This window comes from Pygocentrus nattereri, chromosome 3 (assembly GCF_015220715.1).
Source record: "Pygocentrus nattereri isolate fPygNat1 chromosome 3, fPygNat1.pri, whole genome shotgun sequence".
Classification (NCBI taxonomy): domain Eukaryota; kingdom Metazoa; phylum Chordata; class Actinopteri; order Characiformes; family Serrasalmidae; genus Pygocentrus; species Pygocentrus nattereri.
In genome coordinates, this window is record NC_051213.1 from 31,247,272 (window position 1) to 31,369,167 (window position 121,896).

Here is a 121,896-nt window from a genome sequence, read left to right on the forward strand (position 1 = left end):
ATGGATATTACCACATGGGCTCAGGAACACTTCAGAAAACCACTGTCAGTGAACACAGTTCGTCGCTCCATCTACAAGTGCAAGTTAAAACTCTGCTATGCAAAGTGAAAGCCATATATCAACAACACCCAGAAACGCCGCCGGCTTCTCTGGGCCCAAGCTCATCTGAGATGGACTGACGCAAAGTGGAAAAGTGTCCTGTGGTCTGACGAGACCACACTTCAAATTGTTTTTGGAAATCATGGACGTCGTGTCCTCTGGGCCAAAGAGGAAAAGGACTGTCCGGATTGTTATCAGCTCAAAGTTCAAAAGCCAGCATCTCTGATGGTGTGGGAGTGTGTTAGTGCCCATGGCATGGGTAACTTGCACATCTGTGAAGGCACCATTAATGCTGAAAGGTACATACAGGTTTTGGAGCAACATATGCTGCCATCCAAGCAACGTCTTTTTCAGGGACGTTCCTGCTTGTTTCAGCAAGACGATGCCAAGCCACATTCTGCACGTGTTACAACAGCGTGGCTTCGTAGTAAAAGAGTGCAGGTACTAGACTTGCCTGCCTGCAGTCCAGACCTCTCACATTGAAAATGTGTGGCGCATTATGAAGCGCAAAAGTCGACAACGGAGACCCCGGACTGTTGAGCAACTGAAGTTGTACATCAAGCAAGAATGGGAAAGAATTCCACCTACAAAGCTTCAACAATTAGTGTCCTCAGTTCCCAAACGCTTATTGAGTGTTGTTAAAAGGAAAGGTGATGTAACACAGTGGTAAACATGCCCGTCTCCCAACTTCTGTGGAACGTGTTGCAGGCATCAAATTCAAAATAAGTGAATATTTGCAAAAAACAAAGTTTATCCATTTGAACATTAAATATCTTTGTAGTGTATTCAATTGAATATAAGTTGAAAAAGATTTTCAAATCATCGTATTCTGATTTTATTTATGTTTTACACAATGTTCCAACTTCATTGGAATTGGGGTTGTATATAAAGGAGAAGGCAAAAAAACAATTTAAGTCAATGAAAACAGATTTTGTTCCAAGTGATTTTAAAGCATTTATATTTGTGAAGGACACTGTAATGGACAGCTGAAAATATGGAACAAAAAAAATGGAGATACATGGTTTCCATTGGACAGTGATGATATATGATCATATCAAAGCATATTAATACTTTATATCATGCATGTAAATTTATGAACAGGTGGTTTTAATAATGGCTCTAATTTATTTCCAATTGTTATTTCAGTTCAGTAACGTAATACTATAGAAATGCCCTGACTCAGTCATGAGTCAATGTTGTTTTAGAAACAGGAATGATTTAGGACCTGACTTAAAACCCAGAAGCTCACCAAAACTGCTCAGCTCTGTCACTGCTTTAGATGTGTGTAGTATCTATAAATCTATTTTACCAAGTCAGAATTGTTCACAGTGGTGGTGATGAGAACCAGACAACTGAAGAGTTGAAAAGCTGAAAAGCTACACCCCATTTGTTATTCAGAGTGGTTTGGTGTGAAATGTTCTGTTGTAGAGAAACTTCGGAATTGTTCACAGGGATGTTGAAAGGAATAACAGGTGTTCTCAGGGAAAAGAGTCCCTAAAGACAAGTTATGATTTTTGCAGTTTAACTATACTTTACCATTATCAACATTACATATAGAAACTCAGAAGACATAGGTTCACGGGTCATTTTGGATGGTAAATAAAATGGCTATGTTTGCATTGTAGACATCTCAAGCCCTGGTTCCTTTTACCACTAGTGTACAGAAATCTGGAGTTGATAAACTTCTCTAGAACTGAGCATCTCACATCAAACCACTGTGAAAGATTTTCACATCCCCCCAAAAAATAATTACACAGAAATGTTGAAAAATAGGTGGAATTCACCCTTAAATGTAAACCTTCCTGTGAGCACAGCCAGTTAGACTTTTAGCCTGCTTTTCTAAGCTTTCCTCTTTTGTCAATTCAAATGAGATCCACCAAAACTGCTCAGATAAGCTGTTAATCTGAAGGGGGTTACTAAATAACAAACACTACATACTATAGGTGTTTAGTACTATTAAAGTAAATAAAATGTCAACAGTAGTATTGTAGATACCGTGACACCTGGTTCCTATCACCACCACTCTAAAAAAGCCAGAGTCAGTACATTTAATGACTTAATTTATCTCAGTGTCTCATCTCAAATCAGTGATTCTAATACAGAGTGAATGTGATGCATCATATGGTGCACCATGATACACAGAACTGACATCCAGTAAGAGTTAAGACAGAAAGGTGTCAGAGTGAAGAGTGAACAGTGTCAGAGAGTGAAGAGAGCATGGTGTCAAAACCAGAAATTCAGCATGAACTGGTCTACCTTAATAGCCTAGCTGCTCAGGAACAGCTAAGCCGTTTGGCGATTTAGGCTGTGTGGACTCAGTGAGCTGCAGAGTGATTCTGCCCTTCCTCAGAGAAACGTAATGAGATACAAGCAGCTGATGGACCACATGAACTCTGCACCTGATATCATTTGATAGAGGAAACAGAATGGAGAAGCTGCTGCTATTTTTAGAGCTGTTGACTGATGTGAAAAGAAATTTAAGGCCTGTCAAACAGATAAATGCAAATAGACATTTCTTGACTTTGATGATTTTGAACACCAAATTACTGAAATATTTTAGGGACACCACAAAGAGAAAAAACACAGTCATAAAAATATGTATTAGTTTATTCTTATATGGAGACAGCAAGAAAAAGACAATATACCTTGTATTGTTTGGCCTCTACTGACAGGGGGCACTATAGTTTTGCTATTCAGATGCTGTCAGATACACACACAACCCAACTCCCTTAAAAGTACAGAATTTGAGTACATAGAACTACACTCACATGCAAAACTTTGAGCACCTCTGGTCAAACGACATGCTTTGTTGATTTTCTAAGTGAAAATAAGTTACACATCCTCTACAGAGGACACATGTCTGCACATTTCAATGCACAGTTGCTGCTTATAGAATCTTAAGCCACGTTTTATATTTTATATTTGATGTTTTTTTTTGTTTCCAATGTGTTAGCAAATAAATAGAAATTGTACACCAAAATTAGCAGAACAAAATGCCACATTTAAGTGTATTCTCTCATGAGGACGTCACTTAGGTAATCAACAAAGTGTGTCATCACCAGGGGTGTTCAAACTTTTGCATATAACTGTACATACAAGTTATAGGTTCAAATATCATGAAGTCAATACATGTGAAATTACTCATAAAAAGGTAAATATGTTGAGCTGAATCTTAATTTGATTGCACACATCAGCACTATACGTTCTTTGTTGACAGTGCTAAGTTGATTATTTGTTGAAATACAAAAGGTTTGCATTTTGGCATTAAAATGATCTAATAGCTCCAAATTATCCAAAAGCTCAGAAATGTAACTACACATAGACTGAATGCAACACTGTAGCTTGGACACATTGTTACAGTAATACAACAAGATGTATCCAATTACCTGATCCAAATTCTTTAATGATGTTCAGTGGAGTTATTCATTGGTTTAATTATTTATTAGCAAAGTATTATGTTTAACAGTTAAGACTGAATGAATCATTACATCTATTCTCTGAACATGCTTTCTATGGATACTGTAACACGTGACATCATAGAGGACAAGTACATTTTAGAAAACATCACTTTCCTGTTCAAAAGATTGGAATCTGCGAATCCCTGTTGGTGACATCCCTTCTAAACTAAGAACAGTGGCCGCAATTTATAACGGTGTGGGAACAGGATCCTATTGTGTGGTCATGACTTACTAAGGAGTAGGAAACTGCTGTGTGGCCATGACTGTGTGAGGCATTGGAGCAATATAATTAAGTCATATCCACAAAAAACAGATAATTAAGTCAGGGTTATGACTTAGTAAGGGGTTGCAATAAGATAATTAAGTCATAGTCAAGACTTTGTAAGGTGGAAGAACAAGAGGATTAAGTCACAGCTTTATAATTTATAGTTATAAAAGCAAAACAACATTTTAAAATACCTTCTAGCATCTAGATTTCTGTATTTCAGTCCACACCAAGTTATTGCTGAATAATTAACAGCGATTATTAATGTGATGTGATTCCAAACTTTTGAACCCAAGTGTATGAATATACAATATATTTCTTCTATAGATTTTGTGGTTCTATCAAAAAAATACACTCAGATTGTGAACAGCATGTGACAAAGCTATAAAATCTCTTAAGCTTGCTTGTTTCTTTCTCCTTCTGAAATCATACATTGTGTAATATTGGGCAAAATAAGTCTGCTGCCCTTTAACTAAGAGTTCCTGTACTTTTCAATGGAATGCACCACTGACCTTTCCTTCAAGGTAATGGAAATGTCTCTACTTTGCTCTTCAAGACACGTTCGGCGCTTGAGAAAATGGTGCAGGGAGTTATAATTGCATCTCTTCTTCTCCTGAGGCTTTCCAAAGACATCGCGGAAAACAAGGGTCAACGTGACTGAGTCAGCAAGTTCACAGACAGTTCCAAATGAACTCTGAACCAAACAAAAGGAGAAGAAATCCAATGCTTGTTTAGCACGACCGCACAAGCCGGCGCCCTTTGTTTAACATGCTCCTGGGAGCCATAAATGTGCCCTCAAGTCCCGGTGCTGCTGGCGCAGAATGAGAAGATACCAATATCAGCAACCTTTGTGTACTCACAGGGATCTTTTTACAGTTTAATAACCGAGTCAACAAATTCTTACACGTTGGTCTCCCTATGCTGGGCTTTAAAACCCTTGTTTGCTATGGAGTTCAAGTCTTTGGTTTAAACTCTTTCTAATATCAGTCCCTACAGCATTTGGATAATTGAAGAGCTGCCCTTGCTTTAAGCTCTTAGCACTCTTAGCATTACTGAAAGTCTCTGAATTGATGTCGTGCCGATAAAGATGTTATTCTTAAAATACAGTTGTTGACATAATTGCTTTCTACTGATCTTAAAAAAGCAGTGCAACACTATTAGCTCTCATAACATGACCTTTCAGCAGCTTCTCATATAGCAGTAAGGGGTGCCATCACAAAAGTAGTTCAACAAGCTACTTTGAAGCCATGCCCTGCTCATGGCACAGTATTTCAAATGGCCTTGAGATAGTTATAAAAAGCTTGGAGACCTCCATCCAGCACCTCTTTAATGGGCTTGAGCAGAGGGTTATGCACGATATGAAGTCCTTTGTCCAGTGGGTGGCAGGCTAGCTTCTCCAGCCTGCTAAGTTGGTGCATTTCAGCTGGAACGTTCTGGATGTCATTGTAGTCCACGTTAAGGAGTTCAAGCTTGGTCAGACAGCAGAGCATCTTAGGCAGAGAGTGAATGCAGTTCCCTTCTACTATGAGGATCTTCAGGTCAGCCAGAGTCTGGATCTGCTCTGCAATGTTCTCAAGCCTGTTGCATGCCACATGCAGGAAGATCAGGCTTTTCATTGCATAGACGCATGTTGGGATATGGACAATATTATTGTGGCTCAGATTGAGCTTGAGCAGGCCCGTGAGTGTGGACAAGCTGTTTGGGAGGCTTGTGAGTTGGTTGTTTGCCAAGCTCAAGACTTCTAGTTTGGTGCAGCAGCTCAGCTCCTCAGGAACTTCAATGAGATGATTGCGGTAAGCAAAGAGAACTTTCAGGTTCGTGAGCAGCCCAATCTCAGGAGGCAGACTGCTCAGCTGGTTGCCCCACAAGTTGAGCACCACCAGGTTTTGAAGGAGGCCCACTGAGGAAGACAAGCACTTCATGCAGTTCAGAGACAGGTTGAGCTTCTGCAGTTCTGTAAGTTCCCACAATTCTTCTGGAGCGTCTACCATGCCACGGCGGGCCAAGCTCAACATGCTGTAACCAAAATGTGTGACTACGTATTTGCGGATCTTCTCAGATGACGTTTCCTCAAAGACTGCGCTCCTTCTTCCTTGCTGTTTGATTTCCTCACCTGCCAGTTTCTTTGAATGCTTTGCCCCCATCCCCAGGCACAATTCTGAAGATTTCACTTACAGCATCACCAATAATAACTAAACAGTAGAAAACATCGTCCTCACTTGCAATCTCTTCAGAATAGAAGGTTCACTTGCTTCAAGCAGTGCCTGGGAGGTCCAGAGAAGCTGAAAGCACATTCTTGGATCAGAAATGCCTCGGATATCCAGCTGGAAGTGTCTGCCCGGCTGAGCCATAAACAAACGTGTGTGTGTGCATGACTGGGAAGACGTGTATGTTTGTCCATAGCATGTTGGAGGAGTAATGCTACAGCCAGGGGAGGGATACAGGATCTGAAGCATATCCTAGTGTCAGACACCACTGGCGGAACAACTCTTACCGTATTTGACTGCTAGCCTCTTCAGCTGCCCCTGTCACTTTAATGGACCCGCTCAGTGATAACTAACCTTGATTTTGGTGAGGGCATGGGACAACCATTTCTGGAGAAGAAATATGATGACCATGCCTCACCACTGCACGCTCTTTACCGCCATCTCCACTTGTCCCAACACTATATACCTTTTCTTTCCATATTGAACAGCCTATCTAAGCTGATAAGTTTGCAAAACAGTTTATAAATAGCACTATTGCAGCAACTCAAGCTATTTGTTTCCATACATAGCTGTCTGCAGGATGGTATATAGGTCATAAGCATGCACACAGTTTGTGCAAGAGGTAAGATGCCCTAAATTTGATACATATTGACACATTATTGTTAACGAAGATGTATGAAATGTTATGCTTCCGGATCCTCACATGGACCTTTCATCACACCGTGTGTTATTTTCATTACATGACAATGTATCATACTGTTCCAAGAAGTGGATTAAAGAGATGTGAAGGCTGGTAATAAATGGATCCACAGTATTCCAAGGACATTTTTGACGTGTGCTCAGTGATACTGCCTGGTTGGGTATTCCCAGGTATATGAATATGTGCTCTTTTTAAATAATAAGCATCTACAAGGCACCTAATTAAGGAAATGTTGCATAAGACAATTTTGTTGATGTATTTTGTAGATGGTTGCCATCAAACATGAAAGAATAGAACATCTAGAAGCCTGAGAAATGTTAGTAAGGAGTTGATTCAGGCTGAGCTAGTGTAATGGTATTGATGTTCCTCAGGCAGGAGAACTATGTCGGTCAGATCCGCTGAGGATATATTTTTTAAATAGTGTGACTTCTTATATATAGACCCTCTGACAGGTTTTATGAACTCATGACATCGACGGGCCACATGTTTTTACATGTTTAATTTGTTTTTAGCTACTCTTAGCAACTCTGGGTTAGTTGTTGTAATGGAAAAACAATAAGTACAGTAGGCCTAATTAATTTTAGTAATTAACTTAAATATCTTGTTAAATGAATTCAATTAATATCTCCTTAATGACCTTGCAGATAGTTGCAATAGCATGTCAGATGATATGTAGTAATAAAAACTGGTAAAATTATGTGTTTTGTTGATTTTCTGGGTAGAAATGAATTATTTATCCTGTACAGAGAGTAGACTTCTTGCTGTGTATTTCGTAAACTTAACAAAAAAATAAACATAAAACATGGCCTATGTAAAAGTGGTGATATTTTTTGTTTTTGGGTTTTTCCCCCCAATATGTTAAACTCAGTTTATTACAGCAAATAGATAGATACTACGCACTAAAAGTTGGGCAGGAATAGTTAAGTTTATCCTCTGCTGAGAATGTGTTAACCTATGAAGTTCTGCTGAGGTAGTATGTGGTTGTATCATGTTTTGAGGTAATATACCTCGGATCCTTATCCTTCTCCATATTTCTTTCTCCATTACTCTGGTCTGGGCTAATCTGCATGACATTTGTCCATAAGAAAACACTTTTTTTTTGTACAGTTTTGCAGTATTTTTTGAACAAATTATCATCTGGCCTTTCTGTGAATGAGGGTTACCAGTGGTATTAACATGTCGCTGCTTTTGGAACGAAACCTCATATTGCCATTTTTCAATTTTTGACATAATTTGAAAATTCCTTTTGCATTTTACATTGTGTGTAAATTTCATTATAAACAGACCAACAGAAATGACCCAACATTACATGAAAAAAGTCTGGTTCCACTGACTTACATTAAAAAGTAGTTTTTTCTTCTCCTATAAAAGTTACCATTTCAGAGATATTAGGTTTTGTTTCAGCAGCCAGGTGGTTGTTTGTTATTGCTAACCGCAAATTTATTATGTTATGAAACTTAATGCTACGCTGTGTAAGATTTGCATATTTGGAGGATTCTATCTGGTGGAAATGTGTAATTACATGTGTTTAAATTAAAGCTGATATTCTGCACTGTTTTGTTTCTTTTTCAGAAACACAATACACAAAGCACAGATACACAAAGTGTACATATGTGGCAGCATGTGTAGACATCATGCCTAAATGTAGGGACAGATTTTGCAAGTGCAAAGAGTTTCCATCAAAAATCAGCTAAATGAACTGAATAAGATAAAACAAATAATTGTCTAAAAACTTTACTGAATCAGGCACAGACTGGGTCAACTTGTGGTAGCGGGCAAATCAGTAAAACAATGTCACCCCCTTGCAAGAAGGACGGTTAGACAGATGGGAGTGCACATTAAGGTCCAGTGGAATTTTAAAACTCACTTCGGTATCCACATTCATCACGGGCTGCTCATGGAAACCTCAGCCATGTGACCTTTAAACTCTGAACTGTGACAGGATGTTCAGTGTGCAAAATGTTGATGGAACCTATAACTGCAACAAGTTTTCATTCATTACAACATCTATGTTTCTCATCACACATTACTGCATATTATACACAGTGTTGTGTGAAAGTCAGAGACCACCCTTGATTTGTCATTTCTAGTCAAATTGGCCATTTAGTACAAGTTATTCATTTTTCAGAAGTATCTCTGAGGGCTTTAGATAGACAATACACCTGCATGAAGAAGGGGAAATGGGACTCCCAACAACCATGCAAGACCCGGTAGACCACCAACATTAGCCACATTTACATGCAGCCTAATAATCCATTAATAATCCGATAAATAGATCAGTTGGAATAGAATCATCCATGTATACACCTCAATCGGCCATTTGGAAGTCTCTGATTAAATGAGGTGGGTAATCCTGTAAATAATCCATTAAATAGAAGAATAATGTAAACGCCTGGATCTGATAACATTCCCATTCAAAAAAATTGAAGTACGTTCTGAGCATGTGCATTGCGTCATAGCAAAAGTTTATAACATTCAACATGGCGGGAGCAGAAACTGGTCTGCAGAGGACAAAGTTTACACCTTGAACTTGAAAAAATGGCGGCGAGACAGGCGTCCATCTTATGTGTCTCAGAACACGACGTCTTCCTCTCTGCCTTCTTTAATAAGTACATGTGAGGTACATTTTCCTGAGTCTGCCATCATTTTAAACGAATTAAAAACACAAGCACTGCTCACTGCTGCTCATCTCAGTCTGACTGGACTCACGTGATGCTTGTTATGGTAACACCAAGTGGTAAATTTTGAGGCTGGTTACTTGTAGTGAGCATGTAAACAGACATTTTCCTTCAGATTCCTGAGTTGAGTAAGCATATAAACAATCTTAATATATAATCTAGGGCTGTGAAGTTAACGTGATAACTCATTAACGCGATCAAAAAAAAAAGTGCGCTAACGCAAATTCTATTTGGCCCTGCGAGTCATCCGTAGTTCATGCGCGGCGTCTCCTTTAGAGTAGAGGAGTGAGTGTCTGTTTACATGCAAAGATTTTTGCCAATCCAATTGAATTCAATATTTAATCCGATTGTTTTCAATCGGATTACCGACTCAGACTGAGGGGTTTATCTGCTCACTACTCAGTCTGACGGAAATCTTCGTTTACCTGCTCGCTACAAGTGATCCGATGCAAAATGACGCGCATGCGTGGAGCAGCGCTGAGAGTAAACGTTACCATGACAGCGAACATCACGTGAGGTCCAGTCGGCGTGAGGGGAGTTTCCAGTCGGCGCGCTTGTGTTTTAATGGCTTTAAACTGATGTCAGGCTCAGAAAAACGGCCTTCACATGCACTTAAAGCAAGACGCCGTGCTCAGACACAGAAGCTGGACGTCCGTCCCGCCGCCGTCTTTTAAAGCTCAGAGTATGAACCTCGTCTCCTCTGCTGACCAGTTTCAGCTCCGCCATGTTGAACGTATAAGCCTTTCGCTATGACGCGCCGCGCATGCGCAGAACGTTCTTCCCCCTTCCGATTGGAGTGTAATCGGATTCAGGCGTTCACACGAAAAGGAAAAACCAACTTATAAGACTGAACTTTGGTGGTCTAGAAACGTATGGCTGCACTGTGATAAAGCATGGCCACAATTACCCTAAAAGAATAAAAATCGTACACCTTATGGGTAGCAGATAGACGCAGGAAAACAAAAGACGGTGTATTTACAAGCGCACTTTTAAAACAAAAAGAAAAACACAAACACGACCTCAACCAACAGAGATAATTAGACTGTGACTGCAAGTGTAACTACAAAAAAGTGTACACAGGTAGCTCCTCCCCCAAGCTATTCCATTCCCCCTACAGGTAGGAAAATAAACCATACATTTCCTATTTACATGTTGAAATGAATATGGCACAATATTACACGTGGCCGTCAAAATACAAGGCCATAGAAACAGTAATCAATCACTGTTATTTACAATGTTCACACAATTCACATTTCTTTGTATTTACCGGTTCTCATTCCCCTCCTCTACTACAGAAGGTGGACTCGCCCAGGTAAGTAAAAGCCAGGGAGTCACAAGCAGTACTCTTTTAAGACCTGAAGGTGAGTATGAGCAGTGCATGTTAACAGGCAAGTATGCATACAGTCCTTTATAGTGGTAATGTGCTAAGGGGTACCTTGCATCATTACATGCACATTTCTTTAAAAAATTAAGAGCAAGTCCTGAAAAGATGAACTGTAATGTAAGAACAAACTGTAAATGTTATGTAACATGCAATAAATATTAATCATTATAACTACTGACCATTCTACATTTTTTTTCTACCTATACTCATATTTGTATATCTCCTTGAGATTCTACGCACGTCCTACCTCCTCCCCACTCACCCCCAACAACCCAGAAGGGTAAGCGCCTTCTGCCTCTATTTACTTGTTGCGTCTGCGCTGTAAAAGGACCCTGCACATGGCCATTGGTGAGATGGTGCCGGTAATGCGAATCACTTGACCGTTTGACCTGTGGCACCACAACCTCCATTCAGCCTTAAACATGAACCCTCCTCTCAGAGGCAGGCTGGGGTAAAAATAAACACAGAATATTTGACTTGCTAATTCCCCTACCTTGCACATGAGCAAGGTTGGCCTCTGCTAGGGCATTAATGCACATTGAGCAACTCAGGCTGTTGACCTGCAGCAACCCAACCAGGTTTATTTGGCTGTGAATGTGTGGGCTATTGCTGGCTGTGCACATTATCTCTAATATGCACGCTGTAACTTAGAATTATAAAGATCTTCTGTGGCATAGTTAATGGATATAAAGAGTATATGATATAGGAAAAGGCTGTGACATGTCAGTGCTTCTCTTGGAGTTTAATGCAAAGGTTGTACTACATTTTAACCCTGACCCTCTTTATTCGTTACTACATAACTCATTTTCTCTGGGCCTTTATGTAAACAAGGTACAGATTTACTTATCTAGTGTCACACATACGTGAGACTCCATTGGTAGAGTTTCCAATGATATGACAAATTTGTTTTTGCTTTTTGACAGAAAATCATGAAGGAATATTTAGGGCAACATAGAAAGATACACATATAAAACATGCTGTGTATGACATGCATACATTCAAACATGCGTTGGACAAAGGCCAAGTTGCTAGACAGACGTTTTTTCCTCCAAACAGGGAAATTACACCTGTGCAGAAGTGAAGTACAGCAATTATATCAAATAATGTGAGGGAACTGTCTGCTGCACCCATTGTGCCATGGTATTTAACAGTGACACAGAAGAGCACTAATGTAGTGAGTGAATTCAGATATAGAGTAAAGGCTGTAGCAGTGGGTCACTGAAAATACAACAATTGTGCAATTTTTCCAGCTGCTGTATAACCACTGTGACAAAAACTGACTCCAGAGCCTAGCCTAAGGGTAATGAAAGGGTAGTGACTCATACTCGAACAGTAAAAGTAGCAACATGTAATTGAAAAAAAGCATTTTAACAGGTGTAGCAGGCTCTTCAGCTTAGAAGGCAGCAAAATAAAGTGGAATCAGAAATAAGACTTAAGGCCATTCATTTAAAGGTTTGCCTTAGAGAAGCAACTGTGGAGGTGGAGCGCTATGTGGGCAAAGCAGGCCTTGTACTGTGATGCCCATGATGGCATATTGGTTAAAAGCTGATTGTCAGGAAAGGTTGGCCTTCTCCTTTTTCTGGCTAGACCTTGATGGAGGTGATGCAGTAACCTTCTCTGCAGAGTAAACAATACTCTACAACTACAAATCCTTGAAGACCAAGACGATGCTCTGTTAACTGCTGTGTAATAAACCTTTGTTTGAATCTCATTTCTTTAATAATAATTTTTTTTTACTATTCTTCTGCTGGTGCTGAGGATGTTTTTCTTTTGAGGGTTGGTTCAGCAAACTCCTGGCTTGATCAGAGTTTGCACCCTTTTAAGCTTTCTGTAACGTGGCTTTTACAGAAAAAAAGGCCCTTTATGTTTATTTTAACTGAAATAAATTTAATTGCTGAACTGAACTGATTTGAATTTAATTATATGGAACTGAACTAAATTAACTGAAGTGAACTAAATTCAAATTGCAGAGAGCCCAGCTGAGAATTTCAGAATGTTGCAGATGGTAGTTACCAGGAACCTGAATGACTCACCCACATTGACTGACAAGCAGAGTTTGTCAGTCCACCATTATTTCCACTGTGTCGAGCGTTTTGAGCTGTAGACTGTTGTGTGCAAGCAATGAGACAAGATGAGACGCCTCTCTTCTGTAGAAGGATTCATCACTACTGGAGACAAGGCTCAGCAGGCTGTGCTATCTGTAAACATTTGTAACAGGGAGCGAGGAGGCGGACGCATATGCGGAGATAAGCGAGATGTACTAAGGGCAAATCCAGGGTCATAGTCCAAACAGTCCAGTGTCAGAGGCAACACGGATTGATCGTGTGGCAGACATGACAGACACCAGAATCCAACAGAACATCCAACACAAAGACCAACAAACACAAGGGGCAAACACAGGGCTAAAATACAGCAGGGCTGAAGAGGGACAGGTGGAAACAATCAGGGGTGGAGTCATGAAACAAGGGGGCTGGACCAAAACAAAAAGCACATGGAGTGGGAGGAGCCAATTGTGACAACATTTAACTGCTTGACCAATTGAGAAAAAGAGTGGTAAAGCATACAGTGTTGAGGGATGCTGGTGGCGTGGGGTGGCGTGGCGTGGGGTGGGGTGGGGTGGGGGCCCATATGGGAACATTCTCAACTGATTTGCCAGTAAGCAAATTGTAAAGAAGGGGATTTGTGATTGACTTGACATAGGCCTGTACTGCAAGTTCAAAGGTTTCTGTAACTACTATTAAAGTTACTGTCCAGAGTCATCTCCAATTGCAACATATTGTTTACTTGTAATGGAGCCACACATTTAGCAGACAGCAAATCACCAAAGATGGACCCATTTAGTAAACTGCTAGTTTTTCTTTCCACAACATATAGTACATCTCTAAAATTCATCCAGTGCTATGTGATACTCCAGCCAGCACTTTTATATATTAAGTTCAGCAAATGACCCCCTGATACTAGGCCTTTATTTATTTAAAGGATGCCAATACTGTCCATCACAAATGATGGCACACATAAACCCTGAATTTGATGTGAAGTAAAAGCTTAGAGACAATTCAAAAGGAACTATAAGCATTTGATTACGGGAAAACCTTTATCTTCACCAGTTGCCCTGGAATGTAGAAAAAAAAGCTACATTTTGACTTCACTTAGTTTAATTTACTTGAAAACTCTGATAGGCCTTTCGTGTACTGCATCTGTGCTCCACAGAGACAATTTAATATCTGGACTGTAATTTCTTCATTGGGCTCTCTCTACAACAGGAGGAAAATGGAATGCTTGGAGTAAACAGAAAAATAATCTGGAGATGAAGTAGAGCAGGATGATAAATAGATGGGAAGATATCAGTACACAGACTATTACACAGGATAAAGATGCTATTTGTAATGTCTCCTGAATAGGAGAGAGAGCGGAGAAATTGCCATGGCGGACGGCTAATGCAGTTACAGAGTACCCAAATCAAGTTTGGGCTGCTGAAACAGCAGCTGGGAATAAAAAGCAATCAGGCTTCTGACAAGAGCACCGGCGTGTGATGAAGCACTGCTGCACAGCCTAACAAGATCGCACCTGAAAGAAAGCCAAATAACACACACGCAGGCCGGAAAGAGCCATTACACAGTCAGTGTGTTGCAACATTAGTGCAGCTACATGTGGACGAGTGTCAGCTGGTCACTGTATGCCTGTATGTGTCTGCCTGCTGTGCCTCCTTACCTCGGAAGCATGACAAGAATCTCTAAGAATTTCACCACCAAAAAGTGGAAGGAAACAGGTCACAATCCCTAGTTTAGTGGGAAGTAAGTGGACATAATCCCTAGTTTAATTTTGTAGCATTTGTGTTTTTTGGGGTATAGTTTATATGACTTTTCTTGTACTTGAACGCAGCCGGAATGAAGTGTTACTTTTCTCAGTCTGCTTCCATTTGCAGCCACAGTTAATTGGGTTCCCACAATGCATTAGGGCAATCCTGCAACAAAGCTACTCACCACACTTTACCTCACAGCCAACCACACTTTACATATAGACCACCTCATAATTTCAGCTTCCAAATCAGTGTTCTCTCAGTAATTGGTCAGAAAACAGGTTCCCAGTAACTGTGCAAAGATAACTGTGAATAAACCAACAGCAGACAAAACTGTGACTAGTTCAGACAGTATGAAAGCAGTTTCAGATGCATAAAAACTGAACTATTCTATAACTCCTTAAACTCTGAGGCCTCGTATTTGGGCTCTATTTTAATTTCTTTTCTCTCAAAACTACATAACCTACATATTACTCAGTAATTACTGAATAATTCACAGTTATTACTGAATGACAGGCCTTGAGATTAATAATTGAATAATAAGCTTAGAGTTCAAAGGGTTAACTTGATGTATCAATGCATTATTTAGCGTTTTCCCTCTCTAACAGACCTGATTCAGAACCGTCTGAAACTGTAACATATAGATGGAGTTACTAAGGTCTATTTTTTTTTAATTAAATGAGAAAATGATCTTCTATCTACATGTCTGTGTATTATCTGTTCCGTCCATTAATCCATTCATCCATCCCCCATCTATCACACATACAGTGTTCTCTAACAATCTTTTCTGGCTGCTTCCCCAGATTATTCCCCAATTATGTGTCACCTGCAGCTTCTCATCACTTTCATGGTTTTTCTCGTCTCCTGTGCCTGGCTTTGATTGACTGTTCTCCGTCATTCATTGGCTCCTGATGCATTCCACAGCCATGCTCACGCCTGGCACTGTTAGACGTGGAGGAGCAGCTGGAGACTGGGCCCATTACTGCCCCGAACATCCAAATGGCCAGGGTGCTCTGCCAGGTGGGCCTGGATCCTCCTAGAGGAGGGAGAACACTGCCAGCCTTGAGCATCTGTAAATGGGCTTCAGCTGCTTCTGCTGCTAATAGAGACTCTGTGTTCGATTTCATCTCCTCCATTAGAGCTCTGAGGTTTGAAGCACAGTTTCACGTAGAAGGAAATATGGATGCTTCGATTTCATGTCCAAGATGAAAAGATGGATGTTTCCACAGTGGAGTATGAGAGCTGGCTTAGCGAGCTATTATTAGGCCTGTTTATACAAGCCCTTCAACCAGCGCAAAGGCTCTTCCCTCAAATGCTACTGCATCAGGGAGACTACTCGTCTGTTGCTTAACAAAAAAATGACCAAATATATCACAAGTTTGAAATGGTTGGATAGTTCTGTGCAGAGGTAATTCACTATTAACCCTTAATACCAGTGGAAAAATGTCTTTATTTCTCCTTTTCTGCTCTTTTGCTTTAATTGTATGGTTTTATATTGTTTCCATCACATTTATTTTAATATATGAAGAATATGCACCAACAAAGCTAAACATATATAGATATGTGTTAATAGATTTAACACTGTTCTGAGCAAGCAAACATCTGGTGGCAGATGTTAACTACAACTACACAACTAGCAGTTGAAGAGCACTTATAATCAAGAGTACAGTATAATCTCTTCTTTTTATTTGGGTTTCCTCTCTTATCACAGCATTAAAGGAGTAGTGGTGCATTTGCAGGTTGTCTAAACCTAGGTCACCCTTTATTGCCATCATTTGTAATCCAACTGCCCGCTAGAAGACATTTCTGAGGTGATTAGATAAAAGATAGTGGACGTCCATAAAGTGAGTCAAAGGAAAATAAACTTTCCTTAACAGGAGTAAAAAAATGAAACCCTGGAGGATGTAGGCCAAAGGAGTATAGAGGAGGTGGTGTCTGAGGGCACAGATCTTTTATTCTTTCTCTCAAAATTAACAGAAACAAAAGAACGCTAGGCTGTGAGCTGATCACTCCTGACCACTGCAGGCTTCAGAGTTGTTCCTTTCTCTGGAGCTTCAAACTCTGCTTGTCTCTGCCCGAGTCGTCTCTCTCTCTCTCTCTCTCTCTCTCTCTCTCTCTCTCTCTCTCTCGCTCTCTCTCTCGCTCTATAATAGGGGAAAGAAGCTCATTTTACTAGGGAGAGAGACGTTTACCCACGGGTATAAGCATTTGCCACTTAGTCCGCATCCTCACTCTGGCCAAGCCTGTCTCCCACAAACAACACTTACCATGCCTCCACTGCCACAAAGATGTACAGACAATGCCACTCATAACAACTGTGCAAGATCTGGTAGACCACCAACCCTGTCACCATCAGATAAACAGTAGCTAAAGCTTTCGTCTTTGAGAGAAAGGGGAAAATCAAGCTCCACTCTTGCTTCAGATCTGAAGAACCCACAGGTGTTTCTGTTCATCCTTCCACTATGAGAACTCTATGGTGTTGAAAAACTCAACACCATGAATCTGAAAGGATGTGTAGCTGTCAAGAAGCCCGTACTGAGAAAACGAAATAGAAAAAAGACAAAAGCGTTGGAACCCTAAATACTGAAAAAGTTGATATTACATTTAATTGGCGAATCCGTACTTAATGGCTGTTTGGATGGGAAATTAAATAAGTGAAAGGGTCATTCCTGACTTTTGAGGTGCTGAATAGTCTTACCATACTATCAAGATACTAGAGTTGTCTGTAGGACTTTACGAGTATTTACAGGTAATCAGAAGATTAAGTTTATTTGCGCAGCCTCTTTTTGAGATGATTAGAGATAGCTTTGGGTGTCGTGGGATGGTTGTTAGAAATAGTACATATCTGAGTTGTAAAACAGATGTCAGAAATCAATTCATATATAGCTCTCAAATTTTAAAACCCTAATTGAACCCAAAATAGATTGTTTTTATAGTTAGTTGTAGTTACGCTTGCAGCCAGTAACGATAGTGATAGTCTGTGATCATTTGTTGGCTTGTGCCATAACAGTAATTAAAAGTCCTGCCTTTTCATTATAATTCTTGTCATTATTTTTTTAGCCACATGCAGATCAGACTGAGAATTTTTGTGACACAATGGAAAGAAAAAAAAATATTGAAATAGACAGCAAAAGTCTCTGTACAGAATGCGTGTGGTGTTCATATTTCTGTTTATATTATTATTTGTTTTTGTGTTTTGATATTGAATATAAAGCATTAGATGCCCCCCTTAGATCAAATTTGTATCCATGAATGAAAATAAAAAAAGTCTTTTGGAAGTCAGAAATGTGATGTGTGCAAAAGCAGCCTTTGTAAACTGCTTAAAGGTAGTAACAATTCAACCTTTTTCAGTCCTATCAGGTGTATCTTTCCAGGGAGATAAGTATCTTCAGCGTTGTTTACTCTGGAGCCACAAGAGGGCCTTAGTGCATGAAACAGTGATGATTTTCTGTTGCTAACGTTCCAAAAAAAGACTCACATCACCTTAGTGAGGACAAGCAGTTAGTTTCTGGATGACAGAATACACTATCAGTCATCTTACAGTTTTAAATGAGCGGAGCTCAGAGCCAGTCAGCTCAGCCACATTTCATCAGATCCAAATGTGTCTGGCAGAACTTGTGACAGCTGAAATCAAATCATGACATGAGAGCATCATGACTGTAGTCTAGAGACGCATGCCTGCCCCCTGTTGGTGTCTGTGTGCTGTAACTTCTGAAACTTTGGCAGATTGTTCACCTGCAATGTCTAGCTTTCCAGTAAAAGTCGACACTTGAGATTATTATTAACAATGAATTGCTTAAACTATGAATTGCAAAAACATAAATAAAAGAATATTACAACTCAATGATGTTAAGATTAATATAAACTCTTGGCCTAAAAATAAAAGATAACTTCTCACAAAACTTTCAAAGAAATGATCTGTGTACTTTGAGTTATCTATGTTCTATCCATATTCTCTTTGTGCCTCAGACTAATACAAACTTTGAGCTGAGAATGTTTTCTTATAAAATGTCTTATGAATGATTTATCTAAGAAATCAAAGAATCACAGGAAAATGACAAAATGAAAAATGAGGAGCTGCTCACTTGACCAGGTCTATCACTTGTCCACTAGGTGGAGGCAGAGTCGAAGACCCAAAAATGGCTTTGATGAACATCAAGAAAAGACAAACATAGAAAAAACATCCTGCAAGCTAACACACTAATCAGTAAAGACAACATACACTCCCACAAATGTCTTTCAGTGTTCACTGGAAAAACACATTGATTTGCTCATTTACATGCATTTGCTGCTTATCGCTGTTGTTGGAACAAAACCTTGTATCTCCAAATTGGTAAATTTACAGGAGAAGGAAAAAACATGCTTTACTTTTAATGGAAGTCAGTGGAACCAGATTTTTTTCCCCAAGGAATTCTGGGTCAATTCTTTTGGTCCATTCCTCATGAAATTTACACACAAAGTAAAGGACAACAGACATTTTCAAATTATGTTAAAAGCTGAAAAATGACAAAAATGGAGATACAAGGTTTCGTTCTGACAGCAGTGATATGTATTCTTAACAATTCTAAAATTCTAAAAAAATGTTGTTCTTGAGAAATGCTCTAAGAAAAACTACATCAGAGTCATGGCACATTCTTAAACCACTGAATTATTACACCTTTGTGCTCTTGAGTGTGCGTAGATTACATTCTCACGTAAGAACAAATAAGAAAACATTGGTGAATGTTAGAATCTTCATAAAAACCGCGTAAGTGGGTTTCTAAGAAGAAATTTCTTCTCCGAATGAGGCTCAGTGACTACATTTAAGAACCAAAAGAGGATAGGCTGGCCTCTTGGATCTGGTCTTGCAACAAATTGCAATACCACTAGTGCTATATCATGTTTAGTCTACGATTAGGCTTAAGTCTGGGGAACTGGCCCTACAGCCAGCAAACATGTCGTAAATCCTTAAGAGTACTAGCCCTAAAGTAGAAAATGAAAAGAAGAGAAGAAATAAATGAATAAACAGGAAAGTTTTTTTTAATTTAGTAAAAACATTTTTAAACAGACATGATTTCACATCACTGGTTGGACATGATTTGTGAACGTATTTTACAGACTGTGAACAGGTTGCAGATTTTTTCAGTCTGAGAGATTTTGTGTGGTGCTTCTCTTCCAGATCTGCAGGCAGTGGATGAGCACGATGCACTTTAGAGCATTGCTTCAGTTCAGTGGGGGCTGTGAATGTGTAACATGTTTTAAAGCTCTGAGGCTCTCTGTGCCCCCCTCAGCACACACTCCCACAAAACACATACAGCCCATAGACTGGAATCATGCTAGACCGAGTTTAATAGTACAAACGAAGTGATTCCTTCATCTTTTCACCACATGGTTTGAATAACGTGTTTTGTGCCCAGGTGAGCTCAGGGAACGCGTGATCAAAGGCAACTGAAAGGATCACGCGTGGACATTAATGGGTTAACGTGATCACTCTAGTCTACGTCAATGAAGAGCCGCTTTAGCAGAGGATTAGTCCACTTGCGGGATGGGGGTGGGCGCTGCATCCCCTCGGATCTCTCGCAGATTGGTACAGGCCAGCCGGGCACTCTGTAGCGGGACAGAATGAAAAGTTGAGACAAAAGTTGGAGCTGAATGAGAGAGAGAGAGAGAGAGAGAGAGAGAGAGAGAGAGAGAGAACGCAGGGGACGTGCTGATTGCGTGCCATGGGAAAAGAGACTGTGTTAATTCATTTGAGAGAAACTTCTGAATTCTGCTGAAGTGTTATAGTTTAAGCAGTTTCCCACAGTTAAAGTTCCCCACAGTTTCCAGGGCTCCCCCGTCGCAGCTGTGGGAGACATGAGGCTCGTCCTGGCCGCGCTGCTCCTGTGGGCATCCTCCGCCGAGTGCCAGCAAAGAGGTGAGCTGGAAATAATTCTTCCACTTTTGACTCTGCAGTTTCTCTCAGTGTCCTCACAGCAGCAGCAAACGGGGCGAAACATTTCTGAATAGAGGCCATTTTTTCAGTATGTGACTAAAACGTGAGACACACATATAAAGGGTGGTCCTTTATATATAGAACTGGTTCTTCAGATTGATGGAGCATATGTTGTATATGGTTCTGTGTAGAACCTTTTATAAACCTTGATGTAACAACAGCACAGCCCTTTTTGATGCTATCTAGAACCATTTTAAAAGGGCTCTATCTAGAACCATAAACAACACATTTTCCATCAATCTGAAGAATTGCAATGAATGGGCCAAAAACCCCTGATGTCTATGAGACTTTACATCTTTTGTGAACCCTTTGGTTTTCCATAATTATAATCAGTTGCTTCTCCAAACTTAGGAAAACTCCTTAACATGTATGCATGAGCCTCTTTCAAGCTACTAAAGCTGGCGGAATTCAATGAGAGAAATTCCTGAACACTTGAATTGGGGGGGGGGTCGTTATGGCTGACGCCTCTCAGTGCTTAAGAACAGCAGTGGCAACGTGCAGAGGTGTCCTCATCTCAAAGACACAAGGCCACATTGTCATGTGGCCATTCAAGCACTTTTTGTTGTGCTGATTTCATGGAATGAATAAATGCAGTGTAAAAGAAACTTTATTCAAAAACATTCACACAAAAAGAAGTGCACCACTAACCAGCTGGTCGTTGCACTTTTTAGTGTCCGTTTTGCTGTTTATTCACCTCAGCAGTGTAATTACCATTAAGGTCTGGCATGCATTCCAATTACCTCTGGACCATATAAACTGTGGAGCCTGCTTTGCTGTCTCCTAACAAAGAACTCAACCCCCTGAGACCCAGCATCAAATTAGTGGAGGTTAACATGCCCGGCCTGTGTCCATCAGCATTGTCACATTAACGTGATTTCTCAGCAGCTAATGTAGTTATGATGTATGGACTAGCACTGGGGTCAACAGTACTAATAGGATTGTAACTATGGTATGTTTGCGATCTTACCCTGTGTGTGTGTGTGTGTGTGTGAGAGAGAGAGTCCCAATTGAATACCAGCTATCAGATCTGATCAGTGAGAGTGCCTGGTAACTGTTGAGTGCTTTGAAGTGAATACTGTTATCATAGACGCCACTTTCATCTAGAGCTACTCAAAGCCCTCCTATTCCCAGCGGCTTATTGAGTATATATTCCGTATTTGATCCCGAAGCCACCAAAGGCAATGTGACTACTCTGCCTTGTCTGCTGTAGGATAATCCATCTTTTTTCTCATGACTTCAGATTAGTGCTCAGTCAGTATACATGTTCTTTAGATGGTGTGGATTAGTGAAAAACCCTGAATGCTCAATTTCTGTTTTTTTTTTGTTTTTTTTGCGACTCGCTTGTGGCAGTAGCTTTTGCTCACTGTAATGGAAAGAAAGTTCATTAAGGGATGATTGATGATTGAGGTCTAATTTAAATGGACCAGTGTGTGATGGTGTGATGGCCTTATCTAGATTATGCTTCATCTCTAGTGATATGTTTAACACCAGCTTGCACTGATTAAATCACATTCTCCAGCACTGGTGCCTCATTATAACTGATTACATCTAGACTTGGTTTGATTCAATTTAAAGGGTCCATATTCCCCAGTCCCTGTAATCCATCTACCAAGAATAAGCAGCAATCCAGCCTAATCTGAATTTTTTGTGACATCGCAAATACAAATGCCACCTTTTCACACTGAAGTTATAAAGAATGTTTCAGTTTGACTGTTTTTGAGTACTGAGTACAGTACTGAGCAGCCTATATATATAGTAGCATAACCTGCCTGTTTAATTCAGAGGAATATAGCAAGGTTGAAAATGGCCACATAAAAATGTGTTTCGTATGTAAAACTTCAAGAAACTTTTCAATAAACTTTAGGTAAAAATTCAACAAAGAAAAACAGGAACATGGGCCCTTTAATACACTGAGACAGAGTGCTACATTATCTACAAGACACATGAATAATAAAATTAGAGGAGAAATATTAGATTTGTTTAAAAAAGAAAGGTTAAATAAAGGATGTATGATTCACGAAAAAAGTATTTAAAAAATTATTCTTTAAAGAGTCAAATAAAAGGTTTTAAAGGACCAAAGTGGTTCTTTTATGGACTTGTATTGGCAGCTTTATTTTTAATAGTGTACATCAGTGTATACATATAGAAAAGCTGATTTTAAAAAGTCATTAGGTGAGACCTTTGCTGTTGTAATCTATTCTGTGTTGCCTTTGTGTCTCTGGCTTTTCACTAATTTTCTTAGTTTGCAGTTTTACGTGACCATTAGAGATCTTATCAGGTATTGAGCTGCTGAAAAGCACTTTCATGCTCGCAGACAAGTGACATTCCAAAGATGACTGAAAGCTCAACAGAATTAGCTGCTGTAATCCTAGGCCACTGTGATGAGTTAACCTTTGGGAGCCGCTTCGGTCCAGAGCAGTCAATCATGGAGATGCTGTTGTCCAAACATTGCTGCACACTGAAGCCTGACCCCCGTTTTCTCACAGAAGAATGCTTGCCTCTATAGGCTGTGGAGTGGGGGTGAGGGGACAGGGGGCTCTGACTTTAGGTCAGCTTTTCATAAGTTTTTCTTTATTGGTTGTGGACATCCTCATAAGCGAGCAGTGATAATCTACTCTCTTGTAGTATCTCTTATGAAAAGGATCTCGCTTAGCTTGAGCTTAACACAAGGGTAATGTGGTGGTATAATGGGGATGTGGAACCCATCCTGACCGTATAGAGGAATGTGATATAAATTAAACTATAGGTCAGCTGAAGCAACATGTTAAGGACTGGGGACTGTTTAAATTTACTGAGTTGAACTAATGTCCCAAACAAAGCCTCTGGGAAGGACAGTAAATTAGGATCTGTGGGAACTGTTTAAAATGGTCAAGGAAAGAGCGCTAATTAGGAAGAGGTGGGTATGGTAATAAATACAGTTTGGAATATTTAATTGATCTCTTTTATTTTAGTAACTGAAACCTCAATGTATGTATGCACAGTCACACAAGCGTCACTGACTAACAAATAAAAAATTCTGTTTGAAATAGGTGTGAGCTAACTTAATAAGCTTTCTAAGGTTATTAAGCTGAGGTTAATAGCATTTATATTGTTACAGATCTACACACTTCAGTAAGTGCTGATTTACATACTTGTGCAAACCTAACATAATGTGTTAGGTCTAATATGCAGTAGTGATTTGTAGAAAAGCTTACCGGCTCTGATTTCTTTACAGTGTTGTTGGGAAATGCAGTGTCCACAACACAAATAGCCATTTAATTTCTATCCCAACTAATGAGTTAACCTGCATATGTCGTCTGGGTTGTAATATGCAGAGTTGATGATGATTAAATAGTGATAAATCTTAAAAAAGGTGCAGGGGGGCTTTTATGCCTTAAACTGCTGTGTCGTAAATTAATTTTAAAAATACATGTAAGCCAAAATCTTATCTCAAGCTTAAAAAGGAAAGCAAGTTTACAGGTTTCAGGCATTGTATTCAAGATCAGTTCATGTGAAGTAGATTTTAAAACTATTAAACTTCTGGCTCCTATCACCACCACTGTGAACAATCCTGACTCTAGAATGCAGCGTTTCACATCAAACCACTCTGAATGACTTTGTTCACATCTTAACCATTAATTATGCAGGTATTTGGAGAAATCGCTGAAATTCCCTTCAAAAAGCATTTGATAGCTACATTTTCACCTAGATAAATGGATATTTTCAGGAAAAGAAAAGCCACTGGTCAGCCTCCAAATTGTCTGCCTATGACATGCAAATTAGAGCAGCCCCGTTGTGCTCTTGCATATAGGGCAGTCCCTCTTTTTCTGTGGGCTTTTGATGTCTGCTCCACTCTACAGCTGTGCTTTCAGAGTCTAGTTATGTTGCTGACTAAGCTCTTTGGTGTCTGAGATAGAAAATAGAGCTCTGTAGCTCTCTGTCCAAAGTTCAGTGCGAGTGATGGATCCTTCTTTGTGTGTTTAGTTCAAACTAAGGTGAACGTCTGAGCCTTTGTCTTTGCTTTAAGCGTGTAGCTGGTGGTCTGCCCATGTGCCAACTGCTTCAGAGGATGGAGTTAAAAGTTGCCACTGAGTTATAGCAGTTCACCACTTCCTTAAGCTCAGTGGTCTTAGCTTCCCTTATGTTGTTTTGAACAATGTGGCCAGCGTGTGCTAAAATCCCGCTTTAAATGCACTCGTGGGACGGAAACAGTGCTAGTGTGTGAGTCCCCTCTTATTTAAGCCTGTGTTCTTTGCTTGTAGTAATGAGTGGTCAGGACTAGAAAGGGATGGGGGTTATCTCCAGACACCAAAAGGCTCGCTCACATGAATAGATGGCTGCCATTGTTAATTGCCCAAGACGTAGTCATTTGGGCCATCAATGGCTGTGTGCAAGCGCGTGGGTGGATGCTGAGGGTCACTCTTCAAAGACAGACCCTGTGGAGAGAGGGAGGAGGGGAGAAAATTGGAAAGTAGAGGATGTGTGCTGACTGGTGCTGAGAGACGCCTGTTTTCAATTAGAACTGCTGAATTACTGGATTTCACAGTAATGCATTGTAAAAGTTTAAAGATTTGTTTATGATGCTCTGGTTCTTTTTTCCTATAGACATTGTTCATTGTCTTAATTTGTCGGTGGGAGGGAAGCATGGTGAACAAGACTGTAGGTGTCAAAGGGAATGTTTAGTTAAATAGTAGGGGTGGTTGATAGGACAGTATTTATGGTTATCATGATAGTGTCACATTACAGTTAAACATTTTGGATACTGTCAGTAAACTGGCCAACTGACCAGTTTAGTGACCATTATGCAGTGCAGTGTATGAAACAGTGAATAAAGTGACTGTGTTCTTAGTTTTTAATAGTCTTTTTAAATGTCACTGCTGGTTCTTCTTTGTTCCTCTGTTCCAACTTATCAGTCCTGAGATTGATTATTATTATTATTATTATATATTCCTAATATTGTGATGTATATTGTCCATTGTGAAAACGTCTTGACGTACTGTGACGTTATATTTTTCCACATAAAAAAAAAAACAGTTCAAGTGTAAGTTAACAGTACTTTGTCTTCTCTTCTAATTCTCTAGGTCTTTTTCCTGCAATTCTGAACTTGGCCAGCAATGCTGAAATCACAACCAACGCCACATGTGGAGACCCTCTTCCTGAGATGTACTGCAAGCTAGTGGAGCATGTTCCTGGAAGACGTATTCGTAACCCTCAGTGCCGGTCGTGTGATGCTAACAGTGCTAACCCCAAAGGTGCAGCCTCCTAGATTGTCTCTGATCTGAGGCATTTAGTCTCCCGACATTACCAGACATGTGATTTATGTCTTCCTGACAGGGCCTCTGAATCACAGTCCTGAGCCACGATCTCTTCAGAGCCTAATTCATTACTCGATTTATTGCGTGTCAAGATCATTCCACTTATACAGTAGAACATTTCTGACACAAGTTATTTTTTATGGACTGATGGATTGTGCTATTTCAAACGCATTTATTACTGAATTTTCAAGATATAACTGGTCCTGTCAAGGATGCTGTTTATTGTGTTTTTTGTTACAGTAAAGCATGTTTGTGTTTGAACAGAGAGACATCCCATCACCAATGCTATTGATGGTACCAATCAATGGTGGCAGAGTCCGAGCATCAAGAACGGCCGTCAGTTCCACTGGGTCACCATCACACTGGATCTACGACAGGTAGAGCCACAACCACCTACACATACTATAGGGTTATCCACAAGTATGTAGGATGCATGAAATAAAATACGTGACTTGGCAAGCTCGACAACAGCGCTTGAACTCATCTGAAGATATAGATTTAACATATGCATGGCTGACATTCCATCTGGTCTCCTTCAGTCATTGTTCCTGTGGAAGTGATTATTCCATTCATTGTGGTGAAAGGCTAAGATCAGGCTCCGCTCTTGCGCTTGGCCTGGACATAAAATAAGCTGTACATCCCACAAGACTGCTACGATCAGCCTGATCCCCACAGCATGCAGTGTCGTCTTCACCAGCACTGCCGTATCAACCTCTAAACATGCTGTCAGCAGCTACGGTCCTAGAAGGGCTCTGCTGAAATCAGACCCCGGGGCAGGAAATACACTGCAGTCTGTTTCCTCCTCCTCATCATAAACGGCTGACTTTCAGCAGCTGCACTAGACCCGTTAGCTTACCTTACGGCCATGAGCACACCTGCTGCTGCAGCCCTGTAGATTTACAGCCACTCACCAGATCCATTACCTTACTTCATAATGCTGTCTGCTCATGTGAGGCTCAGGGCGTTATTTTAAATCTTCTCTCAGTCGGCCCAGTGGGCTGCTGTGTGGCAGGGTTTGAGTAGAGCTAGAGGCCATAGATGTTTAGGCTAAAAACCAAGCTAGACACCACGAGGTGAATCACATCTTTTGATATTTCAGTATTTTATCTGATACAGTATTCAAAGCCTGTGTGTTGGTCCAAGGCCAGGAGGTTCTAAGCTTGCCAAAGCCAATATCATTTTAGAATGTGCTGCTAAGTGCCCTCAGCCACTGGGCAGCACTGTCAAAATGAGTCAAAAGTTTATCACTCTTATATTACTTACTGTAATAACAGAAAGCCTGTTCATGCAGCTAAGGCATAGTGTTGTGTTCTTGAAAGAATGGATAATTGCAATAATTTGACACATTATTTGTTTGCTACTACTAATTGAGAGAGATTATACTTTTAAGTGAGCAGTAACATCTCTTTATGTTGATGTGTTGGAAAAGGAGGCCTGCACAGGCATGAAATTAAAGCCCAAATGCAACCTGTGCCTGACCTGTTTTAGAGACCCAGTAGGCAGAGGAACAGTGGGAATATACTTCTCTGGCAAGCTACATGTAAGCACATTGCCCAGAAAAGAGGAAGAAACATCTTTAGAAGAAGGCGCGTCTCCAGTGTCATCAGTACATCAGTGTCCAGTGTTGTGGCGGTTAGCTCTAGTGTTAGCTCATGAGCTCATCTGGGTCTCCATTATGTTACTCACTAGGCACAAAAAATAGACATTCCTACACCAAAAACGTTATCGAATGTATTTCCCTGTGTGATGCTAATTTTTTGTGCAACACCTATGCTGTCACCTCAAAGGTAAGCCATCGCTCTATTTTAGCTGAAATCCCTTTTCTCATTCTTTGTTTTGATTTTTCCTTTTTTTGTTGTTTTCATGAACTCTCACCGACACATGAGTATCAAAATTATTTGGAACGGACATCCCTACCGATCAGTCCCGATTGGTAGTGATAGATTTGAAACCCCAAACCAGTCCTGAACTCACTCGCATGCTCTGACAGAGAAGGATTCTTGCAGACATAGTTTCATAGAGCTTCACTTTGTTGCTAAAAACTTGAGTTGATCGATAGAAAATTATCTAAAGCACTCTGCATGCTTATCTGAAAGCTCTTGCTGTATCAAGGGCTGGTGTAACTGGTGCAAAGATGCTGACATTTATTTCTGACTAATAGCTGCTGTGGAACGGCTACACCCACGGTAAAAAGTTCTACACAGTGCACAATCGGTGTGCTTTTGTTCTCATTTATGGAATTTATGTGGGCATTTTCTTTAAAACATAATTAAATGTACTACATAAAAACGACTCATTAGAAAACAGACCTGAGCCTGGTGTTATAGGTGAAAAGTTGGCCCGATCCTGGCCCGAAACCTGATATTTTCTTAGGCCTATCAAGATTAATGCCATTTACACTGCAGAATTAAGGAGAGCCATACACAGATATAATATATGCTTTGGATTATTTGATTCACTAGAGGAAAATGTTTGATTTATATTGTGAACGTGTTCTCTTTCCACAAATGTTGATTTATTTTATAGACATGGGTCTTTGGGCCAGTTTCTCCAAGCAATATTGCTGCCTGTGAACTGATCCTTAGGTGAGCAACTGATGGGCAATGGAACTCCAGTCAGAGCACATCACTCTGAGCGTAGCTCTCACGAGTTTGATACTAGCAAGCCCATGTATGCTTGAGCAAGGTACTTCTCCTCATGCTACTTTGGGTGAAAGTATTAGCTAAATGACATCATTAGTGGAACTTGTTCATAAGTGGAAACTGTTCATTAGTGGAACTTGTTTGTTGTGCTCACAGCTCATGTGGTGAGCTTTTCTGCTGTTTTTTAGAGTGGCTGTTTGCTGATAAGGTCTATTTAGATCCAGAAAGGCCTGATTTTAAAATGACAGGCATAGATTGCATTAATCGCATCGTTTCTGAGGTTGTTCATTATGGGGGACACAATTTTGGTAAACATTAGTATGTGATTACTGTCTAGGCTGCTGCTTTATTGGCTCTTCTGCATAAAAGGAGTGAGGAGCAGAAGTGAGAGTGATCACAGTTTGCTTAGATTTGTGAAATGCTGTTGTTTAATCTCTCCATATCAGGTTTCTGCTCCAACAGCATATATAGCAATGTTCCTGCATGCATCAGTGACCCCAGAGAGCCAGAGACTAGAGTCATGGCTAATGCATTACTGTAAGTCATCAGTAGAAAGAACTAAGAATTGCAGAGTTACAGTTATACAGTCCAAATGCACTTCATTGCTTTTACCGTTTAAAGGGGAATACTACAAAAATGTTCAAAATATATGAATAATTCCGTGCTTGTGATGTAAACAGAGTCGTCAGAGTGGTTTGATGTGATTCATTGTAGAGACACATGGTGGTGATAGTAACCAGAAGTTGCGATGTCCACAACACAGACATTTTATTTACTATCCAAAACCACCAGTGAGCTTACGCCTGTCTTCAGAGTTTTTATATGTAATGTTAATGATGGAAAAATAGTCATAAATCTGAACAAATAAGTTTTCTTTAGGGACTATTTTGCCTTACAATGGTCTGCGTGTTCCCCTCCACCATGAATGGATTAAAATGAATGGATTAAAATACACTTTAAGGCAAAAGCTTAGCACAAAACTATAAGAAAACAATGTGTCAGGCACCAGAGAGCAAATATCTTAACCATTTCATGTAACAACTTTCTGTGATGGAGCTTTCAGAGATTTCAATAAACTCTTCAGACGTCTGGTACCTTTAACCACCATTGTGAAAAATTCTGACTTGGCAAGTTTCTCTAGAACAGAGCATTTCATAACCACTCTGAATGACTTAGGAATGTAATTATGTAAATGTTTTTAAAAATCAGTGGAGTTCCCATTTAATACTATGCAATTGGGCTGTAATAAATAATGTGAATTTACATCGCAACTAGTTATACTTTATGTGCATATTATTTTACAGGTAATGGATTGCCTGCGAGACCACAGGACATTTTTAATTATATATGATACTAATCTCATTATGGCAAAATGCATTCCGACCAGTGCTAGGTACAACAGCCTATGTAAAGCCATGCTTTATGTGCTAAGCCGCTCACTGATTCCAGTGGACTTTGATGTGAGAAATGATCTGTTATGGTATGTGTGCATGTGGGAACATACATTTGTACACTTTGTAGCCTATAAATTGAACTCTTAATCTTAACTCAGAGCTAATATGGATGCCATACTATGCAAAAAGCAGTGATAAGAATAAGTAGCTTGGGGTAAAGTAAAAAGAAAAGGCATGTACTGATGATGGCAGGACAAACAGTGAGTCAGTGAGCAGATTGTCATGTCTTCCCTCACATGCAATGACCCTTTTCACTTCTGTGCTACCTCGTCTATAGCTAGGTTCAACATTACAGCGAAGAAACTGCAAACTTAGTTTTGGAATCACAATTCTAGAGCTGGAATTCAAGGCTCGGTCCAGCCACATAAAAAGATGCGTTTAGCCACAGGCATTTTGCTAATCTGGGGTAAAGATGAGTCAGGCTTTTGTCTGAGTTGAGGAGAGCGGGGGAAGGGTGTTCAGAGGGGGGATGGACACAATACAGGCCAGGACAAAGCAGGCTAGCGTCACAGAGGCCAGACCAAGACCGGGGGCCTGGGGGGCATGCATAGAGAACTAACCGAAGCTACACGAGAAACCAAATGTAGTAGCACCTGGAGCAAGTGAATGGTTAATTATTCAGTTCAGAAAAATGCTGTTTGGTAACTCGATGCTTGTGTAATTGTAAACACTTTGGCTTGATAAGCTACTGATAAATGAGTCTCTAATGAGGTGAAAAGCGGATTTGCTTTCCATAACATGATCTTTCACTTCCTTGGGCTTTTTTCAAGCTAAGCCACATCTTATGGTAGTTTTTGCACCGTGTCTTTCACAATTCTTCTTTAGAAGGGGTTCAAGGTGTCTTAGCATTTAATACCTCAGAGTGACTTGCCATACTAATAATGTTGGTGGTTTTATATTCAGTAAGAAATGATACAGTATACATACCAATTTTACATGCTCTTGGCGAAAGCTATGTAAAAAAATATTTTATTCAGTGTTTTCAAAGAACTGTGAAGTTATTTAAGTTATTAAATGATATATAATACACTACAGTAATCTACATGTATAACTTTTTGTTATCAAGTTATGTGCTGTGTGATTTGATCTCCACTTGTAAAATGTGTTGAGTTGTCAATATTAATTTTATTGTCTTTTATTAAACTTCATTTTGAAACGTGTTCAGCTTTCTATGGCATTCTAGACTTCTGTATGGCTTGGTTCATCCTTCTGGATGCTTCTAATATTTCTACATTTTATTTACACCTTCCTAGCAATTATTGAAACCTGTTCATTTGCACAGGATGAACATATTAGAATAATTTTATACAGTTATCTGCAACCAAGTTGGGTTTAACTGTTAAAAACATTTGCATATATCCCTCACATGATGAGACTCAGGCTAGAAGCCTAGCTGACAGTGTTATTGTTAAGTAGTCACCTGGGGCTTCATGTTAATGTGCTGTGTTTACAGCTCTGACGAGAACAGCCTCATTTTGGAGAGTGTTGGGAACAGGTTGTTAGTATGTGTCTGCGAGGGCCAACACAGCTGGCCTGATCTTTCTGTAGGTGTTTGGACAGCAGAGAATGTGTGTTTACAGTGGACTGTTACATGGGGGGCCTAACAGGATGAAAGACCCCCAAATGGCGTCCTCTTCTGTTTGTTTGGCCCGGTGCTGTTAATTGGATCAAGTACTTGGCTCCATGGTTAAGGGATTGTATGGCCAGTGTCACCAAATGAGTTAGCTAATTTGTCACACCTTTCCGTGATAAAGGACTGTTTGCTTTGGGCTTCTCTGGGTCTGCGAATACAGCAGTGTTGATTCCTTTTGGTTTGCATGTTTTATCCATTTAGCTTGGATGAGTGCAAAGTGCCCTTGAATGTATCTTGTTGTTGTAGCCAAAATGTTTTATTGCTCAAGGTGAAGTTGCTCTTTATCAGAGGAAGTGGTCCGTGATGCCACTGTGAAATACACCATCAGAGAAATAACAGCAGAGACGGCCTTTATCTTCTGAATATAGCTTGCTTGAACATATTTTTGCAGTTTTTTTTTTCACAGAGCTTTTTTAGATTAAGCTCAGTTTTTTTTCCATATCCAGTGTCTGGATGGTTTAACCATCAGGGTTTGTAAACAGTAATTAGTAACATGTATCTGCAGCTCTATATTAGATCAATCTAATTGTTCAGTGGAACTAAACCAGCGTGGATTCCATATATAGGATCAGTAATGGTCCAACCTGACTTTGACCTCAAAGAATCTTTCTCATCAGTTCATTTGTTTTAAATGTATACACACTATACTCCACACCATACTTAAGACATAAAATGGGCAGGCTTACACCTTATTGTACTGTTTGCAACACATTTCTGCATATGTTTTGTGATTGCAGTGAGACTAACAAGTTCTGAGAGTAAACATTGTCCACATTGTCTGACGTGCCTGAAATTCCTTTTAAATCCTTTTAAAAGACCCTTTAGGACCCTGTCCTTTCATTGGCTCTAAATTTGATCATCCTTTTTTATATGTGTCATGCTATCTGGTAAAAATAAAAATCACAAGAACAATGATGCTAAGCTTTAAACTTAGTAAAAACCTCTATCTAACTTAATTATTTTACCATTTCACATTTTAACTGTTCAATTTCTCATTCCAGTAGCTGGTACCTTTGTCCTCATCTATGTTACTTGCCATAGCAACCACATTCTGATATGTCAGTAAAGCCAACATATGATTACCATATGCATATAAAAGTCATTATACAAGTCAGAGATTGTTGGTTTAGGAACTGAGCTCGCAAAGCACCCTCTAATAGAAAGTTACCCTCTCCTTTGATTTCTACTTTGTGAGAGTCTTCAGACATCTTGTCACGACAGGGGCCTGGAAACCTTGTGGCTTCAGATCAAATGTGAAGATAAGTGTGTATTTAACATGCCTACTTTCTTACACATTTATCTCACGGAAGTCCCTTAAAGTGCTCTTTTCCATCCCCACTCTGCCCTGAGAGACAGGAAAACAGTATTGACTTGGCTGAGGGTGTTACTGTGTTTGTTTGTCTCATCACCTTGACATTGCTAAGTTGCCAGCAAACATGGGGCTCCAAGACCACCAGGGTATCAAAGCAAAGGGCAAATGGAGGTGAGGATGAAACATAGTCCTGATGCAGAGCGGGTGTTGAAAGCCCGCTGTGACCTTTGAAGCCTGTGTTTTCATCCTAAAACAATCAGTCCAAAGTATCTGGCTAGCACAGCTCGAGCCCCTGTTGGTGCATTCCTGAGGTCAGCATAGGGGCTTGGACACTCCCAGACTTTGGGGAGGGGAAACCCCCATGCCAATTAAACTGTGTAATCCCTGCTGGATGTCTGGAGGGCTTGTTAGTGGGTTGTGGCTTTTTAACTCTTATAACTCACATATATAAAGTTCATTGATGACAAAAGCATGTTCAAAAAGTATTTCTCACTTGTAGCTCAATAAAACAAAAGATAAGTATTCAGTCCAGATATGTATATTTAATCAATAACACCGCTATGTTCATAATTAGAAGAAGAGAATATTTTATTATACTATGTAAATAATGAAAAGTTGGTGTTGTGTATAGTCTTGGTTTACAAAAAGAGTGAAAAGGTTTGGAATCTTTTTAATATTAATAGCTTCATCACCATCATCATCATTATTGTTAACCGCTTAATCCAGATAGGGTCGCAGTAGCAGTTGGTAGAGCAGAGAATCCCAGATGACCCTGTCCCCCACAAGTTCCTCCAGCTCATTCCCAGGGTCCCCAAGCTGCTCCCAGGCCAACTTGGAGATATGATCCCTCCAGTGGGTCCTAGGACGAAACTGGTCTTATCCCGGTAGGCCATGCCTGGTACACCCCCACCGGGAGGCGTCCAGGGGGCATCCGAATCAGATGCCCGAACCACCTCAGCTGGCTCCTCTCAATGCAGAGGACTAACGGCTCTACTCCCGGATGACCGAGCTCCTCAACCTATCAAATAGAGTGTAGCTCACCACCCTACGAAGAAAGCTCATTTCCACTGCTTGTATTCGTGATCTCATTCTTTCGGTCATTACCCACAGCTCATGACCATAGGTGAGGGTTGGGATGTAGACCGACTGGTAAACTCTTCATGACTACAGTCTGGTACAGTGACCGCAACCCTGCCGTAGCCCAACACTAATACTGAAAGAGTCTAACAATGCTGAGTGTAAGAACACAGCTCTCACCTCCCACAAGACAACTCGGGGAACACAGCCGTAAGCCTTCTCCAAATCCACAAAACACATGTAGACTGGGTTGACAAACTCCCATGCCCCTCAACAATCCGCGAGAGGTTGAAAAGCTGGTCCGTTGTTCCACGGCCGGGACAGAATCTGCATTGTTCCTCCTCAATCTGAGGTTCAACTATCGGTCGAAATCTCCTTTCCAGCACCTTGGTATAGACTTTCCCAGGGAGTCTGAGCAGTGTGATACCCCAATAGTTGGCAACACCCTCCGGTGTTTATTAATACCCTGTGTAATTTAATACCCAAAAACACTTTATACTACATCAACTTAAATATATCAAGCTATTTGCCATACATTGTTCTACTCAGTGTTTCAAGAATTCTGTGAATAAGAAATGAATACATTTAAATATAAAATATATTTTGGATTTATCTAATTCTATCCATTTTTTGATGTTAATTTCCTTAATCTCCACACGTGTCTCGATGTCCACATTTGAAATCTGATAAATTCTGGAAATTAATGTTATTATAGCTTAATTCCAATAGTATGCTTTATTTTTAGTCACTGTAGAATATTATATGGCTCTGTTCATTATGCTGGGCATATCTACAGTTTCTTTACCTTTATTTACAGCTTCCAACTGATTATGTGAAAGCTGTGAAGTTGCACTGGATATTAGAATCCATTTACATGCTTGTCTTATCTACACTTGATTTTAAACATTGTTTTCAAGCGTTTGAACAGCGATTACAGACTTTTGAATGTTACTGAACAGTTTGACGTTGAAACAAATGAAAAAAGTGCAATCTCACTTCTGTCAATACAGAATGTAAATCAAATGTAAATGTAATTAATTGTACAACTTACTTATTATTTAAAAAATCAGAGTAACAGCTCTTGACTTGTAAGGGTTAAGGAAGCCAGTGTGAAAAGTGAGTGTTCACATCTGAAGTAGGTTTTGAAGACCCTGAGGAGAAATGAGAAGCAGGTTAGGGACTAGGCCTGGATTTCCCGTCAGGGGTTTTGGGGAAGGGGGTGTCATGAAAGAGGGGTTTTGTTCAGAGAGCCTGTCAGAACCTGTTCTGTGTAAGGAGCTGGAGAGACTTGGAGTGAAAAGGAGAGAGACAGATGGGAGAGGAAGACAGGGATGATCTGCCTTTGCAAGATTGGCAGAATGAACAAAAGACGCAGAGGTGCAAGTTAGTGGAGACATACAAGCCAGAAAAAGACAGATAGACAGAAAGAGAGCCATGCTCAGAAAGCAACTTTCACAGAGACTCTGCATCCCACTAGCAACTCAGTGAAGTGTCGTACTGTCAGCTCACACAGTCACAAAAGGAAGACAGCAAACACTGTGAGAAAAGAGGTGACAAAATTATGATTAACTACACATACGTCTTAAAGGGGAATTTCTGCATAACTCAGTGTTTAAAATTTTAGGTCATTCAAAGTGCTTTTTTAAGTGTTGTAGAGAAACTGATTTCTTTACAGTGGTGTGACATAAATATCCATTATACTTACTATCAGAACCACTCTTAAACCTTCACATGTCTTCTGAGCTTTGTGTGATGTTGATCTGAAAAATTCAGCTTTCCTTAGTTTCTGTTTTGTCTTACAACCTGCTGCATGTTCCTCTCTGCCATGAATACATTTTAAATAATAAGGTTTGAGACCAAAACCTTAAAACTACTGTAAAAAATGTATAAGGCATCAGGCAATGTATTCATCACCCTTTCACATGGCTTGTGAGGTAGCTTTTCGGAGGCATAAAACTCTTTAGATCTCTGGTTACTGTTACTACCTGTGTGAACCACTCTGAATGACTTTGATTACAACAATTATTTAATTATGTAGAGGAATCGGAGGAATTCCTGTTTAGTATACACAATATTCTACATATCTACATAGTCTTATATCTTCAAAGCTAACAATACTGAAACAACTGGTCTAGAAATGGTCAAGTTCTGAAGGCTTGTGCCTGAAGTGTGCCTTTTGCTCTTTTATTACAGGTTTTCCAGGTCGCTTATGTCATCATTAAGGCAGCAAACTCTCCGCGACCAGGAAACTGGATTTTGGAACGTTCTCTAGATGGCATCAATTTTCATCCCTGGCAGTACTATGCCATCAGTGACACGGAGTGCCTGACCCGCTACAACATCACCCCCCGCATTGGACCTCCCACCTATAAGAGAGACGAAGAGGTCATCTGCACATCCTACTACTCCCGCTTGGTGCCTCTGGAACATGGAGAGGTGAGCAGCTCACAAAATGTTTTTTTTTCTTTATATAAACTGAAGACTTCTGCTCATATTGCTGTAGCAGTGACTATGGCAGGACACTCAGCTCCAGCTAAGGAGAGATTTAGTCCAGCAGTTTGGTATTTGCTAAACCTGGTAAATAACTGAGGAGCTGAGTCAGGTTTTTTAAGAAGGGAAATCATCAAACTGTGCTGGACTTTGACTTTCTAGAACCAAAGCAATGTTGTGAAATTGTAGCTGTAGGTCTGTTGAATGTGTTGCTGTTCTGCTTTTAAGACCTCTTTTCTGATGGTTTGAAAACCCAGTCAGCTCAGATGGTTCTGTTTATGGGGAATGTGATTTTGCGAACGGGAAAGTGCTGCGGGGGGGCAATCTGGGGCAATCCATACAGTGAGTGCTAGTCTGGCAGTAGTCCAGTCTAGAGGATCTGAGTCAGCTATGGAACAATAAACAATGCTTTCTCAGTGTGCCTGGTCCAGTTCTAAACCCATTGAGACACTGAAACAAGCACTGCTCTACTGACTCAATATCAGCCTTTACATGTCAGAATATAAATCCACTAGTGTTTGGATATTTAAATCCGGTAGTGCCCAGTTTAGTGGCATATACTGTCATTAAAAAAAAAGAATGACTTGTCATGTTAATAATTGCTGTTATTTTGTTGAATGTGCCAGTGACTTGTGGTGTGCCCCAAGGCTTGATACTTGATACTAGATTTAATTGGACTCTCAAAATCAAACTGCTTCAGTTAATTCAAAATGCAGCTGTCAGAGCTCTCAGAAGGAGTGAAAGAAGATAATATATCACATTTTTAACTGTTACACTGGCTACCAGTGTAAAGACCACCACTTATCAAATATAACACATTCCATATGTAGTTTTATAAGTTCAATCTCAGTGTTTTACAGCTTCCTCTGTAATTATGAAATCATCTTCAACTCTGTTCATTAATTTGGACACATCTAACATTTCTTCCCTTTTCACAGCTTCCTACACAACAGCTTGTTGAAATGTATCTGCAACAAATTTATTTTATTGAAAAATCTGATTCTAACTATTCCTAACTAATTCTAGCTATTGCTAACTTTTTAATGGTAGACTAGGGTCTATTCCATACAAGGTTATCAGCATCATCATCACATCATCAAATCTAATCTATCAACTAAAACATTTGTTTAAAGTTTTCACCTCGCTGTCAAAAACTACTGAAATATTTATACATTTTTTTAAAGCAGTGTGAAATATTTAATCTTTATATATAAATATTTGTCTTAGTTCAGTCTGGTTTAGTTATTACATGTGAATTATGAGAAAATACATGGTGAGTATTCCAAATACAGAAATGGTTCGCTAGAACTTTTAGGCCCACACAGGCCTGATCTCAGTAGCAGAAGGTGCGCTGGCTTCCTACAGCTCTATTTCTTCTTCTGCTCAGATTCACACGTCTCTGATAAATGGCCGGCCAGGTGCTGATGACCTGACCCCTGAGCTGCTGGAGTTCACATCCGCCCGCTTCATCCGCCTGCGCCTGCAACGCATACGCACACTAAATGCTGACCTCATGACCCTCAGCTACCGCGACCCCAAAGACGTGGACCCTATTGTCACACGCCGGGTATACTAAACTTTCACTTTCAGTAGTAGTGATGACTTCATTCAGATCTTTAATTAACTTTATTAATAATATGGTGAATTTCACATTAATATGCAAGCTTACTGTTTATTTGCTTTCTACTTTTGATTGTGTAGTGAATATATAATGATTATGTACTGATTTCTTGATGGCTGCTAGCTAAGCTTTATTTTGCAACATAATCTGTTTTTCGGAAAACAGGTGTAGTAATCTGGATGGACTCAAATTTTAAAGCTTTACGTTACACTCTGTGAATCAACCAAGCAGGGTCAAGCGTTTTCTTTTGTAACGTTGGTCTCTCTTGCATATTCTCTTCTGTCTTTAGTATTACTATTCACTCAAGGACATCTCAGTGGGCGGGATGTGCATCTGCTATGGCCACGCTCAGAGCTGCCCCTTGGACCCTGTTACCAAGGTAACGGAACACATTCTTCAGTTCCCAGCCAAGAGATTTGAACACAGCCTGTCAGTCAAATGAGATTAGGTTTTGAGTGTGAAATTCCACCACTGTCAAGCTAATTGTTGGCACCCGTGGCAGACATATTGCTTTTAATCACATTTTTAAAAATGTTGTTCAATGGTGCTCGTTAATGTTCTTCTCTGGATTTTATTCAGCTCAGTATCGAAACATGAAAGAATGTTGTGGTAAATGGCCCAGGATCGGTGCTGCGCTGTGTGTGTTTTTTCATTTGTAATCTCTTTAGTGAAGATCGTATAGTCCTCTGACATTTGAGTAAGAGTTTTCAGAACAACAGGTTCTTTCAGTAAAACAGTTGGACCCCTGTGGTTTGGAGGAAATGATCCAATCCAGACAATGTTAATCAAACGTCGTTACCGCCTCTTTGTACCTAATTAACAGTTAAAATCATGTTAACAAGACGGTGAGAAAGCGAGCAGTAAACCTTGGCCTTCTCGGCTAGAATCTTAACAAACACATACACACAGTGTTAATTGGGTGTTGGTTGAATTTCAGTCTGAGAATGTAATGTGTGTGTGTGTGTGTGTGTGTGTGTGTGGGCTGGGGGGGGGGTCTACTGTGGTCCACTGATTGACAGAGTGTAAATAGAGAGTATTTCCTCTTGGCATTTGTTTTCTCCACCCCTCCTTTTGTGGCATCAGGGTCTTGAATGTGTGTGGGAGAGAGAGAGAGAGAGAAAGAGATTAAGGAGAGGGGAAGAGGCAGGGACAGAGAAAACCTCTCATTTATAAAACATTCCTAAGCAAAGATTGCAAATTGATCATATATGGAAAAATTACATTTACAATATGAACTAAGTAGTACTTTTAGAAAATGAATTCCGCTTGTAAATGTGTGTGGGTAAACACAAGTTTCTGATGTCAGAAACATTCAGAATGTCAGGCATTAGGGTATACTGAAAAGAAATATTGCTATAAATTTCATTATAAGTTCCACAGAAATTACATCAATGAAATTACTTTCATGCATTTTACTTATGTTTGGCAAGAATTGCGATGTTGTAATGCATTTCATTCATGGACCTAACACACATTTGAGTCAAGTAAATTCAAAGGAACACTTTTTTCAGGGCTTGGAAAATGGATGGATGGATGGACTTTTTTTCAGTGATGTGTAATTCGTGAACATTGCATGTCAACTGTATGCAAATGCTGAGAACAATGTGATTTCAGTATGTTTCACAAATGAAGCCCTTAGTTCTTCTGACATTGCATTTTTACTTGTCACTGCTCTTCTTGCTTAGAAACTGCAGTGTGTGTCCGTCAGTGTGTCTAACTGCCTCTGTCTTCTCCAGAAACTGCAGTGTGTGTGTGAACACAATACATGTGGAGAGAGCTGTAATGAGTGTTGCCCCGGCTACCACCAAGAACTGTGGCAACCTGGGACCATCTCCGATGGCAACACATGCGAGAGTAAGGCAGATACACACTCACAGCCTACTTCAAAATAATGAGAAATTGACCAGCTTTTAAAGGGCACATCTTTTCTTTTGTCAATTCTAGTTTTCCCCTGACAATTATGGGGTTTTAAATATAAATAAAATAAAATATAATAAAACAGTTATTATTCTTGATTTTTTTTTTTTTTTTTTGGGGGGGGGGTGCTAACAGATCATCATGACAGTGTGAATGGACATAGTGAACAGAATGGAAATTCTATTAATTATGACATTACAAGCAACTGCATTGTTTGAGCACCAAAATTCAGAAACAGCCAGCAGCAGTCAGGAATGTTCATTAGTAAGCTGATCAACAGCGTTGATACAGTCACTTAAGTTTTCTTCAACTGTCATGAAAAAAAAGTATCAAGAATTGAATCAAATCATGGTCATACACCCCTACTATTTTACCAGCTGTGTTTATCTCTTAGGATTAAACAGCATGTTTTTGTTACTGCGCCTTTAAGACATATGTGTAAATGACTTCAGTTTTGATCGGCTGCCCTGTACTGTACTTTGATCAAGAAGCAATTCAGCTGAAACACTCCTTATAACTTCCTAGTCAATGGGCGGAGCTAATCGGCTATAGGCTAAATAGTTGGCATGTGTAAACGTGTTGATTTTTCAGAATAGGCTGATTATGCAGTTTATTTCCCATGCATAGACTGTATAGACTGTGGAGTGAATGGTAAAATTGTATGGTAAAAAATGGTGAAACAATGCTTACATACTACATCAAACTTGCATTTCAATGGAAAATTCAGTTTTCCATCAATTTTAACTTGAGGGATTAGTGTACAAATGTAGGTGCATTGCAATTTAGCTTACAGCTTGTTTGTTAGTTTTTGGCATAATTTGAAAATGCCTGTTACTTTTTACATTGTGTGTAAATTTCATGAAGAATGGACCAAAAGAAACGGCCCAAAATGACTTGGAAAAAAGTCTCGTTCCAATGACTTACAGTAAAAGTAAAGTAAGTTTTTTCCTGTTCCTGGAAAGTTACCATTTTGAAGATACAAAGTTTTCTTCTGACAACAGCGATATATACAGTATAAAATGAATCATTAATCTCTTTTGTGATAAATTGTGGTTTGTTGCTCTTTTTACTGCTTCCTCAGCTGCTTAATTTACCACGTTCCCTTTCCCTCCTTCTGTTCTTTTCCATTCATCAGAATGCAACTGTCACAACAAGGCAGAGGACTGTTATTACAACCAGACCGTGGCTGATCTGAAGATGAGCATGAACACACACGGCCAGTTTGTGGGAGGTGGAGTGTGTATCAATTGCACGCAGAACACTGCGGGGGTTAACTGCGAGACTTGTGCTGATGGGTACTATAGACCACACAAGGTACAGAGCTCCTCGAGTGTGTGTGTGTGTATGCATGTATGTGTGTGGCCCAATAAGCCCCCTGTCTGCCATGTAACACCAGTTTTATTACACCTGAATTGCATCGGAATGGCCATTTGTGTGGTCATGATTGCTGGTACTAAAGAAAGTACAATAACAGTTTAAGAAAAGGATCATAGTATGAGCTCAGCAGCAGGAATACAGAGTTTATGGTATCAGCGTCCTTTATGGCTTGTTTATGGTAGCAGTGTTCTTTAGCTTTGTGATAAAGCTGATCTGTGTGAGTAAAGGCTTGATGCAGCAGAGCTGTAGACGTACTGCCTTGTCTGAATGATTTATACACGCTACACTCAAGAGTTATAGTAGATTCTACTACTAGCAGGGATTCTGTATAATAAAAAAAACAGGAAATACAGTAATACTAATAATGTATACACATGGCAAAGTGAACACACTTATTTTACATACACATTCTTATAAACAAATTCTGCATCTATTCCATGTTCTGTTTAAAGACTTACTCTGTGCCTTTGTGTTATACCACTGGTGCCAATCAAAAAAAGACACAATGCAAAACACAGATGTTGCAGAAACATCTCATACACTGAAGGAATACACTCACTGGCCACTTTAGGTACAGTTAGGTTGTTAGTGAAAGGTTGGACCCCCTTTTGCCTTCAGAACTGCCTTAATTCTTCATGGCATACTTACAGCAAGGTGTTGGAAACGTTCCTCAGAGATTTTGGTTGGTTATTTGAGTTCCTGTTGCCTTTCTATCATCTCAAACCAGTCTGCCCATTCTCCTCTGACCTCTCACATCAACAAGGCATTTTCGTCCACACAACTGCCGCTCACTGGATATTTTCTCTTTTTCGGACCGTTCTCTGTGAACCCTAGAGATGGTTGTGAGTGAAAATCCCAGTAGATCAGCAGTTTCTGAAATACTCAGACCAGCCTGTCTGGCACCAACAAGCATGCCACGTTCAAAGTCACTTAAATCACCTTTCTTCTCCATTCTGATGCTCGGTCTGCACTTCAGCAAGTTGTCTTGACCACCTCTACATGCCTAAATGCATTGAGTTGTGGCCATGTGATTGGCTGATTAGCTATTTGTGTTAACAAGCAATTGAACGTAATAAAGTGGCCAGTGAGTGTGCAGTGTTTAAAATCTGTTATTTTAGATTTACACCATCACATCATTCTACCATCTTGAAAAAATCTCAGATGTTTTGCTTATTTTACGTTACGTTCTTTTCAGTGGTCGTAATTTTAACGCTATAAAGTTTGGTCAGTACCTCAAACTTCCTGCTGAAACAACTGCATGAATTAGGACGTGCTTTATGCTTTGTGCTTTATGCGCTTGATTTTACGCATTAATGCTAATTCATCGTTTGCGCTGAAATCTCCTTTTTCCACATCTGCAAGTTTCATTAATCAAACACAGAGCAGCTCTTATGTGACTGAAGATGGTTAAATCTGCTCTCTTTTTACACAACTTTGATGAATAAGGGCCAGTGTGTCTGCTTGTAATAGTTATTGAATGTTTGCTTTTGTTGTTCTCAGGTGTCCCCATATGCAAATGAGCCCTGTTTGGAGTGTAATTGTGATATAAGAGGCTCTGTCAGTCACATCTGTGTTAGAGACGACAACCATGCTAACCCTGGCAAAGGTGACAAACACACACACACACACACAAAACAGCTGTGAATGAAACTTGTTCTCTTCATTTTAAAGTCTCATAAGCATGACAAATATAGCATACATTATATAACATAGCTTACATTTATTATTAGACATAATGTGTAACAACGTGTAACAATACTCAACATTTAAAATTTGAATGGATATGATAGTGATGTCTCGATATGATACACTTTTCCATGGAGCAAAAATAAGGAGTGTCTTGTGTTTTTACATAATTTTATATGTTAAAATTTTTCAAAGTTTATCCTACAGAGCTCTGATTATTTCATACACAGAATTGTTTGGCTCAGATAAATAAAAGGATTTTTTTTTTCAGTGTTTTCCATGTTCCCTAAAATTCATAACCCCTTTAATCTTAGCTAGTCAGAGAAAACACCCACTCCTTTGAGTGCTTGTGTGATAAAGTGCACTCAGATGCCTGGATTTAATCATTGACCTGTTGACCTATGTGATGTATAGGGTACTCTCTTTTTTTTCCCAATAATTTTGTAGGTAGTTTGACCAGAGGATGATAGGTCCCTTGGTTCCTCCCAAGGTTTCTTCCTCAGCTCTGAGGGAGTTTCTCCTTGCCACTGTCACCCCTGGCTTGCTCACCTGGGGTTTTTACATTCAAGTTAAAATTTTGTCTTTTCTGGAATTCTGTGAAGCTGCTTTGTGACAACATCAGTTGTAAAAAAGCGCCACAAATAAATTGGATTTGATTTGATTTGATTTGATTTTGCGTTCACGAAAGATGATAAATGAAAGATCCTCAGAAGAAACTGAGCTTCATACTGACATGCAGTCTATATTTCAGTACACAATTTAAAAATGAATTTTTCGATATATATTGAAATCCTTAAGTGATCACTCTCTCCACATGCCGCTAATAGCATTGTGAAAATGACACCCTGACTAATTTGATGCCTGCTAGCTTACATTCATTATTACACGTTTGCTTATGTGACAAACTGCCCCTTTTGTAAGACTTTGTGTTTTGTTTTTGTGCAGGTCTCCTTCCAGGTCAGTGTTTGTGTAAGGAGGGTTTTGCAGGGGAGAGGTGTGATCGCTGTGCCTTTGGCTACAGGGATTTCCCCTTGTGCACACACTGTGAGTGCAGTCTCGAAGGTAGCCATAACATTGACCCCTGTACAGAGTGCATCTGCAAGGTAATACACACACACACACACACACACACATACAGGCATAACTAAAGTAATATGAATTGTTTTCCAGATCTTTAAATCATATCTCCTGACTGGTGTGATCAACTATGTTGTGTCTTTGTTTCTACAGGCCAATGTGATGGGTGCAAACTGTGACCTGTGTAAGCAGGGCTTCTACAACCTGCAGGCCAGTAACCCGGAGGGCTGCACAGAGTGCTTCTGCTTCGGTGTCTCTGACGTGTGTGAGAGCTCTACCTGGAATACTTCTTTGGTACGGTATCACACACATACACATCCAGAATCTAGTAGTGTATGTTCTGTAATTTGCAGTGCGATGTGCTGCTATGCATTATGATTGATTTATAATTCAGTGAGGTATCTTCTGCTCATATGCTGTGTGAGACAGGGCTGCACAACATGTAATTTGTTCATCATTGTTATGATGACCAGTGACCATACACGGTTTGTTTCTGAAGGCTGTTTATGCAAACCACCAAATGTAATTATTTTGTTCAAAAATAATGCAGGCCAATGTTTTCAATGCTTTCAGGTTCAAGCAGAGTGCACATTGTAATTAAACCATTAAAACCTTACTAGGATAGTGTGCAATAAAAAGTGCAGTACTAAAAGTGGAGGTACTGAACCTAAAAATGAAATAAAAACATGTACACATTATACATTCAACCTGGGACATTTTTGGACAAAACATCAATTTTGTTTAATCACAATCATATCTTATTTGCTATTTGACCACCTTTCTTAGAATTTAGTATATTGCGATCTCAACATGTATTATTGTTTTGTTCCATGGAATAAATTCCTCTATTATTATTCTCATTTCATTGTTATCCTTTTTTTTTTTTTTTTGCTACAAGGCACACGTTTAACAGATATTTTCAGTTTGTACTTTTTAGTTCTTGTAGGATGAACCAAGAATATAAAATATGACATCTCTGCACCGTTTAACCTCCAACTTCATCAGCAGTCCCTACCACTTCTTTCCCAAAATCAGTCAACTTAGCTCACTTCCCAAAGATATGCGTGTGATTAATTATTTTTGCCACAATTTTCCAATTACACTCTTGAAAATGAAAGTTTTGTGAGTTCCAGTAAAGACATTCTCTCAAATGTCTTGACCAATTCATTCATTAAGCTTATCCTTCCATCTAAGCCTCATATATACAGTGATATCACGTACAGTATTAGATAGAGCCGTGTAAATGCTGGGCACTGCTTTCCTTATTTTCTGGTTTAGTTGGTCTTTTGTAAAGTATTATTCTATATGTACCTTGTATATTCTTTAGGAACGTGGGCGTTACACTTGTATATTTTAATATACAATAAGATGTTTAGCAATCTCAGTACAGAGCAGTGTATTCGCATTACTGAGATTTGGTCTGTATCTTGTAGCCCCAGTGCCAATTGTCTTATAGTGTCTGAAGTAATGCATGCATTCATTCTGTCGTTATGCAGATTGTGCACAGAGATGGCTGGCTCCGCCCCTCCATCCACAGCACCTCAGTCCACGCCGTCTCTATGATTGAAGACAACCTCATCATCGCTAGCAATGCTACGGCAACCACAGGCCACCTCTCTGTGTTTTCCTGGACCGCTCCAGAGCTTTTCCTCGGCAATCAGGTTTGTCTATCTCTCATCTCTCTTCCTCTTTCTCTCACTTTCTTGCTCACCCTACTTTCCTTCCAGCCCTTCATCATGTTCATGTTAATAGCTGCTGCCCTCTAATTACACCTGATCAGTAACGGACTCATTATTACATTATTACATTTAGAAATAATTAGCTTACACATGACCAGGGTGACTCTTAATATTTGTCGCCACTGATCCCCTGGGTGATTAATGAAATTGAAATAAGTAATTATCCCTCACACTAATACTGGTTCTAAGTGAAGGAGATGGCAATTATCATTAGAAATGGCTCTCATTTAGGGGTCTTGCTCCCATGTTAATACAGAAATTAAATGTCCAACAGGTGTCCAGCTGTTGCCTGCGGCTGTAAATTCATGTTTCCTCAGATCATTATTGCAAGAGGCTAATCAAAAACATTAATAACCAGCCTTCAGCATGAAGCACACTAGATGATGTATAACACAGTTTTAGTAAAAGAGGACTGACCGCATAGGTAATCACGCTGATACTAGAAGAAACAATAAAAATAAAACATTCAAAAATTCAAATGTCAAATATTGATAAATATGTTTTTAGGAAAGGCAAGAACTAACATGTTCTTTCTCACCATAGCTGACTGCTTATGGAAGCTTTCTAAACTACAGTGTGGCGTATGATGTGTCGGTTGACAGTAATGTGGACAAAGCGCTCCCATCTCATTTTGACGTGGTTGTACAGGTAATCTACATCCATGCATTTTATTGCTGAAGTACAGTGAAAAGCATATTTGACTGTTGTTTGTTTGGGAATGGCAGCAGACAAAAGACATCACCAAAACTCTGTCAATAATGTCCCTCCCCTGCCTCTTAAATCACTGGTACTCCTAGGGGAATGGGAGGACCATGAGGCAGCAGCAGTCTAGGAGTGTGCTCCTGAACCCTCACAGGGAGCAGCAGGTGGTGCTGGAGATCCTGCCGCGCTTGTTTGTGGACGTGCACACAGAGCGGAGGGTTCAGAGAGACGAGCTGATGAGTGTCCTGGCTGATGTGGCCAGCCTCAGGATCAGAGCTCACCTGAACAGCAGCGTGGATGGAGTCCTCCGGTGAGACGCTGTTTTGTGGCCCTTTTTGCGTAGTCCAGTATAAAATAGACAGCACTGTGCAAATGTCCAGGCAAATTGTTTAACCCCATTCATCTGAGCAGGAAGTTTATTTTCATTTGTGAAAACACTATATTACCTTAGAATAAGTACAAATAAAGATGAATACAGATAGCAAGAAGTAGCAATAAATATAAAAAGCTGTGAGCTGTTTAGAAGAAAACCAGTTTGGTTCCTGGTTGCCACAAGATGGAAATCGTTAAGAAAACACATTAACATGCATAAAATCACTATAGGTTGAGCTCAGTGTCTTTGGCTGTGGCTGACCCCACCTCCAGAAGCTCTACTCCAGCTCCAGATGTGGAGCAGTGTGAGTGCCCATGGGGATATTCAGGGACTTCCTGTGAGGTAGGACTGCAGTTGGTCTTTGGTGTCCCCATTTAAGGTAGTCTTTCCTGAGACTTTGGTTTGCTCTCACTGACACTCTCTTTCCTTTCTTTCTCTGTAGTACTGTATTTCAGGGTTTTATCGAGTTGGAGGCATCCTCTTTGGAGGAAACTGTCTTCAGTGTGAGTGTAATGAACATGCCACTGAATGTGACATCGATGGAGTGTGTCTGGTGAGTTTTCAGTTGTATGTGGGTTAGAGGTCTGCAGGGGCATAAAGTTGAAGCCCAAATCTGACTCATACCTGAGGTTTTGAGACCAAACCCGACCAGGTCTGATTAGTACTGCTAAATTTAAAGCCCAAGTCCACTTGTGCACACTAACAGTGATGGCTTATCACAGACACGGTTTTACTCTGCTTAGCTTAGTTACAAGTGCAAGTTGATCAACAGTAAATGCCACGCTAGAATAAAGTGGTATTTTACACATCTGCAATATATTAACAGTCTGTATTATCAGCATTATGTGGAATTGCTGGCAGACCTGGCAGAGAACAGTATCCTGTCCCCTGTGATGAACTGTTTAAGCCGTTGTTCTAAGTTTGTCTTGCTACTGCTGCTAGTGTAAAAATGCTTACCGACTTTGGATGAGCTTAACTAGTAAGAGAAAGCATCTTTCCACAAAGCCAACACATCCCTTTCATCATTAATGCTGTGATTGAGACGGGTGTACTATTGAACTTTATCTTTGGTTTCATTCAGGTACGTTCCTCCCAAACGTCCCACTCCTCAAACCCCAGAGCTTATCCGAATGCAGCTATAGACTATAACGATATGCTGACACAATCTATCAAATTAAGGCAAATCTACTATATAAAAAATCACTTATTAGAAAAGTCTGTTCTGAGCCCAAAGCTGTATGTGGAAAATCAACATGATCCTGGCCAAAAACCTGATGTTTTGATTGGCCCATGTGGGCTCAGGTCAGGAAGCAGATGTCTAATGTGGATGATATGCCAGTTGAACTTGAGTCATTACTCATGATAGAAAACTCACAAAGATGGACATCATCATTTGATAAAGAACGAAAATATTTGTTATTATGCCATTCTTTTCTATGTTTCTTCATTTCATTTCTTAGAATGCTGTATAATTTTATCCAGAATATTAATGCTGTGTGTGCTAATTTACAGTACATAACATTTAGGTTGCTATGGTGTGTTGCCTGTCACATGTGACTGTATGTTTGTGTGAATGTGATTGAAATACTGAAGCCCTGTTTCTTCCCCAGAGCTGCTCTCACAACACTACAGGACCCCACTGTGACCAGTGCCTGCCAGGTTACTATGGCGACCCCACGGAGGGCACAGCAGAAGACTGCCAGCGATGCGCCTGCCCGCTGACACTGGCGTCTAACAAGTGAGTTAGTACGTGTGTGTGTGTGTGTGTGTGTGTGTGTGTGTGTGTGTGTATGCGTGACTGCATTCAGCCCTCAGTTCTGTGGGCTTGAAATTTGCCAGGAAATGTACTGAATGACACAGAGCTGCTTTGAGAATATTCAAACAGCAGATCTGTAAGAGCAAAATGGTGCAGAAGGATTCATTGTTTATGATTTTTCTTTTTTGTTTCCAGCTTCAGTCCTACCTGTTCTCTACAAGGTCCTGGAGAGGTCATGTGTGACCAGTGTGAGCAGGGTTACACAGGGGCCAAATGTGAGAGGTACAGTCAGCACCTACATGCAAAAAGAACAAATAAATATATTAAAAAAGAGATAATAATCAGAATATATAAAGCTGCATTTAGTTTAAAACTAACAAGAAACCTAAAACACTACAAGGACATGGGACACTGGAAAATGGTCCTAAGGGATGTTTAACTGCAACATTTAAAAATAAATAAACATATTAATCTGAGTATATAAAAGGCCAGTACGCACTGATGTATATTTGTATTTAATATTTTATCATTTCTTTTTTAGAACCAGCAGTTGTCAGGGGTTGTTTTTAAGTTAATGCTAAATTTCTTTTCTGATCTTGCACTTACCAGAAGCTTTGGGGCCTTTAACTTAAACACAAGTGATTTTAAAGTCCAAATTGGAAGTGTAAGCAGAGTTGCATGCTTGTTCTGAGCCCCAAATCAGCCTAATGTTTTGTAAACTCAAAAAAATCAACCCATGCCATATTGTCCAATAGCCAGTGTGTGTTTAGGTATTGAATTTTCAGCATGTACAGAAGATGCCGGTGGGCCTGACAAAGTCAGCTACCTCATAACATATCAACAAATTGACTGGTCACTGTTTAGCTCATTTGCATAAAACAAGAGCAGAGTGAGAAGGATGTGCATCAGCAGTTGAACGTGTGTGAATATTGTCATCACATTATGGCATATTTTTACATTTTATTTGAAGTAAGTTGTCCAAAAAATACATATATGCTATTTATACTGCTATGTATGTCACATGCTCCTTAAAATTTCAGCGCTTCCAACACAAAACGCTCAGTGCAAATACACCTCATCTTTTCCTGAATGTAAGTCAGTTCATAAGTGTTTTCTCCGCTGTGCCTCATTCTTCTCAGGTGTGCTAATGGATATTATGGGAACCCCACTGTCCCAGGTCAGAAGTGCTCAGTGTGTGAGTGTAATGGTAACGTGGACACGTCTGAGCCGGGCCACTGCGACAGTGTAACAGGCGAGTGTCTGAAGTGCGTGCAACACACATCAGGCCGACACTGCGAGCGCTGTGAAGATGGTTACTATGGTGACGCCGTGACAGCAAAGAACTGCCAAGGTAGGAGCATCAACGAGTTTGTTTTCCATTATCAGTTTCTATTGTCAGTTTCTATTCAGCTGAAATCACTTTTCACACGGACAGTGTTCTGTGTGTGTTGTATGTATTTGCATATTGTGTTTTCAGTCCTTCACTAAAGGCCACTAAAAATAAATAGTGCATAAATCTTGAAAATATGGATATAGGGCCATCTAGAGGAAAGGAATTGTATTGCACATCTTTGCTCCTCTCCATTTTTACAATTATTTATTTACGTTTTTTTTTTCAGACTGTGGCTGCCATTCTAACGGCTCAGTGTCCAGTGTGTGTAACATCATAACTGGGCAGTGTGAGTGTAAGGCCAGTGTGGTGGGAGACAAGTGTGAACACTGCCAGGTAAGTTGAAGCTCTTCCAAGAGACTTTTTTTACTTTTCTTCATTACTTGTACTGTTAAATATTACTGTCATCCAGCATTCATTAAGGTATATATTTCATCAGTGGCATAACAGAACATAGTAACTCAGAATGTTAACTGTATAGGAAAAGGAAAAAACATTCATAAATATTCATGTGTGTTTACAGCAAGCTTTTATTCTAAATAACTGGGAAATAATTTGCCATAAAATGTTCACAATATGTGAAGGAAAGCTTCTTATTGTGAAAAAAATAAAATAAAATAATGATGGTTTTGATACAGCATTCATGATTTCATTCCTTGTACTATATAACTGCTTTCCCTCGTCAAATCACTCTGCAGTTCTTAACCATGAATTGTAATTTATTTACAAACTGTTACATTGTTGCCAGTAGCTGTCTTAAATCCCATCGATCTTCCTCTGTGGTGACTGTCCTGAGCACAGTGATCTGAGTGAAGGACTCTTCATCCTTTTACTTGTGGTCCACCATGGTTGCCTTGTGGTGCTGGTCAAATGGGTTTTTAATATGCATCAGTGTGGTTTAATGTTCTTTCGCACTCTTCCGGATGGATGGTGGGGGACTGGTGGAGAGAGGGTCAGGACCTTGGCTGGAGTTGGGGTGTTTAATGAAGCAGCTGTTCCTCAAGCCTACAATCAGAGGCTTGGTCTGGAGTAAAGGGTGATAGGCGAGCCTCTGACAGCCAGGAGCTCCAGCAGGGTCTTCTTGGATGTGAAAGACTTCACATTTGGCACAGTGTCCTAATCGAGATGACACAGCTCACATTCAGTGTTCAGACAATAATTGGTCACAGTTTTTAATGGCAAGCTGGTCTGTTGTTGCAGTTGTAAGCATCTGCCCCAGCACTGTTTATTTGTCTGTTTATAGCTCAGATAAGAAAGACTAAGCATTTTATTTTCCCATAACACTATAAAACATGTATTTGTAGATGGAATGCAAAATGCAGATATTTTAGCACATTAGCCCAGCATCACCTAAACATTCTGTTCATGCCGAGAACAGTCAGCATAGCGTCACGTGTTGCTTTTTTAAGTGCACAGTCCAGCATTTTCTGCAGTTATTAGCCCAGTACAGATACTGGGCATTGAGTTAGTGCAGGCTCTAGTAGTGATAAGCTTTTACAATGTAATTACCTACTTTTCTTTTTTATGTAAATAAATAGGTGGCTAATATATGTTTTGTTCACCAGGTTGGTTTCCATGGCATTAACAGTGGTGATGGCTGCAGGTCATGTGAATGCAACCAGTCAGGATCAGTCTCTGAGGCATGTGCTGAAGATGGCCAGTGCCAGTGTATCGTTGGTGTATCCGGTGACAAGTGTGACCGCTGCCAGCACGGCTACTACAATTTTACAAACAACGGCTGCACACGTAAGCTGTGCACACGTTTTCTACAGTTTAACACAATGTCAGGTTGATTTTGGTCATGAACCAGAATGTATAAACGTTTCACTTAAAAAGTCGAGAATCACAATAAACACTGAACCAAAAGCCTAATAGGTAGGAACTAGAAGCTGTCTTCACTCAGCTAATCTTCTGTTGTATAGCTTGTGACTGCGCTCATACACACGGAAACTGCAACGCGGAGACAGGAGAGTGTATCTGTCCACCACACACCAGAGGAGAAAAATGTGAAATGTGTGAGGATGACCACTGGGGTCATGATGGAGTGACTGGATGCAAGGTAACGTAGATTAGTCCTGTGTCTTCTAAACATACAAAAACACACATAGTCAATTGACTGAGCCTCTGTCTGTGTGTCTCTCAGCCATGTAATTGCAGTGCAGCTGGATCCAACTCATCACAGTGTGATCTGCTGAGTGGTCAGTGTGCATGCAGGCTACAATTCACCGGTCAGAAATGCGACCGCTGCGCTTTAGGTTTCAGGAATTTCCCAGAGTGCACTGCATGCAACTGCAACACTAACGGCACTCGTGAAGACTTCTGCAATGATGGGCTGGGAGTGTGTGGATGTGAGGATCACGGAGTGTGTGTGTGCAAGGTACTGTCACAGCTCTGGGCTGTTTTTATTAAGAAATGTGGAATATAGTCAGAGGATTCTAACACCTTTGTTTTTGTGTTTATGATGATTACATAATGATAATCTGCTGCTGCAAAATACTATAACAGACATTCACAATAAAACATTATTCACAAACTTCATGCATTGGGTGACATCAATCACTGGCCTTTCTTTCCTTGAATATGAAGGACATGGGATCTGTATTTTTTAAAGATTCGTGGTGTATTATATACTGTATTCATTTATTGGAGGACATAGTCTTGAGTAGAGTACACTGTGTATAAATCTACTGTGTGTGGAAATGTAGTAAGGAAGTAAGAATAATGTTAACAATAATGTGTATAAAAGTGATTATTGTTAATTAATAACCATACTAATAATAAGTCATATTATTAATGCTACTGCAACATCTACTACTACTACTACTTCTACTACTGCTATCAATACTACTACTAATAATAACAATAATAACAAAGGAAAGTAAGGATAAATACGATTTTAAAACATATTTATTTCACTGAAACATTCATAGAACATACATAAAATGTCTCTTTACTTTTCTCTCTCAGGATAATGTTGGTGGTGGTGGTTGTGATGAGTGTAAGAGTGGTACGTTTGGTCTGTGGGGACAGAATCCGGCTGGCTGCAGTCCCTGTTTCTGTTTTGGAGTCTCTTCTGTCTGTGAGGAGCTTGGTGGTCTGGTCAGAGTGCCTGTGAGTATGCCTTTTTTTGTTTTTTTCTTTTTCATATTCTGCCATTATTTAATTCAAAATAATTTCACCATGATGTTACTAGGCATGGTGTGACATGCTATGTAAAATAATGGTGTAAATCTTCAACCTCAATGACCTGATTTGATTGCAGTTCTTTTACAAAATTATGTGCATGATAAAATCTCAAATTTAGATTTAAAAGGGCCAAGGGCTGAACTGGAGACTGTGGAGCACCTGCAGGCTTCTCTTTTGGCTGGAGTACAGTCACAGGCCCATCTGTACTTCCAGCACTCAAATGAGTCAAATGAGGAAAGACTGTGAGAAGCACAATAATGTAGAAGTAATTAGTGGAAACTGGATGCAGTATGGAGATGAGCAGAATGACGGACCCATCTGTAATGGTCCTGGATATAAGGAGCACATTTGTGCCTATCTGAAGGATATGACCTTATAGTGTTTTTATCTTTTGCTGGTGCTTATAAGACATGTAGCCAAAGCAATAATGAAGAAACGGATAAAAGCTGTTTAGCTGTTGGTTTGGAGTTAACATATAATCTGTATCAGTGGATGATTGAGTGGTCTCTTTTATGGGCTAAAAGATGACAAAGCCTGTGTGAAATTACAGAGGGAATCTGGGGAGATTTATAAGAAAAGAGCGCAAAAAGTGCCACAATACAATAAGAGTAGCGACCTGATCTACCCAACATGGCTAAATTGAATTCAGCTACCTTAAGTTGCACCCATTTCTGACACAGGTGTTCAAATGTCTACATGCAGCTTGTATAATGCCCATAGTAAAGCATTGCCAATAGAATGGGATGCACTGGAGCATTTCCATATGAGCCTATGTCCACCATGCCCAGTTCCAGGCATCTGCTTGAGCTGCTGATGTAAAGCCCCAAGCACTGTAGTGGAACCGAGTTCATGGAGTAATGGAGCACTAATGAGCACCTTTGGGAAAAGTTAGAGTGACATTTGTAATCCAGAACTGATCATCCAGCATCAGTACCTGGCCTTGCTGATGTCCTTGTTGCTGAATGCAATCAGATCATCACAGAAATGTTCCAACATCTATTGTAAAGCCTTTACTGAAGAGTTTACTGAAGAGTTCACTAGCAGCAAATGGGCAGCAAATTCACTATTGATACCCTTTTTGCAGAAGAAACGTTGGATGAGCAGATGCGCAAACGTGTGCGTGCAAAGGGCATCCTAGCTAGCAAGTAGATCAGTAATTGTTTAAACTTTCTGTAAATGAATTTGCATCACCATAAATGCACATACATAGATACACTTCATTTTAATTAATAGTTCATAGATCAGGTGAGTCAGAGGTGAGTCTTTGTACCACTAGGTAAGGACTTTGGAGAGCCATCAGTTTGGACATGAGAGGGAATGTTGTTCCAATATTTAGGGGAAAGGATATTAAAGCAGTGAGAGCCTTGTGAGCATTCTGTTAAAGATGTTAAGGAAGGACATGTCAGGTAGCCTGAAGTCATCCTGTGCTGCAGTGCCAGGTTGGAGTTCTGAGTTATGATTTGGCAGTAGTGTGGGCCTCAGCCCTTCAAGGCTTGGAAAGCAAACACAGGTTAGTACTTAATCATAGCTACTAGAAGGAACCAGTGGAATGTACTCTGTAGGAGAGTCACATGAGAGAACTTTTGGAGACTAAAGACCGGGTGAGCAGGTGAGGTTTTTTGGCATGGTAAGCCTTTCCAGCCGGATCAAAAGAAAGATGAGCCTTCAGCAATAGTTGCAGTCACTGTATAGTCAGAAATATATACATTCACAGATCAAAATTAGCACCATTGGCTACTTTTTTACTCTTTACTTTCTAAAAGGGTGAGACAGAGCGAGTGACAGAACATATTGAAACAGGCAGCTAGAACAGTTTATTAACAGTTCTGCTGCTTTTGTTGTTTTGCAACTGTGAGATTTGCAGCCAGAAGCATTAATAAAAAATGCAGCGTGAACCCTTTAGAGCTCTAGATGCTTTGTAGAGGAGCAATAGTGTATGAAGTGGATGTTATGCACACCAGAAAGGTTCTTAGCAGTATGTGAGGAGTTTTGGGAATGTTTGAACCATGTTCGTTCCATCTTGTGAGGATGAAAACAAGCCATTTGTTATATGATTAGTTATGCATTCATATTGGAATTATTCAGATTTAATGGCATTGAGTTTATTGGACCTCTGCATTTGAAATTGCAATGTCTAATTGTATTTCTTCATTTGTTAGATCACTGTGGGTCGTGAAGCTGAGCATCTGCATGTAGTGAGTCAGAGTGACCTGCAGGGGACACTGGAGGGTGTTTACAACACAGATGGGGAAGTGCTACTGGATGTGGCTCAGCTCCAAAGTGCCTCCACTCTTGCTGGGCCTTACTATTGGAGACTGCCTCAGCGCTTCCAGGGCAGCAAGGTAACGTTGCAGAGTGTTGATCATGCAGGACGGTGTATTTTGATATTTTGTTTTAGCTTAGCTTAACAGTGTACAATGAAATTGAGCAGCAATCCAACGGCCCTTCCTACATACAAAACAATTTAAACATAAGGCTAAAATATCTAAACATAAGGCTAAAATATGCAAAGTGCGGTATTTAAGGGAAAAAAAGTATTATATATACTTCCTTTTATGATAGATCTAATTTGGCAAGTAAATATAAAATGTAAAATGTCATTTCTTTTATTCAGTTAGAGAGAAAATTCCATTAGAATATGTGTAACGTGGTTGACCCAAAGTCTCATCTGTCACTGTAGCTGTTGTCTTATGGAGGTGAGCTCTCATATTCTGTGGTCTTTGCTGCTCTGGATGGGTCGGGTCTGTCCAACTACGAGCCTCAAATACTGATGAGAGGAGGTCACCTGAGGAAGCTGGTGATCTACACAGATATGCCTGCTCCAGAGCATGGCATCCGCACCACACAGCGTGTCTCTCTTGCTGAGGTAAGCACTAACCACACACTCCACAGTCTGAAGTGTGTGGTAAATGTACAGAGAAGATGAAGCAGGCTTGCACATCATCACTCTAAAAAAAAGCTTTAAGACATAACCAGGGTGGTTGTTTTATAGGAGAAGGATAAAATGTTTTTAAATTGAATGTAAATTACTAAAACAAGATTTTCTTACGTGTAATTTTGGATCATTTCCAGTAGTCCATTCATCATGGACTATTCACATAAAATAAAAGGCAAAAATACATACATTAAGGGTGATTAAGGGGATGTTTACTTCAAATTTGCACTCATAACTAATTCCTTATTGTAGCAGTGTTTTCTACTGAATTGAAAGTTATACTAAACCTTTTCACCAGAAACTGCTGTATTTCTTGGGAACATAAGTAGGCTGATATATTTACTCAGCACCCTGCATAAAACATCTGAGTGTACAGTACTAAAGCCTGTGGAAGTATAGTGGATTGTGGCTGATTTAGCTTTAAGTGGGTCTTTTCTGAGGAACTATTCAAGGCTGGTTGAGTGAAGTGCTGATCTTTTTTTGACGAAACAGCACAAGTGGAAGTACTTCAACGCGGTGTCTGAGAAAGCTGTGAGCCATGCAGATTTCATGTCCGTCCTGAGCAATGTGGAATACATCATCATCAAGGCTTCATACGGCACTGGCCTCCAGCAGAGCAGGTCAGCACTCTGCCTTATTTAATACTCTCACCTGCTTGAGTACTGAATCTATAGCAGTGGTTCTCAAGCTGGTCCTCAGCGGCACCCAAATTTTTACTCATAACAAGAATGTTGACCGTCGAGGGGTCCGTGAAGACCAACTGGGGAACCATTGATATGCTGTAGACCAACAATAAAAATAATAGTAATATATTGGTTATTATATACACTCTAGATAGTGTAACTAAGATAATAATAATAACTACAATTTGCATGCTACTTATTAAAGGGCACATATCATGGAAAAAAGTACTATGTAAACATTGTGAATGTACCATTCACTATCCCACCCATATATAAAAAACAGCCCATATTGAGTCTCACTGATTTACGTATATTCACCTATTCAGCCTACCGCAGCTTAGCCCAGCCACTTTATACCTAAGTTATAAGGAGTTTTTCAGCTCTGAGGGCAACCAATCAGAACAGAGCTCATTTATATCAGTCTTAATTGCACAGTAACAAAAACAGCTTATTTAATCTTAAGGGATAAAGAGAGATTGGACAATGGTCATGTAAAAATGAATCTTGTCCATTATTGGAACAACACACACACTCACACACACACACACATTTTCTAAGCTGCTTCTCCCTCAGGATCGCAAGGTAGAACAACAAATCCACACAAATGTTACAATTGGACCTCAAGGGAAAAATAACATGCAAGAAAAACATGATGTTGGCCCTACATTTCTATAGTATTTTATAGATTTCATTTTATAGAGTTTTGTATTTGAAGATATCTCTGAGCTCACATGATGTTCGGGAGTCGCTCTCTGTGTTTTGCAGATTCATTGCTGCTTCTTGTGTTTGTAAATAATTTTTTGTCTCTATCCAGAATCTCAAATATCTCCATGGAGACGGCAGTGGAGGCAGATGAGGCTCCTGAGGGCACACAGGTGGCCAGGCTTGTGGAGGCATGTGAATGCCCTCCTGGTTACGCAGGCCTGTCCTGCCAGGTAACACCAGCACTCCTACTCTCATCGCTGCACACTGCAGTCGACATAAGTTATGACACTGCAGTCAACATAAGTTATGATCATTTTTAAAGACATTGTGAATAACTGAGCTCAATTCTCTGACAATAGGAGTTGTCAGTGCTGGAGGAGTGTTATCTGTATTTTTTAACCATCCCTATGTTTGTGTGTGTTGTAGGAGTGCGCTCCCGGTTACTACCGACAGTCTGTATCTGAGCTGAATATGAAAGGTAGGAACAGGCCTTTGATTCAGCCCTGTGTGCCCTGCCAGTGCAACAACCACAGCCTGGCCTGTGACCTGGACACGGGCAAGTGTCTGGTGAGACAAATTTCCTCACATCATATCCTGCTGCATTTTACAGCGTTAAAGCCAGAGCATACTGAAGCTTGAAGACTTAAGACTTGGATTTTGTAATGACTGGTTTGTTGATTTATGTTAAGAACATAGGACAGAGATTCTAAACTCAACTGCAGTGCACAGTCTCACAGTCTTCCAGCCTGAACAAAGTTGATTCAAAGCTTGATGAGTGAGATCAGTTACGCCAGTTGTCACAAAATGCAGGATTAAATCTAGCACTGTGACTGCATTACGCTGTTTTAGTCTCTGTTTTAGAATCACTTGATTAAATCAGTCTAATGTATCTAATTCTTAGTATTTTCTGCTGCGTTATATTGAGAGTGGCTAATTTTTCCCATTGTAAACAGGGCTGTCAGCACAACACAGCAGGGGAGCACTGTAATGTGTGTGCTCCAGGTTATTATGGCCGGGTGAAGGGATCCATCAGTGACTGCTCAATTTGTGCCTGTCCACTGCAAAGCAACAGGTAACAGCTGCCAGTACAACTCTAGTTCCTATACTTGGCCTTTATAGATACACAAACACAACACAAAGCCACCTTTTGGAGTTAGCTTCATGACGCATTGCAAAGGCACAGTAGATAAAAGCCCTAGGAGTTTACAGTTATAGGTGTTTTGCTATACATTCATAAGCATTCATATGCAGTTACATATTATATAGTGAACTAATTTGATTTACATTCTCTACCGACATGCTCAAATCTGTTTACTTCAACAGATTTTTTTTCTCTTTTGTGTGGGCGAAGTGAAAAATAATTAACATAGACCACAAAGCACCAAAGCTCATTTCCAAAAAGTTTGGAACAGTATATGAAATGCAAATTAAACACAGAAATCACTTTCATCTTCATTGTTTCTTTGTAAATATACATACATTTTGAAGTTGATACCTGCAGCATATTCAAAGAAAGTTGGGACAGGGACAGTTTAAGACTAGGAATGTTAGAAATGTTCAAAAAATATTTGGAACATGTACTGCCTACTAGATCTCTTTTAGAGATGTTGATGCCTATTTCGACATGACAACGCCAAGCCACATTCTGTTACAACAGCGTGACTGTGTAATCAAAGACTAGGCGTGCTGGAGGGGCTTGCCTGTTTCCCATTGAATTGCATCATGTGTGCAAACTTGTGTTTTTGTACTGTTTTAAATACAGTTTTATGCAGGTCAAATTTGCAAATCTCTACTTTCTGCTTTTATTAGCATTTTACATGCTGTTCCAACTTTGAGTTTTGCAAAAATAGGGTTTCATGATATATGTATACTCCATGTGGGACTGAGGAGGGTTTCATACTAATTGGATGTGCAGTACTTGAAGGGTGTTAAACTTTTTGGGATAAGATTGCTGATTGATTGTTGCTGGTGTATGTATGCAGTTTCAGCCCTACCTGTGTGCTGGAGGGTGTTGGAGATTTCCACTGTAATGCCTGTAAACCAGGCTACGAGGGGCGATACTGTGAGAGGTAAGCTTGCACAGATGCACTATATTTTAGTGTAATTGTGATGTATGAGGGTAAGATGTAGTAAGCGTCCATCTCTGCTGCCTCCACAGGTGTGCATTGGGTTACTATGGCAACCCTTCGGAGCCAGGCGGGAAGTGTGAGGTGTGCCAGTGCAGTGAAACTGGCTCCCTTCACAGCATATGTGATGCACAAACAGGAAAGTGTATGTGCAAGGCTGGGGTCAGAGGGCACTTGTGTGACCAGTGCGACAACAGATACGTCCTGTCTGATGACCAGTGTGTGTGTGAGTATCCTAGATTCCAAGTGTTCACGCACACTCATAATGTGCCCATCTTTCCACAATAATGACTCTGTGATGGTGGGCGGCGATGTTTAAACACATTTTGTAGTTCATTGTTATTCTTAATTGACTTTTTTCACAAAATTATACTTTCATGTTGTAGTCATCTAAAGCCAAAGCTTTAACAATTATGTTCAATTATATGCTTGGCTGATCGAATAGCTTGTCATTAAGTTGTTATGAAAACATAAGCAGCTCTATAAAAGTCCTTTCATCTTCCCTTTATGATGGATGATATAGTAAGTGCTTAATTCTAGCTCACAATTTCTTTCTCTAGCATGCGACGATGAATGCACTGGGGTGCTGCTGGATGATGTGGATGCTATAGAAGCTTTGTTCCAGTCTCTGAACCTCAGTGGTGTTATCCTGGCGCCCTACAGCCTGCTGATCAGCCTAGAGAATCAGACTCAAGAGCTCCAGGTATGTGCATGCTCAGACTCATCACTTAGTTGAGTAATAACTCAAAATACCATTTTATCTCATTGTTATTAGATTCATTCTGTAATCTTCCTTTTCTCCTAGACTGCATTCTCATCAGAGCAGAACACAACTTATCAGCTGGGGAACAAAAGAGAAAGGGCTGTAACAAATCTCAGCCAGCAAGTGGATGAGCTGCAACAAAAGGTTTTTATGTCATACTTGGCCTCATATCTGATGTATTGGTTGAAATGTCCTTGATATCTTTAATACTCATGGTCTTCATTTTTTTTATTTCCAGGCCATAAATGTGTCTGCTGTTGGAAACAATGCCCTTCAGGCCTCTGAAGAAAGGCTTAATCAAGGAAAAGACCTTCTGGATCTGATTTCGAACATACACGCTGCCATCCAGGGTACATTTCATACCTTTACTTATATATTTATATCTATCTGTATATATCTTCTGTATTTTCTGTGTTATATTTCTACATAATTATATTTATATATTATACATAGTTTGCCAACTTTAAGCAGAGTCTTGATGATAGTATATTCTCTTTATTCTTGTCTGTTCTACTTTTTATGGAAACTTTGTATAGAAAATGATCAGCAGCCTCGGCAAGAACATCAGTGATTTTTAACATGAGACTTTCACTCTGCTTGATTCTGATTGGTCTAGTTGTGGAGGAGGAAGTGGGTAATCTCAATAAGACAATGTGGGAGGAGATAGAAGAAGGCAACAGCACTACCCTGCTAGAGCAGATGACTGCCATGTTGGAAAAGATGAGGGACATTGACCTGGCCAACAGCAACATCACTACTGAAGAAGAACTCAGGTAAGGCCTCTTAATTACCTTATACAACTGTTGTGACTGGTTGTTGTAACCAAAATCATACAATTTAATGCTTTTAGAGTATAATATAACTGCAAGATTATTTTAATAAAAATATTCTAATATTGGTAATACTATTGGTAATACACAATGATATCAGAATCATATCCCTCTTGGCAGAAATTTGCTTTTAATCCGCATCGAAAATATCGGCACCAGACAGATTTATATTTATATTTGACCTCAAACCAATATTCGATGATGTGTTTACTGCATTAGTAAATTAAATTAGTACTGTATCGGCACAGCCCAATTCCTATTTTGGTGCATGCCTAAATATTGTGTTTGAACCGATTAGATTGTTGAATATTTTTACAGTGACGCACTGGCTCTGCTCGAGAGCATACAGAAGGAGATGGTGGAGCCCTCTAATCGTATGGAGACCCTGAAGGAGAACATCTCTACAGCACTGAACAGACATAACCAACAGCTCCAAGAAGCCCGAGAGCTCTTGAACACAGCCAAAAGCCATAACAATCACACAGAGCATCTTCTGAAGAACATTCATACAAACATAGAGGAGTTCACGGTGAGAAATTCTCTCGGGTTGTGCTGTTTCGATAATTGTCTGCCTGTGTAGTTGTTCGTTCGAGTGAGATTCTAGAAGACAGGACAGATAAATGTATAGAACATTCAGGAATTTTAGTCATGTGAAATGAATAACACTTGAATTTTACCACAGGCCTTGAGGCACAATGTCAGCAGTCTGAACCAGTCAGTGGAGACCCACATGGAGGATGCTCAGGATCTGCTCACTGATGCATTTAACATTGCTGGAGACATTCACAACTTCACAGCGGTAAGATACACATGTCTATAAAACTTGATTGGAAACCTACCTATGTTCTTTATTTGTATATTCTTTTATATTTTTTGGCCCTCAGCTCACCACAAACATTGCACTTTGGCTCTGCCAAGACAAAATAATTGTGCGCCACTGACCTAAAAATAAATAAATGTATGTAAACCCTATTATATACAATTATTGTTACTTCAGTGAAACAACATCTCAAGTAGAAGTAAAGGTAGCCATGTAAAAAGAACTTAAGAAGTTAATCAGATCAAAAAACTGAAGTACCCTTACGTGCCCTACAAGACATTTTTTGTAACATGTGAGAACGCACAAAAGCATGTGGTCCATGTGCTGGAGCAACAGAACACAAAGAAATCAGACACAAAAAATGAATTAGTAACTCAGTGTGAATGACTAAAGTGGAACAGAGTAAAAAAGACAAATATACATGTATATTTAAATATGTTTAAATGTATTATCATTTGGCAATACTCAGAGAGTCACAAATCCATCAGTATTGTAACAGATTCAAGGTCACCAGTTAATACCGGGCTATGGTGTCTAGAGTGACAGTGGAGCCTGCCTTATGTAGGTGTATATAATGTTATATGATATATCTGATGTCAGTAAGGTCTTGCTGTGATGTGTCTGATCTTGATGTGTGTCTCTGGCGTATCAGAGGCTGGAGGAGACGAAAGACGAGCTGCTGCAGTGGAGTCCTACTCTGAGGAAGCATGTAGATTCTCTAGTGATGGAGCTGACCAAGACAGATGCTCTGCAGCTAGTCTACAGAGCGGAAGACCACGCCCAAGCCCTCAAAAAAGAGGCACAAGCAGTCTATAGGTTTGTGTTTCTGTGCACTTAGAAATGTAAAGCTGTAATATATTTTACTATGTAGTTTTCTTAATTATTCTTAATTAGTTATTATATCTTCCTCTGGAGTGCTGAGGAAAGGATACTGATTTATGTAAATATCCTCCTGCACATTATCTGTAAGAGACAGGATGTGTCTAAGCATCTATGAGAGTGTGACACAGTAGAGTGGTAGTGATGTGTTTTTTGCTGCACAGTACTCTGTCTGGGGTAAGAGAAGCATCGCAGAACGTCACCAGTGCCTCCCAGGTCAACTCCGACATCACCACTAACATCCAACAGGCTGAGGAACTGGCTCTTATAGCCAATCAGAATGCTAGTTCTGCCCTCAACCTGGTGAGTTAAACAAACTAACCCTTGCACTGTATAGTATTGCTTTATATTTTGTAAGACTGATTGAATTATCAGATTTTTATATTATTTTGAAATTTTAATAATATGTTTTTTTGGCAAATTACTTTGCTATGTGCTATCAGTATCATGTGCTTGAACTCATGCCTTGTTTTTCCTTCTTTAACACTAAAAAGACTCTACAGTCAGATGAGTCTTTAACTGAACTGGGCAAACGGGCACTTCAGAGAAGCTTCAAAATTCTTAATGAAAGTGCAGCTTTGAACAACTACGCTGAAGGTAAGTGGACAGACATGGATGCAGAAGCACATTTTCAGCTGCTGCCCATTACATTGTGTTAAACTGGTTAAATCATTAATGGATCAGTGAAAATGCTCCAGAATACTTGGAATAAAATCTCTGTACATTAACTCGCATTATAAGTCAAGAATGTTTTTGCCTGCTACTGTAATGTTACCATTTTGGAGATAATTCTTTTTTTACACAGCAACAATATTTTATAATAATGTAAATATGAATGAATCAATATTAATCTTCTTTTTGTATATCTCTGCCCACAGGGCTTGTACTTAATGTCAGTGATGTAAATAGCAGGCTCAGTGTGGTCAGAGCAAGTGTGGACAACTTTACCCAGCTGCTCCCTGAGACTCTGCATGTCCTGGGGAACCTGTCCACTGGTGGGTCTTCAACCACATCTCAAACACAGCAACTTCTTCTCCTGCCAGTTGCTATCCTCAACCCATTCCCCCAGCTGTAAATATGTTCACAGATAATTGTCATCTACTGTCACTAATGAAGGGTTCTACTTTTGGATTTTAAATTGAAATTATTGACCACAATTTTGACTTCATGTTTTGTTACTCTTTGCCAAACAAAACAGTGTCAGCCAGTAGCAGCACAGCAGCAACATTTTCAATTCAAATTGAATGGGCAGTGGGTTAATGACCAGTGTTGTCCAATGCATGAGAAAGTTGTAAATGTCTGTGCTTCCCCAGGCTAATGGGTCGTTCATTTTGAATGTTAAAAATGTAATTGAATTATGAAGTCAAAAAAATTACTATACCTCTACATTACTGATCATACAAAGTATTTAACTTTCTGATCAATATAAGCTGTGGTTTCTGCATCTTTTCTGTTTGTCTCCTTATTTTGCAAGACCCATATTACATCTAATATTAATCTAGAAATTGTTATTGTATGTATAATGTGTTGCTCAGTGTTTACAGTCAGAACTGTATCTACAGATGCCAAGGTGCAGGTTCTGGAGGTGAAGCAGCAAACAGAAAAGGCCAATGCCTCACTGCAGAAGGCTCTAGATCATCTGGATAACTACCGTGTGAAGCTGGAGGAGTCTTCCTCAGCCATTAGCTCAGCTAACAGCAGTGCCAGGACTGTTAACAGCATGGTCAAAGACTCAGAGCAGACTGGTAGGTTTCTTTATCCTTCTAGGGCTTGTATGTGGGCCTGAACTTTAACTGCTCACTTTCATAACTACATAACACACATTTCTTTTGTAGTAGTGCTTCACAGTAATGACTTAATAATAAGTCTTAAGATTAATAACTGGAAGACAAGCCTGCAGTTTAAGGTATTAACTGGTTTTCTCATTAATTCAATGAGCAAATCGTTCTGTGTACTTTCAAGGATATATTTTACAGTAGTTTTAGGCAATTGGAAAACAGCTTATAGAACTACAAAAGTCTTATTCACTGATATCTGTTGTCTTTATTCTAATGTCCTTTCAGCCAGTGCAGCTGAGTCTAAGCTAAAAGAAGCCCAGCTGAGGACAGAGAGACTTTTTGACAGGCTGAAACCTCTGAAGACGCTGGGAGAGAACTTGAGCAGGAACCTGTCTGAAATAAAGGAGCTGATAAACCAGGCCCGCAAGCAAGCAGCCTCGGTCAGTGCATCAGAGACATACATACAAAATATCCTCTCAATCCATGCTCTAATAATAGCATGGCCCAACTGTTGCATAATCAGTGGCTATACAATGTGATAAATGGTTCATTAATACTACCTTTCAGAATTTCAAACACTTATTCTGCTGTTGTGTCTTTCCTTGGTACAGATTAAAGTTGCTGTGTCAGCAGACCGGGATTGTGTGCGGGCATATAAACCAGAAGTGACCTCAAGCAACTTCAACACTCTCACCCTGACTGTAAAGACAACTGAACCAGGCAACCTGCTCTTCTACATGGGCAGTAGTTCCAGTGTAAGCTATTCTACCCTCATTAACCTTGATGTCAACTAAGTATGTAATCTTCGTTCACCTGTTAATTGACCTGTTATGTTGATATCAGGTGGATTTCATGGCGCTCGAGATGAGGCATGGCAAAGTGTCCTTCCTGTGGGACGCAGGCTCTGGACATGCTAAGCTGGAGTACCCCGACGTGCAGATAAACAACAACAAATGGCACAGGATTAATGCCACTCGGTGTGTCTCAAACTTTACAGTCTTAGATTAGTAAAAACATTATTCTTCAACCAACTACAAATTACATGGTCCAACATTTATGTGAAAAAGATTTACAGCTTGAAATGATAAAACTTTTGTTTGCTTATTGTGTTGTCATTTGGTAGATTTGGAAAGCAGGGCTCCCTTACTGTTCAACAATTGGACTCGGAGCCAATGCCAACAGTGAAGACCACAGCCCCGGGCTCAGCCACAGTCATGGAGGTCAGCAAGTCCACCTGGGTGTTCGTGGGAGGCCTGGGTGGACAGGTTAAGGTAAGCTGAATGGTTGCATGATAGGGAAATGAATTGTGTTTATATTGCTGCATGTTGCAGTATGCCTAATACTTGGGGCCTGACCGAAATGAAAATACTAATATTGATTTTAAGAGACTAAAAATATCAGCTGCTATAATTTTATAATTAATATTTAATTACTTGATTTATATTCATAATTTCCCTTTATATAAAACTTTTGTGTGAGTATGTGTGTCTTCATGCTAAAGGTTAGGTTTGGATGCAACATACATATAATATTTCTAATATATTACGATCACACTACAATTATACTGGCTATTTTTGTGATAAAATTAAAGACTAGCCCACATTACTTTGACCAAAATGATTCATAATTGTTGGATACCTTAATTAATTGTTTGGTGAAGGCCCTGATTTATACACCCGCAAAAACACATCTCAGACTTGGAATAAGGACCAGTTAAGATACTTTCAGCAATGCATATTTACATGTTGCAAGCATTGTCGACATCAATACTGGTAAATATTGCGATAATGAATAGCACACGATATATTGTGCCATCCTAGTTTGGTTTGCTGAGACAGGATCATCTGGGCTTTGTACTCAGTAGACTTATGTTTGTTCCATTTCTTCCCAGAAATCCCCAGCAGTTAAGATGTCTCACTTCAAAGGGTGTATGGGTGAAGCCTCTCTGAATGAGAAGAACATCGGCCTGTGGAACTACGCTGAAAGAGAGGGAGGGTGTGGAGGTTGCTTTATGAGGTAATGTCTAAAAATCCACCATTATGTTGGGATTATGTGACTGTATGTAATACCAGTTCAGTGAATTAAACTGTATAAAAGTCTCTGTCATTAAATAGGCTCTGAAAGATTATATTTAACTGAAATACATATGTATGTCCCCTGATGTCAACCAATTTAATGTATTTTAATTTCCAAAATATTTACTAAATCCTCTCCATGCATGTGGTTGTGTTGTGGCTATAGGCCACTGATGGAGGAGACTTCATTCTACTTCGATGGCAGTGGATATTCAGTAGTGGAGAAGTCTCTGCGCTCCATCTCCACAAGTGTTGTCATGTTCTTCAAAACACTCTCACCCAACGGACTTCTGCTCTATCTGGCCTCCAATGGCACCGTATGCTACCTCTAATCTTGCCTTTCTGCTATTATTACTGTTTATATTCTTATCAAGAGTATAATATTATATGATAACAGTCATATTAATATTTTAAAACATTGTGTTTTTGAAGAGAGACTTCTTATCCATTGAGCTGGTGGAGGGCAGAGTGCACCTGACCTTTGAATTGGGCTCTGGACCTCTCACGCTGACCTCTACCAAAACTTACAACACAGGAACCTGGTACAAAATTGCTCTGCAACGCAACAAGCGCAAAGGTGGGCTTTGTTTTTCAATAAACCATATAATTTTGTTAAAGCACTGCTGTAAAAGCACCACACTATCACATTGAGAATGCAGATCAACTGCAGAGTTAATCGTTTCTATAACAGAGGTGTTAAATGCATTTTGCAGGCTACCTAGCTGTGATGGTTGCTGATAACCCCTCAGAGAGAGAAGTGATGGAGGCAGAGTCTCCTGGAACTGCCTCAGATCTGAACCGTTCGGATCTGGATCCCATTTACATCGGTGGATTACCTGCATCTAGACCAATCAGGTACTGCCGGCCTGAATGAAAACATATAAATCAGCTTTAAAGAAAGTTTTTTCTGACTCTTTGTCACAAAATACACATCGAAGCTTTACAACAAATGTTTTTTTTAAAATATATATTATGTAACTATGAGTTTTTTGAGTCATTAAACAAGCTTATATCTTTTCTTCCCCTTCAGGAGGCAGGTTGTTGCACGCTCCTATGTGGGCTGCATTAAGAATGTGGAGATTGCACGCACAAACTTTGACCTGCTGAAGGAGTCCTATGGCGTGAAGAAAGGATGTATCCTAAAGGTAGGAAGCAAGATGGAGTGTGAAAATGGCATAGCTGACTCTCTAGCTCTGTGTTTCACAGTCCCAGATTAGGTTGATTGGCGCTGTAACATGTCATGTTCAGCTCATCGGCTTGGAAATGCTGACCTGGAGTGCTGTTCATCCACAGTACCAGTATTTGCCACAGGAGGGCAGTCACTTGCTGTTTATTGAGGTGTTGCAATCTATTGTTGCAATCTGTCTAATATATTACCCTTCTTTTGTAGGTGCCACCATATTCTGGACTGGGAAAAATATATTTTCTGCACCTAATTCAGTGATGCATACAGCATTTTTACATGAATAAAATGCATTATGTCAATACAAGCAAATGATCTGAAAGATGAAATTGTGGAAATACAGAAAATTGTTGTAGTATAAAGTTTAATGTGTCACTATGTTCTTACTGTCATTCCTAAATGAAAGTTTAGAAATCTGCTTAATGTAACTGAGGCCAGAGGCATGTTTGGCTCTAAATTGGTAACACATGGGTCTTTGTGTGCTGCAGCCCATCCGTAGTGTGTCCGTGCTGGGTGGGGGATACATACAGATGCCTGCCGTCACTGTGGGTCCTCAGACAGAAATCATCAGCAGCTTCTCCAGCAGAAACAGCAGCGGTCTCATCCTGGCAGGCCTTAACTCACCCTCTGGACGCAAACGCCGCCATACACAGCAGGTACCACCACACCTCATCTCACCATATGTCTCCAGTTTAAACCCACTGACTTCAAAACACTAGTGCTGAAGAGATCACAACTTCATGTAAAGCTCTCACAAGAATATATCATTGATGTCTATATAGCATTATCTCTGAATAGTATCTGTCTAATTTCATTTTAATTTCTGTTGTTTTTTCCAATTTGTTCAGCTAATAATAGTAATTGTGGATCAAAATGTGCAGAAGCATGTTCTCACTTAGAAAATCAGCAAAACACAATTTGACCAGGGGTGCCCAAACTTGTGCTTACCACTATATTTGTAGCATACATCACATTTATCACAATGTCTTCTTGGCAGTGAGGTTTTGCCTACTGTTAAAAGCAAACACTGAACACCTTTTTCCCCCACAGGTTAGTGCTGACATCCCATTGTATGGAGTACAGTATTATTCCCAAGGCAGACTTTAATCAGCTGCAGTTTTTGCAAAGAAAAATGACAAATATCTAAACAGATTTATATTTAACATGTTAAAACAAAGAAAAAACAGGCTCATTTATTGAAAACATTTTAGAAAGCTAAGTGTCTCCAGACTTTTGACAGGCAGCGCATGTGTCGTCTTTTCGTAACTGTTACATATTCTGGTTGAGTGGCAAGATGAAGAAATTGCCTTAACACTCTCATTTTCTCACAGTCCTTCCTGGTTGTTGTGCTGGCGTCAGGCCGGGTAGAAGTCCACGTGAGCATGGCAGAAGGAGGAGGTGTGCACAAGGCAGTTATCAAATCACGGAACGGCACATTCAGTGATGGACAGGAGCACTCCCTCATCCTGCAGAGGAACAAGAGGTCTGACCACGCTCATCGTGCTGCTTATGCTGTCCACTGCAAATACACCAGATTTAGACTTTTTTACTCTTAGATGTGTAAAGGCATCATAGTGCTTATGCTATGCATGACTTTACTACTACATAATTCTAGAATTATAATTAGATAATTGCATCTTTTATTACTTGGTTATGTAATTAGTTACATTTACTTTCTTTGTGTGTTCAGTATCAGCAGATTTGAATCTGCATTTCTGACTTCTTTCCATTTGTTTCAGTGCCAAACAGTAACAAAAACAAGCTTTTCCTGCAAAACAAGAGGATACAAACAATAACCTTTCACAAAAGTCAAATAAATAAAAATCTTTTTCTCTTCTGCTCACAAATAATTGGAAGAGTAAACATTTTAGTATCAAAAGTAAGCTACAGCTACAGTACTGTGCAAAAGGCACTCATGAAAAATGCTTCCAACTATTTATCTCAGTATAGTGAGGAATATATTGCTCATTTGTTTGTTTTGTTTATTGTAATATTACTGTTTTTTGAACAAATAATTGCTTATACTTTATATATATCCTTATATCGTGATTGTTTATTTTGTTTGTATACGTTGTATGTGTTATTACAGAACATTAACAGTGTACGTGGATGAGGAACAGCAGGAAACAGTACGCCTGGGCTCTGGTGCAGAGAAGGTTTTCACTCTGAGTAACTTCTACATCGGTGGGGTTCCAGCAGGAGAGACCACCGCATTGCTTGCCTCCACCACCTCATTCTATGGCTGCATAAGGAACTTGGCTGTGGACAACATGTGAGTTCAGAAACCATGTTGGGTTCTGAAACCTCCTGCACCTTTACTTGCACCTAAACACAAATTAGAGAAACGCAGAATTAAAGCTACTAAATGAACATATTATGTATATTTTTGTATATAGTCACTGTCCTGAGAAACACTTATGTCTATGATATGGAGCATTTAGGAGAAGAATAAACTAGTGTAAATGAATATCTATTGTAGTGACAATAAGGTTACAGGATTTCCACATGACAGAAACAGTAATATCATTTGATCAGTGTAATACAGATATGCAGAATGAAAAACTAGGGAAGGCAGATACTGAGTATTTCCTTAGGAATTCATGTGTCAGATTTTTGTCGTGCTGAACTGATGAAACATGCACAAAGAGGAATTCTCTGATTATCCATAATAGGAACTACAGTCTACCATATAAGGCACACTGATTTATGTGCAGTTAACCAAACCCAGCTGAAGCTGCTGGATTACATTCTTTACATTCCACTGTGTCTCTTCAAAACGGGACTTACCTGAGCAGTATGGAAAGTTTCCCTCAAGGTACGTGTTTAAGCAGTGACAGCCAGTCCCTTCAGTAGTGCTTGTGCATCCTGCAGGCTGTTAGACCTTTCGAGTGCAGTGAGGTATGAGCGAGTGGACATGGACAGCTGCCTGCTGGAGGAGCGGCCCAGGCGAATTCTTCTGCCAGACGAGGGCAATGTAGAGGCAGAGCCCACTGCTGATCCCAGCCAGCCGCCATTATCACCCCCCACTGAGCTCAATGCTGTCACACCCGGAGCGTCCACTGTGAGCGCACAATCACCCACACATACAAAACCACACTCTCAGCACAGAATGCATACTATTTGAACAGATTCAGTGGTACCACACACCATAGCATTAACAGTACTGTGCACATTTCTTCTGAGCACTGATCAGGCTATTTATCTGGGCAGGAAGCATTTCACATTTGAGAAAACTCTAACATTAGAGTAAATGCAAATCACATTGTGATATGTTTGTGATTGTGTTAGCTTAGCTGTTTTCAAAGATCTCATCAAAGAACTGCAGTACAGTTCATCGCCTGCTTCAGCTCATCGATCCTTCATTAAATCCACACAATGACTGAAGTGCAGTGAGAAGTTCGGCACCAAACCTGTGTTCGTTTAATTGTATTCTTCTCAACATATCCATAACTTTTTTAAAAACAAAAGAAGTTACTTTTTATTGTATTCATGTTTATTTGTATTAATCCCAACATTACAGTGTTTCTACTTTCAAAAGCACAGTTGTTGCTAACATCAGTAGTTTTTAAGTCTCCATGGCTGCCTAAGATTTTTGCACAGTACTGTATATCATGTTTCATCTCTGGGAAAGTGTTAGTCTCACCTGAAAACAAGTTTGTCAATTGTCTGATGCTTTCAATTTAAAAAGACAACAGTTAAACTTGTTGCTGCAATGAAAGAAAAGTGCTTAAAGCAAACCTGAGAGCAGCTTGTCATGCTGAAAACATCAGTTGTCAGATGAGTTATGAATCAAAGCCTTAATATAGAATAGAAACTTTACATTTCGTTAAATACTAAATGTTTCCTGTCTGCCTGTTTTTTGTCCATATCAGTCTGTAATGTGCTGTTTTCCACCATAAAAACCCATAAACTTAGCTGTGATAGTTATTGATAATTAGGCGATCAATAAAAATCTCTATAGTGACGATTTAAATATTTAAAATGCGTTAATAACATATACAGAAGTGATTTCTTTTTTCCAAATAAGCCATGTGATTAATGTTGTATAGTAAATTGTATGCCATCAGGGTACATATCACTGGTGTCGGAAGAAAACCTTGTCTCCAAAATAATAAGTTTACAGGAGAAGGGAAATCATACTTTACTTTTAAGTCAATGGAACCAGACTTTTCCCAAATCATTTAAGGTAATTTGTTTTAGGCCGTTCATCATGAAATTTACATACAATTTAAGGGCAACAGGCCTTTTCAAACCATGTAAAACATTTTAAAAACGCAAAAATGGAGATACAAGGTTTAATTCCGACAACAGCGATATATAGTTTGAAGAAATTGTCATACATGCATAATGAATGAAATTTTTAGATATTTAGTCATACTACTGTGCTGATGTCAGAACAGAATATATCGTGGCTGTGCATGATGCATAATGAAAGGAAGTCTCACAAACCCGCAGCTTACTATATTTAGCACTGCCCTGTGTACAGAAACACATCTCAGGTATGTAGCCAGTGCACAGAATGCTTTAAATGCCACTGTGCTTTGTCAAAACAAGACTTTTGGCTCAACGTGACTATGATAAGAATGCTGTTATTCTATTTCACTTCCTTAGTGTGTTGCCATGGACCACATAGAAAGTATCCCAGATGCCCACCAGTTTGGACTCTCCAGAAACAGTCACATGATCATCAGCTTCAGGAATAAGACTGTCAGATCAAGGTAGGCACTGAAGCCCCTCAATAGACTCAAGAACTGATTCTTATATCAGAAAGTGTCCTGTTCCACCACATTTAAAAATGTTTATCCTAGCACACATCTGCATTTGTAGCATGTATTCACAGAAACTGAAGAGTGCTTGAAGTTGTAGGACAAGCAGAAGTGCCAGATTAGTTGTCAGATCACTTGTTTTGCTTGCTAAAAAGCCTTGTGAAGATTCCTGCTCAAAGCCCAGAGTTCATTCTCTTCTCTTTCACAGTTTGTGCTGTATGCTCGCATTCCCTTTCATTTTTAATCCCCTTTATTCACTCATCCTGAAAAGCTAGCATAGGACCCTGTAGTATTCATGAGAATTTAGGAGTGGAGCAGGTCGGTGCTGGAGAGCATGACCTCATATTCCCAGAGCAGCACGTCTGTTCAGTTATACATTATTCATGAGTCCTGGGCCGAGGCCCGCTTACACAGCCGCTCCTCTACCTCTGTCATTAACAAACATGCAGATTCACTGCTTCCACCCATGGGTGGATACATCCATACTGTGCCATAACATAAGGAAAAGCATTAGCCTATTAGCCAGAAATGGAATCATAGTTTATTAGCTTCATTAAAGTATTTCTTATAACACACCACACTACATCATTTCATAATACTCAATGTTTTTCGGCACACACATTTTCTTTGAGTGTTCATTTAGTCAGAAAAACGTGCAAGGTGATAAAAAATGGCCTCCCCACATCTAAATGAATATGAAAAAATTATTATACATACAATTTATTATTTCTTCACTTAATTCATGAATTAGATGTGTGTATATTACTTTGAGGTAATATCTTCACACGCACACGTCATGAATTTATATGGATGATTTCAATTCCAGTTTAACCTGAGCACTGTGAGTGCTGTATAAGCACATAAAACACACTAGTGCATTTGCACGTTCCAGTTGGTTTCTGTTAGCCTTACTTATTCTTTAATGGGCCAAACTGACATTTTTAACTCTTAAACAGCATCAGTAGCCAATTTTTGTAGTGTGAATCAAATAAGGTGTTCCAGTGAACGTAAGGCAGCACAAAAAGTAACATAATTGTGCTACAGCGTTTTGGTGTAACCAAAGCATTCAGTGCAAATACAGTGCAAATGCGCTTAGGCCAAAATCAAAATAATAAATTGTGAAAGAAAAACATTTTGAGTGAAAACACACTGATTCTAGTCTTGGCTAATTCAAAGAGAAAGTTTGGTATACAGCATGGTGGGCAGACAGAAGAAGCTTAGACAACTTGATGTTTGCACCCATAATGCAGCTTGATTTTGATGTGGCAGGCAAGAGTACAAAAGAGAAACGGTGTTCTTATTTCCATAAGGGAATTATGCTCTTTAAACCTTTTGTTGTAGACAGTTGTAGCCTGCTTTAGAATCCCATCTGAGGTTATGAATCAGGACCCAAACCTGGATGATGGCAGCTAACACTCCCACACTGTATCATCCCATCTGCTTCTGGGTTCACATGACCTTTAAACATCAACATCACATACTTGAGATTGCAACTAAAATCATTATTTGCTGGTTTACGAGCAAAATACAGCCCAGCTAAGCATGAGCAAAGTATCATGGGAACCAAAGTGTGCTCTGACGCCACAATATATTTGCATACTTGACTGTCGGTACTTCAGTATATTAACAGGGCCTATGTTCTCTTTCTGTTTTCTCTCCAGTTTTACAGTTGAGCTGTCCATCCGGACGCTCGCTACCAGCGGGATCCTGTTCTACATGGCTAATGCTAACCAGCAGGACTACGCAGTGCTGCAACTGCAGGGTGGACGGCTGCTCTTCTCCTGTGACCTGGGCAAAGGCCCTGCCATCACCACCTCGCGCACGCAGATCAGCGATGGACAGTGGCACACTGTGAGTGAGCTCCTCACATATATGACACTTACTTACATCTGTTTGGTCAGCATTGCAGATTCATACAATACTTAAGTCACTCCTAGTTGAATTTTCCTGTGTTATATATTCTCATTGTCTTTGTGTTGGTGTTGCAGGTCAGGACAGACTTCAGTAAGAAGAGCACACTGATCAGTGTTGATGGAGTAGACTCTGAGCGCACTCCAATTAAAGGCCACACTCTCGATGTGGAGGGGAAGCTGTACCTGGGTGGACTGCCCAAGGGCTACATAGCCAAGAGGATTGGAAACGTTAGTGTTTTTCTTTTCTTGAAAATAAATGAAACCACCCTCGCCCCGAACATTTCTGAGACATCTCATTATTAAAGGGACTCTCTAAGCAGAGCAAAAAACCCTTCTGATTATGTATCAAAAGGTGGAAGGGAATTTTGTAAAAGTACAGCAGTGTTTGAGCTGAATTCGAAGGGCAGGCTGTTTGCAATGTGTTCCTGTGTGAAGAGCTAGTTAGCAGTAATCTAGCGTCTGCATTCACCGGTTATTGGACAAAAAACAGGCATCAAGCACACTGAAGGCAGCATAGGTCTGTGCATGTGCTTGTATCCCTTCAGTTCTTGTATGGCCCCAAAAAGTCTACCATACAGCAGTTGTAGTTTTTCAAAAAGTCCTCCTGTCTTTTCACACATCATCAGATGGGGGTTTTCTTAGCTTGACAGAAGTGCCCTTTTAACACTTACATCTTCCTCGTAACTCAAAGTTATCAGATTAACTAGGAAACTGTTGACTCTCTGTGTGAATTGAGAAAGTTGAGACTGTGTTGAACTGCTAGCGAGCAATGAGGGGTGAAATTGGAGGGATAAGTTGTATATATGACTTCTGTGAAAAGGGTAGCCTTTATGTTTGTGTTTATGATTATGGACTTTTGATTATTAATATCATCAGATTTGGGCTTTGTTAGAAAGTAATACGATACCTTTTGTCCTGTGTAGACTGATTTTGTATTGAAATTAATGGTCTGTAAAAATAACCAGGCCACATACTTTATATGCTCTTTTTCTGCACCACACAGTATACTCACTATAGCACTGATCTCCATCTGGCCTGTGTGTGTATTGCAGGTGACCCACAGCATGGCTGGCTGTATGCAGAAGATAAAGTTGAACAGTGCTGAGCTCAGTCTGCAGAACGCAGCTTCATCCCACCAGACAGACACCTGCTTCAGCTCCGTTCAGGAGGGCTCCTTCTTCAACGGCTCAGGATACGCTACTTTCAGTCAGTATTACACAGTCACCTCTAAGACTTTAACCTAATCTGTTAGCCCTTTAAACTCTAAGAACTGGTTCAGATGTCCACTGCTCATTCTCATAATACCTGATTAGTTCCACAATAGATACTGGATAAGCCTTAATAACTAAAAAATAACATTAATACCACTTTTTCCATTAAAAGGGTTTGCCCAACAGCTATTTTTCATTATGATAGTAGTGCTAGGAGGTCTTTAACGGTTTCTGTGTCCATCTCTGCAGTGAAAGAGGGCTATTACGTAGGCTCTGATGTGACAGTGAGTTTGGAGTTTCGCTCCACAGCGCTGGACGGAGTTCTGCTGGGGGTGAGCAGCACAAGGGTGGATGCCATTGGACTGGAGCTGCTCAATGGCCAGGTGAGAACACCATCATCAAGATCCCAAATTCTGTATTTTTCTTCATTTTTCTTTCGAGATGCCCGTCTGCATGAGGTTTTATGTACCAAATGTCATAATCCATGTTACATGACCACCTTCCAGTCTCTCTTTGTCACTTACAATTAGTCAGTCTAAATCTTTACAGTTAACCCAATCAAACGACCTCTGGCTGCCCTATACTGTGCCTCGTTCACGTGTCCTTGATTTGGGTCTTAGCCTAGTTGTAGGTTGTGTGTCTGCTCAGTAACGTTACCGTGACTGCGCTCTCTCTCTCCAGGTGGTATTTAATGTGAACAACGGTGCTGGACGCTTCTCGGCCGTGTCCAGGAGCAGGGGGCTGCTGTGCGATGGCCGCTGGCACACCCTGGTGGCTAAAAAGCTGAAACACAGTCTTAGTCTGACCGTGGACGGCTTGACCGTCAGTACAGAGAACCCACACTCTTCATCCACCTCTGCCGAAACCAAGAACCCCATCTATGTTGGTGGATATCCAGGTACAGCCATCACTGCCTGCTATTTGTTTTATGACAGTTCAAGGCATATTAATGTGTAAATCTGTCGTTGCAAAACCAAAACTTTATAGGAACCCGAAAAACTGATTTTCATATGTTAATGTAAAAAAATGAATTAAAAAAATATATATTTTAACTCGGTTCTTTACTCATTAAATGTTCATATGTTTTAAAAAAGTTATGAGGTTTTGATAGAACAGCAACAAAATACTTTGTAGTTCTCATATTATGGAAGTCCTGTAATATTAATCATTTCAATAGTACTCCATAAAAACTCCATTCTATTCCATTCAAACGTACAGTTTTTCCAGTTGGAACAAAATCATTGATTGCTCTCTTCTCTTTCTGCACACAGCTGATGTGAAGCAGAGCTGTCTGAGCTCCAGAACATCGTTCCGCGGCTGCATGCGTAACCTACGCTTCTCTAAAGGTCATATTACAGACGTCTTAGACTTTGCATCAGCCTTCGCCCGGCCAGGTGTCTCGCCACACTCCTGCCCAGCCGCTCCTGCTGCCTGACCTGCTCTAGAACATTCCACACTCTCTCTCCTCATGTAATGATTGTATAAAAAGAAAATGTACTTAATTTTTAATATTTTTTAAAAATTAATTTTTAAAATTTGTATTTGTGAAACTGATGCCTCCGATTCCTGAGGCTCCTTAAAAATGTTTACTCAAATGTGTCACTACTCACTTGTTTCTTAATGAAATGCAATAAAGTGCTCAGGAAATTACATTCCTTACTCTGTTCAGTTCATTTCAAGTTTTACTGTGAAAACATTGTCAAATGATGGTGTCTGAAGAACAAAAATGAAACTGTGATTATACTGACCAAGATACTAAGATGTCTGGTAGCCAAAGAGGCTTTCTTTAAGTAGACATTTCACTTTTGTTTATGCTCCTCTTTCTTTAGGGAAAACTCTGACTAATAGTGCATCTTCAAAGTGAGTCCAGCTAATAGCTTCTCTATGCTGCTAGTGCTGGAAGTATTAGAACAGATTTTAATCATTTTTAGTTTTGACTCAGAGGTGATTAGAGAGTAAACTGTAAAATGTAACAGAAATTTTACGCTACAGAAGATTTTGTCTTCCTTGTGATATACAACCAAAATTCCAGTGAAGTTGGGATGTTGTGTAAAACATAAATAAAAACAGAATATGATGATTTGCAAATCCTTTTCAACCTATATTCAATTGAATACACTACAAAGACAAGATATTTAATGTTCAAATGGATAAACTTTATTGCATTTTGCAAACATTCACTCATTTTGAATTGTTGCCTGCAACACGTTCCAAAGAAGTTGGGACAGGGGCATGTTTACCACTGTGTTACATCACCTTTCCTTTTAACAGCACTCAATAAGCATTTGGGAACTGAGGACACTAATTGTTGAAGCTTTGTAGGTGGAATTCTTTCCCATTCTTGCTTGATGTACAACTTCAGTTGCTCAACAGTCCGGGGTCTCCGTTGTCGTATTTTGCGCTTCATAACGCGCCACACATTTTCAATGTGAGAGGTCTGGACTGCAGGCAGGCCAGTCTAGTACCCGCACTCTTTTACTACGAAGCCACGCTGTTGTAACACGTGCAGAATGTGACTTGGCGTTGTCTTGCTGAAACAAGCAGGACGTCCCTGAAAAAGACGTTGCTTAGATGGCAGCATATGTTGCTCCAAAACCTGTATGTACCTTTCAGCATTAATGGTGCCTTCACAGATGTGCAAGTTACCCATGCCATGAGCACTAACACACCCCCACACCATCAGAGATGCTGGCTTTTGAACTTTGTGCTGATAACAATCCGGACAGTCCTTTTCCTCTTTGGCCCGGAGGACACGACGTCCATGATTTCCACAAACAGTTTGAAATGTGGACTCGTCAGACCACAGGACACTTTTCCACTTTGCATCAGTCCATCTCAGATGAGCTCGGGCCCAGAGAAGCCGGCGGCGTTTCTGGGTGTTGTTGACATCTGGCTTTCACTTTGCATGACAGAGTTTTAACTTGCATTTGTAGATGGAGCAACGAACTGTGTTCACTGACAGTGGTTTTCTGAAGTGTTCCTGAGCCCATGTGGTAATATCCGTTACAGAATGATGTCGGTTTTTAATGCAGTGCCACCTGAGGGATCGAAGGTCACAGGCATTCACTGTTGGTTTTCTGCCTTGCTGCTTACTTACAGAGATTTCTCCAGATTCTAGAATCTTTTGATGATATTATGGACTGTAGATGATGAAACCCCTGCAATTGCACGTTGAGAAACATTGTTCTCAACAATGTTGTTCACAAAGTGATGAACCTCACCCCATCCTTGCTTGTGAACGACTGAGCCTTTCAGGGATGCTCCCTTTATACCCAATCATGACACTCACCTGTTTCCAATTAACCTGCTCACCTGTGGAATGTTCCAAACAGGTGTTTTTTGAGCATTCCTCAACTTTCCCAGTCTTTTGTTGCCCCTGTCCCAACTTCTTTGGAATGTGTTGCAGGCATGAAATTCAAAATGAGTGAATATTTGTAAAAAACAAAGTTTATCAGTTTGAACATTAAATATCTTGTCTTTGTAGTCAACTTAATTGGAATTGGGGTTGTATAAAGATCATATACTACATCCATCCATCCATTTTCCAAGTTGCTTCTCCCTCAGGGTTGCGGGGTGTGGTGGGGGGTTGTGCTGGAGCCTATCCCAGCGGTCATTGGGCAGAAGGCAGAATACACACTGGACAGGTCGCCAGTCATATACACAACATAAGAAACTAAATACTTTTTGATCAATAACTTCTATCAATAGGAGGTATAAGTAATAGAAATTATCCTTCTATTTTTGTTAAAAGGGCATTCCACTTTTTTTTTAATTCCTGCATTCAGTCGTTGAGATGTAAACAGTTGTTCAGAGTATTCTGATGTGAAAAGGTGCATTGCAGAGACGCTTTCCTACAAGGTTTTCTTTACAACAGTGGTGATGGGAACCAGGGCTCATATTATCTACAAGTATATCTATTACATAAAAAATAAAATTATTTACTACACAAAATGACCAATGAACCTGCGGGTGGCTTCTGAGTTTCAATATGTAAATGTTGATAATGGCAAAATAGTGGTAAATTCAAAAAAGTACATTTTCCTTGGACATATTTTGCCTGACAGTGCCCTGCATGTAGCTTTCCAACATAAATATATTAAAAAGTAAACTATAAAACAAGATCTCATCAGGCAAATATAGTTAACCAATTTGTGCAATAAATGTCTGAGGCAGCTCTTCAGTAGTCTGATTTACCATCACAGACACTGTGAACTATGAAGTTTCTCTACAATGACACGCTTCACATGAAATTACTTTATCTCAACCATATAATCACAAGTAAATTGTGAAAAAAATTCCCCTTTGATTTGATGCAGTGTTATCTACAGTGATTTACTGTAATACCTCTCTTGCACAGCAGAAAAAGACAAGTCACCAGGTTGGCAGGGTCATAATAATGTTAATACAAAACAAAATAAAAATCATTTGTATGGAACACACAGAGTACAATACACATAACAGTTTACAAAAAAAAGTCAATGCTTACACTGTTTTCTGACATAGTACAAAAAAGAACAGTTACAGGTGCAATTACTTCCTCCGTTTTAAATTCAGAACAATACTTAACTACAAAAGCAACAGTGATCATAGCGTTGGCAATCAGTGGAGATGTAGTTTGGATGCAGACTGAGCCTGATCTTGGACCAAACTCTACATAGGGCTTCCTTTTTTAACCTGGCTCTAGGTTTAGCAGGAAACTGAGCTCACAGAGTAAAGTAATACCAGTCCTTATCAGTTCATTCAGGCAAACCCAGGCCAGCCACAGTGATCCAAACGCTCCGGCGCAGAAACCCAACTCCTCACATGATAAGAGCCTGTTTGGCTGCCTCGAGTTGCCAAGTGGTCAAGAGTGTTTCATTTGTACTGTAAATCCACAGGTTACTGTGCAACAAGTTTTAATGTAGTGCCTAGAACATCTTGTGTACAGTCTCCACTGCCTTCGCATGTGCGTAATCCAGTTTCTATCTCATGCAGCCACTCAGTCCACATCAGCACGTTTTAACTTGGCAATAAATGTTCACTTGCCTTTCACCAGGAGGTAATGACAGTAATAATAATCATTATATGACCATCTTTATACTGTACCTAAACATGTCATATATTCAGATGGCTTCATTTTAAGCATGCAGCATATGCAAATAATACAAAACCACTCATGGTTTACATGGTAAAATCACAAGACAGCAGGATAAATTAGTTGTATAAATATTATATGTACATGCTTTTTTTTTTGAGGCCTTGTAGGCAAAGGGAAAACATGCTTCCACAGAAGCCTTAAACCATTAAAGGCCTCTGTAGATAAGAGCACACGTTTTTTGGCAACAAAACAATCCCAATGGCCAGCATTGCGTTGTGTTGATCATGTGTGACGCAAGCCTTGGAGAAAAACAAACGATAAAGGCCCCCTTTTCAGAGAGAGCTGCAGTCTGGAATCCAGATTTCTACTCTAAGGTTTACATATTTTGGAAGGATAAGTCACAATCCTTCTAAAACCTTTTGAGAAGGGGAAAACAAGCATCGGTTGAGGATCTCAGTAAATTCTCAGGCTCCACCGCTGAGAACTTGTTTTAAGTGTTGTGGAAAAAGCTACGCCATATACATCATTTTCGCCATTCTCATAAGCCTTGTACTGGGATGACCACAAAGGAGCCGCAGCTGTGGGATCCTTAGCTGACCTCGTGCTATAGTCCATACATCCTCAGGTTGTTCTGGACTTTAAGATCCATTCGCAGTGGGGATTCACACGGTACACCTCCAGTAAGTGAGTGTCTGGATGAAGACAGCGCTCACCTGGGTAGAAACAAAAACAAGTCATCCAGAGTCAATACATCATGATGTTACAGCAATGTATGACAAATAAGTGATTAAGATTAAGTGACCCTTATTAGGGTCCCACAATGGGGAAATTTCAACTCCGCATTTAACCCATCCGTGAAGTGAAACACCACATACACACTAGTGAGCACACACACACTAGGGGGCAGTGAGCACACTTGCCCGGAGCAGAGTGGGCAGCCCAATTCGCAGCGCCCGGGAAGCAGTTGGGGGTTAGGCGTCTTGCTCAAGGACACCTCAGTCATGTGCTGTTGGCTCTGGGGATCGAACCGGCGACCTTCCAGTCACAAAGCTGGGTCCCTAACCTCCAGCCCATGACTGCCCCAAATTGGGACAGCGATACAGTTATTAATAGATTTACTTATCAGATTCACATGCAACCTCTCCAAAATGGTGATTTTTACACAAAATTTGAAAGTCCAAAACCACCTTTCATTTATAAAAGCTCAATTCAAAATGGCCAATAAGTACCAGTTATTCATTTTTCAAGAAACATTTCTGAAGAAATTACATACAAGATAATACCCTTGCATAAGGAAAGGGGAAAATCAAAGAAATTAAATGAAAAAACAAGGGTTTCCAAAACTGAAATTCAAAAGAATTATTGAAAGATAGGACTCCTAACAACTGTGCAAGAGCAGGTAGACCACCAACACTGTCACCATCAGATTAACAGCACTTAAAACTTTCATGTTTGAGAGAGAGGAGAAAATCAAGCTCCACTCTTGATTCAGATCTGAAAAAATCCACAGGTGTTTCTGTCCATCCTTCAACTGTGAGAAGATGACTCAGCGCTATGAGTCTGAAAGGATGTGTAGCTGCCAATAAGCTGTTACTAAGAAAGGAAGGAAACTTAAAAAGCTGCTGGTGCTCTCAGAACAATGAACAGACCCCCTGGAGTCCAGATCTCAACATCACTGGATGCGTTGGGAGTACCTGAACTGTGAAGAGCAAACAACGTAACCAACCTCTAAGAACATTGGAGGTGTGGAAAAATATCCCAAAGAATGAAAGGTATGCTGAAGGTAAAGAGTGGACACAGTAAATACTGAAGAATTCTGACAATACTTTTAATTGTTGAGGTTTCTGTGTAATTTTCTGTTCTATACATATCTTCTGGCTCTAAAAAACGAATAACTTGTACTTGGTGACCAATTTAAGGGTGTTCATCAATGTAATGAGATTTTCAAAGTAATTTCTACTGGTTTATTTTTCATTAAATTGAGTTACGAAGTTTTGATGACCACGACAACGAAGAGAATGCAAACGGCTTACCTATGTTCCCTCCGACCTCAAACAAAAAGCACTTCTGTCTTCTACTGAGACTTCGAGACCCTTGCCTGGAAAACAGAACGAAAGAATTAGAGACCCACTCGGCTGCCTTGCTACATGTGTAGAGATGAAGTGCTGTTCACATACCCATTCTCAAAATCAAAGCGGGCCATTACATCACGTGCCCTTGTCTCGTTGTCCAACTGAATAGCCATAGAGACTTTGGCATGAAGTGGTGCCTGCACTCTGATAACACCTTCACGAAGGTCAGTGACCTGCAATCACAGAATATGAGACATTCTATTGAGAGCAGCTGCCCTTTCTCCATATACTGCGAGAAATCATCATTTGAGGAAATTAATCAAATAAATGCATTTATAGATCCTTAGACAACATCTTAATGCATTATTATGTGTCTATACACATTTATCTTCTTTTCATGCTTTATTTTATGCTTTGTGATGTTTCCATGCTTGTATGCAGGTTGCCATATGCAGTAATTAACTGCCCCTTGAAAATACATATCCTTTTTGTTTTAAATTCAATTATGAACTATAGTCCAGGAACGGACCCAATGCCCACCTCACTCTTCTCTTTCTCCCTATCTGTGTTGCGTCTTCTCAACAGTTTCCTCTTTGTCTTCTCTGAGCTGGGTGTCTTTTTGCTCATGGCAGCCTCGTTCATCTTCCGCACGTGAGAAATTAAGAAACAGGGCACCTGAAATAAACCACAGGCAATAATCACCATGTTTACAGGGGTATGGTACGAGAACTCAGCTTGGGATTTGGGTCACTTTTTGGGTCACTAAAGATTCAGACTAATTAGGATTTAAGACTAAAAAGTGGCCAGCTTCCAAGGCTGTGTTTGGTATGTTTGCTGTTTTATTACACCAAAAGTCCATGTAAAGATGGAAATCACAGCTTTACTACCTGTTGCTGATTTGTTTCCTACTGATGGATTTGACCATATAGGAGTTCCTCTCAAGGACATGCTGTCTTCTTTACAAGACAATGGGTCATAGGGATCTTAAAATGGGCCCATATTCTTACATATTGCATATTGTATTTGACATCACAACCATGACCAATTCAAAATGAGCCGTTTCTGCAGATTAATTTTTATGTATGGACTGCTTTGGCTGAGAAGTGAATGGCACAATATGAAGCTTTAACCATGTTTACATAACACTAACAGCTCTTTAATTTCATAAAACAAAGTTCTGTTTGTGATATGGGCCTAATAAAGCTCTTCATGAAGGCTGTGCAAATCTCACCGTCCACAGCAGGTCCTGATAGATGATGAGCAGACGGACCAGATGAGCTGCTCCTGCTGCTCCCTGCATCTCCTCCTGCCTGGTCGTCTTGTCTCGGGAGGTGAAGAGATTCGGCGCAACGATCATGGATACGTTCCACAAACTCATGCGGTTCTTCTCCTCATAGGCCACAACCTTATTTAGGAACTCCAACAGAGCCTGATCAAGACAAAGCACACAGTGTGAGCCAGTTACATGCAATGTATAAAATTAACTTTCATGCGAACTAAATTAAGTTTGTATCATCTTAGCTAAGTAAGTAATGCCTGAAACTGGCAGTTCAATTGGCATAACTATGTGCTTAAAGGGGGATGACACTGGCGATGGATCATATTTCACTAATTTGTGTGATTGCACCACAGCCTTATCAGATAACTTCTCCTGTACATGAAACCTATTTTTTATAGAACACTCTTATGGCTTAACAACTAGCAACCCTTCTCAATTAAATTCTATTCCTAATGCAAGGGGGGGAGGGGGCGAAGTTTAGGTTGAACATTGGAGAGGTTAAACAGGACCTTCTATAGGGGTCTGGGGGTCTGCTGCCATGGGAAAGAAATGGCAAAAGCTATTATAACACCTTTTGGAAATATGCAAAAATATAAAAAGGTCTGATCTCACCGCTAGAATTTCAACCGATTTATGGATTTTTTTTTTTTCCTGGTAGGTCCAACAGTCAGAGAACCAGCCCACTTCTCATGCGATACAGTAGGATATACTAACACTCATATGATTAGTCCAACCATGTTGAATTATTTTAACTGGCTTTGCTTTGAAACCCTTCAAAAGCAAGTTTTATATGTTTTCACTGCTCAGAATTACATAAATGTCCACAATGTACTTCATCAAATTATCCTATATGTTAAAAAGTTATGGAAGTATATACACATGTGAGACATGCGACACTAACAAAAGTGAAATGAGGGTAAAGAGCACATTCCATGATAATTACGTAAAATACCTGTTAAATGCATAACAGCCAGTCAAGTAAGCTAGATATAAAGCTAATTTGATTTCAGCGATTTGTGCCAGATACTACAAGTACAGCTAATGCAAATCTTATGTTAACAATAGGTAGTCTCAGCCTCAGATGATATGTACTGAGGGTGTGACTACTGCACACCAAACACGAACATATTTAGCATCTCTTTCATACAGTAACATCAAAATCTGCACTAAACATATCAAAAGACCATCACTTACAGCAACTTTTTAGCTTAATATGAAGTGGCACACAGGGGAACATCAGTGTATTTTGCCATGTTAATGCAAATTAAATTAATTATCCCATCTGGAAATTACGCCTACGATCTAGTATCTACTTTTTCTGACCCTTTGAGTGGTGTCCCTCAATAACTTCACTAAAATCATTCAAAATCTTAAACTGCGTGAGTGACAACTGACATTTCACAAATAGGAATGTTTGCACTTTGCTGTTTGGAGGACCTGATAAAGAGCACACATCTTGTCTTTGAACAGCTTACACCATGTCTTTTCATTCCTGCCTTCTGAAGAAATACAAGCATAAAGGACACACACACAAGCACACACACACACACACACAAGCACACACACAAGCACACACACACAAGCACACACACAAGCACACACACAAGCACACACACAAGCACACACACACACACACACACACACACCCTTCTGGGTGATGGGGCTGCCTATCCCAGTGGTTACTGTGCAGAAGGTAAGAAACACCTTGAACAGGTCGCCAGTATCATCACAGGGCAGACACACAGGGATGTACACTCACACAGAGACTCACACCTAGGAGCACTTTAACGTGTCCAATTAGCCTGACCACATGTCTTTGGACTGTGGGTGAAAACCAGAGGACCCACACAGACAAGGGGAGAACAAACTGTCTTTTCCACACAGAAAAGACCCTGGTTACCAAGCCTAAACCAGGACTAAAGACTCAGGTGGGGCACTGACTGAAATGATGACCTTGCAAAGAGTTGACATGCTTCAAATAACAGGGGAGCTATGGAGCAAATTGGCACCTGCTAGGCAATATCAGCCTTTAAATAATAGTAAAGAATATGCCTACCTCTAAACATACATTAAAAATGCCATATTTTAGCCTTTTCTCTTTGATGAACCTGCTGGCGACAATGAAATTATAGCTCACAGCAGACTCAACCAACCGGTTTTTCAGCTGTAAGCTCATTCAAATGTATCTACCATGGAACGAACTCGTGCGCACATACACACATGCCTCTTATCTACACTCCCCCATAATTACTTTACTACTGCACGCTTCATCCTGGCGACTGCCTGCAAGTGGGTCGGAAGATCACACAGCCATAGAGTTCAAACAGTGAAGGGTACCAATTAGTACAAAAGGAGAGGAAGCAGACAGAACAGGCTTAAGAATCTTTTAGTCAGTGCTGCTGTCTTTCCTCACACAAAAAGGTTTAGTCTGTCAAAGTATTGGCAGTGGTTGACAACTTTTTATTTATTTATTTATTTTTATATTAGACTAAAAATCAGGGCCCGAGCAATTAGTGATTGTTTTGCTTGGGGCATTGCTGAGATTCAAACATGTGATCTGATCATTAGGAAAAACCAGTCATGATTCAAATAACACACAGCACACAGTCATGCTTCAATTAAGAAGAGCATATAAAGATGTATCCAAACCTAAACATTAGCATTGGAATAATACTAGTTAATAATGTAATAACACATGTTAGCAAGCAGGAAATAACAGAAATCAAAACTGCAAAAATTATGAGTAGCTCCAGCCCCGGTGCTATAATATTTACATTACTTAAGACCCCGTGTTTCTGTTGTTTATGGGAGTTTAAGAATTGTGACAGTTGGCAAATGATGTCAGTAGAGCGCTGTTTAACTATTGCTACTGGAATATAAAATAAAATCTAAAACATAAATATAACATTATATCAGCCAATATTACTGGTTGTCAAATGTTTTATTCCCTTAAATTCAGTATTTGTATTGGTATCAACATCATCCTTTTGGTTGGTATTTCTATTGGTATCACCATCATCCTTTCAAACAATTCCATAAAATATTCAACTTGTTTTGTCTTCATATTTTAATGTTTTGATTTAGTTTGATTTCCAATTTTTAAGATGAACTACCCTACAGCCACCCTGGATTAGGACAATGTCTGGCTCTCTTGCACTCACCATTAACGCCAGTCTGTTTCCTACAAGAACTGCATCTCATTTTAAACTGAACATGTATTTGTTGTTGCTTTTGCTTTATTTTTGTTGACATTTGAACTAAATTACATCACCTGGCTAAAAGAAAAAAGGGTAATATCATGGTCCCATATCTGCTATTTGAAAGCTTATTTTGCTGATTTTCAAATGAACATGATTGCTGTCATGTATATACAGGACAGGTGAACTTTTAAACAACTACCTTTCAAACTGGCAGAACGACACTGATTTGTATTTAGCTCATGAAGCTTCTGATTATACAAGGAGTGGAGCTTTACAGTAAAAAAGCAGCAGGTAGGAAATCTATGATAGTACTGAGCTGCCTACCTTCAGTGTGTCTCTGTTCACTTCAGGCAGAAGCAGGATGAGGAGGTGGAGGGCCTGCAGCTGGTGTTTGGTTGATGGGATATCTAACACACCAGAGACAGAGCTGTTAATCTCACACACATACACACACTCTCTATAGTAGAGTGTTCAGTGATAAGGAGTGCTTTTACATTATCTGTTGGCCAACAGAGAAAATAGGAGGAAAACAAGAGCTTAAGAGGAAAACAAGAGCTTTTTGGGTTGTAGACAAACATAAAAACAACATAAAAAGCACTGATGCATCAATCTGAAGTTGGAGATGCTACTGCCATGAAATTATAAACTACAGTAACATACAATTAAGTACAGTAATGTGCAAAAGATGGAGAGCACCCTTTATTTATGTAATTTCCAGTCAAAACAGCCATTCAAAAGTAGTTAGTTATTCATTTTTCAAGATACATATCTAATCTCTTTAGAAATATATTTGCACAAAGAAGGGGAGGTAAAAGGAAAAATATATTTCCAAAACTGGAGTTCAACAAGTTATTAAAAAGATACAGAGAAACTGGACACCTAACAACTGTGCAATCATGTGACTGCATTACAACTACTGTTAACTTTTATCAGTGCACTAATAAACAATACCCAGATGTCATTGCTGCTGCGGACCAACAGGTGGTCTGTTTTCTCTACTGTCTTGTTCTCAGTAGTTGTACAGTTGCAGTTATTGTATATTTAGAGAAGAGTTTATTGTGTAGTGCTTGTATAGATTGTATTTATTGTCCATCTACACATCTGCTGCTGTTCTGCATTAAATGTAGCAACATTTTGTTACTGTAAACACATACATTTGTGATGAGAAAGTATGACAATAAAGGCTCACTTTGACTTTGAGAACCTGTTACAACCCCAAAACTGTCACCATCAGATAAACAACACTTAAAGCTTTCATCTTTGAGAGAGAGGAGAAAATCAAGCTCCACTCTTACTTCAGATCTGAAAAACTCCACAGGTGTTTCTGTCCATCCTTCCACTGTGAGAAGACGACTCAACACCGAGTCTGAAAGGATGTGTAGCTGTTAAGTAGCTCTTACTGAGAAAAAAATAAATGTGCAAATGAAACAAAGAAGCTGCTGATGTTCTCCGAAGATCAAACTGACCACCCTCAACATCACTGAATGTATTTGGGATTACATGGATCACGCGAAGCAAAAAAATGCAACCAACTTCTAAGACTGAACTTTGGAGATGTGGAAAAATATGCCTGCAGGTTTCTTTGAAAAGCTGAGAGTAAGTCTCCTGAAAAGAGTGGAAGCTATGATACAGGTAAAGCGTGAACACACTAAAGACTAAAAATGTTGCAGTGGCCTCTGTGTTATTTTCTATTAAACATACATTCCTGCTTTTTTTCCCCCCTTCTGATGCTTAAAAATCAATGATTAATGGCTGTTTTTTCTGAAAATTAAGGAAATAAAGAGGTGTTCTTAGACTTTTCCACAGTTCTATACATACTCGTTTTATGTCATGCAATCTAATCAAACAGTTGTGTGGCCAGAGATTTACACCCCTCATAGAGAGACTCAGGTGCATCTAGTCCCACACTGTGATTTGTGTAAACAGAAACAGGAATGGCAGCATGTTTTTCTATTAAAGTATTATGGGGGGGGGGGGGGCTTACTCTGAGCGGCGGTGAAGGCAGGCATGTGCTGCTGCGTGAGCAGAGGATGTGGCAGCTCCCTGATGAACATCTTCAGCAGACCAGCAGCATCGTTGTGTCTCACCTGCTCCCAGTCAAAGCGATCCTCATAAAACTTTGTGTCCAGCTCCTGCCGCAAGTGCTGAAGACGTACACACAACATTACAGCTTAGACCTTCCTCACACAACTGACTGAGGTTTCAAAACACTACACCTACACCATAAATGTTGGATGGGTAGAGATTAGTTTTCACTTTCCTTGAACTGGAGCCATCATAAACACAGCAGTCAGAGTGTAAAATAAACCTAAGTGAACGCATTTACCACATACTAAGTTTGAGGCTTCATTCTCTAAACAGATAACAGATAGGCATCTACACCATGCCATTCTGCTCTACTAATCAGCTCCACATGTTTACAGCAGATGCTAGAGTAAAGAGGCTAGCCTGAAATGGCGCCATTAAAAAAAAAAAAAGAAAAAAAAGAAAAGCCATGGCCCCTTCAAACCCATCTAATGGCTCTTGGGAAAATAAGCAAAGCAGAGTCAGGAAAAGCGCTGCATTACGTTTTTAGAGCTCAGTGCTTTTTTTTTAAAACTATGTGCTAAATAACATCAGATTTACCACAGTCCTTCATTTAAAACAAGCTTACAACACAAACAGCTTAAAGAGCCCAAATCAAAGAACCTTTTTCCTCAAATATTTGAAATGATAAATTATATATATATATATATATATATATATATTATATATATAAACTTTGCGAAAGTTTGAAAACATGTTCATGCATCCATCCACATCCATATATAGAAACTAAGCTTTTTTTTTTTTAATTCACTGATTTTGTGATGTCACAAAAAACAAAACCAATTTGTTTCAGTATATGCACCTATTCAGTCGACAGCAGTTAATGGTTAAGTTTTGAGAAGTGTTTCAGCCCAAACAGCTATGAGACATAATGTGGCAGCCAATCAGAAACATGGCTTACAAATATCAGTACTAAAGGCACAATAACACATACAGCCTGTTAAAGTTGGAAAACCCCAGTCAGTCAGCAGAACTAATGACACTTGGGACTCTCTCAATTAGTGTGTCATTAGTCAGGTTTCTGGTCATCTGTCGAGTTAAAGTCCAGCAAATAACTGATGACTTACCATCATCTCTGTACAAGGCAATACAACTTTTGTATACAACCTAATGTAATGTAACATAATGTAATGTTATGCTGTCTTCCAGATTTTTGTTCAGATAAAGCTTTTTTTCATTAGTCCACTGCTACCTGCTGCCCTTCTGCCATATTTCATGGATACTTACTGGGCAAAAAACAAAAAGCTTGAGCAGCCATGGGACTTTCACCGTGTTTTTTTTTTTCTCCTACATATTCAAATCACTGAGATGTAAGCAAAGTAATGGAGATTTTTTTACAATGGTGAAGATATGAACCAGGGGTCACAATACAATGGAAAAATAACCATTTTATCTAAAATGACCAGTAAACTTACTCGAAAAAATATGCTTTCTTGGGTATTATTTTGCCTGGTAACAACACCTTACATGTTTATTAACACTTCACATAATACCTTCCTGTAAGGTAGTTTTTAAAGCCATTAAATTCCAGACTTTTCTAACTCAGCAAGTTTCTCTAATTTCAAACGAAGCCTTCAACAAACTTTGACTGATTTAGTACTGATTTACACAGATATTTTGAAAAATGTGTGGAATTTCTATTTCAACAGTAAATTACTCAATTAACATGCATTAGTGACAATATCTTAAAAACAGCAAAACATTGTGTCATACGTAAATAGTTCAGAAACAAGTTTTACATTTTTACCTGTTTATAAAACAGATTTGTAATTGCCCGACCAGTGAGCATGATCCTGGTATTTCCAATGGGGAATTACCACAGGCTCATATGGTACTTGATTCTTTAAATGGTCCTGCATTTTAAATGCATCACTCCTTATATGACAGGAAAGGGATTCCTCAGAACACTTTGCGGAATCACTATTTAAATCAGCCTTAATCATGAGCTGAAAGGTACAGCTGCCCTTTAAAATTCCCTTTAAGGATCCATCTCTGCTAGCACTGCTTTAGATTAGGATACAGACCACCTCAATGAAACTCAGCAACCTCTCCCTGGAGACTCGTCAGCAAGCCAACACCATGCAAACACAGAGCTTTAAACCATTTTGAGCACTCACACATGGAATGTAGGTACGTGTGATGTGTGTGTGTGCGCGTGTGTGTGCGCGCGTACGTACGCGTGTAGGGGGACAAAGATAAATTGCAGTGGTAAAGCAAGAGGAGACAGAAGAAGTGGTGAAAATAGGCCAGCCTTTAAAATGCCTGTGTCATCAGGAAGCCACATGTGCCATCTACTCTCCTTTCATGGCACACGACCACCTAACAACCATTGGAGGATACAAAACTAGAGCAAGATGGTGGCTTTGTAATGCAGTGTGAGATTAGGCCAATCAAGCCAAGAAACGTGCTGCTCCAAGGTATTTAAAACCAGAAAATCTCTAATTAAACGAAAGCCAATTTGGACAAATCCACTACGCAGTGGGGTTTTTCCTTTTCTTTCGTGTAGCGATTAGTGAAGCTGTACCAGAAAGCCACAGTAGACAAAACGGAAAAGCAAAAACGAAAAATAAATACATAAAAACACAAATCACAAAGAATATTTTTCACATAGTTTGACCAGGGAAAAAACCTGCTTAAAAATACAGTAAACCTGTTTAAGTTATGATTCTTATTGTTACATTAAAATGTATTTACTACTACTACTACTACTACTACTACTACTACTACTACTACTACTACTACTACTACTACTACTACTACTACTACTACTACTTAATTTTTTCCAGAGTACATGCAGCAGTGATTTGCTGTTAAAGGCAATTTTAATTCAAAAGGTCGTTTCCTGTATTGTTGCACTTCTTTTTCAGTTTTTGTCTTGTTACATTTTTTTTTTTTAAATATCATTTTCTATAAAAAACATTCTTTTGAAATAAGATGGTACGTTACCTTTACTCTAGAGGCGGAGCCAGGCACTCTAAGAATTCCTTCTGTTTGGAGCCCTGTCTGCTCAAGTTTAGACAGCAGCTGCAAGTAAATAAACAGACAACCAAATAAATAAATAAGCAAACAGAGTTACAGATCATCACGTTATGTCATGATGTGACCTTTCTATCCAAGATATGCTTTGTGTGATCAATATAGCCCCACAACTGCTCAATAAACTAAAGACCTGGCATTCCATATATGCTTATCCCATCTTATTTTTTCCCCACTAGCTCTCTCTCAGGCTCACTGAGACACCATCACATCATTTGAGATAGCTCTGTGGACAGTGTGAGCTTTTTTCAGCATTCCAATCCATTTAACAACAGATAGAAGCTTCTTTATCTCTTGCACTGATAAGCCAATCAGACTGGAAGACTCTTGCTCAAGTAGTGAAGCCTAAACAAGAACACTCATCTTCTCTCAGCACTAATGCGGTTTCACCCAGTTCTGAACACACAAACCCCTTGCAGCATCGGGTGTCCGAGACATTACTTGATGCAAATACAGCTGTTTGACTTTGGATGAGGAGAAGCTCGATAAATCTGACATAACCTTAGCCGTGAAGCTGCTGAACGTGAATACATAATAGGGCTAATTCTAGTACCACTGGCAGACAAGTTCAGTACTTTATACACACTTAAATATAAGAGTTACACAATTTTATTTAGTTATTTGAGTTATGTTTAATAAAGACCACTTAAAATAGTTTCCCCTGAAAATACACACATGGAATACATTAATTCAAGCTGGCCTCATAACACTCAATGCAAACCACAAGATGAGGAGTAGATGGATCACAAAGCATAGAGACCATCCTTTCATTTAATTTCCTGTCAAAACAGCCACCAGGTACAAAAACATATTTAACAGAAAATGAAACAAAAGTCTCAACAAATAAATTGAATTTTTTTTACAAATATATATATATATATTTTCCAGTGTGTCCATTCTTCATCTTTATTACAGCCTCCATTCTTTTCTGGAAATATGCTCTCAGTTTTTCAAAGAAATCTCCAGGGACCTGCAAAGTTCAGTCTTAGAGCTTGGTTGGAATTTTTGCTTCTCGCAGTCCAAATTTAAACTCATCATCAGTCTAAAAACTACACTCCACATCTCAGATATCCAGTTTTGGTGTTTAGTGCAAATGCTCCTTTATTTGTCCATTTCCTATTCTCAGCTTCTTGACAGCTACACATCCTTTCAGACTCTTTCAAATTGGAAGCAAAAGTAGATGATTTTTGAGTAGTTGATTTTTTTCGGTATCCTATTTATTCTGTTTATCAGTGACCTCTTTAGTGGTCTATCATTATATACCATGATAGTGGTCTTGCATTATTTTTGGGAGTCTCTTTTATTTTTTTAAATGACTCCTGTTTTGGAAATTCCTGAATTTTTCTTTTGAATTTCTCCTTCCTTATGCAGTGGAATATTTTATATCTCTTCAGAAATATCTCCTTTACTCATTTCAGATGGACATGAAAAAGAAATGTGCAGGGCAGCTTGGGTGTGTTTGGGTGGATGCTCGTGTACATAATATCGTCTGTATGAAGGTCAGCGTAACACCAGTGACTCTTTTGTAAACGGCTTTTGTTAGGAGGATGCAGCTGTAGCTGGTTGTTAATTAAACACTGATAGATCTGAGATAACACAAAGGCTTGTCTGCAATTTTCTTCTAAACATATGTTATCTACCCTTTTCTGACATTGAAAGAAGAACAGCTCATACATGAAGGCCATTTTGACTGGAAATTCAATAAATGGAAGGATGGTTTCTGAGTCCTGCACTTCTGTGCATAGTTCCAAAACACCTCAGTGAAAATGCATTATTCAATATTATAGCTTGACAAGCCCTTACTTCATGTCACTTTTGCCATCTCCCCCTAAAATTGAAGGTTTAACAGTTTTCTCAACATTTAATTTGTAACTGAATCTTCTGATTACTGCTCTTTTAAACTGCATCTAGTAGCTCTCCAGCTGTGAGGGACCCATATGGAACATTTTCAGCATCCAATGGACTACTGAACTTCTTCCCACCCACACTCTTTCTGAAAACAGATACAAAAGAATATTCAATTATCTGCAAACAGATACAAAAGAATATTCGATTTCACCCATGGCAACAATCACTGCAGCTCACTGGGTCTGCTTCTCCTGATCACAGATTAAGCCTAGTTGTTGGCTAAATTTAATTATCAAATAAGATTCTCCAGTGTGAGTCATTGTTCAGGCAAAGACGAGGGTGCAACCAAGATACACCTCTTGTCCACTAGGCAAAGGACAGACAAAAACAAAAACAGCAGCCGCCCCTTGCATGCCAAGGAAACTGCTGAAGCAAGCCTGAGACCTGAGAGGTTTTTTTTTTGGAGGGGGGGAGGGCTTGTGAAGAATGAGATGAAAGGGCCATGCAGGTCAGAATAATCTCAGAGATCACTCTGGGGCAGGAGCTGAGAAAGAGGGAGGGAACAGTGACCTAACCCAAAGAAATGCCGACCAAAAACTTTCCAGCAAAGTCAAGTGTTCAGAATCACTATCTGAAAGTTTCCACTTCGGGAAGAACCAAACTCATCACTGTTCTCTTTCAAACCACCCACTCCACTCTACTCCCTGCCACAACCCAGCAAAACAAGACCAGGACCAAAAACAAGATAACTTCTGTACCTTTTTGAAGACAAGGGGAACTTTGGAGCCAGGAAATTTCTTTTGGTCATTTTCCAACAGTGTAGTGAGAGGAACTCCAAATATGCCCGTTTCTGTAAAAGAACGGAAGAAGTGTCTGACCAAAAACACTTGAGCACACTAGAAAGCAAATGAAAAAAGAACACACTAGAAATCAAGTGAACAAACATAAAACACAGCTTCAGCAGTACTCACCCCGCACCTTGCTCCGGACCATCCGGTTCCTCTTCAGCTCAATGCCCAGGGCATCATAAAAGGTAGTTAGCTCTATCAGACTGATGCAGGCAATCTTCTTGATATCTTCAGAGGACAGGTCATGCACTCTGGTCAGCCCCTGCTTGGGTGTCACTATCTGAAACTTCTAAGTAAAACATGCAAAATGCCCATTAGAAGTTACCATCAAAGAAAACATTTGAGATTTTACTACAACTGCAGCCACTGAATACATTCATTTTAAAATATCCTATAAAATATTATTGTGAATATTGAAATATTTTAAGAATAAGAATAGCTAAAGACATTTCACTCTGGAGGGGAAACTATCTTTTTAATAATCATGTTAAAAGTGAAACTACTTCTGGGAAATTCCTGCCAGTGAACAAAGGAATAATTATTGTTTTTAAGATGCTTAAAATGTCTCAAATACTGCATCATGGATTGCCCTAGAAGTTAAAGCCAACTGTAGCCTCAAACTGAACACCCCTAGTGGCCACACATATGACTGGAGCAAATAAATAGCATCTGGGTGTGTTGGATGCTCAGCATCAGGCTGAACTGAAGATACACTCACAGGTAAATCCTTGTCCCCTTTCCTGATCCTCTGGCAGTCATGGCAGTCGCGGCCCTTCCGATGAGCCGTCACACCCTCAGAGTACGGCTCCTCAAAAGACAAGATATATACCTCCATTTGACACTCCTTTACACTGCTCTCCACCGGCCGGAAGGCTTGGCATGGCTGATGAGCTACAATATAATATAATACACATTGATACACAAAATCTGTAATATTCGTGTCTTAGTTCAGTATAGATGAGACAAGTTACTTCACACTGGGCTGGTTGTATTTTGTATTTAGTAGCCATTGAAAACCAGCAACTGACCTTTAGGGGGCGTCCAGTGGGGTAGCTTTGGTGCAATCTGGCCATTTGAGGACACTGGGGGTGTGTGTTCAGCAGTCTGCAGGAATAACAATATACTAATCATGATTAAGCACTCCACAATACCACAAAATACATATTTAAGACAAGCTGCAAGTGATAAATATTAGGGATAAAATGTTTTGTTAATATGATGTGCAGATTTCTTAAATAACCTCATAAATCATCTATTGAACACATTTGTGCTAAATAGTTCAATGAGAGAGTAGCATTGTTAAACATAGCTGCCCTCATCTGTACAGTTTCTCGGTTCTAGCATCTACCATGACGATCACAGCCAATGCTTTCCATACATTACAACCATATAAGGGTACAAGCTTAGGGAAAGCAGTCATGGTGAGAACAGAAGGACAAAGAGGTCAAACAAAAGCCTCTCATTTCTCTCTTCAAAGCACTGAAAGACCACCCATTGGCCTCTTTTGTAAACCCTGTCTGAAAATAGCGCTGACCCAGGGGTTTAAATCATATATGCACTCTTTGGCCTTGAGGCACCCATCCAAACAGGGAATAAGCAGCCCTTCACAGCAAGGCGAGTGAGAAAAATAATTGTCAATCCGAGTCTGATTCAAAACACTCCATCGTCCTTGACCGCCCCCTTTAGTGCCATCAATAGCTATCGTGGCTAAATATTAAAAGTCGAATTTTCATAGATTCAAAATCTTGGCATAATTAAATTATTATGATGTAAACGGTCAGTCATTCAAAGTAGTTTGATGTGAAATGCATCATTCTGGAGAAACATGTGGAGTCAGATTTGTTCACAGCAGTGTTGATCGGAACCACACCTCTGACTAAAAAGTCGCTAAAAAGCCACCCCACAGAAAGCTTTCACATGAAATAAATATGAATACGCAGCCCGATGCCTGAGACATTTACATATGATTTACAATAGTTTTGAGATAAGTCTTAAGAAATAGTCTTGCCAAAAAATACATTCATGGTAAAGAGGTATATGAAAATAATCCCCAGAGAAAATGTACTTTTTTTGATTTACTACTATTTTACTATTGCCAACATCACATAAAAGCTTAAGACACAAGGACGTTTTTCAATAGTAAATTACATTAGGTGTGTTTCAAACATCACAACACCTTGTTCATCTCCACTTGAAGAAAAAACAAAACAAAACAAACAAAAAAAAAAACTTTGTTAAAGCTGCACTATGTAAGTTGTAGGGGTGTGGAGACCTCTCTGGTGCAAATGTGTAATAGCACAAACATAAGAACCATCTGATAGCATGTGAACTGATATATTGTACAATTAGAACTCAGTCAAAACTTGATGAACACATCTTCTGAAGATGTAAGTGAATTATCTACTGCTGTCATTATATCTTCATCAGCATAAAGTTGATTTTGCATTTGAGACCTAAGCATTGAGCTGGAACTTCCTTTTGAGCCTGTGTGTGATGTCAATATGTAAAGACATATGCAGTGACTGACTAACTTCAAAATGATTATTTCAGGCCTCACATGGTGACTCATAGCAGAGCATGCCCACCATAATCTAACCTGTTTTTTATCCTGACTCAGTAACACTACTTCTTTCAACTTTAACAATAATGTCTTATATAGTGCAGCTTACATTAATGACATTTCCCTACAATGCACCATTTCAAACCAAAACACTCTGAATGGCTTTGTTCATAACTTATAACCATTAAATTATGCAGACATTTTTGAAAAATTGAAGGAATTCCCCTTTAAAACAGAGCTACAGTGCAGTGCCAAGAAAACAAGCACTGCTGACCATGTGGAAGATTTTCTGCACATAACAGCGCCAGTGTAAAAAACATGACCACAGCAAAGAAGCAGGATTCACGTCATGACACCCGACCATGGTTTTTATTTCATAATCGTCATAACTTCCCACTGTAGTTCCTCCTGAACTTCACCTTCATTTCAGAGGAAAAGCCTACTAAGGCCTGACAACGTCTTGTGTAAAATAAACCACAGCATAGGAACCAAGTTAGGTATATCGGTGTACTGTTTCAGACCTGCATACAGAATAATCACAGTGTGTGTGTGTTCAAGGCAGCATGAGTCTCAGCTGCCAGTCCAGCTGGCTATGAATCATTGCTCAACACTTTGTGCCAACACACTGACACACATTCCCCCTCTCTCTAGGTCTCTCTCTCTCTCTCTCTCTCCCCCCCCAACACCATTTGTTGGCCAGATGACCACCACAACGATCCAGCATACTATATTTTTGGCTATATCTTATTGATGTAGTAGGACATTCAAGGACTAATATGTACACTGATATTATACAGATTCCCATGTATTTAGGAGCTCAAGCACTCATTTTGGTCAGTCCCTGGCAAACCAGACCCGTTAGTCATTCACACCACATGCTCTTAGTCACAGACTTACAATGTGGAGGTCTTGACAGTCTCCTTTATTTTATAGGCATTCAAGTATGTATTCCCACACACATTGCACATTATTCAGTCAGGACCTTCCTGCTGACAGCTTCATGCAGGCAACACTAAAGCTACAAAGATGTAGTGACCCGAGCTGGAATGTGATCAGTCTCTACTGTTAGTATCAGTCATTAGATCCAAACAAGGCAAAGACGTAAGTAGAGCTATAACTAAATAAATAAATAAAAACATTTTCAGGTCAGATGAAGAAGAAAAGAAAAAAAAAAAAAATCAGGTACGATTTTAGTAAAAAAAAAAAAAAAAAAAAACACAAGGGCATGCAAAGCATAGGCCCCTCCTCCTCAATATCCACTAGGCCAGTCACAATTACTACATAAGCATCTGTATCATCACAATTATTTGAGATTTCCCAATAATATTAAGCCTCAAACAAAAAGCAAACTGAGTATGGCGGGTTGAGGCGAACAAACGGAAATAAAAAGAAAGAAAGAAAGAAAAGGCATTCACTGAGACACACCATGAAACGTTTTCTTCTAATTCTAAAACTTCTAATTTGGTGCTCTAACACGCTTAGAGGGCAGCAAGAGTAATGTTGATTTGTAAGCAGTGTAGCCAATTCTATTGTTTTTAGCATGCATGCTAGCAGGAGTTCTTTTTTTGCTTATATGAAACTTATAAAAATGTTTTGCTTGTCTCTGCAGAAATATCTGTGTGAAAGTGTGTGCACACACCATGCGACAGAACTACTAGTGTTAGCTACACAAACTGTTAATCATAATTCTGTACCGATTACTAGTCAGTTAAGCGGTCAGGCTTGTGGCAGGACTACTGAACAATTTACTTGATAGAATAAACCTAAATTCCTAGTCTTGATCATTATTTGTCCAAGGCAAATCAGAGACTCTCAGAAGGGACAGAGGGGCGTATCAGCAATTCAGGTTTAGATTTCAACATGCTGTTTTGAATGTGGATTTTTAAAAATGTTATTATACTGCAGGGGTTGCACAGCTATTATTTTTACTAGTTGACTAGTTGTCATTACCACATTTAAAAAAAAAAGTGAGTCTGAGAAATATATTTTGGGCTGGTTCTAGCAGCAAATATACAGAAATACAGGTTTTTTTGGTTGTATTTGAGTGAGTCTCACCTACAGGCACTGTGCCCACAAAGGCACACAGGCTGTCTGATGAAAACTTCATGCTAAAATTACCATTTCACACCTCTTGGGAAGAATTTAATCTGGCTCTGGTCCAGGCACTGCCCACCACAACACAAACAACTGCTTATCAAACTAAATGCCAACAAACCTTTAGAACAAGGTTTACTCCTAGTTGCTTAATCAGAAAACATTTGTGATATCCAATTTTAAAAATGTTATTCCTGAGCTGTGTCTGAAACTGTTGGTAAGTAAGTGAAATATCCTCCAGGTTTATTTTCACTGCACATCATGTTAAATGTTCTGTGATTGGATGTTTTGCATGTCAATCAAATGACTCTTCCATTGCACAGCTCGCAAAACCTCTTCTGGCATACAAGCCTGTATTTCACTTGCAGTAATTGGTAATTGGTTTCATTTTGTAAAGTATTTCCACACTAATAAAAGTAATTTTTTTTCATTGAATTTAGTAGAAGCACGGATTCAATCCTGCCTGTTTACTGCAGTTTTGAAACACTGCTGTGTTTCAGGCACCATTCTCAACTAGAGATCTGCTGCTCTCATCACAGACTTGTGCCTTTTTTAGTCGAACACAAAGGAACAGAGTTTTTTTAAGTTTACATATAACTAAACATAACTAGTCACTACGACATTTACGACACGGCATTAGTGATGGCTAATTTAAACCTAGTTGGAGACTTCCTTATGCTGTTTTCCATTCTAGCCCTTCCACATTCCAGCTTCAGTCAATGAGGCAGATATGTTTTGAGATGAGTAGAGAGCAGCTGACCCAGCAGTGGGGGTGCAGAGCAGCGGCAGTCTCAGGCATGCTGAGGAGCCCCTCGCCTTTACCCTCACCCACACTAAACACAGCTGTCACTCATACCATCAAGCATGTGTCTAAACTGACACCGGAGCATCTCAGGCACCTCCAACTCAGACAGGGTCGGAACCAGGAGCTCTTCTATCTACCGCCTGCATTATCAGGTCACCAACAGCTGAGAGCATCGCATGTGGGGGCAGTAATGTTAAGAACCAACAAATCCTGAAGACATTCCGTCTTGCTCTAAACACTCAAAATAGTCAATGGCATACTGTTAACCTTGACAGCTTTGGAAAAAAAAGTATTTCAGAGAAATAATGTTTAAATAAAGGCCTTTTCACACAGAGTACAAATTTCCGATACATTCTGATAATGCAGGAAGAGGAAAAAAATGAAAATGGATTAACTTATCATTTATCTCTTAAGCACTACAACTAAAATTTGAGCACACTTGGAACAAACATTCTTCATCTTGTGCTAAGGCCCCCCCCCATGCTACGTAAAGCAACCTTGGGTTTGTGAAAGGCGCTATATAAATTTAACTTGTTATTATTATTATTATTATTATTATTATTATTATTATTATTATTATTATTACTACTATTAAAAGGTACTCATTGTCATTCCCAGCCTTTCAGCTATGATCGTCCACATAATTCCTTTAACCTTCACACAACAGAACAGCAAGCTTGCTCAGGTTAAAAGTTTTCATGCAGCATTGTAATCTTTCCTGTTTCTGACTAAATGTGAAACACAGCATTAACAGGAAGGTTCATTTTCAAAATGTGTGCTTTTTGTAAGAAAAAACAGGCTTATTGTATACAGGCCTTAATGAAATGTCGCTTCTAATTCTTTTGAAATGTCGCTTCTAATTCTTTTACTCTAAAGAAGTGGATCCAAGAATATCAAATCAGGGTCCAGTTCCTCAAAAGCATCTTAGTGTTAAGGTGATCTTATCTGATAGAGAGAGCATTCAGTGTAATGTTAGCTTGACCATTTAATAATCCTTTTTATGCCAAGATGTTTTTGGAAAATCCAGCCAAGTAACCCACCATACGCCATGTATGGGTAATAAATGCCCATCTAACACTATATTTATGTAACATGAGTGAAGATGTACAAATCCTTTTCAAATCAGATTTAAGCCACTTTCTTGTGTGGTTCTGGATTGGACACAAACCTCTATAAAGTTTACAATGCAATGAGACCACAATAAGAATCAATAAGAACGTGAAGCATCGAGGCAGACCAATCATATCTGGACAGAACTGTCTCCAGGCTTTTGTGCGTTCTACTCACCGAGGTGTCTGCGGTGGAGAAGACATCTCGGACGTGCCGAATGGGCTGCTTGTTCCTCTTGCGCATGGTCTGTGTGTAGTTGTCCAGACGTTTCTTCACCATGGCAGCCTGAGAGCGGGTGAGCGTGGAGAGGAGAGCCTCGGCAGGGCTGTCGGTCAAAGTTCCAGACACCAGCGTGGAGAGACCAGCTTCATGCAGCCATGCTTCCTCCAGCTCCACTTCTAAAAACAGGCAATTACACAAACACGGCAGTCAGAATGATGATTGCACTGAGGCAAGTCAACTACAGCTATTTTAAGCCATGTAATCACAGAGACAGACAGGCAAACCTGATTTTTTTTCAATGTCGATAAACATCTAAACACAAAAGAACAGTCTAAACACAGTGAATCTGGCCTTTTCTATTATAATTTGTACCCAAGTAATGTTCTAGCAATTTAGCATAAGTCTAAACATACAAACTAACCAAATGAATATGTGACACTGCTTTCAACACGAGCATGAGATCATCGAATAACTTGTCTCCACTCACCATCCATGCTGCTCCTCTCGATCATCTCCTCCTGGCCTCCTTGGCAATCCTCCTCGATGTTCCTCACCTCACTCCAGTAGTCTTCCATGGAGTCCTGCGAGTCTCGGGACATGGACCGCTCCGGAGGGGAGGGAGGCATTGCCCCTGTTGCACTCATCCTCGTTAAGACCCGATGCTGCACTTTCCTACCATAAACAAAAAAGTGTGAGGGTGCTTACTCAAACCCATCTGCCTTAAGCCTACTGAGGGGGAGTCACTAAATAAGAGGCATTGTGATATAACACAATGACAAGACTACATACCAGTGTGAATCACCATGGAGGTGTGAATGTAGGAGACCACATTAGTGTTACTGCAAAAAGAAGCATAAATGCAGCATCCATACACCCACGGTGATGCAGGCACAGAACTGGACTGGACTTGGTCGAGGCATACATTATTTCATCTCTCTGTTGTGCCTTAGCTGACTAGCCAGCAGCAGTGCAAATCTCTGAGCTTACAGTGATTTGGTTTGATCATGTTCTTTAGGAAATGTAATGTAAATTTGATGCATCATTAAATATCAAATTCCACCACAATTTGTTTTTGTATGATTCAGAATCATTAAAAAATAATTCAAGAAACTACAGACAATAAAAATCCTGCTTGTTATTAAGGGATTTTATTATTTTATTTTGAATGTGTACTTTATTATTTATTATTAGAATTATACCATCCAAAATTAATGCAGTTCAATAGCCTCTTTCATGCATTATGATGTATCGATATGTTTACAGCCTCATTAGCCAGCCATTATATCCATCTCTCTGCAGAAATGGACTCGGCATACTATAACAGGTGCCAGACATGATCTTATCTGGGGAAAACCATGAGAAATTCTGGGCTTAATGTAAATTGTAGGTGAGGTTTAGGATGAGACCAAACTGAATGTGGAATTTCTAAACCAATCCCATGTCTCGTGAAGGCAAAGCTCAAAGTAGAGGGTGATGATACGCTTGTCAACATTGTCAGATAGATAAAAGGCCTGCTCATCGTCTATGGACATATGTTAGCATGGCTGAAAAGTTCCACAAAACTCCAATTGATATGTAGATGTGCCACATGTGCATTTGCTAAGAGAAAACATATCACCTCTCACAAAACTAACACTTATTGGTCACAGTTTAAGCAGCTAGCTCTTTTTGATTATGTTGGCGACTGTACTCCAGATGTTAAAAGAGCACAAACTCATACCCTTGTTAGTTGCAATCCAGGACCAATAGATCAACAACTTGTTCACAGACGTGTTTTCTTCTTAAAAGATCACGTCTGGCCCCGCAAAACTAACTACAACCAGTCATACTGCAATGTTGATGGTAGCGGTTATCAAAAGGCACATTCTCTCCTCGTTCCCAAAGCCCAGCTCATGCAGGCCCACTGTTTGGCATTTTGCTGTTATAGTTCTCTAGTTACAAGAAGCCCCGGTCACATCACTGGACATTTCATTCTGTCCAAAATTCAGCAATGCTGAATGCTGCTTGGGATGTTATAAGGAGTGATAGGACATGGGACACTCAGAGCATCGTTTAAGCACATGGAGATTAAAGAGTCAGTGACACCACACAGACCTTCACTCTTATCTCTCAGAGCAGCTGTGAGACAGAGGTGAGAGGGAGGTGAAGAGGTGAACAGAGTAACCCCCACCACCCTTTCACTGTGGAATATCCTAGACAGGAGGTTCTCCCTCTTAAGCTCCATAACTAGGATCTTATGAGCCAGAAAGCAAAAACAATTACTGGGCCCTGCATACAATAATTATTTTTAATTATTAACAACTGCCCAGATAAATATCTTTACATAGCATTTTCTCAGATGACATTAGCTCAGTACTATGTATATTACAATATTGTTGTTTATTTACAATAAGAAATGATTCCAAACTTTTAAACTGTGTTTATGTATCATGTGATGCAAAACAGCCTAGGTATCAATGATGCCCATTCATGAAGTATGACAGCACCATAACCAGCTCAGTCACCTGTGGGTTAATATGATATTTCCTGATGGAGAGAAAGAGCCTGCAGTGGTAGCAGAGTGGTCAGGTGAGTACGGGAGGCTAAAGACTGTGTTCATAGTGCAACAGCTTAGTCCCTTTCCTTCTCAGCTCCATCCTTCTTTCTTCTCCTTATCCATTTTGCAAATGTTGTGAACACAAAACACAATGATGTAGGCTAGCTTAATGGCTAAGCTAGCTTCCCAGCTAGTTCTACTACATGTCTAGGATAATAAAAAAAAAAAAAAAAAGAAAACACACATTCATTGTGCATATACTGCGTATATGCTTTTAGCAGAGCATTCACGAGACTTGGGGTCACAGGGGCAGGAGGGGATTTTGTTCACATATTGTTGCTACACTGGAATTTTTTAATACTCCACAGTAATGAAGTGATTTGGTTAGTACTTGTCTTCAATATGCAGCTATAGCAATTACTAGGTTTCATTCACTGTTAGCCAAATTAGCATGTTTGGTCAAGCGGTTCCTTTAAAACTTTGGTATGGAGAACCAAGCCAAGATGAAGCACTGTTGGGCAAGGCAAGGTGGGTTCAATTTAGATTTGCAATTTCCTATTGAAATATTGATAAGGACAAACTAGCTGACAATGAACTGCTATCACTGTGTCTCTTGTTCGCTCTCTCAGTTTTCATTGCCCAGAAGCAAGGCAGGCCTCACTTAGAGGAAGTTATTGATCCTGTTCATGCAAGATGATTTATGTGTTAAGAGCAAAACTTCATTCTAATAGCCTCCAGATCCCCTAAGGGGCTTCTGCACTTAGCAACCAACAAATTCTATGAGTGCAGCGTAAACCTACACATACACCAAACAAAATGTCAATGCAAACATACATTCTCCGAACACCCTTCTAATCTCCAGCTACCTCTGGAATGTATTACAATGCACCAGATAATATTCTAGCTACAGAGTAAACTATGGAGCCTCCTCCATTGACAGAGTCAAACAGGTATGCCACGCTTGTTAAAAAATGGGTTTACAGCCCCATCAGTTAGTTTGTGTTTTTGAGGTTCCTCCTGCCAGACCAGCCTGGACCCAAAAGCATATTAGTGTCAAGTTTATCATAACTGGTAGAGAGTTCAGTGTTCTTTGTAGTAAAATGCTTTTGAGAAACTCCGTCCTGGCCTCATTTTGGAGAATTCCAAAAAAAAAAAAAAAAAAAAAAAAAAAAAAGGTCACCATGGTCCCATAAAATAGCAATCTTAGGACACTCCTAATGTCACTCTTAAAGAAATATCTTACACCTATGCAAGCAAAAGTGCCTCAAGAGATACAAGCCCTCACTTCTGCTTGTTATACCTGGGGTGTGCAGTCCTGCTTTTCCAAACTGATCTTAGAACCATGTTCTTAAATCACAAATGTGTCCTTAATGAGGGTACTAGAGAGGGGGTCAAGACTGTTACACAGCCAGAGCATTCATTCAGCTGCCGATGTGCTTACTAATGTAGACAGTCAAGAAAGCCTTGATTTATGTTCTTCAGAATGTACAATAAACAACTAATAAGTTACATCTAGACATACTGCACTTTTATCATCTTCTCCCACATGACACTGATGCATTGTATCCAAAAGATTATAAACACCTAATCATCTAATGTTTCTTCTGAAATCGAGGATATACAGTTTATCCCGTTTGCTGCAGTACCAGCCTCTACTCTTCTACACCCAAATAAGTGGTTCTTCAGTAAAGCCAATGGTTAGCCTATCTATCTACACACACACACACATACACACACACACACACACACACACAGACAGAGAGAGAGAGAGAGAAGAGAATGTTCTAATTGAGAATGGAAAATTTGTTGTACATAGTTCTTTATGACTCTGTGTAGCCCCAAAATAAGTTCTGTTTTTGTTAGAAGTTATTTATTTATTTATTTTTTACAGCATTAAGCAGACACTCTTTTCCAGAGCAACTTGCAATTTGATCAATTTACACAAGCAGGTGAAGGTAGGGTTAGGAGTCAAGGACTCTTATTGGCATAGTGTAGGATGCTTGCCCAGGCAGGGAACTGAACCCCAGTCTACAACACAGAAGGCAGAGGTCATACATTCTAAGTGTTGTCATACAGAACATTTTGCGGTGCTGTGTAGAACCATTTTTGCAAAAAGGTCCACTCTAACTCATCCCAAAGGTATTGGGCAATGCTCCATGACTCCAGAGAACACATTTTGAGTGCTCCACAGCCGAATGCAGTGAGGCTTTATACCCCTGTAGCTGATGCTTGGCACTGGGCACAGTGATTTTAGGCTCATGTGCTACTGCACCAGCACATCCAATGCTTTTCAATGGAGATTAGACAAGCTGTGTGTGCGCCCAACACCTGTGTCAGCAATGGGTGCACCTTACAGTGACCGAATATACATAGTGTACACATGGGTGGTATAGCATAGCAGGTAACAGAACTGCCCTCCACACAGCAGGCCAATGTTTGTTTCCTCACTCAGCCAGGAACCTACATCAGTAAGAGCCCTTGGGCAAGACTCCTCACAATATATATGCCTCCATCTATAACATGATTATAGTGTTTATTAAGTGTCTGCCAAATGGCAAAATGTAAATGTGTTATCACGTTAGCAAAATCTTTGGCAAACCTGCTCTCTGAGCACATACTGTACAATCAAATCAAGAAGGAATTCAGATGCATATCTAATCTCTTTCTCACTACAACACAACCATCAAACACAGAGGTATGATTCACTCAATGAAAACAAGCTCAGAGCCCGTTTGAGACTTAAGTCATTAAAAGTTCTCACAACCTGCAACAATGATGGGCATGTAGTATAGGAATGCATCATTTTGACATGTTCAGATTACAGAGATTAACACATATACTAAGGATATGTGTATAAGGATATGCTGCACCATCATAACATTTCTAACTCTTACATTTAGAAAACAAAAAACATCAGAGCACAATTGGCTGGTATTAACAACAGGCTGGTAGCTGAAGTGTTAGCTGTAGGTAGCACGGCTGCAGATGTGCAGGCAGGTGGTGTGAATGTGTGCCCCGTACAGCTGGGAATGCCTTCGTCCAACTGAACAAAAATGTGGGACAGCCTTACTGATCACAGAGCTCCATACTGACAGAATGAATAAGAACATGTACCACACTGATCTGAGAGTCAAATTTTGCAAGTATGGTTTTATTTGATTGGCTAAAACTCTGTGTAAAGTAATCACAGTAGATCGGGCAGACTGTTTTCAAATCACATCCAATAATGCACTTAGTATATTAACTATAATATGAAAATCTATAGTACACTGAACAATGTAACTGCAAAAATCCTAATAAAGTCACAGAAAAGAGAAACCATAACTGCCCAAAACACGAAAATGAACATAGTCAAAAAGAAAACACTGCAAGTAGCATCTGCAGCATATTAATCTAGCTTGTCTGCAGTAATTAATTGAAAGTAACTGATATCTTCAGTCCTAATGCTCCGCCAAAAAAAAAAAAAAACAAAAAACACTGTATCCGTTACAAACACAGACTCTGAGTAATGTTTAAGAGGAAAACACAGATTACCTTTCAGTGTCTCATCCAGCTGAGGTGGAGAAGAGGGGAGAGCGATAAAGCAATCGGCTGTGTTCCAAGATGTAGATCATGAAAACAAAGTCAGTTGACAAAAGACAGAAAGACAGTAGGACTCAGTGAAAGAGAGACAAAGAGAGAGAGAAAGAGACGAATAGAAATGACGAGGCTAAACGGACCCAATCTCAGGATTTCCTCCTGTGACGCCAGGAACTGTGTGTGTGCGCGTGTGTGTAAGAGTGCGTGTGTGTGTGTGTGTGTGTGTGTGTGTGTGTGTGTGTGTGTGTGTGTGTGTGTGTGTGTGTGTGTGTGTGTGTGAGTGTGTGTGTGTGTGCGCGCGTGTAACCTAAACTCATCTCCCCTCCCACATACCTCTCTCCATCTCTCCATCCCACTTCACAGGAGGCCAGCAACTTTCCAGCACACACACAGTCCTCTCCCTCCCTGCCCCCTCTGTCTTTCTCTCTCCTCTCTCTTTCACCCTACATCTTTCATTCTTTCTCTCTTGGTTTACTTCTCTACTTTGTCTTTTGTTCTCTCTCCATCTTTCTTTCGCTCTATTGCTTTTTTCTGACTTGCATTCTCTTCCCATCTTTCATTCTTTCTGTCTTTCATTCTCTCTTCCATTCTTTTTCAGACTTTCTTGCTCTCTTTCTGCCTTTGTCTCCAGCTCTCTCACCCTCTCCCTCACTTAATGTATTTCCTTATTTCATCCTCTTGTTCTCTACATCTTCTTTCTTGCTTTTCATTCTCTCTCTCTCTCTCTCTTCTTCCTCTCTCCATCTTCATTCTCCATAGGTCTTCCCTTTCATTTTGTTTCCTTAACACTTTCTGTCTTTCCCTCTTTCATTCTCCTTCTCTCCATCTTTTTTGCTCTTTCTGCTATTCATTCTCTCCCTTCTCTCTTCTCTCTTCTCTCTTCTCCAACCCACCCTCCTCTTTTGCCCCATCCTGTCCTGTTCCCTCTCTCTGGCTCTGAATGAAGCCTCTCCCTGCTTTAATCTTTGCACTCACTGTCGCTTCCTTTTAGAGGTCATTAAATGTCCATTGTCTTCCCTGTTTACATCCAGCTTTCTCCTAAAAACTACCATGCAGCGCAATGAAGCTGGAAGCTGATGTGTGGAGGTTTGAAACCTCTGGAGCTGCAGCAGTGAAATGAGCGTAAATTTAGAAAACCAGTCTCAGATGTGCACAAATCACCAAAACCATTCACATCACTGCTCGCTTTTATTTAAAACAAACATTTCGCAGAAATACCTGACCAACCACCCAGGGCCCCATATTCCATAACAAAGCTACATCTAGCCTTTAGAATATACTACTTAGTGAACCAGCACGATTTTTGTCAGGAAAAAGCACTTAAATATGCATACATACATACATACTTCTCCAATGAAAGATTAAAAAGTACCATATCCTGGTGCCACTTCATCACCACATACACTTAAGCTGAACATTCCCTGTGTAGTAAAGCAAGAAAAATCTGGATGGAATAAACAGACAGAATAAACAATTGACAAGAAGTCCTTGAAAAGGGACATGCTTCTTCTTGAGTAAACAGCAAGTTCACCTTTTGGCAACACCAAGTCCACAACAAACCTCGCTACGATGCAATGTAGGTCATTGATGAAGGAGGGCTAACTGCAAACATGTGGGGTGAGTGGGTCCCTGCAATGCTGCTTGAACCAGAGTAGAATGCTGAGGGTCCCTCAAAACGTCTTGACCCAATTCCTCCAGGAATGTCAACACAAGAGCCATGGTGCCAAGGCCACCATCCAAAAGCAACAGAACTACACAGAACCATCATTTTACACTTTTGTCATAGAGGAACTTTTCAAGCAACATTTCGGGCAGTCTCAAGCTCCTTCCCTTGCCTGGAAAACCTTTTGAAGTGCTTTGTCAACGTCTGTATGGCTTCTCACTGGCCATTTATTTAATTGACTAAAACCTTTTCCATCTTCTATATTGATTAAAATGGGCATCTACTTCAGTGCAGATAAAAATCAAAAGAGTGTGCCAAATTGCTGACCGCGGCACATCCCTGCAAGATTTGAAAATGTTGACTGTATGTTTGTGAAGTATTTCAGCTGTTTAGGGCAGCGCAAATGATATCAGCGGGTTGAGGTGATTTCACCAGAAAAGTATGTCAACCTCCCCCAATTAAACTTCAAGTCAAATCAGAAACATCTGGTTTCTAAAAATGCCTCAGAGAGAGCTTTAACCATACAGAATGTGCCAGGTTCTACTCAGTTTGAGAAGCAGGTTTTAGCAATGACCATCAATCATGACCAAAGCAGACCCAACTTGTTTCAGAGCACTGATGCACACTGATGAATATAATAGCCTAAAGAGTAATTCAAGGACTGCCAGGTGGAGAGAATCTCATATTAAAAAGGTGAGAGCAGTTTTGTACCAGTATAAAAGTGAACACTACTATGAGGTTGTCACACGTTATGGATTTTACCATATCATGGATACTGGCATACCGCAAATAGCCCTGCCCTAAAGACAATGTAAACATGAGCTCTAATCAGTGCAGACTGGCTGCACACAGTGACTATTCTTCGCAGTGTGCTGCCCACCACTAGAAATCATGAAGAAAATACCCTTATGCTGGTTTTTCACTCAGGACTAGCGGTGTAATGAATCTCTAAATCCACAGATGAGTTCAGACCTTGATTTTTGAGCCATACCTCAGTTAGGTTTTATTAGGTTACCACGATTTGGAACATTAAAGAGAAGAATAATAAAGAATATGGTATACAGCCTGCCCTAACTTTAAATTAAATTAATTTTGTTATATTAGTAATATAATGAGAGTTCAACAGGCTGTCTCAGCAGTGGTGGCAGCGTGTTGTGGTTGGGGACACGAGACTGTGGATGTTTGTATCACAGTTTCGGTCTCAGTTTCAGAATCATTACACCCCTACTCAGGACTGATGTCAAAACTAAAAAGGAAATGCTGCACTTGGCTGGTCATACTATGTCTCTCTATGCTGGCACAGAACAACAGTTTCATTTTTCACTCTTTGGTAGTACTCTGCTGGACAAAACAGATACATCAGCTCATAAAACCCACCCAAAAGGCACAGGCTGAATGTGCCAAACAAGGAGCAGAGAGGTAAACTTATCAAACGTGGAAGAGTGAACTGGCTTTGCGAGCCAGTACTTTAGAATTAAGAATGACTGAGGAGCTAAAAACAAGTAAAAAGTAAAAGGTCAGAGAGAACTGATAAAATAGAAGAAAATTATTATCGCAACAGTGTAAAATATGATAAAAACCACCATTCAAAAGTTTAGATGCCATGATCTGTTTAATAGGATTTCTTTTTGGTGCATTTCTCGTTTAAATAATCAATAAATAAATGATCATCTCAAAACTTTAAAACAGGAGGTGTGACCAACTAAACACACAGAGTCGGTCACCAATAAATTAGTAATAATTGTTAATTAACCAAATGTAACTGAATTAAAAGTAGATTCTTGTCCACATTATCATTAAAAAATAAGCAGAGAAATAAAATTTTCATTCTACTTGAATATATAACTGAGCAAATATCTCTAGTTACTACCCAACTCTTTCCACAAGTTCCTGTTAAAATAAACAATGCTGTTGGTTACAACTGCTCAGTAAGGAATAACACATCCACAAACAGTAAGTGTCTATAACTTCAAACTCAAGGAGTCGTTTGAAACTAGATGCATGGGCACAAATGCTTGCCCAGGTCAAGCCGTCGAGCAGCCCAAGCAACCCACATGACCTCAGCAACTGCAGACAAGTGGCTTTTATGGCAGTGGGGTGAGGGATTTGGGGGGAAATCACCCTCCTCTAATGTCAGACATGGCAGCTCCATGAGTGCTATATTTATTCAGCCTGGTCTGATATCCCTAAGACCAGCCTTGACTCATTAGGGCTCAGGCTCTAGTCACTGTGTCAGCACATTCTGATGCTTAAAAACGGTTTAGAGGCAGGGCATTAACAACAGGACACCCTACAAAACAGATCAATACAGCATTGTGAGTGAGGGAGGACTTCAGAAAGATTAATATCTCTGATATGACCAGCATACATCAGTTGGTCGGACTGGATTATGAAGATTCAGGCACGCAGCGCTGATGATTCAACATCACAGAGTCGGAAAAGTAATGACCAGCTGAGCGGTTCTGTGGATGTTTTGCTCGGACAATTCAGCACTCAGCTCCGTCATAAACAAGAATCGCTGTGGCTAATATGAGCAACAGTAGCCCACTGGTGACTAATGTGGGTTTTTTCTTTGCTGCTTTCGTGTGTTCTTGATTGTGTTTTGCCATGTTGGTCTCAAATCAGTTCATGTGATGTGAGATAAAAGCTGAAGTCAGAGCCAGCATAAAGACTTCTTTGTTGACCAGCCTGTCACAGTGAAATGCTTTATTGTTAACTGATAAAACTTCACAAAAACACTTCACCTAATCCTTGAATTTATTCAATCGCATATACTAAAAGAAGTCCAAATTTATTTTGTTTGACATTAAAGAGATGCCAAGCCGCAGGAGGTTTTGTGCGGTTTGTCACATTTGTTTCTGTATGGAGGTTAGGGAGCATCCTTGGCTACCATTGCAGACAGGAACTACACTACCCTGATACTTCCTGTTTTGGTTTTGGTTAAAGGAAAGACTAGAGTGTGACAGCCCAGCTATAAAATACACGCCGGCAAACAAACAGTCAGGATGATCATGAAATGTACCTTCAAACAAGATAAACTTGGCTGGATGACTGTATTTGGTAAAAGAAGCAGTAATATGGGTTTGATAACAGAACTGTTAAAAACAAGGATTTTTAAGGACCATAAACTAAGGGTGTTTTATGGGAGTTTTTACTAGACATCCATAGAGCAGCCATAGTTTATACATGGGTCAGACATTCATCTGCCATAAATGAGAAGTTTCTAGTGAGAAAATTTACAGAAACCTATACAAAACCTACTTTTTGAATGAAATACAAACACTAAACAGTAAAAGTACACTGGTCATCAAGACTGTATACACTGTATAATGATGATCATGGCAAAGATATTTTTTCAAAATAAACCTTAGATAAAAAAAAAAAAAAAAAAAAAAAAAAAAAAAAAAAAAACACACACAACAACTTAGAAACAGCTCTTCATATTTTTTTAATAATAAAAAATAAAAGGTCATACAATAAATAGCTCCCAAAAAAATCAAGCAAATCAATTTACAGTCAGATAGGCTTTGATTCAAACTAGGACATACAGTAAGTACTGGCATCAAAGCTTAGCTAATGTCTCTCCTATTATTTACAAACATTAAGCAATGAGACAGAAGTGTTATATTAGTCTATTAGTTGCGGTTGTGTTAAAGATGCTCATAACTCACTTATAAAGTAAAAGGCTGACTCTGGTGAATGGCGAAGTGATAAATATTAGATTGCTACTGCAAACTGACATACCATAAGGAACAGCAATAAATCAATCAGATTTTCAGGGCCAAACTCTGGACCACTTATTGTGGTGACCAGTTCTAGTTCCACAGAGACTTTTCACCAAAATCCATTCCTACCTAAAAATCTGTCTTAATACAAAAGTCTCAATAATATCACCTCTCGGTGTGATCAACTTCAAGCCAACCACAAGTATCATTTCACAAAATAAAAAAATAAAACAACTTTTTATTTCATTATTCACACCAGGACTTGTTGACATGTAACCACCGCATTCCTACATTTGCGCCTGCAATCCAGTTTACAGGTGACCATGATAATAGAAATGTGTATGTTAGAAGTGGCAGCACTGGAGTGAAATGGACGAAATTCAGATTCCAGAACAATTCTGACATTCCAGCACCAGCATTCACAGCCATTCCGTTGGACACAGTTCATATAATTTCATTAGTATTTAAAGTAAAAGTACTTGAGATTTTTCATATGTACCCACCCCGCCACCCCCCCCTCCACAGGCTTCCTAGTATAGATGCCAACTTCACACAAATTTACAATTCAAATTCCATTTCCCCCCAACACAGGTTGTTATTAATGTATGTAAAATGGTAGTGCCCCAGAAACCAGCCTATCACTCATGCCTGAAACAACAGAGCTGTTACCTGCACGCTCAGGATTTCTTGACAAAGTTATCAAGTGCCGAGTTAATGATTCATTAGGTAGTCTAAAAACAATGCACATTCCTAAGCCTGTCAAAAGGAAAGAACCTTTAGCCAAGCGGCTCCATAACCCCTGGTCATGCTTTGGGCTTTTCCAACATAGCCACAAAAAAGGAGAAGAAATCTTGGCCTTTCCTCTCCAGTTCCTTGCCCTCTGAGTAAGTTCTTAGTAAATGTCTAAAAAATTTCTCAGCCAAACTTCACGCAACACTGCCCATTCCTAGCTCAGCATGTGTATACTGTCTGCGATAAAAATCTGAGCGACGTGCCCGGCGAGCAAGCAATCCACAGATTTTAAAGTACAGCAAAGTAATGATTCACATCAACAGGCTGAATAACCCTCAGTCAAAATCTCAATACTTAGTATTACTATTTATTATTATTATTATTAAGGTTATAAATCAGATTTAATCCAGAGAGCTCACATTGCTTTTCTCCTTTAAAGGCAAACATAAATCCCAGTAATAAAAGTTTCAAACAATGTGAGTAATCCTAGCAGTTTGTTAATGGCTTTTTTCTTATCAGAAGGAAATCAATTAACTTCATGCAATAAACCAAAGTTAAACTGTCATGATCTCAGCTGATAGAGATTCAGTCAGTGTCCTTATCTACTCTACTCTAGTGAATGTGACCCACTAACCACACTTGCGAAACATGTAACACTGCTCCATGTGTGTTAAGAGGAACATCTGGGTGGAACAGTAATAAATAATGTTTACCTGTGCATGGTGGACTCTGTCTCCATATAAGAGCGCTGTAAACACCGATCTCCTCTTCTCATGGTTGTACCGTAAAGAACTGAGCAGGTTTCCAGTGAGCGCTCAGCTCTCTACCTGAAAGCTGCCACCCACTCTGGAATGTGGCTGAGCAGCGCTATGAAAAGCACCTGCCATAGGTATTTCCTCCTGCGTTTAACTTGCATGAGGTCATCGGACTCTGTGGCACATCACCCCTACCCAGACTAAGCTACTTATTTCACTTTATAGCTGTATGTTCTTTTGTCATGTTAATTATTAATAATGTCAGAATTCATTTCGGCATACAAATTCCACACAAGTATACTCCTTGCAATAAATCATCACTGCCAAACCTCAGAACTCACCATTTGACAAAGCTTTTACATTATGTTAACATTTCATCAAGACAGGAATAATAGAAATGCTCCAAAATGATGGCATAACTTAGTATATTAAAGCTAAGAATGTCCCCTTCTTTTCCCTTGAAGTAACCATTTTGAGCCAGGTACAGATTACTGACTGGCCAGTGGAGCCACTGCCCAGGGACCACTGACTGTCACAGGCCTTGAGGGGGTCCTGAGACCACAAGGCCTGCGGCAGCTCAAATACTTGGGGTAATCAGTGGAGATGAAGGATGAACATTAGATGAGGAATTATGACTCAGTTCGGATTAAAAGAAAAAGCAAAGAAACCATGATTCAGGTTTGTCTCTAGACATGCAAACCTTATGCGAAAAGCACAAATTGTTTCAATGCAGAAACGACAGAATATTGCGCAAAAATATGACTAAATTAGCTTATTTTCAAAACCAAAAATAAACAAATTTGACCTGTTCAGAGTGCAGATAAAGATGTATATGAACTATAGTTTAATCTTACTGCTCAAGTCTGTATTTCTTATGTGTGCAATAGTTCGATTTAGAGGGGCCTCCAAAATGCTGTTGCCCAGGAGACTCGCAAGACCATGATCTGGCCATGTTTGGGAGATACAGGATTTTGTGTTGACAGTGACCATATACTTCTATTAGTGCTTTAGCTTATACTAAAACCAGGTACATCTAACTTCCACAACCTGTGAATTACACAAACAGGTTATCTGAGGTCTATTGTCCACTGAATTTACCCTCTATTGTTGTGAGTGCCAGCTCAGGGATGTCAGCTGCCAGAACACATGCATGTTGACTGTATATTGCCCTCAGAGAGGAACCATGACATGACCGTGTCATACCTCAGCCTGCTGCCAAGAAACTGCCATGGCAGTCACATTTCTGCTTCCTCTCGCTGGACGGAACAATGGGAGCAGCCACAAGGCTGCACCATAAAAATATCAGAAGCGAAACAAAAGACAGTTTACAAGGAGAACAACAACTTCCCCATGTTATATTCCAGAAGAAACATGTAGTGTAAATAATAATAATAAATAATAACAATACATTAAAATCCTAAAATCCTAAGAGAAAATCCAAAACAGAAAGGGGTACAAGCACCACAGGTGCTGTAACTCTATTGCCTTTTTACTAGGATGCAGGAAGAAATCTTTTTTGTTTTCTTCTCAGCTGGGAGTGCGGACAAAAATAAAAATATGAAAGGTATGACAACGACATTCGGGGTCATTGCTTCAGTATAGAAATCCTTTGTTTACCACCAGTGTAAGGAAACTTCAAACACATTTTTGACATAATTTGAAAATGTTATGTCTTTTCCATTGTGTTAACATCTCATCAATCAAGTGGATTGAAATGGAAGACAGAAATGGTTCAAAATCATTAGGTGTAAAAACTTATATTAACATATTTTAAAGCCATTTTTCTTCTCTGATAAACTTTCCATTTGGGAACTAGTTTGTTATGACAGTAACAATAAAATCAACCAATAATTTATTAATTAAATCTTAACAAAAGACTTTGGGGTCCAAACACCACAGATGCTGGAAGTATGTTACTTTTCAATTATATAAAAAAAAGAGGTCTTTCTTTCTTTCTTTTCAGTTGGGAGTGCTAACAAACATCAAGATATAAATAGTATGACAACGATATTTGGTGTCATTGATCCAGAAGGCCATTGGTGACCTCCAGTATAGGGAAACTTATCACATTCTTCATGCTGCCAATGAGCACTGTGTCAGAGAGGATGACTTTCATTCACAAATGACAAAAGCCACATTCATCTACAGACACCCGAGTACCAGGGGTCAGCTTTGTGTGCGAGACAAAACTGAATAGAGGGAGCTTTGGAAATGATCCAACTTGTCACCCAAATGCAAACACGTGCCACCACTAAAGCCGATGTCTATGCCAGAGGCACACACATACACCCAGGCTCAGAGTTGATATGGACTGTGTTTAAGTGTGTGTGCCAATGTGGTCTGAGCTATTTTGCATGGCAGCCATCTAGGGGATTTCATTCTTTCAGAGAAAAAAAAAAAAAAAAACAGGTAAGGAGATTAATAAAGGAGCCATACCAACCACATACCTCACAGATTATCTTAGCCTTCAAAGAGCCTTTTTAAAACTTCAGACCACAGCTGTCAAATACGAGGTCAAACATGGACACAGCCAATCAAAAGCACAACATGTTGCTCAGCCTATGAAGCTGACTAGCTACTTTTCACTTTTATTCTGATCAGCCTTGATCTGTGTCTGACTCTTGTTGCTGTAGGGCTTGAGTTTTCATAATGCAACTGTCATATTGAGTGTTCCCTTTCATGTTTCCAGAGACCTGTCCTCTCCCTTTATACAGTCTCTGTTCTTAGGTATGGTTAATTTGTCCCTCTTCAAATTCTACCTCTTTCCTGCACCCATGAGCAGAAGAGTAGAATAAAAACAGAAACAGTCATGCAACTTGATCATGTGAGCTTGTCAGAACAAAGCACAAGGTTAAGAGTTCCATGTTTAGCTAATGAAATAAATCAACACAAGATGAAGGATGACTGCCTCGGCCTTGATAGCACAATAGTCAGGACCTCCCATGTACATGTTTTTTTTCCTGCAGAGTAAACTGACTTGACTGTGTCCTGTGAAGTGTAAATATTTAAGACATAAAGGCTCCCCCTAATCACTCTCAGCATAATACAGAGAGAGAGAGAGAGAGAGAGAGAGAGAGAGAGAGAGAGAGAGAGACAGAGAGAGAGAGAGAGAGAGAGAGAGAGAGAGAGAGAGAGAGAGAGAGAGAGAGAGAGACACACACAACACAAATGTGCTTTACCTGTGACATTAAGAGTGAGAAAGACACAGAGACAGAGAAAATAGAGAGGGAAAGAGGAAAAAAGAGAAAGAGAGAAGGAAAGAGAAAGAAAGAAAGAGAAAGCAAGACAGAAAGAGAGAAAGAGAAAGAAAGAGAGAAAGAGAGAAAAAAATTGAGAGCAATATAATGAAATAGCGAGAAGAGAGAAAGAAAGAAAAAAGAAACAAAGAAAAAATGAGCGCAATATAATGAGAGAGAGAGAGAGAGAGAGAGAGAGAGAGAGAGAGAGAGAGAGAGAGAGAGAGAGAGAGAGAGAGAAATTGAGATCAAGAGAATGAAATAGCAAGCAAGAAAGCAAGAAAGTAAGCAAGAAAGAAAGAAAGAGAATGAAATAGACAGAATGAAAGCCACAAACAAACAATGAAAAGACCACCCTGTCGCTGCCTGACTCTGGCATCTCTCTGTGCTTATGTCATCTTCTGATGAGATGCACGAGGAAGACTGACCAATCAGAGCTGGCAGAGAGTCACTCACTGAGGACACTCACTCTCACACTCTCACACACTACAACTTCTTTATTCACACAGTGTAGAAACACAGAGTGTGAGAGCAGAGTGAGAGCAGAGTGAGAGCAGAGTGAGAGCAGAGTGAGAGCAGGCCTTCTGTCTTAATGTAGGACTTACAGCCTTGTATCTTTTGTCTTTTTGTTCCTCACCCAAACCCAAAAACATTAGCCACAGTAAACAACAACGTTAAGGCAGCTTCACTCTATTCAGGTTTCTATTCATGCGGTCCCAGAGGAGGAACAGCCAGTCTCACTGTGACTATGACCACTAGGAATAGATGACAATACTGTTAGCATTCCTTTATCCATATTTATGACATCCATATTATGATTTGATCGATACTTCTTGTCAGTATGTTGCTGCTGTTTCTGCAACATAGTTTCTGTATTTAATATTTATCAGAGGCGTTTATTCTTATATGTTCTGGACCAGCGGGCTGATTTAAGTAGTACATATATTGCACTGATATTAAAAAAATGACATTGCAGTAAATTCAGCACAAATACATTATAAATCCTCAGGCCACACTCTGCACAGTAATGCAGCTCCTCTTTCTGCACCACTGTGAGAACTGATCTAAAAACACCTCAGAGAACACATGATTATGGCACTAAGTGGCGGCGCTATGTAGAATAACGAGCGCAGCAATTCACGACTGAATTTTGCATAAGTGAAATAATCAGGTCAGCACATTTCTACAGGCAGCTCAGTCTGCAGACAGTGCATTAGAGTCGCTGCCCCGCGGTGGACAGCTGCTGGGGGAGGACACAGCTGGGTCAGCTGGCTCAGGCTGTCACACATCATGGTGGGCAATGTGGGGGGGAAAGATGGGTGAATGGTCACTGTCTACTGAATACTGCAGAGCATTACCACGCCATAACCACCGTGTTCAATCTGATAAGACATAACACATTCAGTGAAGGCAGCTCGTTCCTGCTCTCTGGCATTTGGGTTGCTGGTAAATTCAGGCCCTCGTTCTGTTTCCTTGGCAATCCAACAGCAACCTGAGCGACTTCTGTCATTTAACAAGACTCGCCTCGTCCTTTCAATTACAAACTGAGACTCGCCGACAACATCGAGAACACACCACAACTTACTTCAGACCTCACATCACCTAAAAACTTAACCTACTAGCCTGAGAAACTCGAGCCGCACTGTGTCAGGGTGTCAGTGTAGCTTTACCTGCTAACGGGAGAGTGAGTGGTCGCGAGCGGCGCATAGCTCTCCTCCGCCAGATGAATCCTGGAAGGAGTGAATGAATGGTAGGCGGTCAAAACGACGCTTCCCGAGTCTTTTAGATCCATATCGTTGCATTAGAAACACGCTAAAGAAAAGAAAAGACCAGACTACATCAGACCAGAGGTCTCTGCAGTCTTATACCAAATGCACGCCACAAAAAGTAAACAAAGCCATTTATCTCTCCGGTCGCCAGCGCTCATGCTGCACTCACACGCGATTGGCTAAAAGCAGAGAAGCGCTGAGCCTCAAGTCCAATCAGAGACGGGATTTCCTGCATATATTATAAGCGTATTATTTCTGCCGAAGTTAAGGGAAATTCCACCGACTTTTACAAATTTTGGTAAAATGCGAAGACAAAGGCATTCTAAAAGGTCTAAATTTGAAATGGTGCGAAATGACCACAGAACCTTCATGTCGTATTCTTCATGTATTTTAAATACATTTTGGCCCGAACCAAACAATGTGTTAACTAGTTTCTCTAGAAGCTTTTCACACCTCTGACTGAACTACGGAGAATTTTTGAAAAATCAGTGTAATCCCCCTTCATTGCTGGAGTGATTGAATGCACAGAGATCCTGTGCTGTACACTTGAACACATTGTTTACCTGTTTTGTATTTCTTCCATCTATTAGTTCCATTTGAATTATGCATGCAGATGAGCCCCCTACATTCATTAAGAAAGGAGATATAGCTTTGTATACCTATCAATCAGAGCCTAGCTGCTTCATGATGACCGCTGCCCCTGGTCATTGACCTTTGTTATGTGGGTCTTCCCTGTCTCAGATTACAGGGAAGTCACATTCAGTGTGAGGTCCTCTTCAATAATTAATATGGCATTGACAAAAAGGGGTATTTTCCATTTTTGCTGCCGTTCATGCCCCACTGTGTGTTGACAGACAGACTATAGAGGAAGAAATCACCTGTATAGAAGATTGAGACAGTCTCAGCAGATGCCACAGGATTATATAACAGTAGATTTTTTTAGCTTTATGGCTAACTTCAAATGCTGGCTGCAGGATTAATTTGGGTGTAATTTATCTGAGCATGAATATTACATTCTGTGTGCTTCATAAACAAAACTGATAGTGCGTACAGTCAGTTCTTCCAGTGTGATGGCACACACGTCACATCATGTGCGACCCAAGGGCCTGCATGAGAGGGAACAACCACTAGTCTCCCATGCCTCCTGACACACATGATGTACATCTCTTCTCAGATCTACTGGATCTCCCATAACTCCCTGGAGACTCTTCACACTCAGGTGGACTGAGCCACTCATTTCAGCACAGCTGCCTGTTAGGCAGGTTTTAGTCACAGATTACCATGATCTACATTCATACACAACAGTTCAAAAGATTGGTATCACTGTTAAAAGTTTGGATTCATTGTTTTTAATGACATAAAAGCAACTTGCTTGCCGATAAAGACATATCAGGATTCTAATACACTAATCTTGTGAAACTTCACACGTTTCAAATAACTAGCAGGACATCATTTTGATGTTCCAAAATTTTAATGTCTCCAGAATGATGAGCAGAGGTAAAAAGAAGGCTGCGAAGCATCAATCAAAAGGTTGTAATATTATTAATGCACCATGCGGGTCATTAAGATAACATGACGTAGATTATCACAGTGTTATTTATCATTTATCGTTCAAAGGCTGAATTGATTTCCAGTCAAAACAGACTTTGATCACCAGTTCTTCATTTTCAGGAGATGTTTCTCAGGAAACTAGAAAAGAATAAAG

At 39.8% G+C, this 121,896-nt stretch overlaps 3 protein-coding genes across 6 annotated transcripts; 1 reads left to right on the forward strand and 2 right to left on the reverse strand.

Annotated features, from left to right (window-relative positions):
- Nucleotides 1-5,093: 5,093 nt before the first annotated feature.
- lrrc30a (leucine rich repeat containing 30a) lies at nucleotides 5,094-5,966 on the reverse strand. Its single transcript, XM_017706794.2, has one exon. The coding sequence runs from the start codon at nucleotides 5,964-5,966 to the stop codon at nucleotides 5,094-5,096; it is 873 nt and encodes a 290-aa protein (XP_017562283.2).
- A 14,459-nt stretch (nucleotides 5,967-20,425) lies between these two features.
- On the forward strand, nucleotides 20,426-77,607 carry lama1 (laminin, alpha 1). The gene is made up of 63 exons (XM_017706831.2): nucleotides 20,426-20,486; nucleotides 25,625-25,795; nucleotides 26,123-26,235; nucleotides 36,170-36,412; nucleotides 37,854-38,033; nucleotides 38,377-38,466; nucleotides 39,824-39,941; nucleotides 41,140-41,318; nucleotides 42,882-42,987; nucleotides 44,013-44,170; nucleotides 44,298-44,438; nucleotides 45,641-45,805; nucleotides 46,427-46,531; nucleotides 46,681-46,895; nucleotides 47,189-47,300; nucleotides 47,401-47,511; nucleotides 48,569-48,696; nucleotides 48,910-48,996; nucleotides 49,854-50,065; nucleotides 50,334-50,440; nucleotides 51,670-51,850; nucleotides 52,027-52,163; nucleotides 52,248-52,481; nucleotides 53,072-53,215; nucleotides 55,450-55,632; nucleotides 55,971-56,156; nucleotides 56,718-56,845; nucleotides 57,723-57,843; nucleotides 58,040-58,180; nucleotides 58,567-58,685; nucleotides 59,596-59,682; nucleotides 59,772-59,965; nucleotides 60,300-60,442; nucleotides 60,545-60,646; nucleotides 60,741-60,852; nucleotides 61,119-61,275; nucleotides 61,651-61,861; nucleotides 62,015-62,131; nucleotides 62,805-62,968; nucleotides 63,196-63,334; nucleotides 63,526-63,628; nucleotides 63,910-64,026; nucleotides 64,594-64,776; nucleotides 65,095-65,249; nucleotides 65,421-65,564; nucleotides 65,653-65,786; nucleotides 65,933-66,080; nucleotides 66,701-66,825; nucleotides 67,051-67,201; nucleotides 67,317-67,461; nucleotides 67,598-67,739; nucleotides 67,915-68,029; nucleotides 68,556-68,723; nucleotides 69,399-69,550; nucleotides 70,157-70,339; nucleotides 70,939-71,128; nucleotides 72,679-72,785; nucleotides 74,495-74,684; nucleotides 74,822-74,974; nucleotides 75,799-75,952; nucleotides 76,207-76,340; nucleotides 76,639-76,855; nucleotides 77,229-77,607. The coding sequence occupies exons 1-63, from the start codon at nucleotides 20,426-20,428 to the stop codon at nucleotides 77,390-77,392; spliced, it is 9,276 nt and encodes a 3,091-aa protein (XP_017562320.2). The 3' UTR covers nucleotides 77,393-77,607.
- A 2,729-nt stretch (nucleotides 77,608-80,336) lies between these two features.
- arhgap28 (Rho GTPase activating protein 28) lies at nucleotides 80,337-120,345 on the reverse strand. Of its 4 annotated transcripts, none has more exons than XM_017706833.2 (15): nucleotides 120,093-120,345; nucleotides 102,684-102,868; nucleotides 102,152-102,372; nucleotides 96,434-96,509; nucleotides 96,124-96,296; nucleotides 95,529-95,691; nucleotides 95,316-95,407; nucleotides 92,620-92,697; nucleotides 89,570-89,729; nucleotides 87,910-87,992; nucleotides 84,338-84,535; nucleotides 83,647-83,781; nucleotides 83,212-83,339; nucleotides 83,068-83,132; nucleotides 80,337-81,747 (listed from the first exon to the last, which is right to left on the reverse strand). In XM_017706833.2, exons 1-15 carry the CDS (start codon nucleotides 120,212-120,214, stop codon nucleotides 81,656-81,658), a joined length of 1,971 nt encoding a protein of 656 aa, XP_017562322.1. In that variant the 5' UTR covers nucleotides 120,215-120,345; the 3' UTR covers nucleotides 80,337-81,655. The 4 variants fall into 4 exon arrangements, with proteins under 4 accessions (XP_017562322.1, XP_017562321.1, XP_017562323.1 ...); XM_017706832.2 differs by having other exon boundaries at nucleotides 95,529-95,694; XM_017706834.2 differs by lacking the exon at nucleotides 120,093-120,345 and adding an exon at nucleotides 115,145-115,258 and having other exon boundaries at nucleotides 95,529-95,694.
- Nucleotides 120,346-121,896: the final 1,551 nt, after the last annotated feature.

Bases quoted from the DNA above. Each gene is read 5' to 3' on its own strand.
- lrrc30a (XM_017706794.2), bottom strand. From the start codon at position 5,966: ATGGGGGCAAAGCATTCAAAGAAACTGGCAGGTGAGGAAATCAAACAG.
- lama1 (XM_017706831.2), top strand. From the start codon at position 20,426: ATGAGGCTCGTCCTGGCCGCGCTGCTCCTGTGGGCATCCTCCGCCGAG. The intron at 38,467-39,823 runs GTAACGGAACAC...TGTCTTCTCCAG, and splicing joins CCTTGGACCCTGTTACCAAG to AAACTGCAGTGTGTGTGTGA. The intron at 67,202-67,316 runs GTATGCTACCTC...GTGTTTTTGAAG, and splicing joins ATCTGGCCTCCAATGGCACC to AGAGACTTCTTATCCATTGA.
- arhgap28 (XM_017706832.2), bottom strand. From the start codon at position 120,214: ATGGATCTAAAAGACTCGGGAAGCGTCGTTTTGACCGCCTACCATTCA. The intron at 102,869-120,092 runs GTAAAGCTACAC...TGTTTATGGTAG, and splicing joins ACTCACTCTCCCGTTAGCAG to GAAAGTGCAGCATCGGGTCT. The intron at 92,698-95,315 runs GTACAGAAGTTA...ATTTACTTGCAG, and splicing joins TTCCCCTTGTCTTCAAAAAG to CTGCTGTCTAAACTTGAGCA.